Genomic DNA, 124,324 nt, shown 5'->3' with positions numbered 1-124,324 from the left:
AGAGAATAGGAAATGGCAGAAATACAAGTCCCAATTTTCAGAGATGTTTGATTGCTGTATTAAACCATGTTTGGGCCAAATCACAGTTAGTTTTTGGTTGCAAAAATCCATCAGTTTTCATGTTGTGGCCATTGTGAAGACAATCCGGCCTTTCAGATTGTGATTAATTTTGTGATACCATGTTTTTACATTTTTATTGACTCTTTTATAGAAATTCAGATGGTTCAGCAACCATTTCTAGTTGTAAGTATTCCATACTCATCTCTGATATTTCTTACTTTTTGGTTTAACTGCAGAATTATTTAGCAATATACTGGGAAATAAAATACTTAAAACTTAAGATTTTACAAGCACCTCTTTTTTACAGTTAACCCTATTTAGGATACAGAACAGATGGCTATTGTTTCTGAAGCCAGTATTTCATTTTTGACTATGGAGAGTATTCTATGATTTGATTGTGACTTTGTATTTTCCTCTTTGTATTTTTTCTGTAGTTCCAGGGGGAAAAGTAATTTATTTATATTCCTGGTTTATATCCAGAGTACAGGTCAGTGATCGCTGACAGTTCATAGTCACTGCTGGAGTGCTTAACCTTTGGCGCACACTTGGAATGAGACCACTTAACTTGTCTCTGCTTTTGCATTACTGTTCTGCTGTACACTGAGGTGTCCGTATTTCTCCAGGGCCTTTCTCAGAGAGCTCTTCCCTCTCATTGCTGTCTTTTCTTCCTCTGCTCTGCTAACAGGGAAAGGCCTTTTAGAAATACTTCAGTTTTTTTTCTGTTCCCCTGTGCAGTATCTATGTTACAATTGCTCCTCTGCTCATTCTTCTGCATCTCTTGGCCATCTAGGAATGGGTTGCCCATTCCTGTGGTTTCACTTGCAACTCAGGGTGCTGTATATTGGCTTCCACCTTGCTCATCTGTGTGCTAAGTCAGTGTCTCCATTTCTGCGAGGTGGTTACAAGGAGCTGTAGTATCTCAGGGATTCCAAGGATACTATGTTACCTGAAGAGAATGGCTTTGATAAAGAAATCTTTCTCATGTAGATCTGAGTGGAGAAAACAGCCTTCCTTTGAATTTTAAAGATCTGTGGCCTCTTCACTGGCTGAGGATTTCTTTTTCTGCGTAAGGACACTGCATTCCTCTTTTTTTTCTTTTTTTTCTTTTTTTTTTCCCCCCTCCATGACCTGTGTTTCTTGAGCCAGTGCTTGGAGGAGGTAGTCATTCTTGCAAAAGCAAGGTGACATTCTGCATGTATCTTGTGGGGATGTTTTAGGCTGAGGGTAGTGTCCAGACTGCCACTGGGACACTGTCCATGTAAGCTACAAGTAGGGAATCTAGTTCTGTACTTCATTTGCAGCAAGAGTGAAAATTTCACTGCTCTGTAAGAAAACGTAATGACCTGGGAAACTTTCATTTAAAGATTACAATGAAGAGACAACAATTGGCTCTGTTTCTATGAGGTCAGTATTAACTCAGTAATCACCTCTGGTTCATTATCCTGTCTTTCTGTGAGTGTCTTACATGTGCCATTGCTGCATGGAAATTCACTGAAGTACAGAACACTTGAACAGATCCTCTGTATCTCTTGGGTGCTGAACTAGACTGCACTTTCTACACCATCTGCAACACCTTAGAGCCAGCAGAATGTTTACAATATACTACTCTTGTGTGGCCTGTTTAAGAATTGTTCCTTACTCCAGTTTCATAATCAAACACATGCCCTTTTTCTGATACTTTCAATACATTGTATTATATTGAATGCATGCTTACTTGTTTTTAGTAGAAAATTAAATCTCCATTTTATTAAAAAATGAAGCTGATCTTTGATTTAAAATGAGAAGGGAGGGTGAGAATCCCAGAATTCTGAGTGCAATATAATCACTTTAACAAAAATATTTTTTGAGTGATTGTTTACAATATATATCATATGTGCAGATGATAAATATTCTTTTAGATATTAGAACAGCTTTTTAGCTGCTTTATTGTTATGAATATATTAAGAATATTTGTTTAATCAGCACAGAGTAAAATGTCTCCTTTTATATGAGGAAAATAAAATCAGTGTAATTCTTAAATGACAAGGAGAAAGTGGTAATTTGTGTACAAGATTTTGTAGTTATCTTTCTATATATATTGTTTAAGGGATGCTCTGGGGTGATACTTCAGTCTCAATGAGCAGGTATGTCAAACTTCAGAACTGTTTTGCTGGGTCTACTACCAGTGTAGACTGGGTCCTTGGAATAATTCTACAGAAAGTGTTTTTTATACATTTTGCCTTTTCTAACTGTGTTTTGCTATTAAGTAGTCACAGTCTAAATGTTTATTTGATATGTAGTGAATAAGAATTGCTAATGTATATAATCTTCATTCCTAATGCTAGGAATGCTGTCCCAGCTAGAGAAGAAAGAGCACTGGGACTCACTGTCATCTCTGTCTGCCAGAGGATTTGGCATTGTTACTCCCTTGAGCTGTTCCAGCTGTGATTGCACAGGATCACAATCACTTGTAGGTAAATGCATCCAGCTTTAGAGAGTTTGAGGGGCACGTACCATTATTTGGCTTCATATTCTTTAAAGGAGAAACTGCCTTGTTCTGATACAGAAGGAGCCAGAGCACCTGTTACAGGACAAATAACTACCATAATACAGGGTTTTTATCAGCTTTACATGTTGAGTGATGGCTCTTGAGTTCATTGTGTTTTGCACTCCCTTTACCCAGGTGGTAACCACAGACACCTTTGGCACACAAAGCCAGTGACAGACTTTTGTGGGTGGTAAATTGATTTTTGTTCCCTTCCCCTTGACTGAGATGTGACAAGTCCATTTCAAGGAGAGAACCTGGGCAGCAATTCTGCTGATTAGATTAGCTGAAGTCCTCTATTGATTCCTAAGCCTTGCTGCCACCATCCAACAGGGAAGGAGAAACTATCTGGGCATAGGTTCTTCAACATAAAGCCTCTCTCTGAATTCTGAAGTGATTATCTGTCATGTACTTGTCCAGATCCTATGGATCTGGATATTTATTCATATTCAGTGTTGGAACTGAGAGTAGAAGAGATACCAGTCCTGGTGTCTTCACTTATATTTTTTGTTTTCTGAGTATTTTGTCATATAGCTTTGACTTTGTCCTACCTGCTTGTTCTCTTCTGCCTTAGAAGCAATGAGAACCCACCTTGTACCATGTCTGCTTTACTGATTACTTCTTGTGCTTTTGAGAGCTTAGATTCTTGGATTCACATGGTTACTGGCTTGATGTAAGTTTTCCTTCCAGCAATTATTTTTTAAATGAATGATGGATCATATAAATTGTTAAGATGATGACCCTTCCCTCTTTAAGTAAACCTTTCCAGGGCTTGCATCCAGTTAGGAGATGGCCATCTTTTCCTGCACCAAAAAAACCCCCAAACCCAAAACCCAAGGGGGAAGAAAAAAGAAGGCAAGCCTTTTCGTGTTTTCTTCACATTTTGAGAAATACTGACTCATATTACAGCAACCTGTATCTCATTTCTTTGGTTTGAGTAAACATAACTCAAGAGCTGCATGCTCAGACAGTAAAAAGTTAGTGACAAAATTGACATGATTCGGTGTACTACATGGTTAAATCATGGTTTCACCTAAGTCTTAATAGAGACTTCTAAAAAACCAGGCTTTTCCCAGTTATAACAACCCTCTGATCCAGCATTTCGCAATGAAGCATGTTTTAAGTTAACTTTCAAATTCTCAAAGACGCAGAGTAGCAGTCCACACTGCAAATGTGCGCTGCATTTTTCAGAGGTCCTGCAAAGTATGAAGTACCACAAGAGTTCACCAAAACAAACCAGCCACACGAATTCATGTTTAATACTTCTATATTTAGCCATTCTGTTACCTTTCTTTGCCACTTAGGAGGCTGCTCAAAGTATTCAAACTTCAGCAGATTTAATGTAGTTGTTTAGACTATTTTCTCATGGGCTGAAGTAGAGGAGAATATGATTGCAAAGAGTTCAAGAAGCACTGATATATTTACACTGATGTACAGTAATACCTGAAAATAAAGACATCTGTCTAATTTTTTAGAATTTTCATTGTATTCTATTTCAGAAGTTGCAGGTAAGACAAATGTTTCTCACCAATGTTGAAGCAGTAGGAAAACACAAAAGGCTTTTGTTTCATTTTGAGCTACCAAAATCAGATTGAATTGAATTTTCAGGCTATCCTGTAACAGTAAAGTTTTACAAATTTTCATTGCTGTAAATACGTATTTCTGTTACAACTTCATAATGTGGATGTTAATATTGTCTTATGCTCCAAAATATTTGCTTTAGGAAAATGGTAAAATACAGGCCAAATCTGACACGCCTACAACCCCATAGCTTACCTCCTTTTTAAATCTCTTTGCTCAGGGTAGAACTTTGTAGGGAAGAAGTGTGGAGCAGTAAAATACTGACTTCTTTTTCTCTCAGTTAATCTTCTACCAGCTCGATATTTTTATTTTTTTCTTAAAATGTTCTCCTCCTTTTCTCACCAGTGGAAACCATAATTCTGTCAGTAGCTTTTGAATACTGTTCTTCTGGCTTTCATTGATCTCATTCCAGGCTTTCTTTTTGCCAGTGTTACACTAACTCTATTGAATAATTCCAGTAAGGAATGTAAAAGCACAGGGTTGTTAAACTGGTATCTTTTTGGTGCCTAAACTGTTGTCTTGCTTTTAATAACATTTTATTTTTGATAGCACTTTGCCTTTAAAATTGTATTTAGATAAACTATAGTTTCTGAAGTGAACACTTTCCTTGTATGATTATTTCTGTTGTAGTCTGTATTGAAAACAGCAGGTGGGTGGTGTTTCGGAGGTTTTTTGGGTCAAATTGCGAATGATTCTCACGTGACTGAATGGTGTGCACTGGGGTACTGCTCCCACACACCACCTGATCTTCTGTTTGTGTCTCCTGTGTTGCAGTCAGAGCCCAAGGAAACCCCCACATACCTTCCTGTTGGCATCACCCCCCACCACCCTCCTCCATCAAGAAGTACCCAACAAATGACAGGGACAAAACTGTATTTGGATTATTGCTCTGTTTTCTGGTGGTCAGCATGAGAAGAACCCTTGCAGCCGTCTTTGTAGGGGAAGGAGAGGGATCAGAGAGGATTAAAAATCACATCTATGTGTCAGCAGCTCTAGCAACTCACATCAGCATGAGGTGGTTTATTTCAACCCAAAGCAGAAGTCTGCTATAGTGTGATTTTTGCCTCTTTTGATAACATGGTGTAAATTTCCAAGGCTGAACACTGCAGAGGTTGGTCACACCTTGTAAAAACTGTATCATACAATTAAATCATGAGGCATTCCCTCCTGGGATCATAATATGGGACAAAAACCAATTATAACAATCTGGAAAAATTCTGGGGCTTTTTTTTATTCAGAGATAAGACATGGAAAGATCAAATTCTTTCCAGGCTGAACTAGTTCTTATTTAATGGTATCTCTTTTGGCTACATGGACCATTGGGCCAGGGACAGCTGAATCAATAGTCAGTCTAGCAAGAACTATCATATTTTTCTTCACCTTGGTACTCTCCAATGCAATTAAATAGCAAATGTGAAGGTGGGCAAACAGTGTTGTGAATGGAGTACAATTTGTTGATGCTTTGTCTGTCACAGGTTGAGATATTCCAGTACAAACACTTGAAGGATTTTGTTGAGATTGTCGACAGTGGCTTTGTCAAGGTTTTCTTCTGTGTCCTCCATGGTATGCCATACTGCAGGAAAAGGGGATGGAATCAGATGCAGGACTGGAACCCCTATAAAAAGGAAAGTGAAATTTGGAGAAGAAATATTGGAGAAGTTCTGTTAAGCCAACTGATACTGCACCATTTAGCAATAGAGTCAGGTAACTACTCAGTAAGCTTGCTTTATAGGGTGTGTCACTGCAGCTTCCTTTTACCTTCTTTTATTTTGATGCTTGTGGCTGCATTCCATCATTAAAGAGTGTGTTGTGTAACATTGCCACCTTCCTTTCCTTTGAATACTTTTCCCTCTATTATTTTTTTTTCCTAAGTAATCTGTAGCTACTTGCTGGGGTTTTTTTTTTGAGATTCTTTGCATTGTGTGTTTAGGAGCTAGAGAAGGACAGAGAAATCACTGCAGCTTCTTGAACTGAAAACTGATTACCATGTTTTTATGAAAGTGTTAAGATTAAACATTTTTGAAGCATTTTTTTTCTTCTCTACATAAATGGTAAAATATGGTGTCTTATTTTTACTCTGTAAAATACTGCCAGTGTTACCCTCAGATAGAGGAACTTCCACTTGAAAGGACTGTATCACTGTGTATATATATGTGTGTATATATATATACACATCAAGCCACCTATATGTATTGCAACTTTCAGATAAAAGAGGAATTAAATCAGTCTTCTGCTTTCTGATTGCTTTTGGGGAGGAGCATTGGTTTTTTTCTCAGCTGCTTTCCTGTTTTACTGCTTTTTGTTTCTCATTTTTCAGCTGCATACCACTAAGGAATCAATTTTTTTCATTAGGTGTTATGTGATTAGAAAAGGTTTTGAAGTGTAATCACTGTTTTCCCCTATCAGCTTCTCCTGTGTTGCATTTTTGTATCCCATGACTTAGGATGGTTGTATTGGATTTGTTGGACCTGGGCCCTACCTTGGTGTGAAAAATGAAAGATTTGTGGAGTTGAAAGGCCCTTGAGCAGGACGCAGTAAGCAGAGCTCAGTGAAGAGGGACCTTGCTTAGAAGTGGAGAGGTGCAGCTGCCCTTGTGTCCGCTTCCAGAGCTGTGCACATTCTGCATTACTCAGTAGTTAACAGACCATAAGCAGTGGTAAAATTAGGGGCTGGATATGAAGATACCTCCCTCCTTTCCTAGGGAAACACCCTCTTCATTGAACTAGTGGTGCATTCCTTTCTGGTTCACCCTTCTCTAGCAATATGACTCTTGTGGTCCTTGCTGTACTGTAGAAAACTTCAATCAGAAGAGTTCACTAATCTACCCTTATTTGGCCCACCTTAGTTTTGAAGGTGCTCTGCTGAGTGGAGCAGGGTCACTTAATTTTGTAGGACACTACTACAGACAGATATTTCCATTCTCTCTGTACCATTGAAGCTCCAGCAAAATGATGATAGGTATGTTTTATTGCAGCTTTTGTTCAAGTATGCTTTTTAAAGCTGTAAAGTTGGATTTGGAAGCCTCAAGCTGGGGCAAATAAGCTTGAAAAACAGGAGCATATGCACTTGCTCATTCACTAAATAATGCATTTCTTACTGAATATATACTTCAAAATATAAGAATCTCTGGTACCTCTCAATAAAAATGGAACGTGATCATCTTCAACCAAGCCTCGATGTAAAGTACTCCGGAAATACTGACTTTCAACAGGGTGGTTCTTCAGCAGATTCATGTTGTGTAGCTCTTGCTCTGTAATGCACAATGAAAGGGATTACTACAATTTTTGGACAATGAGGCATGTTAGCAGGTTTGAATTATTTTTCCTCTCACATGGAAGCTTTTTCCATCAAAGAAGAAAAAGGCAGTGGTGACTAGACAGTCACTGTTGTATTTGTTTAATACTTGGAAGACCTCAAGATTGGTGCTATTACCATCATTTTACGGAAGCTAGAGCTACAAGAGAAGTGAAGCAGTTGCCAAGAGTCACAGAGTGACAATTAGTAATAGAATCTCTTTTGTTGCTTCCAAATGTCTGAGAGTCTTCCTCAGTTGTTTTATTAATTAAATATCAAAATCTTCATACAGGTTTAAGATGAACCGAATTTCACATTTACATTTTCGAATATTATTACTGTAAACCAGAAAGTTAATCTAAAAATCTGATTTACAGGACTTAATACATTCAGAAACTACTAGGTTTTGAAATTCATTCAAAGCCCATATCCTTCTGCTTACCAATTGCCTGAAGCCTCTGAAACCATCGAATTGTGTTTGGAAAATAATTGGGGAAGACTGGGTTTGGTGCACCAATTAAATCCAGTAGTACAAACAGGTCCTACAGAAGAAAGGATCTTTAGTACAGAGCGCTTTCCTACAACACCAGCAGCAGCAATGAAACCTCTTGGTTTCCTGTGTAGGTCATGAGCAGCTCTTTGCTTGCTCTGGCCAAAGATCTGGCTTTTCTACCATGATGCCTGAGAAGAATTCACTAGCAGAACCTGATTCCAATCTGATACATTTTTTGCTGTCTTTCCAAGGAGGGAAAAGACAGGCTATTTCCCTGTTCTTCAAGCTGAAGCAGGCTGCATAGCTTAGTTTGCCATTTGTGTGTTATATCTCTTTAAGAGAAAAACTACGGTAGGTGGGGAGAAAGAAGAGGAAATGGCTTCTTCCCCTGAGAACAACGAAGTCTGTCAAGGGAAAGACATTTTATGAGTCACAAGAAGCAGTGACAGAACAGAAGTGCCTCAGCAGTAAACAGGGAAAGTAGAAGGGAACAGACAACCAGAATGTTAGCAGGAATCAAAGGAAAACAGACGTTGCTGTAGCTTAGTACTGAGCTAGGCGAAATCTGTTCATAGGCCAATACTGTTTGTGCTCTTTCCTTGTCACATTGAATTATCTTTTCTTGAAGAAGGTGGGTATCCTAGTTTATATTCTAGTAAATTTGTGTAATTTGATTTTTCTATGACTCCTCCTCATACTTGCATGCAGCAGGTGTAATCACCTGAAAAGCTCTTGCAAATTCTCTGTTGTATTTCATAATGTTTCCAGAAGCCTCTCTCTTCCTTTAACTTGAGTGGGGTCATGGTTTCTTGGGAATTTGGCCAGTTACCTACTAAGTAAATATTTTAAAAAATGCCATTTACTATTGTTCATTAAGGAGGTGAAAGCCACTTACTATGCCCTGCAGCTGGTTTGTGGTTGTTGAACCAGGTGGGTGTGGAGTAGATACCATTTTCTGAGCCAAGTGTTGAGATCCATAGAGGGAATCGGAAGGGGACCACCGGACAAAGGCCTCTTCACCATCAAAAAAAATGAGCTGAAGTGAAAGGTCTGGTCTTGATGCTGAGCTGGTCTGTTGGAGAAAGTTAAAAGTAAAGTAACTGATTCAGGCCAGAACATTAAATAAAGGGCAAATACTGTAGTCATATAAGTAACATGAATAGGGGTGTATTTTCAAGGTTCCCTATGCAAACCTTCCTTTGGCTGTTATTACAGTGTAATAGTGGTAGTGATCAGTCAAGGTAATTGTTATTTATCTAACACAATGACACATTCTCCAGTCTTGTATCATTTTGGTTCTGGATAAAAGTTTCATTTCTGACTTTGGAAGACATGAGCTGAGTGTTGAGACAAGTCTGCAAAACAGGTAGCAGCAACATTATCTCAAATAATGAGGAGACATGTCAGTAACAACACCTGATGGGTGTGCTAATATTATTATTTGATTGCACCACAAGGATTAATATAATTGCTACAGCTGTGCATCAGTGGAGGTGAATTACATGTTTGTCAAGTTGATGGTTCTTTGAGACCTTTCTTTTCATTCAGGGGAACTTGCAATCACTGAGGCAACTTTACCCTAAACCAAAGCAAAGAGAGTGGGTAGATATGTCTTTCCATTTCAACAACCAAAAATGTAACAGCACTAAAACCTGAGAGTATATCACAAGAAAGACATCTGTATGAAATTTCTTCCCAGTGTAGAAGGAGTCTGCTATCTGAAGCCTTGTTTGAACTGTCAGCATTTCCTAATAATCTACAGCATGGCGCATCCCAGTCTGGTTCCACTAAATGAACAGTTTTGGGAACTGTGGTCTTGACAGTTGCTATAAATATTTCAACCCTTCTATGAATTAACACTACTTCAAGTAAAATTGCACGATGTGGTTAAAAAGGTGGGGTTGCTGGCAGCAGTCATGTCCTGTATGGGCTACAACTCCCAAGCAGCTGGAGCTGATCCAACATAAACAGTAGTGAAAAGCTTCTATAAAATGTCGCTCACGCAGGCAAGATGGTATTGATTGTGCTCACAGTGGGGTATCGATTTCTCTAATGGCAGTGGTTTGCTACCCTTTGTCCTTTGCACATGACAGAGCTCTGGGGGCAGCAGTCAATTTGCATTACATTCTGGAGGAACTGTATCAATGCCATTTGAGTTTTAGAAAGTAGTATTTGTGTTATTATTGCTATTACTGCTTAACACATTTTAATAATGTAGAGAGATGTCTTTGCCCATTAATTTTAGACTTACTCTATATAATTGGACAAACATCAAGATAAAAATCACAGCTTCAAGTCAAAGTATAAATGGATTTGGCTGAAAACATAACAAACTCTATTGTGCTACCATAAGAAAAGCAAAAATATCATAGCTAATGTATTAAGCAGATAGATCCCAAAGTATATTTTGTTAACAGACTGTACAAATGGTGGCCTGCGCAAAGTAATTAATTGCCTTTTTGTCAAGTGCTGTCATCTTAAATGATAAAACAATTTTCATTCTAAAATGATGTATTAGTAGTAAAAAATGCCAGTCTTTAAAGTCAGTGTGCAGGTTGTTTCATAAATAATTACCAGGAAAACTGATCATAAATTAAGCTTCTGAGTGAAAGCATATATATTACAGGAGTGTTTTGTTCTGTGATTAGAAATATTGGCATATTCTTAATCTTCTCATTCTTAAACATTCACATGTCAGAAGGCACCAAATCAGTTTCTGGAAACTACTGTTGACAAGTAATCTTAATACCTGAGCTGAGTATACTCCTAACACTTTACAATGTGTCTCTCACCTTTGAGAGACCTTTTCCTGTGAAAGCTCTTTAAGTGTATGAGAATTATTTTTCTGTAAAATAGTGAATACTGAACCAGTAGATGGCACTCGTGAATCCGTAATCCTACAAATTTGTAATCCTACAAGCTTTGAGAGTTTGTAGGCTCAACAGATTTTTGTGCCTAGCAATTGCAGCCCTTTGAAGCAGATTTTTGTGGCATAGGAAACACAGACTGATAACATTATACTTCTTTCATAAATAAACTATTCAAATTGGTAAAAAAAGATAAGAAACAAAACTTGAAATCCTTATGGGATGGGAGGGCCTGAGTGTGACTCTTCTGCACAACAATTAGTTCATGTGTGTCCCAAAGCAGAATACAACTGAGGGATTTCTGCAGGATTCAGAATGCAACAAAAATTTTTCAATGACACTAGATGTTACTGGATATGATAGGAACTTCTGAGTAGGGTTCTGTGCCTTTTAGATAGAAAGTAGCATTTTATCTTTCCAGATCTATGAAACAGCTATTATTCGTGTATCATTTATTTTTGTATAGTCTATGTTTATATAGATAACTTTTAGATATCCCCCCTTTTTATAAGAAATTTTACTGTGATAATGTACTTTATAGAGTAGTAGATACTGATCTCTGTTTGTTTTTGGAGTCAGTGGGAGATTTACTACAGGCACAGCAATCAGAGAACCCAGCATGCAGACTATGGAAAAGAATGTGGAAATGCCCTGAGGCCTGTTGCTGTTGGAAAAGCAAATTAAAATGAAACAAAAAAACTACCTTGATTAACTGAAGCTTGTTATCCAGGGAACGTGCCAGCTCCAATATCATAGCACAAGGCACGGCTGAATCAGTTGCTCCTACAAACACTCTATCCTGCCACTGTTGTCCAAAGAATTTTGAGTCGTAGTGGCAAGCAAGTACGAGATGGCGTTTTGCAGAGGGGTCCAGAGTGCTGATAATATTTGAAAAGGTTTTATATCCATATGGTGTGTATCTCTGAAATGTATCTTCTTCAATTTCCCAACCAGCCTTTAATGTTTGAAGACGGTGCTTGATATGCTGCAATTATAAAAAACAATCAGAGTAATATTTCTTGCTGCAGAAGATGTTGCAGACGAATTGTAATTAGCTAATTAATAGTGGCTCTTATTTCTGTAAGTTCATTGTATTTTAAAGGATAAACTTCATAGCAAAAAATGTAATTTCACCGTATAACTTTGCTACCTGAGCCATTGACTGACTCATTTGCTTTTTATTTCTCCCTTTTGACCCTTGTCTTTGGAGTGTGAAGGTGTTTTGAATGATTGCCAATTATTATGACACATTAAGATCTTGATCTCTGAAGTTTTCAGGCCAATGTCTTTTTGAGGTGTAACTAGAGCAGATTTAATGTTAACATCTTCAAATCTTAACTCAGATGTGGCCTTAAATGTAAAGTCAGAATTGGCTGCAGAGACCTTGTTGTGGCTGTTTAGACAATTACCACACAGAGATGCCACAGCAGTATAAGGAAAAAAAAAAAAAAAAGTGGTTTGATTTGGTTGGTTGGTGTGAGGTGGTTGGGCTTTTTAGCTTCTGTGAGAAATCTGCTTTTCAAGTGACATAAATTGTTTACAAGGCCATAAGAGATAGGTAGATTCCTTTAAATTAAAGAAAGAATTAAGCATTTCAGAACAGTGTTTTTAAAAAGAAATTCTGTAAGTGTAGCTCACTTAAAGATAAGAATTAAGACTATCTATAAAAGAAATCATTCAAGTTATCTTCCTACCTAAAGACAACACCTCTAAGAGTCCCAGGTATACTTCGACCAGAGTTCTGGCTAACTCATACTAGAGAGACATCTCTGTTTCTCTGTTGAGCAACTTATTTTTATGGGTCCCTCAAGTGCTTCTTCAAGGCGGATTCCTCTCTCTTTAAGTAAACATTAGGAAAAGCCTCTGAGGGGAAAATAGACTTTGACAACTTGTTCTGCTCTTAGTGAAGTCAGTAAGAATATTGCCATAGATTTAGTGCTAGAACAAACTTCCATTTTGTTTGTGGACACCCTCTGGAAGCTTTTACAACACTGTATGGACTATCAGCTATCAGTAGGCAGAAAAAGGATGTCTGTCAAGGATTAAGGGGACTGTATAAACCTGGATGGAGTTCCCAGTAGCCTTTTCCTTTAAAGGAGTCTGATGCTTTTTGTGTCTCAACAAAGAAGTGTCATCCATTTCAAACTCTGTTATTGTGTTTTGACAATAGGGGACTCTTCTTTTTTTCCTTTGGTGGGGGGTCTAATTTAATACATGCTGTTACCTTGTAACAGAATGATCCTATTTTGAACATGATCTGTGGTCTTCTAGCCTAGGATCAGCTGGTTTTTTGTTTTTCTTCCTTTTCCCCCTTTCATTTGGCTGCCTTCCAGGGTATCACTAGAGAAACCACAAGACTAAATCTATAGAGACATGTGCACGCACACACACACACAAAGTGTAAAAAGGCTGCATTTTCCCAGTCTACAAATTGCAGAGTGGCAAATAAATTTATTGTAGTTAGAGCTGTCTTAGAGCTGCTGAGTCACTGCCTGAAGGGTAGACGAAGGCTAGTGAGATGATGTGAATGTCTTCTAGTGAACTCAGCTGTACCATTGTCTGTCTCCCGCTTGGCTAATGTAATCCAGAACCAGCATGGACACTGTCCTGAAGATGCCCACACTGTGAATGCAGAGCAGAGGTGCTGAGAGGGCAGCAACCCAGTTGTGTGGTAACTTCTTGTGGCTCAAAGACAATGTGTGCTGGAGCCTTTACTGCCTTGGAGCCAGCTGCAGTCTGGGTTTGTTAGTCCAGCACTAGGACACTGCTGTGCTTGGGCCAGCAGAGCTGACGTGGTTCGTGGACCAGGGCTGCACTTCGTCATGCTGACCATTTCATCTGCCTGCCCCTTTGGCCCCTGTGATCCCCTTTTGTGTTGATACACCCATCTGAAGCAACACTCCAGGGCACTGTAACAGCACAGGACAGGGCCTCTCCAGAAAATGTGGCAGGGGTATCATTTATTTCATCCCATGCATGGTCTCGGGTTTGAACCAGTGACCAAAAACCTGCTCATGTGAGGGAAAGGAGAACCACTGTGATGTACTTTGGGTACCAAACTTGGGGCAAGCTTTTTAATTTAAAACACTTTAAAGAAAAGAAAGATTTTTAAAGAAAAGATTTCTTTTTAATCATGCTATGCAGCCCTGGAAAATAATGTCAGCTAATGTGCAATCTGTGTCATGTAGGCACTATGCAGTCTAGACCTGAACAATGATAGACTTCATCCTACTGAATGAAAGGAATGTGACTGTCTCTTCAGTGGGGGTCACCAAAGGCATTACCAGAATATAAATAATAATAATAATAATATATAATAAAGATGTTCTTAGAGGTTTTGAGGAAGTGCAGTCTTACCTGTTGCACAATGTAATTTCCTGGTGATCCCGGGTATCTTTCTATCAGGATAGGGCGCAAATCATTCTCCCACATTTCAGAAACGTCTGTGTTGGCCACAACTTTTTGAATGGCATCAGAACCTAAAATTCTTGGTTGGTGAGAATACTGTAGAAGGTAGAGAGAAGAAAGACCACTATAACTATTACTAGACCTTTTTGACCACAGTTTTCTTCAGAATGACAATAAAAGTGGTATATTGTGCTACTTTGATTTACTCCCAACAAAAAGTAATTTAAAAAACCCTTTTCACTCAGAAATGATTGGCTTCTCTATCTTTCATTTCCATGCAAAATACGCTAGTGTTAAAAGCATGGGAGAAAGTTTTACCTACCAGCTAGCTGTAAAACCTCAACCTATGAATGGGTTCTCTGTTTCCTAATATCTTAATTCTACATGTCATGTCTACAACCATGCCACCTTCAACTGAGGTTTCTATTGAGACAAACACCAGAAGCTTTGTTTCTAGTAGTAATAATACTTAGCTTTATGCTGTGTCTATATTTTAAGATGCAGTACTGCAAAGAAATGCCTAAGGTAACTCACTCCCAGAGGGAGCAAACCGTGTCATTGTGGCCTCTGCCCTCAGTGGCAGAGTGTGACTGCACTGAGTGCTGTGGCTCATTTGGGGCTAGCTGGGGCATTCGTCAGCTGGGTGACACGTGGGTTAACCTCAGAACCGACAGCTTGTCTCCTGTGACAACCACTAGTACGTGAGCTACCTCCCGAGTGACTTCCTTTCTGTTGCCCAAACGCAGGCCTTTGGGGCTGACACAGAATGCTTGAGACATCCTTATGTAGCTGGCAAATGCACATCTTTGATGTGCAAGAGTCCTGTAGTGCTCTGGAGTGGTAGCTGAATGCCAGGTGGGATTCCCAAGGACATCTCAAATGCCCCTTTATACACCAGGTTTGAACCTATCCAATCTCTAGCAATGGCCTTCTCAGAAACTTCCTGACCCACTACTGTTTTTATAGATTCCTATTTAAGGCACTATCATATCCATTCCTCACTTATATCACAGGGTCTTCCCTCTACTCCCGTCTTTCTCCTAACGAAGAATACTGCTCTGTTAGTTGTTCTTTGATTGGAACTGCCTTACATGACTGATCAGACTTGCTGTCTTTCAGTGTACCTTGTCTGTGTCATCCTTTCTGAGATGAGCAAAAGGAGAGAAACTGGAACATGAGCACACCGTAGTTTATCCTGTAGGACAACGGTATTTTTTATTATTTTTCTTTCTTCAAACTGTTTAACTGTTTAACTTGCTTTTGGGCTGCTCCTGCACCAAACTGGCATTTTCATAAATATCTGTAGACTAACCCTATCATTGTATGTGTTTACAAAACATAATTCATTCTCCTTTTCTAGTCCTGTGTGTCATTTCACATGTCTTTGAAATAACACCTAAAACCCATTACTTGGCCAGAATGTGAACTGACCTCGAGAGTCAGATGTCTTATTACCTGTTATCTTATTACCCTACTTGATGAATATTGTTTAAAAAATGGGGGTTGCCTCACTTTTTGACTTCTTTTCTACTTTGTTTGTGTTTGTACAAGCAACTGCGAGCACAAGCATTTTCTAGATGTCACTGTAAACATTTACTTCTACCCTTCTCTTGTTTCCTAGCTGTTTATCTCCATGTGAACCTTTCCTCTAAATTCTCCTTAAGTTTACTAGTGAAATTAAGCCGAGGGGTGACACAAAGACACTGAATCTTATTGTGCCAATTTTAATACAGTGTTTAAAACTGAATTTTAAGACTGTAAGGGCACCAAAATTTAGGATGGGCAGTTTACATTTTTAATGCTAGCAAATTTAGATATAAATTAAAGACAAATTGCATTTCATCTGATATAAAAATGAACTTTTGAAAGTTTGGAAACTGTACTCTGTAAGTTGCAAAACAGTCTGTTAAAATACTAGAAGATTAATATGGTGGAACTTAGACCAGTGTAGAAGAGACACAGACAAGAGAAAATGTTGTCAGGGAGCTGTTTGGTTTAGGGGGAGCAGGTTGTAAGGGGAGAGAGGAAAGCTAAAGCCATGTACTTCAGAAGAGTGTAGGAGGACAATTTAATTAAGGAAGTTCAGAAAATATGTCTGCAGTTGAACAAGTGAAGAACATGCCTGGTAATTGGGGTCATCAAATCACTTTGCAAAGAAACATTATTAAAGTAAAAATGAATGAAAATACTTCAAAGGAGAGGAATCAATTTCCACTTATATTAACAGAGATATCTTCAAATTTGGGAAGTGAGAGGAATTACAAAAGTGGTTATGAAATAAAAGAGAAGCAAAATAAGTTTTGTAAGTGACTCACACTTGACAGTGTTGGTCAATCCCTATTTTGCCGCAACAGGGAGGCACGACAATGCATTCATGACAGGGTTGTCACTAAGCCTGTTGTACTAAGCTGTATAAAACTCAAGACTCCAAGTTCTACAAGTAGCCCAGGCTTACCTGTAGGACTTTGAATTTCTGGCTCACACATCCCTCCAGGGAGAAAGAACAAAAGTTGTTGAAGGACAAGAATTTGATGAGAAAGAGGAAGTTGTTCTTGCTTAGTGTGTGCACAGGCGGAGGCGCTCAGATGCGATGGTTCTGTGGTTGGATGGCACTACTGACAGCACTGGCCAGGAGATTGACTGGTCAGAATGGAACAAACTAAGGAGTGAAGTGCTGGGGCTCAAGGGGGCCAAAAGAAGGAGCACTGGGGCTATATGGTTGTTCACTGACCAGTGTGACTAAAGATTTAGCCCCACATGTTCTTATGCATATACTGTATATGTACACATACATGTATTGTGTGTGATACAGATGTATCATGTTACAGATGTATAGTCTATACATGAGCTGTATATATATTATATACTGATCTCTACACACATATATATGTATGTATTGTAAGATACAATTAATAGAACTGACAGAGTATCTCATTAAAAAACAAACAAGCCAACATTTCCTTGAATGGGGGGTGAATAAAATGAAGGGGAAAGGGAATGACTAAGGGGAAGCATGTGGAAAGGTGTGAGAGAAGCTTCATTTTACCAGTTTGTCCTGGACTCTGATCTATTGGTGAAGAGAATGGGGCACTGGATTAGTGGAATTCAGTTGCTTCTTGCTGAACTTTGAGTTCAGCTCTTCTACAAACACTTGGTAAGGGCCCTAGAAGTATATTTTCTGTTTGGAAATTCCTGAAATGTTTAGTTGAATGTGATTTGCAGTTTTATGCTCTCCTATGTTTCAAATGGTTTAGTTCTTTATGAAGAAAACTATGTTAATGTTTCATAATGAACCACTAAGAGCTGCTACATAGAGAAATCTGTGGTTTAGGGCTTACCGCTCCTGAATTAAATCTTATCTTGAGGATCCTCTTTTCAGTAGTTCACGCACCACTTTAAATTATACACAATATAGTATGGGTCTACAACATATTAGAGCATTATATCCTTTCAAAACAGTTCTGTATCGGCTATCAGCACCGTGCCTACTTATTTTTCCTAGATACATGTGCATGCTGCTGGAAGAGCTATTTGTCTTCTCAAACTGAGTCACTGTCCTCTGACTCACCATAATCACAATGGAAGTTGGAGTACAGTCGAATGTTATAAGGAATATAATTTCAGATTTTGATCCATTTTGTCCTGTTTGGATTTCCCCTTAAATTCACTAACTGCCCCTGACAAAGTTTATCCTCTTGCTGCCCGGTTCCAGGCGGTGCGAGACGACAAAGAGAAACATGTGAAGAAGATTTGTTCTCTGCAGCCACCAAGCTCGGGCTAAGAGGGAAGCCATGCCACCCACCCTCACCTGCGGGACCGCGCCAAAGGTGATCCCAGCCGGAATTCGCGTTGGCGGCCAGGGCAGGAGGGATGAGGCTGTCCCCCCGCCCAGCCGCTGCCCCCTGCCCGCCGGGAAGGCGCTGCCCCGCGCACCAAGGGAGAGGCAAGAAGCGCCTGGGGAAGGCAATCGCGACCCACCTTCTCCAGGGTCCACTGTGCTCCGGCGTCCCTCCCGAGCGCCGGGGGCAGGCAGGCGGCGAAGCACAGCGCCCCGAGCATTCGGGCAGCGACCCCCGCCATCCCCTCCCTCCGCCTCGCCGAGTGCCGGGGATGCAAGGAGAGAGCCGGGGCTGTGCCGGCGGAGGTGGAGGCGGAGGAGGGACGGACGGAGGCACGGAGGGAGAGAGGGAGGGAGGAGGCTGCCGCAGGAGCGGCGCTGGCTGCTGGAGCCGCAGCGCTGCCAGTCTCTGTGGCAGCCGCGTTCCCCCCGAGCTGAGCTCGTCCCCGGCAGCACGTCAGCAGTGCCAAGGGCTGCCTGCCGCCCCCCGGCCCCCTCCCCTCTCCCTCCTCCCCCGGCCGCCGGGCCGCGACGGCGGCGCAGGCACTCGTGATTCCCGCCGTGGGAAAAGCCGGAGCTGCGGCTTTCCCCTGAAAGCTGGTTTTGTGTTCCGAGGGGCAGCTCCGGGATGGGCTGCGGCTCGGGGCCCCGCGTGATCCGTCCGCGTTCGGACACCGGTGGGAGCTCCGGGCGCTGGGATCAGGGAGGGCTCTGCGGCGGGGCCCGGGCTCCCTGCTGGGAAGCGGCCGGGAGCAGCGCTCGTGGCCGATGGAAGCTCGGAACGGGTATTCCTGAAGGGTGTGACGGCAAAGACCTACAGAATTGCAAAGTGGCTTAGTTTATTATTTTATACATTCTTCTTATGATCCTTTTTAGGCCTAAAACAACAATACTTTCTAAAATGAAAATCCACTCTCCAGGCGTTTTAAATTCTGTAATTATACTATCAACTAACAATGAAGCTGAGGTGGTGAGACGGTGTTTTGCAGTAAACCAATTTAAATTATTAAACCAAAGAGACAAGTTTCTGAGCTCCTGATCTATTCTTTAGGTCATTTGACATCAGCGTTCTTGCTCTAGGATGTTGTAGAAAACATCTCACTATTCTGCATCACACATACTTCATCTAAAGTCTCCGATTTTTATATATTTCTTAAAGTTCAGGCTTAATGCCAAATTAAAAGAAAAAAAAAAAAGAAGAAAGGAAGAAGGGAAGCAGCAGTAGTAATCATTTTGCTGCTTATCAGCCTTGCACTGGAAAGCCACATCCTAGTAACTATAGCTTTGCAAGTATTCAAAGTGTCCGCAAGGGTGATGTGAGAGAAACAGAGCAATTTGTGATTTGCAGATTGTTGACCCAGATTTTACAGATTTCCTAGAAAAGCTGGTGGATCTGCCATCCAGCACAGAGATGGCATCTCTGGTGGTGATAGCTTTACTACAGATGCAGTGTCCTTCTAGCTGATACTGAGACATATGCGGCTGTATCCATTTTTTTTCATATATGGGAAAACAAAGAGTTAATTTAAATTGGTGCCTCTTTTTTTTCAGTCATGAAAGTCCACACACTGCTTGTTAAGAAATTGTTCCAAACTCACAGCCAAGTCATTGGTTCATAGGGAGAAATGGGCAATCTTTTGATTACCAAGAAAAATCACTGTGGTTGACAGATTTTAGACAAAAGCCCTAGCATGTCAGAGATCAAGTAATGGGAAATTAGTCTAAATCCAGCTACTAAGATGATGGTGATCCCAGCAGAACTACACAACGGAACAAAAATCTGTTGCCCCTCCATGAGATTTCCTGTGGTTGACTATACAATCCAGATGCTGGACAGATTTTCTGGGTGATGTGTCAGGGTTCTCACACAATTTAGCAGAAAAGAAAATAAATACAATAGCTACAGGAGAAATCTGACAAGGATATAAACTTGAGTCAGGACTAGCTAACACTGCTTTTCCCTAAGGGATTGTGGTTGCTCTGATGGTTACAATTATTTGATAGATTACAAGTTTGGCAAGTGTAAAGTCAGATTTAATATCACCTACATGGGAAACACACATAAAAATGTAAGTGCTGGACCAGATGTGTAGAGAGATTAAATAGGATTTTTTAAGGGCATTACTTTCAAAATTTGGAGTGGAGATGTCCCCTCCCATAACCACCCCAGGAAGTTCTATGTCTATAAAGAAGACTGAGAGAAGAAAAAAAGAATCCATGTAACAGAAATCAGAACACTTCACAGCTGAAAACAGAAGTATGTAACTATTTCAAATATGCACACTTTAAAAAAAAAATAGTCAAAGGTGATGGACATTTTATTTATCCAGGAATTTATAAAGGAAAAATGTGTTGTTTAGTCCTGCTTCATACCACCTAATAGAAAATGTGTCAACAAATTGCTTAGTGGTCAGCTGTACTATTATATACATCTTAAATATTTGGATTATTACTCTGAAAAATCAAATAGATGTAACCAGATGTCATCTAGAGGGGGGGAAAAAACGGGTAGTTTATTTAGTAAGGGTAGTTTAGTTAGGGAGAAAAGCCTAGGCAATCTGTGACAGTATGATCTGTGCATGATCCCTTCCTGTGCCCAGGAAGTGACAGTTGGTGTGACAGTGCCATCTACTGAAGTCCCGATGGACAGTCGATGGAGGCACCGCTGTCAAAACCTTTTCCTTCTGCTGGCCTTCCAACATGTCAGCATTTCAGCCAAACCATCCCTGGGAAGCTGAGGCCGTGTGCTCCGTCATTGCCTTGGCTGTGAACTGGAGAAATGCGCTGCCCAGTGCTGCGGGTTTAATGCTCGCCAGTTTTCTCCAGAAGGGGAACTGCTGCACCTTCCAGCGTTCTAAAGACAGTTTTAATGCTCGGCTCTTCTGACTGGCAGGCCCGCGGCAGGGAGAGCAGAGGAAGTGTGGTTTGATGCGGTTTGAATCCACATAATAAAAAGTCATTTCCAATGCAGAAGGTTGGATGGGGCTCAGAGCAACCCAGACTAGTGGAGGGTGTCCCTGCCCACAGCAGGGGTTGGGAACTTGATGGTCTCTAAGGTCCCTTCCAATCCAAGCCACTCTAAGATTCTATAATTTGAGCCTGAGCTATGGCTGATTTGCCAACAGCAGGAAGGCAGCAGATGCAGTCTGAGATTCCCAGAGTTCAGCAGCCTGGGCTGCTGCAGACTCAGAAATCCATAAGCAGCTCTCAGAGCCCAGAGGGAAAGGGTGGTGGGGCTGATGGTCACAGAGAAGCACAGGGGCCTGCAGGTGCCCAGTGCTCACGTGCATCTTGTGGGCTTGAGCTGCTGCTGTTCATCTCGGTTAACTCATCCACTGCTCGTCTCCGGGGGGCTTGGAACAGCCCTTACCAGGCTGTGGAAGCACCCCACTTGGTGATTCAAGTTGAAGAGACTCTGTTTCCATGTGCTGATGCTTTCACAGACAAAGCTTTAATAAGTGCAAAAGTGTGAAATTTCTTAGGTTTACCTTAAACACTTACTTAGGAAAATAACTTTATTTTGGAGCCAATACAGTAGAATTATATATACTATATGAATGAGGCTACCCATCTAGCAGATGCAAGGATCTGTGAGATCATTCCTTAAACTAGTGGGGGGGTAAGTGAATTCCAAAACTCAATTACCTATCATTTATAATAAAAAGATATATTTTGTTTAATAAAAAAAAGTTACAAATATGTGTTTATACCAAGGTAAATTTTCATGCCATGTTTTTTAAGTTTATACTAAACTTTTCATTGGTTTGTTGGAGGTAGATTTTGGGACAAAGTTCAGCTAAGGGCTCAAACCAAGATGATGAGGTAATTCAGAGACATACCCACATTTCAGGATTTTATCCAAACCAAACCTGAAATCCTACCTTTTTTTCAGTTCCCTTATGGGAGAGGTTGAGTTGAGAGAGTGAGAGAGAAAAGGGACAGTGAACTGAAAAAAGAAAAAAAAAAGCAAAAGCATTTGTATATTTTGTCCATAGAGATATCGCTTCCTCTTTTTGCAGACATTTGTTGCAGATCTTGCAGATCCTAAAAGAGGGCCTTTGCTATGCAACATCAGTGTCAAAGCAGTGAAAAATAATCATGGCAGCATGTGCTTATGGAATTTCTCAGGCAAATGCACCAGTAAAGTCTCCCACGATATTGCCTTGAATATGAAAATATTCAAAACATTAGATTGGCGAACAGAAATGAAAATATTATGTATCCATTTTCAGATACGAAATATCCGAATGTTAGAGATATTATTTTCAAACTGGAAAAACTTGATGAATTTTTAGAGTTATGAAACAGTTCCAAATGTTCTTTGTTTCTATAGACCTTGTGGTCCATACAGAAAACCAGTTTCTTGTTTATAAAAGCAAATAAATACAATGAAAGTTACCCATTTCCTGGTATCTTGTAGATGTAAGAGAGAGCGATTTGTAAAGCATAGCTGGGTTCAGCAGGCAAAGCTGAGCTGTGAAAACAAGCTAACCATCTGAGAGAACGATGTGGGCTCAGAAAAAAAATGAAGAACATTGACGAAATCTGCATGAAATCACTAATTATGCTAGTCATAAAAATAACAAACCAGAATGCTTGCCCTGTCAGTCACTGCAGCCAGGGCTAATGCTATCATGCAGAGTCAGCTGTGCATATGCACAGATCTGTGTGCTGCTCCATACACAGATACTGAATGCAGAGCTGCTTTCAGATGTGTTTTACACATCTTTACAACAGAGATCTTTACAAACAGGACACGCTTTGGATGCTTCAGCGATATTTATTTAATAGAAAGTAACACCAAACAAGTACTTACAGCAGTTTGGTTTATTTTGGCTGATGCTGTCCGGTGTTCTGTAATAAATTGATTTTAACTAATCCATCTGCTGTTCTGATTTATGAAAAAGCAGCTATTACAGCTTAGGGCAGCAAATTAAATGGCACCAACCCTATTGGATGGTATAAAGCTGAGCTTCTTTACAAAGAAATATAATCGTTGCCCAATGACTGTGGTAATACCTTATGTCCATCTGGTGTCGTCCATAAACAGCTGTTTTAAGGGCTGCTAGTCAAAATGTGAGAAGCTTGCTGCACTTTTAAATAGAGTAGAGTATGACTCCTTGCTGTGCTAAGCATCAGAAATCATGTTTATGGAGGCAAGCTCTGTGTTTACAGTGGTGGCGTGTGGGAGTCCCATTTTAGAGGAAAAAGGAAACGAAGATTGCTCAGTTATCTGGTGCAGAGCGTTGGCAAGAACATCCTCTATTCATGGAATAGCCTTCATTAAAAAGTCCCAGGGTGGTTTTTGGCATTCAAAACCAGTTAAAAGCAGAATCAACCATTAACTGCTACATTTTTAGTTTAAAGTACTTCCAGATTTTGACAAGAAGCTGCAGGCTAATTATTTATCAAATAAAATGGCTCCAGTCAGCGCAGAGAGCTCGTTATACTATCAGCTGCACTATGTAAAGGTTTGATGCAAAATAGGGTGAAGAAAGCGGAAGGACTCCCCTCAGCTTCAGTGGGTTTTGGGCCAGGCCTCAGGAGCACAAGATGAAGGAAATGAGAAACGTACGTTACAAACAGAGCTATAAATGACAAGGCACTAATCTGCTTCTCCATCTGTGTCTCGCTGAGCTGAGGATTAGAAGCCTTTGAATCTGATAGTTTGCCTTTTCAAGGTGTTTTCGGTCTGGTATATAACTTAAACTTCAGCAACTTCCTATGGTAATGGATATCATTTTAAGACTTGTACACAGAAATTGAATCCAAATTCAAGAAGGAAGATTATGGGTTGTCTTTCAACAGGGAGCTTTAGGGCTGGAGGGAGGTTACAGAGGCAGTTTTGCCTTGCACCCATTTTATTTGCTACTTCAGCTCACTGGTTTTTTGCTAAATATCTTGCATGCAGAGATTTGCTGCTGATGCCAAGAATGGCATCATTAACGCAGGGCAGAAGATGGGATTTAGGTGAATCAGAGCGTTAGAAGGGGGGGCTGAAACGCAGCAGGAGACGGACAGAGCCATGGTGAAAAGGGCCTGGAGGACTTCTGATTTCTTGCTGAGCCGCACGCACATCCGTGGGGGCTAGCGGGAGGCGCGCGGGGACGCTGAAAGCCATTTCCAGCTCCCAGGTCAGCGCGGCCACGGAAAAGACCAGCGCGATGCTGTGACACACTAGGTCAAGTATTTCCTGTGCAGCGATGGAGGGCCTGCCCGGCCCAGGGGACATCCCCGCGGGGCTGCGCCACCCCCGTCCCGGCAAGGTGAACCGGGAGCGGCGCGGATGGAGAGACGGGCTGCGGCTGCCCCGGCCGGCCGGAGCGGGAAGGAAGGCGCGGGGCGCGCCCCGAGGTACCGCGGGCAGGGCGGGGGTGCTGCCCAAACCCGCGGCCGGCGCTGGCACCGCAGCCGGCGGGTGCGAGCTGGCGCGGACCCAGGGCTTGGCACGGCTGGAGAGGCGAGGCCAGGGCGTCGGCGGGGCGGCAGCCGCAGCTCGGAGCGCAGGGCTCCGCTGCCGTGGCCGTCCCGTTCCGTCCCGTTTTGTCCCGTCCCGCTGTAGCGGCTCGGGGCAGCGCCCGCCACGGCCAAGGAAAACTAACGGAAACTCTTTCTGGGAGCCCTGCGCGTGCGCCGCCGCGCGCTCCGAGCCCCCCGCCCGCGCGGGGCACGCCGGGGCTCGTGGTTCGCCCAGGCTGGGCGGCCCGCAGCAGAACGCGGCTGCGGAACTACAGCTCCCGGCAGCCCCCGCGGCACAGCCCTGTCCCGTCCCGGGCGGCTCTGGTGTATGTGCGGGGAGCCGCGGGGCTGGAGATGCGCGAGCGGCCGTTCCGGCCCGGGGCAGCGGGGCCGCAGGTGAGCGCGGCGGGTTCGGGGGCGCCGCCGCCGCCGCCGCTTTGGGCAGGAGCCGCCGCGGGGTCGCGGTGTGTGTGCGTGGGGTGTGTGTGTGTGTGTACGGGGGTCGGGGCCGCCGCCGCCACCGCGCCGGGGAAGGGCGGGGGCGGACTCGAAAAGTTCCTGCCGCGGCGGCGGGAGCGGCCGCCGAGCCCGGCACGGGCCGTGCCCCGGGGCAGCGCCCGCCGGCGCCCGCAGGGGGAAAACGCCGCGGCCGCAGCTCCGCCCTGGGTGCCCCGGGGTGGGGGTGACGGGCCGAGGCCACATCATCTCCGGAGATGGTGCCGGCGGGGGCGGGTCGCGCAGCGGGGATTTAAACCTGGGAGGGACGGGCGCGACGGGACGGGCGGCTGCCAGCTCCAGCCCGGACGGGGCTGCGTGACCCGCGGCAGGCAGGACGCGTCCCGCCGGTCCCGCCCGGGAGCCGTGGCGGGGAGCTGCCGTCCCTCCCGGCGGGAACGGCCCCCGCGGGGGTAAGAACTGCGGCTGCAGCCGCTTGGAGCGGGGCTCGACGTCCGCGTCTCGCCTCGCAGCGGGAGGGGAGGAGGGCGGGTTGAATGCCAGGTGTTGGAGAAGCTGCCCGAGAGCCGCTTGGTTCGGGGGCAGCAGGAACGGGAGGGACAGCGCTTCTGGGCGAGCGCAGGCTGCGAGCTGGGCAGCAGGGGAAAAAAGCACAGAGCCCCTGTGCCTCTCTGCTTTTGGAGGTGTAGGGTTTTCTTTGCGTAAATAAAAATGCAGAATTGTAGACTGCATGTAAATTTCAACATACGCTTATTTTATATGATGTTCGGAAGAATTCTATCCTCGCTACAAAGTGAGCAGTTTCTATGGCTTTCCTTTCATAGAAAGATCCATTCTTTCCTACTAAGTTGTAAAAATAAACTTCTTCAAAGGCTTGTATGCAAAAGGCTTTGTCAATGCACAAGCGCCGTGCTTTTGGTAAATATAATTATCGTTCTAATTAGGCAGTTGTAGGTGAGCTTTCACAGGGTGTTTTCACTGTCTAAATTAAACTTGCTTAGTAGACTCATTAGTCCTTTCACATCAAGGAAAACTAACATCATAAGGCTTTTCTGTTCTCTGTTATATTGGTTAGACATTGTTTTTTGTAATTCAAATCCACCCCTAAGGCTTCGTATTTGCTGTCTCTGGTATCTGTGAGAGGTGAGGCAGAGGAAAGCAGTATGTAGAAAACAGGAACAAGTCATCTTCAAGCAAACGTGAAAGCACTGTGAAGCTCCTTTCTTGGGAAAGGTGCTTAAATGCTACTGTTGCCGTCCTTACTCTTCCTATTTATTACTTTCATCTGTATCGCGTTTAGCGTGTTCTTTAAAGGCAGAAGTTTCTTTTGAGGTGCTGTTGCTAAATGCCCAGCAAGTCCTGTGTATTTGAAGACAAAAGGTTCTAGATACCTGTGCTGAAAATCCACAAGGTATCAATTTGTTCTCTCTTCCAGAGCCCCTGTTAGGAATTTTTATTGCAGTACCAAGAGCTTATTTTCCTTCCAGTACTGCAATTTGTGTACCTCTCTTTCTTTATCTACTTTTCAGAATGCAATGACAGTGGAGTTTTGAGCTATCACACTGGTAAGTACCAGGAGTGCATAGTGTATTAAATGGACTGTTTTAGCAATTCTCAGCCTTATTTCTGGGAAGGACAGCTTCAACTGTGTGCAGTAAGATGTGGCACTTCTCTTCTGAAATTTCATTGCAAGAGTAATACTCTTTCTTAGAATTTTTTTTTTTTTTTACATAAGAGAAGGAAAAATATGTGAGCTTACTGATTTTGGTATCCTATATGGATCAATGCTCCTTAAAAACTGTTAGTAATATGTAGTATCTAGGTATTTGGACCACTTTTGCATTCATGGAAAACTTTTCCTGTGGCAGAAGTTGCATGGGGAATCTAGAAATTATTCTTTTCAAACATTCAGCTGCTTGTAAAATGCCTGAAATATTGGATCAGGTAGCAAGTATCTTGAGCCCATGCTCATGAAATTATTTATTTTCAAAGGTTGTAGCAGACTTGCTTTTTTAATCAGATGTGTGAATATTAAATGACTCAATTTTTTTTCCAAAGAAACTGATGCTCAATGGTATGCTCTGCATATCTTCCTATAGTTAGTGTTTGTGCAAGTCGTTCTTCAGTTTTCTTGAATAACAGTATTGAAATGATATCTTGAGTACATGCTGGTGCATAGAGTTTGAGTTTTTATCTTGTATTTTTTTTTGACATTTCTATGCATTTAATGAATTTCCTTCCCTACCCACCAGCTTTTCAGTATAGATGTACAGAGCAGAGCTATGTTCTACTGCTCCCTCCCCCTACCTTTTTCGGTTTTTTCCTCTTAAGTGCCAAGTGCTTTGCTCTGCTAAACTATCGTTAATTAGAAGTTGTGGTAACATATTGGTCAGTTCTAGATCTGATTTTTCTCGTGTATTATACAGTGGGAAAACAGTTGGGTTCAACTGACAAGTACAAAATGCCTCTAATGTAATATATTTGAGTAAAAGGAGTTGGTATCCCACTGCGTAAAAGTAGAGTGGTTATGACATGGGTATGCAAGTTTATACATTTCATGTGAAATAACAACTGTATCTTTTCCCCTACAGGCAGAGTACAACATTTCAAAATGCTGGAGATTATCTGGGTGATGCTAGAGATTACATTTAATGTGATTGTGTCTTCAGACATTCTGCTCCTCCATTTCATGAGCTAAAATATTTTATAAAAATGAAATCAGATATCTTCATTGATCTTCAAGTTCACTTTGTCCTGTGAATTCAGAGAAGACTTTCTGAAGGAGGAATAGACTCATCACATACGTCGACTTCTGTTGTTGCTCAAGGATACACTTTTTTTTTTTATCATAAAATGCCATCTGCATGAAGATGATTCTTCATTTAAGATATGATCTGTGTAATTAGGTGAATGAGGATACTTTTAATGAATTATCAACATCTATTTCCGTCTGTTTCTCCAGCTTTTGTTTTTTAATAAAAATGAAGGACAAGTATAAAACAGCAGAGCTGATGTGTTTCTGTGAGGCCTTTATGTAAGCCTCTGTGTCTGGATGTGGTGCTAAAGGACAGGCAATCTGCTTTTGATCAGCTGATTGTAACTGCAGAAAGAGAACCTTTAATTTAAAGTAGCTTGCAGCTGTAATTATTTTACTCTTTGGCTTGCACCGAATGAAAGGGAAATTTAAATTTTACTGGTCAGGAGCATTTTACTGAACTAAGAAAGGGAAAACTTACATTATCCTTGTTTTCGTTTCAAACCAAGAACTGATAACGTATTTTTCTTAGAATTTGACTACTAGGGAGATCTCGGCAGCGTAAAGCAAGTCAGATGTCAGCAAACGACTCTTCTCCCCCATCCTTACAGAAGTTTTCCCCACCGACGTGTCATGCTGCTGCACCACAGACCCCAACTTTGTCTTCAAGTCCCCAGTTGGGGCTCTCCAGTCGACTCTCCAATGGCAGTTTCAGTACGCAGAGCCTCACCAACTCCCGAGGCTCCGTGCATGGGATCTCATTCCTTCTGCAGATCGGTCTCACTCGAGAGACTGTCACCATTGAAGCTCAGGACCTGTCCCTCTCTGCTGTTAAGGACCTCGTGTGCTCGATAGTTTACCAGAAGGTATGGTATGATGGTGCCATGTTCTGCTGATGGCAGCCGTTGTTTGGTAACAGGCTGTTTAGTAATAGCAGCTGAGATATGCCAAGAGTTTGGTACAGTGACAAAGATCTATGTCAGGTATTTGCAGTGTGGCACAAAGAAATTTTGGTAACTCTCAAGGGAGAAACTTTTAATTCAAAAGGATTAAACCCTCTTACTTTCTCGCTTGTGAAATCTAGTAAAAGATGATGTAGTTTTACATTTTCTGCAAGAATGACTTTTCACAATATGGACAGTTTTTCCCTTTCAGCGGTTGTCTCTGATTCCTTAGGTTTTTACTAGCTTATGCTTACTACTTTTGAGGAATATTCTTGGATCTGTATAGCCAGCCATAGTGAAAGGACTAGTTTTAGCTACAGACCTGCATTGCAGGGCTGCAGATGTGATACGAGCTTTTCTTTTTGTTTCTAGTTAATAATTAAAAATCCCACCATTATTAGACAGCTAATAATGTGCTAGTATTGTTTTTCTGTATACTGAATACATGTGTTGCTCTTATATATCAAGATAATTTGTGTTAAGAGAGGGTTGACCAAGAAATAAAAGAGCCTTAGCGTACTTTTCCACTGTGTCTTGGCTATCCTGTTGCAAATTCTGTCTCTCTAGGGAGGAAATAACACTGATCTTGCTAGTTTTGCTTCCAAATTTTATCTTCATTTAGGTTAGGAAGGTTAGATCCTAGTAAGCAGCCTGAAAAAAAAATAAGGAGTATTTAATAAAATAAGAAATAATTGGTCTTTTCCGTCAAGGTCAGGTGTGGTGAGGGAATTGAAGGCAAGTATTTTGTAGGGAATTACCTTCATGTCTTTCATTGTTGTAATTGGTATTTATTGTTGGTTAGTTTTATTATATGATTCTTTTTCACCTGATAGCCTGAAAAAAGTAAGCACATGATATGTTATTTGCATATACTTGTGTATCTTTTTTTCCCATCTCATAACTTACTGCATCTTTCATATTTTTACAAACTAGTTGCCAAGCAAGCCAATTTCATAATAACTTCCAAAATGTAGTTCAGCATGTTAGTTCCCTTCTGAAGAGATGAGTTATTTGGCTCAATTTCTACTTTTCATGTAGCATGCATGTTAGGTGTACCTTTATGCAGCCATTTTAGGGGCTGCTTTTTCTTTCTGTATCGGCTCCTTCTCTTTACATCTACATATTTCCTGTCTTCTATCTTAAAGAAAGATGAAAACAAGTACATTCACACTTATTTTTCTTTTTTCCTTTCTGTTTTTTTGGCAGGCTCAGCTAAAAGTTTAGGTTGAGGTCTTGTTATAGCTCAAACATCTTACATGCTGAGCCTAATCTACTGCAAAACTGATGAGGATTTCATGATTAGTTTTCCTTTTTGTCTGGCTTTGCTGCAGCTCTCCTGCAGCTGACGCTACCAGTAAGTGACTGCTCAGTGAAAACATGTTTGCAGGCAGCAAACTGATCAGGAAACAACCTCAAGTGTGGTGGATTCATCTTTCATAAGTAGTTTTGCAGCCAGTACACGAGTGGCAGTATTCTCCCTGTACTCTCTATTTGCCAGCAATGTGTCCTGCCTTGACTTTTTTTCCCTTAGATCTGATGACTGTTGCAAGACTGTTAAATATTCTAGGATTAATATATACCTAATGCAAAAATTGCAAACTGCGCTCTTATCTGTCGTCATGCGAATGGTTGCCTGTTTTTTCCAGTTGAAGGCTTTGACGCTTACCTGGGGACTTGAACCACCTGCCTGTGTTTGAGGTTACAATTATGGTATCAAAAATGTTGGTTAGGACTCTGCTTTTTTGTGTTTTCTGCTTCAGACGGTGTTCAATGTAGCTTGTTCAGGTTTTGCAGAAGCGTAATTTGAAGCAGCATCAGCAGAACTGAAACTAAAGAGGCATGTGTCCGCAAGGAGAGCGAGATGAGTAATGCAAATATTTGGTGTGTCTCTTAGCTCTATTACAGATGTTCTAAACATCAGGAGATGTTTTTTAAGTGTTTTTCTTCATTTTTTTCTCAAGTTTAAAGTTAAGCTTAAACTTAACTGTGAGCACTGTGTTAGGGTTATTGTGTATTGGAATGCTTAATAGCCATCTTCAGAAAACCCAAACTTTAGACTTTATAGGGATGCTTCAAAAAAATTTCTTGCTTATGGTCTCCCGTACATTCATGGTCTTCTGTTCATTCCTTATCTAGGTTGCTATGTATTAAAGTATCAGACATACAGTTCTCAGGGGCAAGCTGAAGAGGAACCTAAGCATGGGCATATATGGCTGCTGGAACAGAGGGACAGTGTTTAGAAGCAGAAAAACTCATAGCAGGTAGACAGTGTGTGTCCTTGCACAATGATCAGGTGTTACAGACTCAAGTTCTTAATACTGTTCTGTGTTGGAATACTGTTTCTTCATTCCTCATGAGAGGACATGAAGTAGAACAAAGGGATTACTGATTTAAAACTAGAAACTCACATGTGGTGATGTTCTACTGCCTGCAGACTGAGAATTATGTAGTACAGCATGCTATAAATGCCATATTCTTAGTTAATTTTATTCTCGTTAATAGCTACATATGAAGAACATTTGATTACTGTAGTATTACTTGTGTAGAATCAGTACCTGCAAGATTTCTCGTAACTTTTTCAGTAAACTTACGAATCTTTGCTTTCATGTTTCTGCAACTTCTCTATCTTTTTTGGTCCACAGACCTGTCCTTCATCGTTTTCACTTTCAGTCATACTCAGCGTTCTCCTTCTTTATATATCTGATGGCTTCGTTACGTTTTGCTCTGAAATAGACCAACTGTTCCCCTACCTTAGAATGTCTGCCTGAAATTCTCATGATCCTTCAACCGTTGCATTCTTTTTGATTGAGAACTGATACAGTATTTACCCTTGCAATCTGTTTCTTACTCTTCCCGCCTAGTTTTTCTACTTGACTGAACTCACCCAAAGTCACCATTTAGCAAAATCATAGGGGTATTTCTTATGTCTTGCTGGCTGGATTTGTCTTCTGTATTTTCATCACATTACAAGGATCATATTGCAGTCCATCCATAGTACAAATGGATCTCTACAACTCTTGCAGTAACAACTTGAGCGTAATAAATAAGTAACAGTACTGCAACCAATGTTCTGGGTTTTTCTCCGGGTTAAGCTTGTAATAGTTCATGGTGTATTTTCTTCCTGCTCTGCCTTCTTGTCTTGTCAACTGTTTTCTTCATATGAGCTTAATAATGCAGAGACTTAGCAAGAGTTGAGACATGAGAAGCAAACGTGCTTGTGAGAGGGTGGGAGCTGGGGAGTTACTGGGGGTGCAGAGGTGTTATATGTGGGGCAGATTAGCATTTCCAGTGTGGTAATAGGTTTGTATGCTGGAAAACCTAGCCAAGCAGTAGTCCAAGTATGTCTGTGTTGAGGCATCTGGTGGGGGAAAGATCTCCTGCAACATGTTTGAAGCTGATTGTCTGTGTGATAATGTGATTTGGCACATGATTCTAAAGAGTGGGAGTGAATCGCTGGGTAGGGATGCAGGATAATAGAATGGATGACTTCAGTGAACGAAGAGACTTTCTAATGGTGTTTTGGACCATTAGACTTTGAAAATAACTTCCAGTGGTTTGAAGCATTTGTTTTGAGTTATGATGGGTCATGAGATATTGGACCTTGAAACAATATCCGCCTACACTTTTCCCTCGTGTGAATTTTTGGCGACTAGTCCAGAACTTTGTAAAGTAACTCCTGGAACTTGAAGTAAAGGGATTTTTCAGTTACTGCCAAGATAGAAAGAAGCCTCAGTTGTGTTTCGCTCAGCAATACTGAGTGCTGTATTTTGGTTGAGTTCTTCTGGATCAAAAAGACAATGTAATGCACTGTCAATTAAGGCTAGATATGCTGTAATACTTACAGTATGAGCGTGCTAGATAACACCAATGATTTTTCCTCAGTGTTACTGCAATTATGCACTAGTTGTGTTACTTGTGCTAGTACCACCCAAGTATTAAGAATTGCATATATTCTTGATGTAAGTTGATGATATTGGTATACCAGAGATTAATTTTGGCACAGTCTAGTGCATACGTAGACTTCCCACAAGTGATTTCCTGTCGCGAGATGCTCTTTTGGGATTGTTAAGACTGGGAACAATCATCTTTTTGCTTTTAGGAAACTTAGTAATACTGGGATTAGCAGTTTATGTGTTCTGAGTAACTGTGCAGATACTTTAGGCTTTTATGCAGGAAAGTAATAGCTGTATAATCCCATAAGATAAAACAGGCTTTAAAAAATTCTGCTTTGAGTTTTGTTTTCAAGTTTACATTATGAGCTCTTCACACTTCAAAGGAACTGGGTACTGTTCTTCCTCACAGCTTCATGTAACTGAGCATAAGGAAAGCTATAAAAGCTGTACTTTGCTGCGGTACAAGAGAGAAGAATTTGGTAGTGTACAACTTGAACGTAGTTCAACTATTGAACATAGTTTAAGCTTTGCGTAAAAATTCTGTTAAAAGATACCACTTGAAATAAAACCCCTGTTAATTGATGAGGTTATTCTTGGCTAGCAGTCTGCACATAGCCTTCTGGCCAAGGTGCTAGCAAGGAATGCTGTATTCCCAAATGGACTGGGGAGCGGAAGGGAGAGCAGGGCGCTGCACGCCTGTAAGGAGCCAAGCTGCTTGGTTGGAGCTGATTGCTCCCCCCGTCGAGGCGCGGCCGAGTGCCTTAGACAGGGCTCTGCTGGGCCACCTGCAGCTCATCAGAGCCGGCCGTGCGGAGGGCAGCCAGCCAGAGCTTCCATGGCTTGGGTGCACAGGGCTGGAGTGGGGGCAGAGGAGAGGAATCTGAGCCGGAGTGTGTGGAAGGGAGTTAGGAGGCAGGCATCTTTCTTTCCAAAAGAGCAGGGTCTGTTCTTTTGGAACTGGGAACTTTTTTTTTTTTTTTGGCATGGAATTGGGGGAAGTGTGCAAAGAAAGAGCAGGATTTGTTCATCTAACTTGAAAAGTTTTGTTAGGGATGGTTGAATCTGGAGGCTGCTGCAGCTCTGTCCCCATGTGCAGCCACGGACAGCAAGACTGACCACGTATTCCCAATAGGCACTAACATTTGGATACAGGTGTGCAACACCATATACGTGTACACACAGATCCAAACAGCTGAACAGCGTGTCTTGTCTGTAAGCACCAGTGGTGCTGTACCCTTCTCTGGTGGTTCAGGATGGAGGTCTGGTAGTGGGGAAAGTACAGACACATACCCACTCACCCACCAATAGAAAAAATAGCAACAACAAAAAAAAGTGGATGCCTCCAGCAGCCGGCTTCAAGCACTCTCTTGTAGCAGCTGCTGGATCTTGGTCTTTCCAGGTGCTGACACCTGGATATTCAAGCTCATGATTTCACTTACTCGGCCTCTCCAGTCACTGACATTACAGGGTCCTCTTGCTCTTATTGCTGGCACTCAGACCCCCCATTCGCACACATGGGCTCAGAATGAGAGAAAATCATTCAGAAAAATAGCTAGAAATTGAACTTAATGAAAATGGCGGACGGGTGGTGCTGATGAGGCACAGGGCGTGATCAGACAATTGTTCTGACCAACCCCTGTGTACAGGTGACCAGCCTCTTTTATCTTCTTATCCCTCGATTTTTCCCCACGTTCATTCCTCCCTGAATCACCTCTTTTGCCTTTGTTTCCTTCCATAAACATTCCATAGGTATTGTACCATCTAATTTCCCAGCATTTTATAATCTGTACCATACCACTGGACAGCAAAAGGTGTTCTAGTGTTGACTTACCTGATCAGTGTATGTGTGGAAACTGGGTCTAAGGATATCCTGGGAGACCCCTGGGAGGGTCTGGGCAGGGGATCCTTTCCCTGGAGTTCTTAATTTGGGTTTCCACCTGCCGTTCTTTCTCTGTGCTCCTCTGGCTTGTGGAGATGGGCCTTCCTTTGAAGGGCCTGGGAGTGCCTGGGCAGGGTGTTGTGTGGGCTGCCCCCACCTGCATTTTTCCTCTGTGCTGCTTTGTGGATGTGTAGACAAGCACCTCATAGGCAGGACAGGTAAAGGAGATACTGCGAGGTTCCTCAGCTACTGCCTGTCTCTCTTATGGATTCAGGAAAACCTCCTAGCAACTGAAGTTCTCTATACCCATGAAAAGGCTATCTCTGTTCTCATGCTTTTAGTTTTTGGAATTACTATTACAGAAATGGAGATCAGGCATGCACAATGCCTAGAAAAATGTGTCCTGGTGAAGTCTTGTCACATACTATAGAAACTGTATACAGAGCCTGTGTTTAGTGAGAGAATTCTTGTACTCCATACTAGTGTAGATTACTCTCTTGTTAGTCCTGGGCTTATGATTCTGCATCTTAGTTTAGAAGCCACTGATAAAGCTCATGCCCGTAAATAGAAGAATTACCTTTTAAGGTTAAATGTTACAGTTACAAAACCAAAGACAATCTTTCACAGTCACTTTTATGTGTATGTGTATTTGTTTTGGAAGAATAGGCAGTAGATCATGTCATGACAATATGAGAAGCATTCATGATACAGAGTTTAAAAGGTCAATTTAATTAATGTAGAACCAAATGAGGGTATTGATGTCAACAGTTCTAGCAATCTGTAATAGATGATTTTGCTTTTTAAAAAATATTTGTACTCTGTAAAAATTAATTTTGCCTTTGTGTGGAATTTATTTGAAAACCAAAATATTAATTATAGGTATTATAATGTTATTTACAAACTTTGGAATTAATGTTGATGCTGCTTTCTAAGGAATGTAATGTCTCGTATTTTTAATGTTTATACTTGCTGCCACAGAGGACTTGAGTGTTCATCTGTAACCTTAGTTTATTGTGTCAGCTAATGCTTTTTAGTAACGAAAACTAATGTAGTATGTTTAAAACATTTTTATAAATCCAAGATTTGTACATGAGAATGGGTAAATGGTGCATAGGCAGAATATATTTGGTTGTAGCAATTAAGATAAGTGCTGCTTGGCAGGTGATTATGTGACCTCTGGTTACTGAGGTGGGGGATTATGTGTAGGGATGTTCTGGCAGCTGCATGACAGGGTTATGGTCTTAAAGAGTGGAAAAAAACCTAAAAGAGAAACAAAGACATATCTTTATCAAAAGAAGGAGACTCAAACCTGTGGAATATGTTAGAGGCTTCCTTAAAATCTGTGGCTCATAGGTGGTTCTGTGAACTTAATACAAAGAGACAATAGTTCACGTGATTCCCTGAGTCATGGGTCGTCCCTCCTGGCAGCTGAAATTAATATTGGTGTTAATAAAAAGTGTCATGTGTGTCTGCAGGCAGATATATACTGTTTTAATGTTGATTTTATATCCCTTTTGTTAGAATTAAGTTCTTCAGCAGTATAATGCAATTGATAGAAGTTATCTTAACAGTGTATCAGGGATTAAAACCTCACAGCACTTATTTTAATAATGTAAATATATCTTGTTTTCTTGTCAGTCAAGGCACAGTGGGATTTTGGGTTAGAGCTTAAAGTAGGTTTATGACGTGTTTCAGGTATGAAGAAATGTCAGTTCCCTTGGAAGAATTACTAGTGTGCTGTATCTTTGCATGTTCTGAGTATAAAGTCAAGTCCTGTCCATACTTGCAGAGATACTGAGACACATATTTGGGCAGAACAGCTAATTCTCAAGCTTTATATTTTCTTTCTTATTACAAGTTATCTTTGGGCAATTGGAAAAATGCAATTTTCAGAACATTCATGGATATTTGCTATTTAGCAAGATGAATCGGCAGATGAGTATACTGAAATATAGTATAAGACAGGAATTCTTGAATTCTTCGAGATGATTTAAGGGATCTTAAGCAATAGCATTTTATTGTATAAAGGTTTAAGCAATATCTGGTTTAGGGGAATATAATGCTACTGTAATCTCTGTACCATCATGGCTACTGTACAGAGTACAAGAGAGTTTCAAATTTATGTAGGAAGCCTGGGAGTGAGTTGAGAGCCAGAGGAAGCAGCCAGCTGCTTTGGCATCAGCCCAGTAAATCAGTTTCTTGCTGTGGACTAAGTATCTATATGCCAGTATAAATTTGTCAGCTCTGTCTTTTGCTTTTGCAAAGGCTAAATTGCACAAATTCTGCCTCTCCTTTTGACTGTCCAAGGTAGATAGCATGCTTTGTGGAGCATGGACTTTTTCAGTATTATGTGTCATGTAATTGTGTAGTGTGTACACACCAAAACAGAGAAGACCAACTTGATATTTCAGATAAAATTGCTGCTGAAAAGAGGACATGATTTTTCCTCTGAATGAGAAGAGAGTGTGAAAATGGGCATGATGGATACCTTCATTATGTTTTTGATTTGGTAGAACAAATCTTTGATTATTTTAGTTAGGAAAAATTAATATACCACAAGCTTCATGCAGTTTATATACTTACTGACTGTGTAACATGTAAATTACTAAGCTGTTACTTCATTAATTAAAAGTTTCTTCTGAGCTTTTCCATATTTTTTCCCCACATTCTTCCTGTTTTCTTCTGCGTGTGTGTTCCCACCTCAAGTTTGAATTCTGGTTTAAACCAAAAGGTCAAAGGAGCCACTTGAGTGCTACTCATTCCTCTCCAGGGTCTGTTGCTGCTCTTTTTCCCCATGAACTGTTTACTTTTAAGTTTTTCATTCTAAGAAGTTTTCATTTTAAGAAGTTTTACTCATACTTAACAGTGTTTTGAGGAGTAGGGAAAATACAGAATGAGAAAGCTTTTTTTCAGTGAAATGTCATGGAAAAACAGCAGGCTATTTAGTGTATCTGTTTCCTGTATGGATTTTCAGTATTATATTCTGTGTCCTTGTGGGGATTTAAGTTTTCCTTTTCACAGAATCACAGAAAATGGTTAAGGTTGGAAGGGATCACCGGAGGTCATAGAGTCCAACTTGCCTGCTCAAGCAGTGTCCTCTGGAGCATGTTACTCAGGATTTCTCGTATCTGTAGATCTAAACTGTTGTAGAACGGTGGCATGGAGCCTCTTAACTGGCTTGCTCCTCAAGAAAAATGTGGCAGGTGTTGCTGGAGTGTCTCAAGCTAAATACCTGCCTGACTAGAATACCTGAGAAGTAAGGGTTATAGGTGCTGGTATCCAAGTCAAAGGCCTGTATTGGCTTTCACTTGCCAGACTGATTATGCAGGTCTGAGAGATTAAAAACCCAAAGAAACAAAAATCTTAACAGTTTTTTTTTTCACCTTTAAAAAAAAAGTAGAAATTTTCAGAAAATGTTTTGTTTCCTCAAAAATAGGCAGATTAATTTTGTTACCATGAAACATTTACAACACTTGAGTTCTGTAGCTGTTATTAAAAACATTGATGTATAGGATTATCAAATAGCATGTATTAATTTAGAGTTTGATGTCTGTTGCAGTTCCCAGAGTGTGGTTTCTTTGGCATGTATGACAAAATTCTCCTGTTCCGTCATGACCTGAACTCAGATAATATTTTGCAACGAATTACATCAGCAGAAGAGATACACGAGGGAGATCTTGTTGAGGTTGTACTCTCTGGTAGGTATTATTGTAACAGTGGAACAACTCTTTATTCAGTAGATTAAAAGAAAATAGGACTTCATGGAGCATTATTTTCATGCCTGCCTTGAGCTTTTTCACTTCAATCTCATATACTTTGGGGTAGAGGATTTCAAGAAAATCCAGGTGTCATTGATGCTTCAGTACTCACTTTTGTTATTTTTTCATTTTTCTGTTTTAATCTTCTTCAGGTTTATTATGATAAACAAATCTGCATTATACAAATGAGAACTTATAAGTATAGTAATATCAGTTTTTAATTTTTATAATTGTTTAAGATGAAATGCAGGTAGGATTCAGAATTTGTTCTTCCAACTGTTGTGGGTTTTCTTTTGCTTTTATCTGTCTTTTTGTTCTGTAGCTTTTGCTATTGGTGGCTTATGCTGTCATAAGACTTTTAAAATGTAGTTGCTGAATCATGCCTATAAAAACAGACTCTTAAAGGTTATTGAAGTTCTTAAAAATGGTTTCTTTACACAATATAGTCCTTAGAGTGGTGGTTATTAACCAATAACGAGGACAAAATAACCCCAGCCCTGATTGTCATTGTATGTGTTTAATCAATATTTTGTCAAATTCAATCAAAAGTCAGCTGTAGTTAAACTATAAATTAAAGCTGGACTAGTATTGAGCAGTTTTTTAAGTCTTTGAGGGTAAAGTGACAAACTGAGGCTACGTTTTAGGAAGAGAGACCCTTGACTGTCATGGGCTTAGATTTGTAAACTTGATCAGTAAAGTATGAATTTGATAGCTGTAAGGCTGAGTCCTTGGCTGCATTTCAGGGTGCGTCCAGGATGTTCAGTAATTGATCATCTTAGTTCGAGCTTTTCATTGCTTCTGGTGAATTGCATATTTGGAAAATTTGTTGTGTCTGTTGGCAATCTCTGACAGTTTCCTTAGATAGACAGACCACCAGAAACTGAGGCGTTTTGGAGACATGTCAGTGTCTTTCAGTAGGTTTTTAAAAATAAGAATCTGAATAGGAAGAGTTAGTACATATTTGGTCAAAAAATAGTAGCCGTCAGGGCAAGATAATGATGTAAAATACCTTTTTTTTTTTTTTTCCTGCCTTCAAAGAAACAGGACAAAAATAATTTAAATATATCTGTGCTTGTTTAAGGAAAAGAATATTTCAATTTTCTGTGAAAACTTTATCCACAGTATCGCAGTTTTGATACACCAAGAGTTTAATCTAATAAACTTTTACAGTAAAAGTCCTTTAGAAGATAAAAATCTAACTTATAGAGCTGTCTTTTTTTAGAAAATTTTGTAGGTTACAAACCAGCTTGAAAATTAAGTTGCTCTTTCAAAGCTTTATTGTTGCTTTTAGCAAGGCTTATTGTACCTGCCTTCAACTTAGTGAGGTTTTCAACAGTGTGATTCATACTACTGATTAGTTGTGGCCATTAGCCTACAGAGTCCAATGCATATTTTTCCTCAATAAAAATGTTTACTGAAAACCATGTAGTCTTCTAAATGAATATTTAAATGATATACACTAAAATGATGTTTTCTAAACAGCTTGTTAGCATTCTTTGAATTAGCCATTTTTAAAACATGTTCTTTTCATAAATCTTTGTTGATCCTGTGGCAAGAACCATAACTTACTGCAATTTTTTAAAAGCTTTGGCTACAGTCGAAGATTTCCAGATTCGTCCTCATGCACTTTATGTGCATTCCTACAAGGCTCCTACTTTTTGTGACTACTGTGGAGAGATGCTTTGGGGTTTGGTACGACAAGGATTAAAATGTGAAGGTAAGTCTATGATGTTTAATGTATTTGTGTGTGTGTATAGCTATATAAGATGAGGAAGAAGAAATTGTATCGTGTTTGGTATGTTAGCAAGTAAGTGCTAAATGCAGTATTTCATAGTTGGAAGGGTTTGTGCATTGAAAACCCGAGTTCTGATCTTGGCATTAGTGCAAACCGTGTGTGACCTTGGACTAATGACTTAAGAAGTGTTGTTGTTTCCCACTTCGAAAAAAAATAGCTAGCTTACAACCTTGTGTTCTTTGCACAAGCAGCTCATAGTTTGGAGACACTCCCAAAGGGGAATCCCTTTCCTTATGGCTTTCATCCAGCTGGCTGTGGAGCACTCTGCAGCCTGCTGTCAGGTACTGACGTTGCCTTCTCACTGAATTCTTCTTGTGCTTCAAAGTGAGGGAGTGATGAAAGCCTCCTGATGGTGGGAGATCAGCTGCTTCCAAGTCTTGGGCCTTGTTGCTAGAACTGGGCTTACTGGAGAAAAAGCTGTTTCTGTGAATCACATCAAGAACACTAAAATAAGAGAATTTGGCACAACAGTCTGTTTCTGCCTTTGCCATTTTCCTGGATCATCTTTTTAAAACTGCTTTATCAAAATATTAGTACTCTTTTTGTTACTTTGAATGTTGGGAGCTTTTTTGAATTAAACAAACTACTCTTCCAGGTTGTGGGTTAAACTACCATAAGCGATGTGCCTTCAAGATTCCAAATAACTGCAGTGGAGTGAGAAAGAGGCGCCTGTCTAACGTGTCCTTACCAGGAGCAGGGCTTTCAGTTCCAAGACCAGCACAAGCTGAACACACATCCTCTGCCTCTGAAGAAGTATGTAATGTGAAAGGAGAAACAATTTCTGTTTATAAATTCTTTAACCTCTGGGGAACTAAATAGTGTTTTAAGTGGCTCAAGATGAGTATGTAGGAGTCAAGCTTGACCATTATGATTGGTTTTAGTGAATTTTAAAATCTGATGATTCTTAGACTGTGACACCTACTGCTTATTATTATTGTGAAAGATGAAACAGGAAATAAATTATAAATTTTATATATAATTTTGTTACTAGCTTTTCACTCATGGTTATATGAATGAACTCTTGGCTTCAGAATAATGAAACATCTTGCCTTCTTAGTAATACAGATTCATTCTGTAATTGTTGTATTAGTATAGAATAATTACTTGGCCAAAGCAGTACAAATTGTAAGCTTTTATGCTGGGGAAGAGTGTTCCTGATCTGCTGTTAAGCTTTTCACAAAGTTAATCCAAAAAAACCCAAACCCTGTCAAGGAGTGTGTAGGGGGTACAGGGCTTACAGTAAAAACCGACATCCACAGTAGTTCCTTGTTATGATGATTGCTGAGAGGTTGTCGGTTATCTAACAAATATCAATTATCAAGTATATCCCAAGGATATTGGGATCATAAGACAGAACAGGCAGTGATTAGATCCATTTGTTTGTGCCTTAGTCTTTTCTAATTATCTGTTACTTTACACTACAACTATTACCACAGTTTAAAATGCAGATCGTATAGTCTAGTTCAAGAATGTAATTTTTTTAGCTAGAAGCTATAAAAGCCTAGTCTTGAGTAATGAAAAATATTTATTTTGATGTTTGACTACTGGTAAGATCTATTCAGTGAACATAGAATTGTAACCATTTATCACAGAATTTAACTTTATGATTTCTATGTGCATGTTTAGTACCTTTTGATACCTCTTTGTTTTACTCAATGCCTTTTCTGTTTTAATTGCTAAAGTTTTTCTTCTAACTTAATTTCAAAGAATTTTTTTGACGGGGATTAATTTTCAAAATAATTTTTTTATTTTCTAAATATTTTTGCCTAATTTTGTAAGCTATCCAGGCATGCCATACCTCGCTTTTAAAAACTGATAGTTTGAGGTAGTGATTGGAATTTGGTTTGCCTACGTCCAGTGGTTTCCATTTTACCCTCTCTATGGAGGTCTGTATGTGCTGTCTGAACCTTGTCAGGTTACTTAAAAAATAAATGTCATGAGTGAATTTTTAGCATTTTATCATCTGTGGAAATAAAGGTTCATACATAACTTCCAGCTCTCTGTAAGGCTTTTCCATCTGGTGTTTTCATGGTTTTGTTTTGCTATACCAGAATGTCCTCTTAAAGCTTCTTGGTCAGGTTGCTTTCTTGTCTGGTCACTTTCTCAGCCAACAGCTGCTTTACTGACTTTTTTTCATCCACCAAGACCTCCAGGTCCTTCCCAGCAGGGCTGATCTTGATCCCCAGCCTGTGCTGATACTGTGGGGTGCCCCATCCCAGGTGCAGCACCAGCACTTGGCCTTGTTGAACCATATAAGTTTTGAATGGACCTAGTTCTCAAGCTTATCCAGGTCCCTCTGGATGGCATCATGTCCCTGCAGTGTGGCAGCTGCACCACTCAGCTGGGTGACATACACAAACTTGCTGAGGGTGCACTTGCTCCCACTGTCTGTCATTGGGGAAGATGTTTGATAGCACCAGTCCCAGTATCAGCCCTGAGGGACACCACTTGTCACTGATGTCTATCAGGACACTGAACCATTGACCACTACTCTCTGAATGTGAGCATCCAACCAATTCCTTATCCTCCTAAAAGTCCAGCCATTGAATCCATCTCTCCACTTTAGAGTGAAGGATATTATGGAAGACCATGTCAAAGGCTTTACAGAATTCCAGATAAATGACATCTGTAGCCCTTTTGTTGTCCACTGATGGAGTCACTCCATCATAGAAGGCCACTGGCTGTCCTGAATCACCTCCCTGTCCTTCATGTGCTTTAGCACAGCTTCTAGTAGGATCTCTGTGATCTTCCCAGGCACAGAGGGGAGGCTGACAGGTCAGTAGCTCCCAGGCTTGTCCATTCTATCCTTTTTAAAAACGGTGCAGTGTTTGCCTTTTTCCAGTCACATGGTATTTCACCTGACTGCTGTGACTTTTCAAAGCAGTCATGGCAGTAAAACTGTTCTGGTGCAAATTATGTATTCCTTCTTTATTCCAGCGTTGCTGCCCAGAACCTAGTAAGAGGATTCCCTCTTGGAGTGGCCGCCCCATCTGGATGGATAAGATGGTGCTTTGCAGAGTGAAGGTCCCACACACCTTTGCTGTTCACTCTTACACTCGTCCCACCATCTGCCAGTATTGCAAACGGCTGCTTAAGGGCCTTTTTCGCCAAGGAATGCAGTGTAAAGGTAAACATTTAATTTTCTGTTGTAGCAGTAAATTTCAGTAAAGGTCTTGTATTTAGAACTGATTGCAACTTAGGTGGCTGTATACTGCAGAGTAGGGCAGTGTAATTTTTGAAAAATTCCATAATTTTCAGAAGTTCACAGCAGCCATCATTTTCATTGTAGTGGGCTGTGCATTGCACATTTTTCTGAAAAATAAGATTTAATTGTGTGGATGGAGGACACTGTAATTCTAGAAGGATAATTATGAATTAATAAAAATGGGAAATACTTCCTTTTGTTCAATATCTAACCACTAAAGAATCTGTGCATTTTCATTGTGTTATTCTAGTACAGGATATTGGTTATTACCTTTTGGAGATATTTTATACAGCTAGGTGCCTGTGCTGAACTTGCATGGTTTTTATGTAGAATATGTTAACATGCATGGCTTCAGTTCTCAGACTCCTGTATGTGGTTCCTAGGGCATAATTATTGTGATCTCCTTCTGGCTTTTTATTGCCAGTTAGTGCAGATCTGTCAGCTTTGTTGCAGGAAACAAAAGTCTAGTGATGAACCATGAACATTAATATGGAAAGGAGTTTCCATTTCTCTCATGTGAGTTTGTCAAACAGGAGTATCAAAGGTCAGCTTTTTGAGAGAGGTCGCTTAATACATTTTCAGTTTGTTTTATTAGAGGAGAGAAAAAATTGTAAGCTTACATCTGTGTTAACTTTTTTTGACTAGTAATGCTGCTCTCTCATGTAAGTAAGGAAGTAATTTTATCTTTCATTTCTGTTGTTATTTGCAGTCTCTGTAGTCTGTTTGAAGTCTGCATCCTGAACTGGTTTTGATATTTTTTCCAGTCAGTGTGTCTCTTGGATACACATGATACAAAAATAATGAAGCCTGAAAAAGATGCCTTGCAGTTTTAACATAGAGATGCTGCTGGCCATATACAATTGCTGTGACTATATCCAGCTGAACAAATGGGGCTACCACATCAGTTTCAGGGAATTGAATGACACTGGATAAAAATATTATTGTATGCATATTGTAAGCGTTTATGTAAGGAAAACAGGCCTAGAGAAATGCTCTGTGTATGTGCAGGACAGAAATAAGTGTCTTAATAGGCCTCCAGTATGATCCTATACTTATTTTTAATACATCAGGAATTGATATCAAGCAGTTAAAATATTTTCCTACTGCCTTCTCCTACAGATTCTTAAGGTTTCCCACCGACTTCCTCGTGCACATTCCCAAAGCTTGGGGTCTCTTAGCGGTTTTATGTTTCGGAGTACCCATAAGAGCCCTGGATTTCTTGATTTAATTCAGGTTGCTGTTTGGGCTCTGAGGATGCATCTCTTTGAGATGCTAAGGCTGTATTTGTGGTAATAAATTAAATGTGCCCAGAAACATTCCCGGACACAGAGGTCAGCTGGGACAGAATGACCCATGTTCATGAACAAGTTTTCCTAGCATCCCAGCCTGGGTGGCTCTGTGCAGACTGCCTGTTTGGACCAATTTCATAGGATGCTCTGGTTTATGAGTTAGACCTTGGAACTGTTTGGGATTTTGCTGATGCTGTGGGCCAAAAGCATGCTAGGAGATGTTTGTAGCTATTTACTGGACTAGAGAACTGCATTGCACTATCCAAGAATGTTTCTGAATGTAGTTTAAGTTATTAGGATAGATTCAATCTTCTGGTTTCCTGACAGAATTTGAAATGTGTCTGTTTCTTCCAGCCTCCTTTACAGTAGTAAAGTAACTGTATTCCATAATATGGACTGAAGCCATGGCTGTAAAAAAGGCAGTTTGTGGGTCTCCTAGGGTGCATCCTTTTAGGCACTCAGAAGCTGAGCAGTATTGTATTCTGCTCCAGAATCTGGCTCCTCTGATACTAAAAATGGAGAGATACTGATTCTTCTCTTGTCTGGACCTAAAAGGAAAACACATTGAGCTTGCTTTGGATAGCAAAAAGAGGCAAATTATCAATATGAAAACAGTTGTGGGGGCAGTAGGGAGTTTTGAAATTCATGGTGTTGGTAGAGTTGAAAATCACAGGGATGCTACTAATAAAGGAAATTCCTGTTAGTACCAGTAATGCTGTATGCTGGACTTTGCCCAGTAGCCTGCATCTGATACCTCGGGTGCAGAAATGGCACGCATCCAGGTGAGATTCCATCTCCACGTCAGGTCAAACCTGGACATAATGTTATTCTGTCTGCCCCGTGTCAGCAAGAAATGGAGCTTGAGTAGTCAGCCAAATCTGTAACCTAAATGAGAGGGGAACAGGACTTTGGGATTTACTACAGAACATATTTGCTCTGATGTAGTTGTGTGATTGTAGAGGCTTCTGATGTCTGTAAGTCTTAGCTGGCAGATGGGGAAAAATGTTAGAGATGAGACATTTAAATCATATAGCAATGGGAAAAAGGATGTGGAACAAATGAAAGAATGGGAAAAATTACATCATGATGGAAAAAGTAGCTACAGAAAAAGCTAGAGAAGTAGCAAACTATTTTGTACTGGAAGGGGAAGTACTGACATAATAAACTGTGGTGGGACAAATCACCGTGTGACATCAGGACAAGATTGTTAATTTCCTCCTGGAGGTGACCTCATTGGTGCTGTCCTCAGTTCCATGCAAATGTATGAATCTGAGCTGAGGTTTGTGTTGGAAGCAGTGAGTGATAAATTTTAGTGTCTGGGTGGGAGTGAGGTTCTGCTATCACGGGCTTATTTATCTGCCATTTTAGATTGCAGATTCAACTGCCACAAACGCTGTGCACCTAAAGTACCTCGAGACTGTCTTGGAGAGGTGATTTTCAATGGAGGTAAGATGAGAAACATGCTTTCAAATACTGAGAGATCTTTTGAGGCTGAACAAGATGCATTAGTATTTAGTTCCCTCATCTTTGAATATTTGACGTACTTTTATTTATCTTGTCGGTTTTTTCACTGAGGTTAGTGAAAATGGAAAAGATTCACTGTAAAACTTACACTCTGGTGACTTAAATTTTACTTAATCAGTCTTGGCACGTTCACTATGCTTTGCTTGGGATTGCTCAATGGAAATGAAACATCAAGAAGCCACTCAAATGTACAAAATTTGAGGATCTGTTGTGATCAGTCTGCTCATTGTTCACCATAAAATACATACTTTAAAACGTTAATATCTGAAGACACGTACCATTTTTTATGACTTTCTCATATCCATGATTTTTACTGGCCAGAGTTAGCCCAGATGCTTGAGATAAAAGAAAAAGGAGAAAAACCCCAAGCCAAACCAAAAGAAAGAACTCCACTCTAATTTCTGGAAACCTCAATGAAGTTGGACTGCTTTCTGAATAGACCTTACAGAACTGAAAGAGAAGTGTGTGGAACACTTTGTGGAAGAATGTTTAGAGTATTTTTATAGGTTTTAGACCAGTGATGCCTATGCCTATTAAGCTGATGAATTGTGGGATAGATGAGCAGATGGGGATTAAAAAATGGTTGAATGGGTGGGCCTAGAGAGTGGTTATCAATGGCAAGTAACTCATGGTGTACCCCAGGGGCCAACAAAGGGTCCAGCCCTGTTCAACATCTTCATTAATGATCTTGATGGGGCAGAGTGTACCCTCAGCAGGTTTGCAGGTGACTGGGAGGACTGGCTGATATGACAGAGGGCTTGTGCTGCTATCCAGACTGGAGAAATGAACTCAGGGCATTGTTGGATCAGGTGACCTTCAAAAATCTCCTCCAATGTCAACCATTCTGTGATTGTGTTGCCTTGATCCTTGTCACACATTGTTTAGTGAAACAAAATTGGTGACATGCAGCAGGTCACATCAAACTGTACAACTTGATTCAGAGGCTTGGGCAACAGCTGTGTATTAGCCAGTGGGTCTGTTGCCATTGCACAATGTATCCCATCCATTCATGCCTGCCTTCTCCAGCTCCCAGGCTCTGTCCTGGATCTTGATGTTGGTGGCTGTGAACAGCAGTGCGCAACATGGCCTGGTTTTACTGCCCTTGTGATGCTAAGGTGCTAAAAGGCCACATAGTTTGGGAGCTATGGTTTCATATAATTCTTCTGAGGACATAAGGAGCAATTTATTTTTTCTTCTTTCTCTCACTCTTAATTGAGCTCACCCCAGGTAAAAACAAACACACAAACAACCCCCCACAGACCAGCAAACAAAAAACAACCATAAAAAGGCTACAGATTAAGATATTTTTATATCTTAATTCTTAGTTTTCCACAGTGCCAGTTGTACAGTTTTTGAAAACGCTAAACTTCTGCCTGCAAAAAATCAGATGTGAATAAGATCTGTTCTGCTTTTCTCCCTTCAATTCCACAGCCCACCTTTTCTTTCTTACTTTCCTTATTATAGACTACAAGAGCAGCAAGAGCAGAGTTGGGTTTCTGTTAATGGAGAATTAAATTTGCACAGGGATAATTCTCTGGGTCATCTCTAGCCATCGAAAGGTTACTTTGTCCTGATGACTCGTGTAAAAAAATTGCTTAATGAGATTTAGGTTTAGACTTTAAGCTTTTCACTCTGTTTCTTTCAGTGTGGTTTGTGTTTTAGTTGGGTCTCTCTTGCCTTGGCATTTAGCAAAACAAAATTGATAATGTTCATCAGCATACTCTGCATCTTATAGCAAAAATGTGAAGATTTTGTATGTTGTGATTGTACTTTAATGGTTACTTCCATAAATGTGAACTGAAAAAAAATTGATGGGTTTTGGAAGATTTTATTTTATTTTTTTAAGTTGTGTGTTTGAAATAATGTCTGACTTGTGTTGTTTCCAGAACCTGCTAGTCCAGGCCAGGACTTAGATATGCCAATGGAAGTTGATAGCAGTGAAATGAACAGTGATGGTAGTCGAGTTCTAGATGATGCTGAAGAGCCCTCCCCTCCAGAGGACAAAATCTTTTTTATGGATCCATCTGACCTTGACGCAGACAAAGATGAGGAAGCTGTCAAAACAATCAGGTAAGTTATAAGGTGGATTTCTTTGCTCAGGATGTACTTTGCTCAATATTGTGAGCAAAACATTTCCAGTTAGCCCAGTTTTATTGCTGAAAGTGTATTTTCCCTTTGTGTGGGGCTTTTTTTTTTTTTTCTTTTTTTCTTTTTTAGCTTGAAAATACTTTGTAAAGTTCACCTGCCTCAAGAAAATCTGAAACATAGATTAAAGGAATATAGTCTCTTCTAATTGGAAAATGTGTTATGCTATGACTTTTATTGAAGAAATACAACTAGATTATCAAAGCAGGATAAAACTTACAGTTTAACAAGGCTAATGCATGGTTAAGGTCTCTGTGACTTGAGCCTAATTTAGTTACTGTTATATATGTGTGGATTTAAAAGGTATTAGTTGAGATATTTTAATATTGGCATCACAGCCTACATGCATGTTAGGCAATAGTTTGTTTTATTTATCTTGAAAGTGATTTTTCTGAAATCTTTTATCCAGTACCTGTTAACATAGTTCCTTAAATCAAATTTGATCTTTTTATTTTATCTATTATTTTGAGTAGTGTCATCCTGATTTTCTTAGTCATTCTTAATAAGATAAGTGCGGTTGTGTTCAGTCAAGCTAAACGTCACCGTAGCTCAGGGCTTAATAGCAAATTTGTGAGGGAGAGCATATAATGATACCTCCCAACTATCAGTGATTTATAGCTCAAGGATCTCCTGAAAGGGAAGTAACATCCACCTTTAAGTAGGATTTTTCCATTTATTTCTAATTGGATTTGAAGCAGTTCAGGTTTTCGGCATGACAGCATCCTGTAGCCAATTCTATGGTGTAACTGCGTGCCATGTTAAAGCATCCTTACGTTTTTGTTTTGAAACTACCTCATGTTGTTGTGTGTTTACAAATGTGTCTGTTAGTGCTGCATGTAGAGCTCTGGTGTTAGGCAGGCACCTCAGTGGTTGGCTTCATCTTCAGTGCTATTAAAACCTGTATGTTTAATTAGTGGCTGTCTCAGAATATTAGAGATTATGAAACCCTTGTCTGAAGGACAGTTAATATACCTGAGCATTGATAGAATTTTCTAGTGCAGTTGTGATTTGAATTAACACACCCCTGTTTGTATTTTCATAACTTTAAAGTTTGCTTTGATAGGGACCTTCACTAACAACAATATTAAGAAGCAGTTTAATCAACTTACAAGAAGAAATGATGGTTATGCTGATGTTAATTATATTCCTATGGTGTCAAATAGCATAAAAGATCAGCAGTCTCAGCAAATTGTTTTGAGAGGATGATTTCTGTAAGTGTCCTCACTCCAGTGTGTTTCTTCTCTGTTCCTTAGAATAATTTGAGTACTGCAATACTTGCCTTAGGAGAGCTATTAGGAGCTCTGATGCCTTATTAATTTCATCAATCAACTAAATCTGTATGGGAAGAAAAGGTGTCTGTTCCTGAAAATTATGGGCTAAGTGTGTAAAATGGATATAATTGCAGTCCTGTTGTATTTTAACTTGTTACAGATTAAACTCTTGTATCTTCTTTTTAGTCCCTCAACAAGCAATAATATTCCTCTCATGCGAGTTGTACAGTCAATCAAACACACAAAGAGGAAGAGCAGTACAATGGTGAAAGAAGGATGGATGGTCCACTATACTAGTAGAGACAACCTGGTCAGTTACTTTAATTTCTTCCTAAATTATTTCTCTAAAATAGCGTATTTTATTTCTGATTTACAGTACCATTTGAAAGAACTTAGCTGTGATGTCCATTATAAAGAAATCTGGTTCAAGGGAGAAACTCTATTTTATTCAAAATACTTCATGTGGTGATTGAATAGTACTTTTCCTGCTCCCCTTTAAGAAGGAAAAGCATCTCTACATTGTCTCAAATGAATTGCATGTGTAGTATTTCAGCTTTCTTGAGAAGGTAACTTGGAATAATTCGCTTGTGTCTTCTTTCTCTTGAGTAGTTGAACTAAATGCTTGTGTCTCTTTTTCTATTCTACTACATGAAAAGGTGGAAATCTTAAAATTATGGGTAACAACAACATGGTTGACAGTATTATTCTAATGATCTAGATGTTTGTAAATAGTTAGGTGTAGATATGGGTAGCCAGTGCTACCAATAATGAGCTCTTAATTGAGTAGGCAAGCTACTTGATTTTGTGTATTGAGGAGGAAGACAGGGAAAAATAACAGGGTTCCTTAGTATTGTCTGATGGGAGGAAGTGAATCCTCTTGGTTTTTGGTACGTGAATGAAAAGGATGAAGTTATGAAGTTCCCAGATTTCGTGGAGAACATTATGGCACATTGAGACTGTCCATGAAAGGCAGCAGAAATACTTTTGCATTCTTTGTCTCTGTGGCATCTGATTGAAGGAGACATAGAGATTTAGAGAAGCAAAGTTATTCAAGTTCTGCTGAAATCAAGTTAAGGGGTGATAATAGTCAGCTCAGGTTACTGTAATATTTCACTTTTTGTGATTGGCAGCTAAACTGACTGCTGTAAATGGTCTTTCCGAAACTGTCTTAAAAACCACTTCTTTAAGGTTCAGTTTTCTAATACCTGGATGTATTTATCACAATCCAAAATAAGTATCTGGCATATTTTAGATGTGGTTATAGCCAAGACTACGTAAAAGTTACGACTATCATCAGCTGGCTCTGGAAAAACTAAGGCCAGGTAGCAGAAAAATGTGAATAGTTCTAGCAGAACTGTTCAGGGCAGGCCTGGTATTCAGCTCTGACTTAAACTTTCAGTACAACCAGTATGTTTGTTTTTCCATGGACTTTTTTTTTGAACTTCCCCTTAGAACAGTGATCTGATGGAACACCTTTGCTTAGTTTGATTTTCTTCATCTGTCAGTATGGCTGCTACCTTGATGACATCAACTGAAAAAGGCCAGTCATCTGACCCAAAGCAAGGTACCTCCAGCCAAACAAGATCTCACAGGGCTTCCTAATGGGAGGAGACTTCCGTATTGGGCATTACAACATCAGCAATTTCCCTTGACCCTTCCGTTCTCAGCAGTGTCAGGCTGTTTCCTATTCCTGAAACAACTGGGCTTCCTATCAGTTCCAGACAGGTTCATTTTAACAGCAGGATCTGTATGCTTCTTGTGCTCCCTGGATAACAAGATATTTCACCCTTTATAATGAGAAGTTTCTGTGTCATCATCTCTACTCTTTTTCTGACTGTGGTCCCATCCTTTCTCAGAGTAGGGTATGGGGCAGATTTTGAATCCCTGAGTAAGTTACCAGCCTGTTCCTTAATTCCTTTCCTCCAAAGTCTTTCCTGATTCATGATTTAATAAAGAGCATATATATGTCCGAAGGACGGGTTTACCCTTTTGGTTTCACCCATTGTCCCAGTGCTGTCTGGTAATTCTTTTTAGTTAAATCCATTCATGAGCCAGCTTTATTTGTCTAACTCCTATAGGTAGTCTTAGCTTCCTCCTGAGCGAACTGATTTAAGCTCTGCCTAAATATGAAAAAAAACACAACCTTTGCTTTTAATATGACAAAGTTTATAAAACATAAATGTAATAGAATAATATTTCAAACTTTTTCATCCTAACTTAGAGTCAAGGGTCTTGGATTTTTGTCCCAGAAGAATGGAAGTGGTTTTCTAACTATATGAGCATGGTGCAAGCAAAGTATCTTAGATTCACAGAGCCGTATTAACTTTCTAAAAGCGTCTTAGTTTTGAGGAATATTCTTCTGCTTAAATTACAAGCCAGTTATATGCAACAGTTAATCCATGTTACTTTTTGTTGGGGAAGATTTCTTGTTGGTGGATACTTCCAGCAAATGGCTATTGAGTCTGTCTTGGGTTTTTTTTCCCCCCACAAGGTACTTTTTCCATTTGAATCTTATAATGTGTTCGTGTTGCCACTGTGTGCTTTTGACCACCTAGGTTCTGTATTGACAAAAGAATTAAGGACTTGTTAGGCTTGCTCAGTGCTTGAACCTGTGCAGTGTTGGTATGAGGGCACAGAGGGAGAAAGCATGACTCCCACAGTTGTTACTGAATTTAAATAACTCAGATTTTGTGAGAATATGCACCTGCAGTAAAACGTGTCTAGTAACTGTTTTTTCCTGTATGAGGTAACTCCTGTTGTCACTGCTTTTACTGCAAGGTAAGTGATATTTTTGCTAGCTTGTGGAAGTAATTTTTGAGCTTCTTCTTTAACAAAGTCTTTATTCCCAAAGTTTATTTTTTCATTTCTTTAGTCTAAGATGCAACTGTAGATTAATTGAATGATTATCATAGTAATTTAAAGCATTTCTTATTTAAATAATGAGATAGCAGAAAACATGAGAGGTTTATTCCTTATGTAATTGTACTATGCATTTTTTAGAGAAAAAGACATTACTGGAGACTGGACAGCAAATGCCTCACACTATTTCAAAATGAATCTGGAACAAAGTATTACAAGGTAATTAATGATGAATAATAATTATGTTGATTTATTCAGTGCTTTATAGATATGAAATCTACTTGTGAGCTGTTTATGTATTATCTCCATTTTCCCATCTCTTTTTGAATCAAAACTGTGACCAGGTTAATTGTTGCCCAAAGCCTGTAAGTGAGAAGGACCAAGACTAACTCTGAGAAGTTGCTTGCAGCTCCTGCTCTAGCTTGCAGCTCCTGCTCTAATTCCCTTGAGTATGTCTCTCCTTACATTTTGCATGTACTGTTCTCCAGAATTATTTGGCATATTAAGCTTTCCTCAAAATTACCAGAGAATTTCTTTGGCCACCAGTTGAATGAAGGCTTGGATTTTTGTGTTCTCTGAGTAGTGACTGAAAGTTTGCATGCTTATGTGTTTTATTTCAAGGTTCCTCAAATCAAATTATTCCCTACTGTACAATTGAAAGTTTCAAGCAAGATTTACAGGAAAATTTACCGTGTAGCCTGATGTTTATATAGATGAAGCTTAGTGTATTGTTCATGTAGTATTGTGTTCAGTGGTGGAATATTCAGAAAATGCAGAATATTCAGAATTTGTAAACAGGACTTTTCCCTTTCTTGTCTTATACCTTTAGGTGGGGGTCCAAATCTTGCAGCTTCTTCCTTTATAACATCTCTAAGATCAAGCCTTTTCTCTGTACACCCAGCTAAACTTGCCCAGATCCTTTTCATCCCTATCTTGACCAATGCAGTCTCTTCTCAGACCTCTCTGATACTTGTATTGCCCTGTGCATTCAAAACACAGCTGGTAAAATATGTTCCTTGCTTGTTGCTCTGTTACGTCAGTGCTTTTAGTCCTTTGACTTGCCCCTTCGCATCCCTTGTTTTAACTGCTTAGATCTGATTGTTTGTCTTTGCTGTTGGAGTAATTCACAGTTTTTGCCTTTACATTTATTTACTCTTCATCTCAATCAGCTGCTGTCTCTTGTCCCTCTAATGCCAGCCTGGTGTTCACCTGCTTGTTCACTGCTCTTGCAAGTGACATGCACCTGCACGCCTTCCCATGGATGTGAAACGTCCTCCAGCTAGCATGAACTTGAAACCATTTCTTCCTTCAGATCTGTTCTGTAATACTCTTGTACCATGGTCTTAAACTGACCAGGTAGAGGATAATATCTGTATGCAGATAATATCAGATAATATCTGTATGAAAGAGGATCTTTACCCAGAACTATTCCGATGCACAAAGCAGTGCTTATTGACTAGCTTGTATAACTGCATCCTCTCCTTAATGTTACTGTCTCACTTTTTCCCCCTCATGCTCTTCTCTGCCTAAGCTGTATAAACTGCAAGGGGAAGATGGTCATTCTGTTGTGCATTGTTTACACATGCAATGGGCGTGTGTCTCATGATGAATATAAATGTAGTGTGAGTAGAAAATGTAGTTGTATGGAGACAGCTGTGGTGGGCCTGAAAGTCTGTCTAGGCTTGTATATAGAAATTCAGAAAACTGGGTGGGCAATGATCATGCACAGTTTAAATTTATTTATGAAGCTTGGTGTCTTGGTTTTGTTTTTTTTGATTGATTTGATTTGGTTTCTTTGCAACGCTTGAAGTTATGAGTGTTAGTTTATAAAAATATTATGTGCATTTTCATTTTTTAATCTTTAATATCTTTCTTCAGGAGATTCCACTTTCAGAAATTCTCCAGGTGACTCAGCCTCGAGATTTTTCAAACGTGGTGCAGGGCAGCAACCCCTACTGTTTTGAGATCATCACTGACACGATGGTGTACTTTGTTGGCGAGAACAATGGCAGCACTCATCACAGTCCAGTTCTTGCTGCCTCCGGAGTTGGACTTGACGTAGCTCAGGGCTGGGAGAAAGCCATTCGCCAGGCCTTGATGCCAGTCACTCCTCAAGCTAGCGTTTGCACTGCTGCAGGACAAGGAAAAGATCACAGTAAGCAGGCAGACAAGGCACTATTCATATGCTGAAGCTGCTGATGGTAGTGATTCCTTTTGGAAAAGTGCTTATTTAGAGTGAAGTATTGTCTGTTGATTATCTGCTGAATTGGGTCCATAATTTTCCATGAGTCTCTAAAAAGTGACCCTCAGGTTTGTGGAGGGTAGGCAAATCCTTTAATCTGTTGTAGCAAAAAGTAGTAAAAAACCAGATTTACAATATGAATGCAGAAGGCAGAGTTTTATTGTAGGAGCACTAAGAGCACACACATGGATGTAAAAAGGGAGCATAGATTAGATATTTCTAATATACATAACTAATTAAATATATTCAGATTGTTTACATACACTTGGAAGGAACTGAATTTGGATGCCTTTTGATGTTAGCATCTATATATATATGTATATTGTAAAAATTCTGTGAGATGTCAGTGGCTAAGGAGAAGAAAAGGAGTTAGTGTTGCAATGTAAATACCATCAGTGATGGAAGAAACTTTTCTGAGCTGTGCATAGTTATAAGAAGTACCCTAGTCTTCGTTTTATGCACCTGCTCTCCCTTTTTTCCTCTGGCATAGGATCACACTCATTATCAAGGCTCCACTAAACTTATATATTGTGTTCTTTCTTTTCAGACATCTCCTTGTTCCTTGCAACAACATTCATTCTCATTCTGTACTGAGATTTATGCTTTCACTCTTTAGTTTCCTTTCGAATTCCTACTCTTTAATCTCCTTGTAGTAAAATTTTCTTTTGCAGGAGATTCTGAGATCAGTTTCTCTGTCTCTGATATCTGGCTACTCTGTACCAGCAGCAGTTAAGAACATGTAGGAGCTAGTCTGAGGTAAAGGCACTTTCTGGAAATGCAGCAATGGTCTAAAATAGTAAATTATGAAATGGCAGTACTGGTATTCAATTACAGTGAAGAAACCTATCTGTAGGATGGTGCCGCATACCTGGCTTTATACATACATAAAATGCCACTTTTGATATGGAATTTTTAGTTTCATATATATATACACACACACGCTTCCTTCATTTTCCAGCTCCTAAGGCTTACTGTTGCTGACAGACTTGCAAAGACAGTTGATTTTTCCAAAACAAATATTTTTTCAGATATAAAAAATAACATTTCATTGACACTGGTAGGGATTACAACTACAGCAGTAAATGCCGAGGGGACGTATTTTAGTATGTTTAGGATTGTAGGAGTATAAGAAACTACTGTGAGTCAGGGAGTGGCATTCACATATTTTTAGACAACTCAGGTTGGTTTTAAAACTCTCAGAAGACCAAAAAATGTCTGTTCATCCTTCTTCTTCCTACACTTTGTGAATCATGAAATGTATCTCCAGAGCCTTTAAGGTAATTCGATTTTAGTTAAAAAAAGAAGTCCCCAAAGTCTCAAATACATACTTTTAAATGAAAAGACCAAAAGGAGGAGGGAGACATTGCTAGTGCTTGAAATACTTGCAGCAGCAGGGAATTTGTAGCATCAGTGTCCACAAGACACTATCTAGTTATTTTATTCCACATTCTTGCCAGAGGTAGTTAGAAATGAGGATGTTCTTCCAGTCTGAGCCATAGCAAAGAATCCTGTGTAACCATGGTAAAATGAGAGAGAAAGTAAGCTGTTTACCTGGTGTAGATTATGTATTGAGTTGTGGCATTACTAATTTCTTAGGAAGTGACTACTTCTTAGAAGTGACTACTTCTCAGCACTTTTGCACATTTCAGACGCTAGAAAAATGGATTTATTTGGAAGGAATAACTCACTCCTTACCTCTGAGTTATTTTGTGTTCTGTAGCCATCTGTGGAGAAGGGTTCAGTGTGTTCTGTAAAACACTTTCAAAAACTGTATCTTCGTTTTCTAGTTACCTTGCTGCAGTTTTTGTTGACGTTAGGGATTTTTTGTCTGACTTCTTTATTGTTTTCTGTTGTTTTCTGTACGGTTACTTCAATACAGACCTGGCTATAGTCAATAATCAGTATGCATAAACATGTTCATATTTCAGATGCAGAATTCAGAGTGTCTTTGAGAATTAGCATCTGTTCCTATCTTGTCTGTAAATTCCTTCTTTGAGATAAAGCACAGGTAGCAAAAATGAAATACAGATGTCTTCTTTTTTATCTAAAATTGTGTTTTTAAAGTGCAAGGCCCTTCTTAGGATGATAAAGGCTCTTTTCAAAGTGCTAGTAAATCTATAATGTCTTTTCTATCTACCTAGTGTATAATTCATTCTTTTTTTCTTTAAGTTATAATAATATCACAGAATTTCTGGGGTTGGAAGGGACCTCTGGAGATCATCCAGTCCAACCCCACTGACAGTTTAGAGTCACACAGAGCAGGTTACACAGGAGCACATCCAGGTGGGCCTAGAATGTCTCCAGAGAGAGAGACCCCAACATCAAGTGATAGGTGTCTGTTAGTCTAAGATCCTTTACTTTGGTCTTGGAATTCAAAGGAGAAGGGTGTTTTCTACCTTCCTTGGTATATCTCTTCTTGCCTATGCATCAGTGTTTTCCTGTAATGAAAAATTCATGTCAATGGCTGCTTCAGACTGAAGAATTCTAATTCTTTATCTGATACTTCTACTTGGAAATTATGCTTCCTGAATGTGCCCTTATATTCCAAGGATTGATATACTTTTGTAGTTTATCCATGAAACAAAGATTTTTTTTAATATTATGGGCTTTATTGTTTTTTTATTTATCAGTTCTTCTGTTACTTGCTTTCTTTGATATGTTTCCTTTTCTTATGCATTAATTCTGTATATCTTAGTGCCACGGAAGATAAGAAGCCACATTCATTTGGCTATGAGGGATCTACCTGCTCCTCTTGCCTGTATTTTTCTTTATTGCTACCAGAAATCATTATTCTTTAATGAACTATGATACAATTGCTATTGCATTTGGTTTTCCAGCTGTCTATTTTATACACACTTGTATTGTTCTACTATTTTTGTTATCAGGGATAGGAGAAAAAAAAGACAAGCAATCCCAGCAAAACTCCCAGAGTTATTTATCTAATCAATCTGTAAAATGAGTTTCAGGTTACGAAGGTTCTGCAGAACAACAGTAAAAATCATTTCACCAATACTGGGTTAGAAGTCAGTAAGGGGTTTTTGTTGATTTGCATTTTTTCTCATCTTTTTACTAGAAAAAGTCTGCCCTTTCTATTTACTTACTTGGCTTTATCTTCTTTATTGCAGAAGAGTTGTCTCTAAGCATCTCTGTTTCAAATTGCCAGGTCCAGGAGAATGTGGTGAGTCATGTGCATTGTATTATAGTGATATTTATTTATCTGAGTATTATAAAGTAGTTGATAGTAACAGTGTCTGGATGAGAAAGCAACACCAGAGCACTGTAGGTAAAGAAGTCCATGTTATATGCAGGAAGTAACTTACTTACCTACCATGGCTGTTAGTTTTTATGAATGTATGTCCCTGCTTACGGTGCAGCTCATTGGATCCTCTTCAGAAAAAGCTTGTTGTGTTTTCCCACTCCATTCAGTGTAATGATGGTACCTTTTACAGAGTTTGATTAATGCCAAATATAATTACAGCCTAGCCAGTAATAACTAATTCCATCCTGAACATTTTAATGACTCCTGATATTTGTGATTTCTTTTTCTCATGCATTAGGATATCAGCTCTGTGTACCAAATATTTGCTGATGAGGTGCTGGGTTCTGGTCAGTTTGGAATTGTATATGGAGGTAAATTGCATTGTGTTCCATTATGCATTTATTAAGGTAGAATGTCTCCTTGATAAAATTACCCTTTTCATGTTTACTTAGCTGTATCTAGAATGTCTAGGTGAAGTTCATCTTGTTAAAAGTTTTATTTTGCTGCACGTCTCTGCAGTTTTACATACAGTATTTCTTAAAATTCTTGCATTTACAGTTTTGCATTGGCATCATAATCAGTTTAGACTATGCATTGTATTTTGACCACTGTTAAATACAAAGCAATCCAATTTGGCCATGTTTAATGATTTTTTTTATATTGCAAATTCTAACACTGTTGTTTGTGTTACACAGTATTAGAAGTCATATATTTGCTGTCAGTTATACTTGTTTTGAATGACACCTGAGAGATGTGGCCAAAAGCAATTAGAAAAACATATAGTTTATGGTTTGACAGTATGGATGCAAACATAGTATTGATGTATTTTATGCAAACAAATTTCTGTCAGCAGGGTAAAGTAGAAAGAGGTATTCTTTGTCAAGAGTCTTAGTCCTAGGTTTCAAGTCTAGTATTTTAAAACCTTCTGTTACAGCATATAACTTGTTTTTAGTATGTAATCACAAAAAAAGAAGAAATACTAGAAATGCATATGAACTCTGTTTCTATCTCTCTCTTTTTTGTTTTTAATCTTGTTTATTTCTCAAGTGTTGAGAAAGCCACAGACCATAAATCTGGAAAGAAAGAAAAAGTCATAAGTAATGATTTACAAGTGGTAATCTTTCTGTTTCTGTCATGTTTTCTTTCTAATCAGGAAGTATTGTAGCTATGATTTTTCTGTGTGTCAATTGTGTAGTAAGATACTTTATTACTTCTAAACTGCTTGGTGGAAATACAGTTTGGTCTGGTTTTACATCACTCTTGAAAGAGGTCAGGTTTTTTGCTCCCTCTGTATTTCTTAAAGCAGAGTGCGAATCAAAGTGTGCTCCCTCTCTTATGAATAGAAATGAACAAATGCAGACACTTATTTTAATGGTTGGCTTTTATTTTTCCTAAATTGCCTTGTAAATAAATCTCAGCTTGGTATTTTGCATGATCCAGTGCTTACAAGTGCTTGTAAGCATAATAAAAAATTATAAAAAACTTCTATAATTTTTTTTTTTTACTGAATGAGGGCTTAAAATATATAGGATATGCATACTTCTTAAGATAAAATCACAAGCTGAAAGAGTATGAAAAGACAATGTAAAAGACTATGGTTTTGCTGCCTCTGCACACTGCTTAATTTTTGCTAGTATTTGGGGAGATTAGCTCTGGTAACTTCTGATACTGGTTTATCCCCACCTGTGTAGTCTTACTGAAATAATGGTGACAGTTAACGGTAGAATTAAGTTGCTTTCATTGTTGTGGGGTTTGGATTGGGTTTTTCTTTTATATTGTATTTTTTGTGTCCCCTATTCTTGAGAGACATTTCCAAATTGTAAATCAAAAGTTATAAGATATAGATATCCCACTCTTGCATCAGTGAGAACAGTTTCCCTCTGCTTTTCCTGTTTTGATTAGTTTGAAAGATCTGAAAAAGGGAGACAGAAAAAGCTATTTTTGACATTTTCTTACTGATGTAAAACTTGCACTAAAAACTGGCTGGTTGTGTTTTGTTTAATAAAAGGAATTTTCAAGCTGCTTTTCTGTTACTCTTCATGGACAATTTTTAGCTGTAGTCTAGCTTCCGTAGTTAGGTGTTTTGTTAGATGAGTTGGTTTGCTTATCATTCCTTAGCAGTCTAGTAGCATTTGCATAGTGTTTTGCATCTAGTTTGTAATTGATTGTATTTCTGCTACATTTCAGTATAATTTCCTTCATCTGGTGGAGATAAGCCCTTTAGTCATGATGGTGTCAAAGGCAGGTGCAGTAGTTGCTTGGCAGAGCAGCCTGTGGAGCAGTTCCTGTGCCCTGCCTAAGCCCTGGCCACCAGTGCTGACCACAGAGCAGCAGGGGAGGCTGGCTGGTGGCTACTGAGGTGTACCTGGGCTCCCCACAGCAGTGCTGGTAGACCCTTCTGTGCCACTTGCACTGTAGCTGTGTGTGTTGTCCCTTTTCCTCAAATGGCATCCAAACCCTTCGCTGAGCAGATAATGACACTTTTCTTTGGTGTAGACTTACTGTTCTGTAGTACTTCAGTATTAAATGTCTTAGGTTTCCAAGGTCTTGCAGTGTGTGTGTGTGATCCTATTAACCTCTCTGATGTGACTGAAAGAAACCAGTTCAGCAGCTGTGAAGAAGCTGGGGAAGCATTAACAGCTCCTCACCTAGCCCTTGATACAGCCTCCCTGCATATTGCAAAATGCTTCTCATGCAGCTGATGCAGGTTGCAGCAAGAAATAGTATGTGGTGCTGTCAGCATGGTGTTTTTCTTACCACCATCTTTTAGAGCTTTTTCATCACAGCAAACTGCCCAGGGTGTTAAATGTGTTGCTGTTCTTTGGGGCACCTAATTACTCTCATGTTCCCGTAGAGTGTTAGGTGTGTAATTTCCTGTGCATGTGGAGCCCGTGAAACCACTGGAGTGGGTTTTTAGATCTGTCTTCACTTTGGCCTTGAATTGTTGTTTTTACAGGAGAAGCAATATGCTATGGAGTAGTTATTACTTGCTCATGTGCAAATCCCTTGCATGAGCAAAACCTTCACCCAATACATCTAATGTCTGTGTGTGTACCTGACAGCAGAGTGGTAACTGGTTTAAATTTAAACTACAGAATTCCTGTGGAGGCTGATCACTTCTTTTACTCCTATACTATTTGCAATTCTAGATATAAATATGGTAATATTGCACACTTGACAGAATATACTTGTTTCCCCAAAAATGAATTTCTGCTGTAATATTTTATAGCTATGAATTGCTTCTACCTCTTGATGGCTCACACTGACTTTCTGTTTAGGAAAACACAGGAAGACTGGAAGAGATGTGGCTATCAAAGTCATTGACAAGATGAGGTTCCCAACTAAACAGGAAAGTCAGCTTCGTAATGAAGTAGCCATTCTCCAGGTATGAAAGCGTTTTTGGATCACGCTGGAGTTTTGTCTTAAATAAACCATTAAGGAGTTTTTGTATTGTGTGTAAGTGCTCTGAATTGATTTTTAAATTTACGTCTGTGATTTCTGAGTACTGTTGTAAGAGGGAATCTTAGAAGAGCAGGAATTCCTGACTACTTGATAGAGTTGATAACTTGGGGTGATATCTACCCCCCTGTAGGGGATACACCAAACATAGGTACTTTGGCTCCATGTTGTCTCCCTCAGTATTATTTTCTGCTGTTTTCCACTACTGGCTCCTCAGTCTTTGAGTATTATTCTTATACTTGGTAGCTTGAGTACAGAACATGCATCAGCTGTGAAATTAATCATTATAGCTAATTTGTATCAAACCAATTATCCTTAGTAGTTGGCATATTTCATGGTTTGACATTTATTTCAAGCTTGTTTCTTCCCACAGATTTTTTTTTCACCTCTAACTCTCCACCTAACTGTGCTTTGATTTGTGGGCAACGTTTCTGTGAAATTCAAGATGTACCTATGCTACTTTATTTTAGAATTTGCATCATCCTGGGATCGTGAACCTGGAATGTATGTTTGAAACCCCAGAACGGGTCTTTGTTGTGATGGAAAAGCTGCATGGAGATATGCTAGAGATGATTCTTTCCAGTGAGAAAAGTCGACTTCCAGAACGAATAACTAAGTTCATGGTCACTCAGGTGGGCATTCAGTTCCTCTGCTTTTAGAGGAAAGGCTAGATACGGGTTTTGTAATTAGGAGAATTTGGAGAAGAGGTTTTCTGTATTGTTATTTGAAGAGACAGTGTAGAGAGCTGCACATCTAATGAAAGTTGAATAAACAAGAAAAGAACTTTGAATGTTAATTATGTTAATTTTTTTGACCCTTCTTTCCCAAGACATAACATTATGGACATCTAAAGATGAATGTCAAAACAGTAAACATTTGAAAAGACAGAGGTGGGGGGGGGAAGGGTGGGGAAAATAAACCCCATTGTTTTCAAGTCTTGGCAGGCTGGAAAAAACAGTGCTTGCACAGTATACATGGGTTAGTTCTTGAGGACTATGTTGATAAAAATTGCTGTATTGGTTAGTGTGCGTGTCTTTTGACACTTCTGATCTGCTTGAATGTGTTCTGAAAATGTTCTTTCATTTTGTAGATACTTGTTGCTTTGAGGAATTTACACTTCAAGAATATTGTGCACTGTGATTTAAAACCAGAAAATGTACTACTAGCATCAGCAGAACCATTCCCTCAAGTGAGTGAAGATTAAACAATACTTTTTATTACTATTCATTGGGGCTTTTTTTTAAAGCAATATCGACGTTGCTGCTTAAAAAGTGACCTCTTGTGGGATTTTCAGCTGACTTACTCTAGAATTACTTGAACTGCATGTTTTGTAGTTGTCTTCTTTTTTTCCCTTCTCCCATTAAGTACCTTTAGTGCATTGCTCTTTCTTATACCCTGAGGAGGGCTTATTGACTTGGGGTTACGTGTTAGACTTGATCTGAATCCTTGTATGTCCACAAGTGCCTGCTGTGTTCAAGCCAAGGAACTGTTGCAGAACCATGAAGATTTGAGCATCGGTGCATGTGCCAGCTGTTAACGCTTTTGACTGGGATATTCTCTCAAGAGCTGGCTGGGTCTGAGTTCAAGCTAAAACTCAGTGTTTGATTTCTGTGTACTGAAGCCTCCAGCTTCTGGAATACAATTATGAGGGATGTGATTTGGCTGGGATTCATGTGCATTTTAAATTTTGGTTCTGTACCTTGTGAGAGTGAGGATTCCCCTCTGAAAATGAGCTGGGTTTGGAATCAAGATCTTATGTCCTTATTTGCACACTTGTGGCCACGTGATACACAAACTGCCTCAGACCCAAGTCTGTGCAAGGCCAGTTCAGGTCTTGATCTGAAGCATGGCTGACCTGCATGTTGCAAACCCAGCAACCTAAAACCTTAACTGACTGGCGTACATGGGGTCTTGTGTCTGCTTTAAGTGATGGCAGAAAGGGTGTGAAGTCAAGCAGAGATTTCTCAGTTTAAAAATGTGTTGTTGCTTCTGCAGGTGAAGCTGTGTGATTTTGGCTTTGCACGCATCATTGGTGAGAAGTCTTTCCGGCGCTCTGTGGTGGGGACTCCTGCGTACCTCGCCCCTGAAGTGCTCAGGAGCAAAGGCTACAACCGCTCCCTAGACATGTGGTCAGTAGGAGTTATTGTCTATGTGAGCCTCAGTGGTACATTCCCATTTAATGAAGATGAGGATATCAATGACCAGATTCAAAATGCAGCATTTATGTACCCACCAAACCCTTGGAAGGAAATTTCTAGTGAAGGTAAAGAAATTAATTTTCTCTATTAGAATGTTTGTGTATGTAGATAACACATTCAAATGCTTAAACTTCAAGGTTCATTTAGAAAGGAGTGTGAAAATTATTGATAGTTTGAGTTTAGTAGACTATGCCAAAGTGGATAAATAAGAGCTAAATATATCTGTGAAAGATAAACTGTGAAATATAATGCTTTAGCTAATTTTCAGGGCAGGAGAGTCAGGAGATTTAGCAAGAAAAATGAATTTCATGCATGACAAATGGGATGGGTAATCTGACACTTCCCAGAAGTCCCAAGGAAAAGTTAACTAATGTGTGGGTATTTCCTGAATGCTGGCTTATTTTAGCCAAACTATAATCACAGAAACGGTTCAAAGTTGAATCTGGAATTTTAGTTTTGTACATTAGCAAGCATGGATTTAAATGTCAGGTCTGAACAGCCCAGAAGTTTACAAGGCTGGTCTCTAGAGCTCTCCACTGCCAGCTTTGGTTATATGTTGTTACCATGTTTGGTTAATACATGATTAACACACGGGTAGATGTGGAAGGACGTATACAAAAGTATACAATAGTGGGAGTACCCACGTCGTTGTGGAACACAGGCTTATGCGCAAGCTTGTTAGGCACATCTGAAAATCACTAAAATCAGTAGGGAAAAAGATTAATGAATAACACAGTAAAGCTTTTAGTGTTTCCATCAAAAGTAGGGGGAACTTACCCCACCCCTCATTTAACATAAGCAAAGCTAAATATAAAATTCAAGAGCTTGGTTAAATTTAAAGTTCAGTGTAGAATACACTCACACATAGAAAATAAATTTCTACTGTAGCATGTGAATGATGATAGAGGTGATTAATATTTAAAAAACATAATTTTTGTTCTTCTTTGTCAGCCATTGATTTAATAAACAATTTGCTTCAAGTGAAGATGAGAAAACGATTCAGTGTTGACAAATCCCTTAGTCACCCATGGTTACAGGTAAACTTTTTCACTGTGTTTATTAAGGGTGAATAATTTTTTTGGCTGAAATCCTTCAGAGGCTTATGAAAACTGCAGCTATCACATTCTGTTAACAAGCATTCATGAAGGCTTGAGTATTTCTGGTTATAGCTTTTCATTTGATGTGCTCCAGGATTCTGCCCATCTGTTAATGGCTTCTTTCCTCAAGGGAAACTTGTCTTACTGTCTTCCCACCTTTTCCCTTCTGTCTGACAGCAGTATGGGTTTGCTGTTCTGGTTTCCCCCCTGACTGTGGGCAGTGATGAATGCATGGAGCCCTGTGAAATCAGCACAAACACTGTTTGTTCAGTGCTGAAGTAGACACACAACCTGGTGTGTGCCATAACTTGTAGTTGGTTTAGAACAGGTTTGTTTGGAATGGAGTTTATATGATGCTTTGATAACCTTAGATACTAGCCTATTTAATTTTGAACTATTCTTTGTGGACAGTGTTGGGGCAATTTGTGGGAGGGTGTTTGTGTTTGGTTTTCTTTTTTTTTCCTTTTTATTTTAACAGATCTTGTTGGTTTTATCTTGTGGCTATTCACACTAAAAATGGAGAGAAACTGCAGAATTTGTCTGTGGAAATGTAGTGCTGCTGTTTCTTAAAACTGCTTCCTTAAATCTCTTTTACTCCTTAGGATTACCAGACTTGGCTTGACCTCAGAGAATTTGAAACGCGCATTGGAGAGCGTTACATTACCCACGAGAGCGACGATGCACGCTGGAAAGAACACGCTTACGAACACAACCTCGAGTACCCACAGCACTTCATTATGGCTCCTAATCCAGATGACATGGAAGAAGACCCTTGATTTGTTCATTATGCTAAATTGCAGCAAAGGAGGATACTCCAGGCAGAAACTGAAGATAAGTTTTGGAGCAGCTATTGCTCTTTCCAAATGCTGTACACATAGTTTGGTGTGTAAAGCCCAGAGGATCCTACATTGCCATGGCAACAGACTGTCATCTGACAAGCTTTTCTTCATCCCTGACTTTAACTATGAGTAGTTACTGGACAGTGGGATAAGCCCTGTTGGGGAACATTTCACCGAGCTGGGTGGCTACAGAGCCATTACAGAGATGTAGTGTGTACAGATTGAATGGTTTGTGTTTTTCAAGGGTTTTTGTTTTTTTCATAGCCTACACAGTAAGAGTTTTGTAGTAGTTTTCTAATCTCTTTTTACTAGGCCATAGAGGACTGTTTTCTGTTACTTAGATACATCTCCTGTTTCTTAAACTGTGGATGGTGAAGAGACTCTGTAAAGAAATCAGTACAGATTACCTTGGCTAAAGCAAAACAGGGTGGTTTAGTTGAATACAGCTTCACAGATGAAGGAATAATTTGCTGCTGTTAAGACAGTTAAATATGTGTGTCCTGGCCCTAACTGAACTTTTTCCAGATACCAACAACAACAAAAAAAGAAAACCCCATAACTTCTTACATTCCTCTTGAAATGCTGGCTGACAATCTAAGGAGATGACAATCAAAACTGTGCTAGGCCTTTATTTTGTCTGTTAAAAAAAGCAATAAGCCACAACAGCGCACTGCTGTGCAAGGCTGGCATGTCATTGATACACGCCAAAGGCATTTTGCCTTAAAACTACACAAGTAATGCACAGAGAGCACACAAGACTTGATGTAGCATATCCTTTTCACTCTGGAAAACCAGCTTCTAGCAGAAGGATGTGGAAAAATAGGGAAAAATACATGCAGCTTTCTTCTGTCATTTTGAGTAATAAGATTTTTAAATTTTCAATATTTTCTAATTTTTTTAAGGTTCCCTGGGCTTACATCAGGAGTAGTTTGTAGCCTGCTAGCTTGTATGTTAACTCTGCTCAAAACCTAGAAGTAACAGTGGATACCACATCACCTGTTGCTTCTGCCAGGGCAGCTGGATTGTAGGAGAAAGGACTTTGCCTTCCCACGTTAACCTGCAGCCCCTCCCATCCTGTTTACTGTGGTCAGAACTATTTGATCTGAATGAAGAGTCCAAAACCAACTCCTAACTTAGTTTTCTCTGTGCCTCAGTTGAAGGATTCCCAACCGCTAATCAAACTTGTGGCACAATAGAGAGGAATCAGCCGTGTTCTTTGGAAAGAATTCCCTTGGACAGTTCAAGTTCATGGTATTTTAAAGAAGTTTGAGGCCATGAATTCTTCCAAATGGAAGGATTTTGGTTTTGGTCCTATAGTAAAAAATGAAAAAGGTGAAATCCTTTTTTTGTGGGATAACAGTGTTGTGTTGCTGGAGGGTGCTGGAAGGCTGTATGCATCCCTGGTGTGCCAAGCTGCTTAACTGGAGCTTAGTTGGAAATATTTCTAAAATACTGATACAGGCTTGAACTGCAAAGGCAGTGAGAGGCTTTGGGATATCTCCTCTCTCCTACAAAGATTTTCTTTTTTGTTTGTATGTAGATAAGTAGCTTTTCCTACTGTTGTTATTCAGGTAAGGAAACAGGTGAGCAGCTTTTTAAGTTGTTAGATATATTTAAAATGTTACATGGTTAGTTCAGGGCTGGCAGCTGCTTGCAGTAGCAGTGACCGGGCAGTGGTCAGTGGCGGTTGCAGAAGGATTGCCCACAGGCAGGTTTGGGTCTTTAACCCATCTTTTCTTTTCCATTGCCCTTTATCCATGTGCCGCTGCATTTTGTAGGTGTCTGTGTTGGCAAAGGTTGAGCTCTGGCTTCTTAACCCTGTTAAGGGAGGGTTTCAGGACTGATTCTTGAGAGAGGCACTGCTTTTCATCTCTGGAACCAGAGCGTGACGGTCACCTCTGACGCTGGTAGTTTGGTATCTGCCCACTCTTGGCAAGGGAAGTAGTGCTGTGTGAAGCACAGTGAAGTCATTTCAGTGAAGCCATCGCTATATTCCATCCTACCTGTACTAATGTAGATGCAGTTTGGTTTTAAACTTCAGATTTTATACTTGACCTGTCACTTCAGGTTTACCTGTGGGTTTGTTGTTTCTGGTGTTCGTGTTTGTGAGGAAATAAAGCAGCTCAGTCACTTGAAAAAGCACAACAGGAATAGACAAAGGAGGGGACAGTAATGAAGTAGAAGGCCTGGCTTTTGTCTCTCCCCATGAGGTCTGCTCTGCTTCAAAATATTATGTGAGCTATTTATTCTTCAAGTTGTATTAAAATAAAAATAATGCTGTTGGCCTTTGGAGGAGATTGCCTGGTGATATATGCAGACTTATGGGGCCAGACAATAGAAGCCACAAGCAACTAACTAGTAGTCAAGAAACCAAAAAAAATCAGACTTACATTATGAGTAAAGTTCCTAGAGTAGTAAAAATAGCTGAGTTTTTTATTCCCTTTTTTTCTACCTTTACTGCAGACTTTGACAGCAGTAGGTTACAGTGTTTAATGCCCTTACCCCTAGATGAATTAAGTTGCGTTCATTCAAGCAATAGTGCTAAGGTGATGCTAGAAAAAAGCTCATGTAAAATTTATAGCCTCAAAATGACACTGTCAAGTACTTTTATATTTTTATACATCCCATTGTTTGTAAATATCCTCTGATAAGCTTGAAAATAAAATTTATTTCCCTATCAGACTCGTTCTTTTTATTTACATGAATTCTCTCTCCTATCAAATGTTCCTAGGAGTAAATGGTTCTATACTTTCTTGTTTGTGGATCTGTCAGATGTGTCCTGCTGTGGAAATTCTGCTGGCAGGAACTCCTTTTACATGCATCCTGTCACTATTCTCTTTATAAAAATATCTTCAGAGATGTCAAGGCATCTTGATTTTATTCAAGTACCAAAGCTTGAATACATTTAAAGACTCCTTAGTGCATCTGTTTGTTACTGACAAGTTTTGATTCCACTAGTAAATATTTCACTCAGTTCTATCATAAGACCCCCAAACCATTGTTCATTCTGCTCTGCTCTGTGTGTGCTTGTTTTTGTACATGCAGTGTTTTATTTCCACTCAAACTGCTTTGAGCAGGTCAGTCAAGAGGTTTAGTGTGCTGCACCAGACCTACTCTGAAACAGCCATCACACATTTTACAATAGTATCTGAAATTACTTTAGTAACAGTTCATTAAATCCAGCAACAGGTGGTAGGGGAGACTTTGATTCTGGCTTATCCTTCTTGTCAGGATGTACAAGTCTCTGGTGAGGCAGCAGGGCAAAAAAATTAAAACAGTCCCCCATCTTCTCGGGATTCATCAGCATATCATAGCTGTGAAGTAACTGCTCACGAGTTGCTGTGTCACCTGAATTCTGCAAGAGCACCTGGAAAAAAAAAATGCATGTTGTAGTCCTTCCTGGATTCCTATAAATTCCTGCATACCTGCAATCTCTTCTTGCATCCTTTTCACTTAATCTAACAGTGCTGTGATGGTTGGTAGAACTGGTGAGATCACTGGTGGTGGTCCACAGCCCATACATTGATGCAAGTTTTGCATTAAATGCTCCTAAATATAATATGATCAGTTTACTTTCAGGGATCTGGAGTAACTTACATCTACAGAAGCAGCTTTCTATCTCGCACCTACATGTTATTTTGAACAACTTCATTTTAAAACCAAAGATTTTTACAAAAGCTCTTGTGCTAAGAGTATTGCCTGTGGATTGGAAGAGTTCCTGTGCCTGTGAGCACTCTGTACCTGCAGTCGGAGGTCAATGCCCATGTTCTTTAAAAACTCCCGCTGTTTGATGGGGCCTAACGTAGCTGTTCTTCCCTGTGCCATCTTTCGAAGATAGCTGAAATCAACATCTGCTGTCAGGTCTGCTGTACCTGGAGCCCTCAGCACATTGTGAAGTTTGTGATTCCGGAAACCCTGAAAATGAAATTGGAAGATTACAGTCAGCTGTAGTCCAGCCATCACAGCTGGGGCAAGCAAAAACTAAGTTGTGCATTTGAGGGGTGAGAATAGCAAATTATACACGGAAAATTTGACATAAATGTAGCAAGAGCTCAGATTACCCTTTCCATCTGACAGAAACCCCTCTGGGTACTGATTAAACAGGAATTATTCAGTTTTATGCAGTTTTTGCTATTATGTCCACCCATGAACTTTGTCTTACAAGAACCTGATGATCAAAGATAACAGAGTCTTTTGGCTTATTGCTACAGGACAAACACCTTACCCGGAAAGTGTCAGTTTTGGTTCCATCGTGGCCATAATCTGCAACCAGAGCAGCCCCACCATCCTTCTCTATCCGAGAGGCAAGCCTCTGAACGATGACACCAGCCTCAGGACACACTTCCATGTGGTCTCTTGTTTCTTCTGGCTAGTGCAGAGTTCAAAGACCAGAACACCTGTATTAGCAGACAAGCACAGGGCAAGTATCCCTCACACTTGATGTCTTGGGGCTGTTGCTTTGCTGGGACACACAGGTATAGGAGGTGCATTCTAGGCTATCTGTACTAGCTTGAGCTAGTTTTTGCTATCACTCATTCTCCATTAGGATTTTCTGAGTGCTGGATTTCAGTCATCTCTTCGATAACCTGTAGTCAAGTGAAAATTTTTCTACTGAGAATATCTGTATTAGGTGAAACTTCCTTACTGTGGTACTGAAAGAACAAAGACAGTGCTTCAGCTGTGTACACCCTTCAGAGAGGCCTTCCTGTGTGAGACTTTGTAGCTGGGTTTAATCTCCCGTACTTAATTTTGTAGCTTTGAGTATCCAGTGAACTTCAGGAAGAAACCAATCACAGCCACGTCCCACTGAAGGTCAGCCTGGCACAGAAGCAGGCAGCTGCCCTGAGTACCCTGCAGCAGGCTGAGAGCCTGGCCTGGGGCAGGGCCACTCTCTGGATGGTGATGCCACACACACAGTGCAGAACTCTGCCTGTCACTTGCTGCCTCAATTTGCTCTCTGAGACATTTTGTGTGTTCAAGCTCCTATTTTGCAAAGTTTGATACACGTGGTAATTTCTATGCTGTAGTTTCACAGCATATGAAATTAAATGCTTGTGGAAATTTTAAGCTCCATTTATAGACTGAGAGCCTTCCTCTTGCTGACAGGGTAACTGAGAAGTGCTAAATGTACTTGAAAGAGTCAGTAAAGGTGTAAGGACGAGCTCTAGTAGGCATAACCTCACCTGAATAAAGTTTTGTGTCGCAGGGGTCCTGGATGGTGACAGGACAAACCGCAGCTGGTCAGGAACTTCTGGATCAATATCGACCAACACCTCACGCCAGCCTTTCTCCGTTCGCTGTTTAACGAGCCCAGAGTACTCATTTAACTCTCCAACAGGTACCACAGTACCTCCTTTTTTTGGTTGAACTAACATGTCAAGCCTTTTCACAAATGTTTTAGGAACACAATACATTATTAACAACTATGACTCATTCCTATTTAATTCCAGTAACTGCCTTTGAAAAAGCTTGTGGTGAAGTCTCATCTGCAGAGCCAACAAATGTAGGTTTCATTATTCTTAAAAGGAATGAGTGATGCTCTGAAGAAAAATGCTGCCTCTTCTATTGACAGGGCAACATTTGACTTATCAAAAGAATAGATTTCATTCTAGCAGTGATTTTCATAAACTAATTAGCTTCTTCTGAATCATAATTAGCCTCTATTTTGCTACTCTCATTAGTATTCAAATGAAAGCCCTTCAGTCTTTTGTTATTAGTATTACAGAAAATCATGTGGAAATTAAAAGCTGCATTAATGTAGCATAAGAAATTAAAAAATCCCAAAACCTTGAGATTTCTCTCAGCAGAAAGAAATCTTTAGCTTTCTTCAAGTTTTTCCATTCAAGAACAATTACTAATTTTACAGTTATCAGCTGAATTAAGCCTTATTTGTCCAAATTCAGTTAGAATTATTTCATCACCAGAGACACGGCATGTGTCTGGCTTGGCACCTTAATTCTGTTCTTCCTCAAAGAGAAAAGGTGTTTAAGCAGATGGTCACAATTACAATAATAATCTTGCTATACCTGAAACTTATGTATTGGCAGGGCATCAAAGAACTCATGTGCTAGGTAAAAGCTGTAACCTGTGGGAAGGTAAAAAAAGAATGCATTAAATTATTAACGCTTCCAGAGCAGCTTCCAGTTTAAAATATTTTTATGCTTTTTAATGAATTAAACTAGTTAATGTGGTTGTGAAAAAATTATAATTACTTCCAGCTTGGACACATCAAAGGCACCATTCCTACAGCTAGCTCTAGCTTCCAGTCCATGAATTTTAGATCACTGTCTCATGAAAGGAGATTCAGGCAAAGCCAGTGAAAGTTTTTTTTTCCCCAGAAAAGAAAAAGTCAGAATATAGGAAATTGGGTAGCTATCCTGAAATGAAGGTAGGCAGAATAGGTAGCAGTGATGAAAATGAACCAACATCCTGCCTCAGACTCATGCAAGTAAGAACAAATACGTATATGACTACTTTTCTGTCCAGTGTGAAGGCTTGCAGAGATGCCCTCTGCTATCAAAAGCTGTCAGTGAGGGAAGAGCACCATCCCTTTAACGAGGCATTCAAGCTCCTTACCTGGTGGCACATCTTGAATGTCTCTGTACCAAAAAATGGGAATTCCAGTCTTGCTAACGCCTTTCATGTAAGCAGACTTGTCCTCAGCGTTTGGCTGTACCTTCCCTCCTGTCAGCATCATTGCTTGGATCTCACTGAGTTTGGGGCTCACTTCTACCAGATGAACAGAGACATCACATTTACTAAGAACAGAGGCGAGCTGATGGAAGACCTATAAAGGCAGATGCATTCTATTAGGCACAGTCTTGTGCTGTGTACATTAAAGGTTTAAGTACTAACCTCTCTTCTCACTATTTACAGTCAAGATAAAAGGTTTAGTTGGCTTTAATAACAAAACAATCTCAGTGAGAGAGACTGCATTTTGCTCCTTTGGTAGGAAGTGGGATTTTCTTCATAAATCTTAATAAAAGCTGCTATGTTTCTAGTAAAATTGCAAAACCCAGCACACATTTCATGGCTCTAAGGGCAACAATATGAAATGCTAATTTGGAATAGTAGTAGCAGCTCCTCTAAGACCTGCAGAAGGTCTATCATTGGGAGAGAAATGGTTCGGTTTTCCCAGGCACCTTAAACAAATGCTTGATATCCCACATTTACTTTTTTCATTAACATATGTAAATAGAATAAAAGTTCTTATGTGGTGCTAAATCCCATTAGCAATCTGTTTATGAGTCAGCAGCATTTTAATTAAGACAGCCATGCAAGCATGACTGAGCACAAAGGGTTAACTCAAAAGAAATAAGCCCCTGAAATCCCCAAAGGAATTAACTCAATTTCATTCCTGTGTTATTGTCCTCCCAGCTTCTGTTCCTTGCACTAAGGATCCATCCCAGTTACACATAGCAACACCTTCCTAGATGGTTTTCAGTTTGGATAATGTTTTCCTACACAGAAATAATTAAGAAGGGAATATTCCTGCCCTCCCCTTCTATCCAGTGGTGTTTGGAAGGTCACGGGTGTGTCTGCACAGTGTGCACACGCTGGCCCCTGTTCTGCTTTCACCTGAGAGCCCTGGTCCCAGAAACTCATCTAGTCTGATTAGACTCTGAGCTGCCAACCTGACTGAAGTGATCGGGTTACTAGGGAAAGGTAAACCGTGACAGCAAAACACCATCCCTTCAGATTTCACTGTAGCTATGGTGATGCCATGAAGATTTTTGCCTTTTCTTTTATACCCCTGTTATACCTTTTTACAACTTCTGTATTCCTAGTGCTTTTTGCCTACATTCTTGGACTTGTTTGTCAAGCTAAGAGACCAAACATTTTAGAAGCTTCGTAGTTAGGGATCAGTGTGCCCCAGACCCCAAGGTCCTCTTCAGAACATATTCTGTAAACCAAGATAGAACCATCCAGGGGAAGGTTCCTTGGGGAGGGGGGCTCACTTGAGCCTCTCATTGGGGAATCTTTGATAGATATGCTAATTAGTAAAACCTATAATGTTATACCCAATGTTGGGGGGGGAGACAGAGATAGACTCGGCGGGGTGCATTTCGATGCATATGACCTGGACGTGTGCACCTAAGGATCCTTAAAATAAATACCAAGGTAAAATCCCTTTTCCCCTTCTAACCGTGTCTGACTCTTGATTTTAAGACCAGGAAAAGGCATCAATGGACTAAAGCCAGAAACAAAGAATGTGAGTAGTTTTCACCTACCCGCAATATGTCGTCGGTAAGGGTGCCCCTCCCTGGGCCCAGCTCCACCAGCTGGAAGGTGTTTGGTTTGCCCATGGCCATCCATTCACTAATGTACCATATTCCTATTAACTGTGAGAAACAACACAGAGGTTACAGCAGTAACTTCAGCACTTGTGGAAAATCGTATCTGCCTTCTGTCTGATAATAAGGTAACATGGTGACACTCTGTCTCCATATTTTAAAGTTAAGAATTATGATACATAACTTCACACTCTTGTCTTTAAGTATTAAAACTCTTGACTGATTGCTGTCAGCCCAGCAGAAGCAACTCTCCATCAGTAAATGTGGGGACTCTGTTCTGGCTGGAGCAAGAACTTTTACTTAAGGGTCAAATGCAGATCAGTGCTGAAGTGCCTCTGGACAACTGTTCTTCCTGACAATGAATTTACCAAAGCATCATTGAGAACAGAATTTAGCCACTCTTCACTGCTGGAAATGATACACAAACCAGAATGAGCCAGATCAAACTCTGGAGATTTTTTTTGAGGGGAGTTTTCACACTGGAAAACCACCATAACTCTTTTTATTTATAAGCAAGTTCTGTATGAAAGTGTTACTAAGCACAGATGGTGTTTCAGACTACACACATTAAAGGGCTTTCAGAAAAATAAAACACTCCTTCCTCCCTCAAAATCAGTTTTTCTCTCAGAAAATAACTTGAATCTTATCATTGCTACTCAAGTATTTTGACATTGGTAAGGTATCTGAACACTGGCATGGAAATCACAGAATCCTAGAATAGGTAAGGTTGGGAGGCACCACACTGGGCCATTTGGACCAACCTCCCTGCTCAATCAGAGTCATCCCAGAGCACATGGCACAGGATTGTGTTCAGATGGTTCTTTAATGTCTCTGGTGAGGGAGACTCCACAACCTCTCTGGGCAATCTGTACCAGTGCGTGGACACCTGCCCAGTAAAGAAGTTCTTCCTCATGTTCAGGTGGAACTTCCTGTGCATCAGTTTCTGCCCATTGCCTCCTGTCCTATTGCTGGGCACCACTGAGCAGAGCCTGGCTCCATCCTCTTGGCACCTCCCTTCAGATACTCACAGACATTGATGAGGTCCCCTCTCAGTGTCTCTTCCTGAGGCTGAACAGGCCCAGCTCCCTCAGCCTTTCCTCATAAGAGAGATGCTCCAGTCCCTTAATCATCTTTGTTACCCTCCACTGGAGCTGCTCCAGGAGCTCCACGTCTCTCTTGTCCTGAGGAGCCCAGAGCTGGACACAGCACTCCAGATGTGCCTCACCAGGGCTGAGCAGAGGGGCAGGATCACCTCCCTTGACCTGCTGCCAATGCTCTTCCTGCTGCACCCCAGGATTCCATTGGCCTTGGCCACAAGGGCTCACTGCTGGCTCATGGACAGCTTGTCCACCAGGATCCTAGCCAGCCCCCCGTAGATAAAGTGAAAAAAAAAAATTACTTAAGATGCAAGGAACTGCATTACCTCTCCGAACACCTGACTTATTTCAGGCGAGGTGATGAAGTCCCCGCTCTCGCCGACGCCGCCGCGGCGGGTGTAGTAACCCTGCGGGAGGGAAGCGGGCACAGGGGCCGGGAGCGCGGTGAGCGGCGGGGCCGAGGCACGGCCCCCCCGGCCCGGCCCGGCCCCGGCGCACCTGGCCGGGGTTGGTGAGTGCCTCCCGCATGTACTCGGCCACCGTGACCGGCCCGCTGGCCCGCAGCTTGCGCGCCAGGTGCCGCAGCATCGTCCCGTCCCCGTCGGCCGCCTCCGCCTCGCCCCCCGCGCCCGAGCAGAGCCGCGCCACCGCCGCCGGAGCTGTGGGGAGAGAGGGGAGACGGGAGACAGGGGAGAGAGGGGAGAGAGGGGCTCAGCGGGGCTGCCCGGCGAGGAGCGGCAGGGAAAGGGGGGAGAGCGGCGCTCACCCTGGGGAGGGGCGGCGGGACGGGGGAGCCGCCGGCGGCCCGCCAGCAGCGCGCGGCGCGCGAGCAGCAGCACCATGGCAGCGGCTCCCGCTGCGGCTCCCGCTTCTCTCGCTCCTCCTCCTCCTCCTCCTCGTCCTCCTGCTCCTCCTCTCCGCCCCGTGCCCGCCGCCTGCGTGAGGCCGGGCCACCGGCCGGACGCGCGTCACGCGTGTGCGCGGGAATCCTTCCGGCGGGCGGCGATGGCGGCGACGCTCTGGGATTTCGGCGTGAGGGACCGCAGGAAGGCGGGCGGCGACAGCGGCGAGGAGGAGGGCGACGACGACGGTGATGAAGAAGGAGAAGGCGGAGATGCGGGAGCGTTCACGCTGGACGAGGTGCTGCGCCTCGGCGGCACCAAGGTAAGGGAGCGGGCGGGAGGGAGCGGGAGCACGTGGCGGCCGGGAGCCCCCATCCCGGCACGGGCCCTTGGGGGGCGCGAGGTGTGCGGGGTCCCACTCAGGTGTTGGCAATAAGTCCTTTGCTTAGGGGATGGTGAGGCTCTGGGACAGATTGCCCAGAGAACTTGTGGATGCCCCATCCCTGGGGGTGTCCAAGGCCAGGCTGCATGGGACTCTGAGCAATCTGGTATAGGGGAAGGTGCCCCTGCCCATGGCAGGGGGGTTGGAACTAGATGGTCTTTAAGGTCCCTCCCAACCCAAACCATTCTGGGATTCAATGGGGAACCCTTGGGAGTGTTGGCAGATCTTGCACCAGATCTGCCCGTGACAGCTGTGCCCTGCCTCCGCAGCAAGATTACCTCATGCTGTGTGCCGTGGACGAGGAGGGCGAGCTGGTGGACGGCGGCAAGAAGGACACAATCGATGACCTGAAGGAAGGAGAGCTGGAGGCGTTCGTCAGCTCCCTGGGGCTCAGCAAGTATGCGAAGAGTTGCCTGGTGGTGGAGGGGGATGAGGATGATGGCGGCAGCAAGGAGAAAGAGAAGCCTCCAAAGAAAGAGAAAAGCAAGAAGGAAACTAATCCTCCTTCACTAGAGGGGAAGAAAGAAAAAAAAGGAAAGGAAAAGGCAAGCGGTGTGAAAGACAGCAAAAAGAAGCAGGCTGGAGGTGATCAGGGCCAACAGCCTTCAACAAAGAAAGAAAGGCTGGAAGAAGATTTTGAATTTCATGCTAGGCAAGCAATACTGATCAAACCGGGGGGCAAATGGTATGATCTAGAATACACCAACGAATTCTCTCCAGAGCCACAGAATCAGGCACTTTTGTCCAAGTATAAGGCCCTGGCCCAAAAGCTGTATGAACGTGAGACAGACCTGTTTAAGAATAAGACAGACTATCAGAAGGGGGCCTCCTCGGCGTGGATTAAAACTGTTGTGTCCTCGGGTACCTTGGCTGACAGGATGGCAGCGATGACCCTTCTCATCCAGGACAGTGCTGTCCACAGTCTCCAGTTTGTTGAGAACTTGATAAATCTCATAAAGAAAAAGGGCAGCAGGCAGCAGAGCCTTATGGCTTTAGATACTTTCAAGGAGCTTCTCATTACAGATATCTTACCAGACAATCGAAAATTATGGTCTTTCTCGCAGCGACCGCTTAACAACATCGTGCAGATGTCGAGTGGCAACAAGGATTCAAGAGACAGGCGGTTGATACTTTGGTACTTTGAGCATCACCTGAAGCTGCAGATAGCAGAGTTTGTGCAGGCATTGGAAACAATGAGCCATGATTGTCTGACAGCCACGAAATCCCGAGCGCTGGCAGTTTCCCACGAGCTTCTCTGTAACAAGCCGGAGCAGGAGAAAGCTCTGCTGATTCTGCTGGTGAATAAACTGGGTGACCCTCAGAACAAGATCGCCACCAAAGCCTCGTATCTTTTAGAGACGTTACTTCACAAGCATCCAAATATGAAGGGAGTAGTGTGCAGTGAGGTGGAGAGGCTTTTGTACCGCTCAAACATCAATGTGAAAACTCAATATTATGCCATCTGCTTCCTAAATCAGATAGTCCTCAGTCATGAAGAAAGTGCATTGGCTAACAAGCTGATAACTTTGTACTTCTGCTTTTTCCGAAACTGTATTAAGAAAAAAGATGTTGAATCCAAAATGCTCAGTGCTCTTCTTTGCGGGGTAAACAGAGCTTACCCTTATGCTGAGACTGGTGATGAGAAAGTGAAAGAGCAAATGAACACCTTGTTCAAAGTTCTTCATCTTGTGAACTTCAGTACCAGTGTCCAGGCCCTGATGTTGCTGTTTCAAGTGATGGACTCTCAGCAGACTGTATCAGATAGGTACTATGCAGCGCTGTACAAGTAAGTGGCAGGTTTGCATGTTTATGTACGTTTCATTTTAAGAGGTAGTCACCATTAATTTAACATCATAGAAACACTTATTTTGCTTTTAAGATCTGGCTAGTTTTGTGTCTCATTGACTAAAATTTCTGATGTTTTGTATGAGCTGGAAGAAAATGCATGTGATTTCTTTGGTTTAACATGAGGATAAAATAAATGATAGTGATAGGTTCTGAGAATGCAGCATGCATTTTGCCACTTTTCTGGTGGCTTGCATTAATTCCAGATGTTATTTGAAACTAATTGATAACTGTTTCTTCTGAAATCACTTTTACAGGTACTAGCCTGCAAAGTAATTAGGCCTGTAAATTAGGCCTGTAAATAGCCTAAGATCTTGTTTCCTTTTTTTTCTTATTTTGAGGAGGGGGAATATTGTGTTAACAAATTCTTTAGATGATTTAATTTGTGTAGCTGGAAAGCCTTGTGTTATAAAAATACTACTTTTTGTTTTGTCCCCAGCTGATTGTTCAGACTCTTTATAGGATCCTTACAGGCTTCTGTTTAGTTAAATAAGGGGAAGTTACTGATTTTTTAAGAATGGAATTCAGGTTCCCTGAGAATGTGCAATGTGTTTAAGGTCTTACCATGCCTGGCAGCCTGGAAAAAATTGGAGCAGAAAATGAACTTGCCAGTACAAATGTCTGATCTGATTGTGAAGTGTGCTGATGTCTAACCATTTTCTTTCTATTTTTTTTAAACATACGAACAAATCAGATTAGTTTCTCAACATCGAACATCTCGAATTTTGAAACTGTTTTCAGTTGAACTCAGTTTCTTTATATTTTCTTACAATATTTTGTTTACTGAGGCAGCTTTTTTTTTTTTTAATCTTCAGTGTCTCATATATTCCAGAAATATTACACAGCTCTTGACAGTTCAGGGTTGATCTTAATGGTTTTGAGTACAGGGGAGCAAACTGTCTCTAGTCTTTTAGATGGCAATCTGAAAAATGTAGATAATGGTTGTTAATAGCACTTGTTCTCCTGTGTGCATTATGACAATCAGCAATATTTTCTCCTGTGTGTCCTGCAGGAAGCTTCTAGATCCTGCTTTAGCAACATGCTCAAAGCCATCCATGTTTCTAAATCTTGTCTATAAGTCTCTGAAGGCAGATGTAGTGCTACGGCGCGTGAAGGCCTTTGTGAAGAGGCTACTTCAAGTCACCTGTGGACAAATGCCACCCTTCATTTGTGGAACCCTGTACCTTCTGTCTGAGCTCCTGAAAGTAAAACCAGAGTTAAGGGTCCAGTTACAGGATCACGTGGTATAAGATTATTTCTTTATCTCATTGCTTTTTCAATAAGAGCTGTTTTCATAAGCACCTTTCCCTAACTTGTTTATTAGTAACCATTTGCTAAGATGTTTCTTGAGGTGGGGAGGGACCATTACATTTGTGTGTTCTAAGCAGTAAAGTTCAATTTTAAGTGCCGTTTCAAGGACAAAAATCTCTATTTCTTAAACATCAGCCATCATTTGTTTAGATTTTTATAAGTAGCTCAAGAACTTTATGTGCATTTTTCTAAAAAATCAGAGTAAATCTGGAAAGTAAAAGCTGTTCGCTAACGTTTTTTGTTTTTTAGGAGTCAGATGATGAAGAGTGCTTTAAGGATCAAGAAGAGGCTGAAGAGGATGAGGAAAAATTTGTGGATGCCGACAAAGAAGTAGAAGATGAAAAGAGAAGTACAATGGAAAGTTCTGCTAAAACAAACAATTCAAATTCAACAGCCTCGTGGGTGCATCATCTGAATATGGGAGGTAAATCAGCAAGAAAGTATATAATTTGACAGCTAAGGGTCCGTAACAGTGACATGTTGGTCAAGAGTTTTGTAAGATTAAGTGATTAAATCATTATTTTAGTTTTTAGATGAAGTTTGGTTGAAAGCAACCAGTCAGCTCAATTTATCTGTTACCTCAGCAGTGATGAAAAAACTCTATGACTATTGTGTTTCCCTTCATGCAGTTTGTAATAAACACATTATTCGTGCCTTGGCATTAACAGGCCTGGAATTCTTTGCTTCCACGTTCAAACATCTTCCGAGCAGTGTAGCCAAGGTTAGGATGTGTAGCTGCTCTGTCGCTTGTGAAGCCTGCTAGAACAGTTTGTCCATCTTTGAACTCATGCCCAGGTTCACTCCTCCCTGAAGGCCCTCGGGAGCAGGCCAGGGGTTTCCAGGGCCTTCCTTGGAAGCAGGTAGGAACTCAGCCTGTGCACCTGATCATGCACTGTGAAGGGCAGCTGAATACAGCCTTTTCCTGCTGCCAGATGAACCCCTGGTATTGAATCCCACTCTTCGGGTCTCCTGTCGGATTATTTACTTAAGAGAGATGGGGCTATGCAATTACACAGGATTTATTGTTTAAAATAAGAAATAAGACAACAGTCTCGAGGCTTGAGACTTGCAATAAATCATCATAATGGCGTATAGTCACAAAATTCAGGGTTCCATGGCAATTTGTAACTTTCTAATCCAATAGGCACTTAAAATGAAACTTTGTTTTGGCTTTAGGACCTCCCACCTGTGGTACTTCTCACTGCAGTGCAGCTGTGTCTTGACCAATAACTCGTCAGGTCACGTACACACAGATACTTCTATTATAACATCTAAATTCTTAACTTAAACTATAAAATCACATTATTATACTTAAAACCCTTCACCATAACACCCAACACATACTTTTACTTGTAACTATAGAAACATAGGTTTGTGATTCTCTTGCTTAAGGTCTATAAACCTCTGTCAATTATGCCAGACCTAGTTTCTTCCAAGGTTGTAAATCAAACCCACCACTAACTGCAGAAGTTTTTACTCCTCTGTTTCCCACACCTGGCTTGTCCAGCTGGGAGTGATGGGCAGCATTACTGTCATGGGGAAAAGAGAATAATACTCTTGTAAAGTTGCCTGAGAAAATTTAAGTTGTTTTGCTCCTGTCCACCCCTCAGGCAGGAAGAGTGGAACTTCCTATGATCCTATGCACCGAAGTCCTTTATACTGTGGTGCTGAAAGTACAAGCCTTTGGGAACTGAAGAAGGTAGGATATTCTTGCACTGCTGTTGCTGTGTTTAGTAGTGTGGCCCTTGTATGAAGAGAGAAAAAGAGCTTGGTTATTCTTGAAGTAGCTACTTGAGTAACAAGAGAAAGGTTAAAGCTGACACGTTGTTCAGCTTTAAGCTTGTATATGTTCCATACAATACTGATGTTCTTGAGTAGGGAATAGGAATTTTTTAAGTGAAGATTTGGACAATAATAATATTTTTTGACTATTGGATTTTAGCTTTGATGATTGAAGCTTTCTAGCGTTGACTTAAAATTGTAAGTGAAAATGTGTTTAATGCAAAAATAGATTAGAACTTGAAGTTCTTCAGTTGTTGAAGTGCAGAGCACATCAGCCTTGCACTACTATGCGTATGTCTGTTATTTGGTGAGTCATGGAGTGATCTTAAAACATACTTTTTAATTAGAAATAAATTACTCATCTTTTTCAGCTTTCTGAACATTTTCATCCATCTGTGGCCTTGTTTGCAAAAACAATACTAGAAGTAAGTGCTTTTGCTTGTTTGTTGCTTTGAAGTTTGATACTTTGTGTTAGGTGTCTTTTGCCATTTGAAAAAATACATTATTAAGTCTCCTTGCACTTTGTGGGTAACTAGCAGCTCTGCAGAACTCTATCATACACTCAAATGCCAAGCTTTGCATGGAATTGCAGCGTTATATGTAAAGGAGACTGCTCTCAAAAATTTTAACTTTGTAGAAGTGTAGGTATTATGTGATTCTTAAAGCTTTATTAAGAGTTTTTTTGTATCTTTTTATTTATTTATTTAAAACATGGGGAGCCCTACTACAGGGGCAAATTCTTTTAAAAATACTGTTGTAGTACCATGCCAAAAGTGCTCAAACCTATACAAATATGTATTTAAAATATTTATTTTTCATTTGAATATATGGTATTGAAATGATGCTGAGTATTAATTGCTGTTAGCACAGTACATTGCAAGGCAGTTTATCACTGAAACAAAGTGGAGGAGGTATGTTTTAGTTGCGAAAATATTGAAATTGCAAAAGGAAAAACCTGGTCAGGGTTATGTGGTTTAGTATCCCCAAGTCCTTATCTTTATAAAGTATGTTTTAATATTGTTCTTGAGCTGATTGAGTCCTCTATGTTTAGATGGTGTCTTCCTAAAATGAAGACCTTAATGGTTTTTGGCTTTTTCCGTCTTTCAGGGAAATCACATTCAGTACTCTGGTGACCCTTTGCAGGATTTCACGTTAATGAGATTCTTGGATCGCTTTGTGTACAGAAATCCCAAACTCAGTAAAGGCAAAGGTAGGCATTTCCCTGTACCATGTGATCTTGGTTATAGGTGCTGTCCAAATTCTCATTCTCTCCGACATTCTCTTCTCCGAACTCGAGAATTCTCTCCGAATTCTCATTCTCTCCAAATCTCTCATTCTCATTCCCTCCGATACTTGTCAAGTATCTGGGGTGCATGTGGTGGAACAGAGGAGTGGCATCAGTCTTCAAGGCTGCAAGAGAGATGTCTGCAACCCAGAACCAGCCAACAGTCACATCCTCTCACACCTGCAGTGCAGAACTGCTGACTTTGCAGGAATAAGCAAGGGACAGGGAGATGTAAAGACTGCAGAATGGCTGAGGCTGGAAGGGACCTCTGAAGTCATGGGCTCAAGCAGAGACACCTGGAGCAGACTGTCCAGATGACTTTGGAGTGTCTCCAAGAGTGGAGATTCCACTGCCTCTCTGTGCAACCTGTGCCAGCACACAGTTGCCCTCACAGTGCAGAAGTGTTTCCTGATGTTCAGATGGAGTCTCCTTCATCAACTTAGTGACCCATCCCTTGATTCTCTCCAGTATGCACGTGTCTGACTGGGGAGCCCAGACCTGGGCACAGGGCTCCAACTGTGGTTGAACAAGTGCCAGGAATTCCATCAGCCTTCTTTGCTGCAGGGGCACAGTGCTGGCTCACGGTGAACTGGGTGTCCACCTGGACTACCAGGGTGTTTTTAGCCAAGCTGCTTTCCAGCTGGGCAGCCCCCATTGTATACTGGTACCTGGGGTTGCTCCTCCGTTAGTGCAGGACTGTGCACTTGCCCTTATTGAACTGCAGGAGGTTTCTGTCAGCCCTTTTCTCCAGCCTCTTAAGGTCATTATGGATGGCAGCACAACTCACTGGTCTGTCAGCCACTCCTAACAGTTCTATATCAATAGTCATAAAATAAATATTCCTCTCTGATTTATATTCTGATACAGAAAACACCAGCAGTGTGGTAATGCAGCCAAAGAAGAAGCAGTTTATGAAGGATATGCAGAACCTTGCAGGTAAGTCAGCCCCTTAATTCAGTTAAGATTATGATGACTAAAAAATCCTTGGTTGATTGATGTAGATGTGTCATCTGCACTATCTGTGCTGTTTGTCTTAGTGATAAAAGAAAGTGCCATCCATCAGGAGTGCAGTGGTGGTGCCTGATCTTCAGGATCAGACGTCATCTTCTTGTAAGGATGTATGGAATCTCCACAGATGGAACTTTGGATCCACTGAATCATTTTAAGAAAAAATGACATAGAGAAAGTCAGTTACTCTATAGCCATTTTTATTCTGTTTATTATGATTGAAAAATGGCTTAAATACCAGAAAAATGGATCTATATAATTATTTAAATCACATTAAGCTCTTTCACTGAATGGTATTACTCCATACAATGCTACAGCTGCAGCTGTTGTTAGGAAGAGTGTAAGGTATCTTTAGCACTGTTATTTTGCTAATAGTCTTCCTGCCTCCAGGAATAAGCTGCCTTTTGTCCAGTCCCACTATTTCCAACAGTCAAGAGCAGGGTTTGGTGTAAGAACCAGCAGTTAAAAAACCAGGGCAAACTATCAGTAAAACATGCTGCTTGAGGACAGAAGAGGTACCATCTTCTGCAGTAGAGTCTCTGTAGCATTCCCAGGGATGTGCTTTCCTGCCAGCTTTGGGTCTGTTGTGTTGCAGAGAGGTTTTAGTTATGCAGATTAGTAAGTACTGATGTACTTTTATGGCTGGTTTTATGGCTGGTAAAGCTTAAAATAGGAGTTTTAGCCTATAGAGTTTGTCACATTCTTTAGTTTATTCTGAGTTGAAGGAGCAGACTGAGGATTTAGGAGAGAATTTGGGGAATTTAAGTGTTTTACAAATGAAACATGATACAAAAATATGGATATATTAATACGGCTACAAAAGTCTGCAGCTGTTGCATGTAGCTGATCTCTGATGAAGTGTAGGGAGCTGAGATTGCAAATCCTCTGGTACCTTCTGCTATTCATTTGAAGAGTCCTCTGAGTAGGCTGATCTGGTTTCAGAAACTTGGACCCATTGTCACTTAGAAGTGATTATAATTTGTACCTACTGAGGTAATCTGTAGCCTTTCTTCTTTTGATTTACTTGTGAGGAGGAGGGACGGGGAATGTGAGAGGGTAAAAAGCTCCTCCACGGGGAACCTGGTCATTACCCTAGTTGATCTGCTGTTGCAGTGTCATGTTTTGCCTCAGTTCCTCAGAAATGGAGGCAGGTTGAGGCTTGATCCCTTCCTCAGTGTGCTCAGCTGGTGCATGGTCCTGCTCTGCAGCTCCTGACAAGCATTTCTACTGCCAGGGAATGCTGGGCAGAAGTGATTTCAGTGTTTTAGTGCGTGACAGCAGGTTCATCTTACTCCCTACTTCTTTTCCCGTTATTGTTTTAAATGTATTCCTGCTGCGGTGATTGCAACCCCCTGCCTTGCTGATACATAACTGAGAACCTGGTTAGAGCTGTGCCATTTGAGTGTTTCCATAGGGTCTTCTCCATACTTCACACTGGAGTACACTATATACACTGTTAGTTTGAAGAGCTTTTCAGAAAAGCTCCCCATTATTGAATGGATGACACCCTGTGTTTGCTTCTATCTGTGTGTGCTGCTTAACCTCTGAAAAGAATAACCATTATTTCAACTTGAGGTAAAATCAGTTCTTTTTTTTTGTTTTTGCAGTCAACAGTAAGGAATTCCGGGCCAAAGATGAAAGCAAAATCCCAGTGGATGAAGTGTTCTTTCACAGGTAGTGGAATACTTGTGAACATTCATTTTAGGTGTTGGTATTTTAGTGCAATGGCATTAAAACCCACTGCATTTTGTAAGTAATCTCTGGTATTTCAAGTATTTGCGAATTTTGATTAATTTGAGTGACTTAAGATGATAGTACTTTTCTTGGACATAATTTTAACGTTTGTCAAAAGCACTTAGGAAAGAATATCACCAATGAACAAAGGCAATCGGGGCTTGTAGTCCAAAATTAAGTAAGTTGACATTATAATAAAGAAGCCTTAAGTAATGGGTAATGGTGAATATCTTGTGGGTTGTAATTCTTATGCATTAGAGTTATATATATTGAAAGCTGGAATATAGCTGGTTTATGTTATTAGCATCAAAGCTTATTAGAATGGAACAAAGCAAAAAAAGTCAGAGGAGCTATTTTACAGAGTATTTAATTTTTTGTTACTCATAGTTCTTTCTGTTTCTTTGAATTTCCTTTCAGATTATGATGTAAAAATGCAGTTGTAGTACTAAAATTGAAGTGATATGCATTTAGCAAAGATTTGTTTTTATTAGATCAAAATACTGGTTACCTGTGTCTTCTTAGGAAATTAGTATTTGAATTAACTTCATTTATTTTAAATTAATTGCTACTATAATATTGAGGAATATAATACTAATAAATAAATAAAATAATAGTGTTAGTTTTGAGATTAAAGAAAAGCATCTTAAAAACATACCCCTGTCTGAAAAGTTAGCAGTATTGTTACATTGAAGATGGCTGAAACTGAGATTACACATTTAAAGTCTTCTGTAAAAAGTACTCTTTTTTATATGGTCAAAATTGCTTTCTTTGTTTGGTGATTCTTTAACATGAAATGAAGGTGAAAATGGCTGACAGAAGATAAAACTAAGGCCCAAAAGAAGAGGGCTATGGGACAAAATTTAATAAAACTTCATGGGTGAATATCTTTTATATTTTTTTCCCAATTGTATTCAAGTTGAACTTGATCCTTTCTTCCTTCTCAGTCTAAGGCAGATTTTTACATCTTTCTTGTGCCCTTTTATAAATTCATTGTGTTAAAAATAACTTCTGGCACGTTTGGCCAATGGAATGTTATTGTTTTAAATATTACAGTAGTGACTGATTCTTTGAAAAACAAAGGAAATACAAATCTCTTGATTTTAGGTATGTTTGAAACCATCACTTATAGTTTTCAACTGGCAACATACATGGGAAACAATTTGCAGGTTGTGTGTGAGAGCAATATATTATTTCAGATTTTATTCAAAGTTCGATAAGAAGAGAGAGAAACAAAAGCGTCTGGATGATGAAGAAAGCGTGGAAGATGTGGATGATGATGAATTTGAAAGAGCATTGGGTAAGGCTGTGTTCTTCCTTGCAGTAACTATCCCAGTATTCCTTGCTTTTTCAACTTATTAATGTATCCTTTTTATAGTTCATATTGTGTAAAATAACCAGATAGAGGAATATGGGAGTGGGAGACAACTGGCTTTCCAGTTGCCCTTTATGCTCCTGCAGACAGCAGTTCCTGCTATCCACCGTGTGAGCCAGCTGGGTGGCCACTTCTCAAGAGAGTTCTTGCTCCCACCACTGCAGTAGTCAGCTCATTTGAATGGCTGGAAGTTGTCTGATTTTGAACTTACACCCATGAATGGCAGTTCATGCCCTTTTGTTCTTTTCCTGATGTAGTCTGAGTAACCTTTCCTAACAGCATGTAACATTTGCCTCTGTTTTTTCTTCACTGCTTGGCCTTTTTCAATCTTGCTTACAGTTTCTCTCATCGTTTCTAACATCTTTCATGAGGTTATGAGTTCAGTAAGGTCGTTGGCAAACTTCTGCAGTAATCTTAGCTCTTCTGTAGCATGTACGTTGCTTTGGAATGAGTGTATTATTTGTTCCAGAATTTAAATTTGTTAGTGTACCAGGAAATGTCTATTCTTTTATTATTTCAAAATTTACTTATACGTATTTTTTAAAAAACCCAGTTAGCTCTATAACTATTTTCTACAGTATTTCAAGATAATTCTGAATTCTTGTATCAGGGTCCTTACTTAGTGACTCAATTAATACGGTCTTAGTTATGACAAGAATCTGTTACTAATTGTGTTTGTCTTTTATTGTTAGTATCTCTAATGAGAATTTGCTTCATAAATTCAGAAGCTTAAAATAATGACCCTGTATCTAAAGATTAGATATTTTGCAATGCTAGAATCGTAGAGTGGCTTGGGTTGGAAGAGACCTTAAAGATCATCTTGTTCCACCCCCACTACATGGGCAGGGACACCTTCCACTAGACCAGGTTGCTGAAAGCCCCATCCAACTTGGCACTGAACACTTCCAGGGATGGGGCATTCACAGCTTCTCCGGGCAACCTGTTCTAGTGCCTTACTACCCTCACAGTAAAGAATTTTTTCCTAATACATAATCTAAACTCTCTTTCAGTTTGAAGCCATTCCCCCTTGTCCTCTCACTTCATGCCCTTGGAAAAAAGTCTCTCTCAGCTCTCTTGTAGCATCCTGTAGTTACTGCAAGGCTGCAGTAAGGTCACCCTGAAGCCTTCTCCTCTCCAGGCTGAACAACTTCAATGCTAGGAGAGGTGCTCAATCCCTCTGGTCATCTTTGTGGCCCTCTTCTGGACTTGCTCCAACAGGTCCATGTACTTACTGGATGCAATGACTTCATATGTCTTGTAGTAACAACATTTGTCTTTCTCCCTAGATACATTTGAAGCTGCTGATAATGCCATTGTTGGCCAGGATGACCTTGATTTTGCTGGGTAAGACTTCAGATTGGTTCTTATTCCTCTTGTCTTAATATCTTACATAGAGTTTTACTCTGTGAAACTAGATAGACCTTTTTCAGAAAGGCTCAGAATATCACCTTGCAAAAAAGGCAGTATCAGTTTTACACTGAGTAATGCTGGTTTTCTGCGTGTCCCATAACGGATCATGATGACCTTGTGATGCTTATAGTCCTTACATGAGACCTGTAGGGACCCAGTAAGCAGTGTAAAGTCTTGTTTTTCATTGTCTCAGGTTTCTATTCGAGAATTACCAAGTACAAAAGGAAGCACTGCTGCCATAAGGACTGGTTGTAACTGGACCTAACACAGTTAATAAGCTTTGTGAGATCCAGAGTCAGAGAGCTCAGTTCTCCTGAAGTCAGAAGTTTCAATAATCATAGAATCATTTAGGTGGGAAAGGACCTTTAAGATCATCGAGTCCAATTGTAAATAATGAAGTAGCCTCTATTTTACTCAAAGTATCTATAATGCAGTGTTTGAATTTGCACAGAGACTTTTTCCCTTGAGGTGACGGGAGAGTTAAAGACTAAACTCCTAGTGAAACCTGAAGCATTTTTGTGATCTTGACTGGTGTTTAACAGAGCAGTTTGTGTGTTTTACAGAAAAGACTTTCTGAAAAGGAACAAAGACACAGAGGAGATAAAATACTGAAGCTGACATTTTGGCTAATTTCAAAATAGGATTCTGTCCAGAAGTTCTTAAAATAGTTGACTTTTATAATACAGCTCCCTATACTAATGTTGAAAACGTGGCTCAGTGTATAATACATATATTTTAGGTTATAGCCTACATTTGCAGTAGTTTGCAATGACGCTGAACTTTCCTAACATAGTGTTTGCCAGTAGATAGATGTCATCTAGATGCAAACAGTGCTTTTCCAGATGAAGTGCTAAGCTTGTTACATCTTCTTTTAGTAATATTAAAAAAAATGCCAAAGGTGGCAAGAAAGGCCAGAGTGGTGAGGGATCTGGTGCTGACTGGGAGGATTCTGATGATGAAGATGACTTCAGTGATCTGGATGATGAGGAAGTCTCCTTGGGAAGTATGGAGGATGACTTTGAAGAGGATATGGATGAAGAGGGAGGTGTATTTATGGATGTGTCTGAAGATGATAACGACCTAGGTAAAGTGCCATTTATTACTGAAAAACACAGAGAAAAGGCTTTAAAAATAGGTCATCTAATATGTAACTACATATGCAAATTCCAATTTAGCTATCTAGGTGGGAAGCTTGGCTTTTAAACAAAGAAATGACAAGTCCTTCTATGTACAATGAAGTCTTAAGGGAAGCATTTCCTGGCACAGTCTCCTAGGCAAGAGTGGGAATTAGGCATCTGGGTGTAAGAACTTCCAAATGAGAAATGTTTCTTTCATTCTGAAAACACTGGCATAGCAAAAGTAGCTTTATACACAAATAACTGGCTGCAGTAGGCATTAATACTTAAAGAGCTCAAAGAGAAAACTAAAAAAAATGGTAATTGGTAATTTTTTTATTTCTTTAATGTTGATTTCTTTTAGATGAAGTAAGTTGTACTTAAATTGCTGTCTCACAAGTAACAGCTTACTCTTATAATACAGATATGCACTCAAGTTTTTATTACTACTGTAGTAGTAACTGATTTTTGCACCTGCATGGTGCTACTTGTTCAACTGAAAAGCACAGTTTACACAGAATACAAAGCATGTGGCTGGAAAAACACAGATTAATGGACTATTTAAATGAGTAACTAAAGGTCACAGGAAGATGACCGAGGGTAGAAGAGGTAAACTGTTCATACAGTTGTTAACACAATCTTTCATGAGATTATTAATTCACCAAACTTACCACACAGACATTCAAGGTTTACCTAATGCCTGCTTCTAGCTTTTGTATTTTATGTGTCCTAGTATCATTCCCTTCTGGTGCTGTGGAAAAAAGCATAAAGAACAGCACACCACAGACCAATTTTTAATTGTCTAGCTTGAAGAAATACTAGATTTGCTTGTGTGCACTGCCTTTTAAAGACCTGGACCAATATGGCAAATATGCCTAAAAAGGAATTTTAGTCTCTGCTGCACTTTAAATACATGTACATGGTGTGAGAGTTGGAGACTGATGTATTTGGTTTTTTTTTTCTATCAGACCCAAACAATGACAAGCAACTGAAATCTGTCAGTAAAAAGGGCAAGAAAAAGAAAGATACGACTTTTGTGGGATCGCTGGAAGGTAAGAAAACACTGACATGAAAGCTTAATACAAATAAAAGAGTCCAAAGAACTTTGGAATCAGAGATTTACTACAGTAGATTATCACATTTTGGATCTAGGTTCAGATTTAAATAAACCATAAATGAAAAGGAGGTTGTCCCCCAACCAGCGTAATTCAGAGTAACAATCTGCTGTTGAAGAGCTGAGAGTTGAAGGAGGAATTTTGAAGTAGGGTGGAGTTGTACTGGTGGTTTGTGCATCTGTTACTCACACCTGATACACAGAGTTGTCCTATTTAATACTTGCTTGGAGACTTTTTTCCTTTTCTTTTAGGGAAGGTGGGTAACAAAGGTTCCCAACATAGCTAATTCAGATGACCTCATGAAGAAAAGTTTTAAAAATTTAAAACATGGTAAAACTTTGTTTTAGTGTCTTTGGGGACTTGAAGTTCTGTCTCATAAGAATACTACTCTTTGTTTGAAGGATCCAGCCGAGGAAAGAAGAGGAAACTCCAAGATGCTGGTATACTGGCATCTGCAGAAGAGGTGAGTTTGATCAGTGCTTAACAAAAAGTGATCAAGCATTTTACCTGTTGCTTTGTAACAGAATACCAACATTTCTCTCTTTATTTAAAGTTTGGCTATCTGCTGGATGAAAACGCTGGGTCTAAGTTTGACAATATTGGAATGAACGCCATGGCCAACAGAGACAATGCAAGTAAGTACATGCTGCAGGTAGCTGACAGTCGTAGTGCTGTAATTTACTTCTTTCCCTTCAGGTTCTGTACCCGAAAAGATGAACCACCTTTAACTGGAATACAGGGTCAGAAACCACACAGCAGGGACAGTAGCTCAACGTCAGTAAGATGTGACAGTTTTCTCCAGTGACGTGAGATGCCCAGCGCTAAATATGAACTGGGAGTAGTGGAGTGAGTAAGGCTTCAGAAAAGAGGGAGAGGCTGTCCTTGGCCCTTTCACACTGTAAGCAGGGACAGGCAGGATGCTCTTTGCCAAGCCTTCGTGTGAATTCCGCTCAGGTAAAGTGCCCTTGATTCCTTGGGAAGGGAAGGCAAGGCATAAGGCATGGCTGTCTTTCCCTACCTACTGGACTGTCTCCTCGCAGTTATCAGTGAAGCAGAAAGTAGTTTCCCCAGAATAATTCTCATGAATTGTGTATATGCTGGTTGACTAAAGCTTGTAAAGCTTTTACAAGTCTTGCTGGTGTCACTTGAAAAATGTTAGGAGCACTCAAACACTGCTTCTAACACTAGCGTGTCTGGCATTAATAAAATACACAGCAATGCCTAGAACTCTGAGATGGTAGGGTTTGTTTTGTGAAATGAAAAAACCCACAGCTTTCTCAAAAAAAAAAAGGCAGTTTGCACTTTATTAACATTTATAAATACAGCAGTCAACTTTTAACTTTAACATGATTCATCTGTATGCCACATCATGGTCAGAGGTATCCATCGGCTCCCTATTTCTCACCTTGCCTCCTACAGATGTCAAACAGATCCAGTGGGAAATAGAGCGTGACAAGTGGCTTCACAACAGGGATGTGAAAAGCATCATCAAAAAGAAGAAACAGTTCAGGCACAGAGGGCTGAAAAACAAGTACAAAGGCAAGAAAGTGAGAAGATGAACTGGACTTTTTGATGTGGAGATTTTAAAAACAAATATTCTTAAATAGTTTTTTATTTAATCACACATCTTTCTTACTTCAGTTCTTGCTGCTTAACCATGTCATTTGGTCATTCTCCCTTATGCCATGAATTCCAGACCACTCATTGGATTTGTAATAAACTGAAAAATAGGAAAATCCATGTCAGCTCTAAGTTAGACATATCTAAAGAGCAGCCACTTTGTGGCTAGTTTTATTTCGTGTATAGCCCTCCAGTTCTGAGGTCTCTATCCAACAGTCTGACATTCTATCCATGCCTTAACAATAAAAACTTCAACAGTGTCTCCTGGGGAAAGTTTTAAGCAATAATAAGATCGGTTTTATACATTAAGATGCAACAGAAGCTTCAGCCATCCTTCTGAAGCCAACGACTACAAACCCACCTTCCAGAACTGATGGAAACCTCTTCTGCATTGTGTATCTGAAATCTGACAAGAAAGATAAAGTTACTTTCCCAGCATATATTAAGATGAATAATTAAATACACTATTTTTCTAACTACATCTGTTTTATCGAAATTTGTTTGAGCTCTTTATTTACAGCCACCATTAAATAATGTGAGAGGAATTTATTTTTTTAAAATAATTCCAGAGACTGTACTCAGGTTACTCATCCGTGCAGCTCCATCATCACAGCGTTTTCTGAGCTTCCTCACAATTGTGATAACCAAGTCCAAGCTACAGATTCACATGAAGCTGCATGCCTCTCACAGACTGACATGCAAATAAAACCAGGGAAAACTGCTTTGTTTCCTTGTGCAGATTTAGATGTTCACTGAATTGTTCTGTGGGCTGCTCTAACAACCCAATAGAAAATCACAACAGGTTTATGCTATTTTAATTATTTCAGCAGCTGATAAAAGGATCTTATCCACTCCAGTACTAGCACAAAGAAAGCAGTAAAAGCCTCACTCTGAGCTCACTGAGCTGCTAGATTAGCTCACTGCACCTTACAGAACTGCAGTTGAAAAAAATATGCAAATGCATGTAAGAACTAGGACCTAGAACTGAAAGAGAGGAGAAAAAAACCCCAAAGATGAATGCCCAGCACCAAGTTACAACAATAGGCTGAAAATATCTGTTCTCCATATTTTTTTGTTATATGTATTTTCTGATAAAAATGCAAAGACAGCTGAAATTTAACAGTCTGGCATCACCTGGATCTTGGAAAACAAATGCAAATCGATGTAGAGTAGGTGAAGCTCAGCTTGAACTTGGCATGAAGACCACACCACTGCCAAAATGGGTGGACTCTTGCCCTCCCAGCAAAAGCAGCAGCTGCCTTTTGGCTCGCCCTGACCCTGCAGGTAGCAGGACAGGCTCTTTCCTGCAAGGACACAGATCTGTCGAACCAGCGCTGCACCCTGCAGAGCCCTGCACGCAAAGTAAGGCCGCTGCCCTGCAGAGCAAACTTCCTTGTAGTAACCAAACCGGTGGTTTGCTTATTATTTCTGTGTTACCTGGGCACGGAGTTGTAAGTCTAAGACACCTGAGGGACCGAAGCTAAATAATCCGGAAGGCGACGCTGGCCGCCTCCAGCAGCCGGGTCTGTCCTCGGCCTGAGCAATGTCGAATCAGAGGCTGCGAGACCCAGACACAGCCGGGACCTCCCTTCAAGGGCTCAACACCAGACGCCTGAAACAGGACTGATCAATTCCTGCCTCATTTGCGGCCAGCCTCTCTTTTAAATCCTTACCTGGCCCGCTGCTGTTACTACAAAAACATGCAAGAGTCGGCTTTGCTCCTGGTGTGGTCGCGTGCTGCCTCCCGAAGGATTGCTCGCGGGCTTGGGTTTGTAAAACTACAGTAGCAGCTCGTTCTTCAGAGGTATATCCTCGGGGGTGCGCCCAACAAGCCACCCCTGCGTACCCGCACTCACCCAAGCCGAACTCCTGACGCCAACAAGGCAGGATTTCCTTACAAAACCCGGGCGGTGCGCGGTGCTCCGCGGGCACCGCCGGCGGCCCCCGCGCGGAGGAGCCTCCCCTCTCCTGCCCGCCCCCCAGCCCCATCAGGACGCGGCCCCCGCCCGCCCCGCCGCACCTTGGCTGCGGTCCATGGCGCGGTAGAGCAGGAGGGCGCCGAGCAGCCCCGCCGCCTCCAGCAGCAGCAGCCCCCTCACGACACGCCGCGCCATGGCCGAGGCCCGGCGCCTTCCGCCGCCCGCAGCAACGCGCAGGCGCCGGCGCACCAGGGGCGGCCGCACGGCCCCGGCCCGGCCCGGCCCAGCCGCTGAGGCGGCCCGGCGGCCGGTGTTGCAAAATACGAATTGTGTAAAAATGTTGTCAAGAAAGGATGGGCTTTGGTCTTTGCATACTTTCCGGCCTGATCAACGAGAGAAGAGATTAATCCGTGAGGCAGATAGCCGCTAACAGGCGAGCACTAAGTGATGCCCAGGTGTTAGAAATACAAATCGCTTGTCAATAGAATTTATTTCTTAAGGTCTTGGGCCCGATATGCTTCAGTAATCTCAGACCTAGGGAGAGGTTAGTAATGCCAGGCGAGAAGGATGTACTACTGATAGTGGACACAAAGAATGCAGCATTTATGGGCCACAAAGACATCCAGCAGAAATAACCATTGTAAGGAAGAAACTGATAATGCCACCTCTGCTCTGACTGGGTAAAAAATAATTTATGGCAGGGGCAGATTGTGACCACCGACTCATGGCCAAGAACCCAAGAAAACCACCAACCCAAAAGAAGAGAAAGACTGAGCACGTGGGCTGATTAGCATGAGAAGCAAGAGAATCCTTAACCAACAGAAGATAGAAGACTAATTAATGAGGGGACTATGTCACTTGCAGCCAATGGACACTAATCCCTTTGTTTGCTAAATTGTATAAGTAGTAAAAACTTTTGATAGTTGGCATGCTTGATTTGTGGAATACCTCAGAGCACCCAGGCTTGTGCAACTCTGAAATAAATAATCAGTGTGTCTCCCAAGTGTCAGGAAAATTAATCCACAATGCCAGAGGTTTATGTCCAAAAAGGAGACAGAGGAGTCCTGTAACTTTATTCAAATAAAAGCCATGGGCATTTCCATGGGGTCTCTCAAATTGTTGGGGGATGCAGCCCTATTTTTATCCTAAGTTCCTGGCCACAACTCCCTCTTCTTTTTCCCCGTTGGCTGAGGTACTCGGAAGGTACAGACTTCCTGAATCACCTGCTCTATGCCCCCCTCTAATATGCACCCCCCTTTTGTTATATAAAAGAAAGAAACACCTATTCATAATTATATTAAGTCTTTGTTCTTTTTCTCTAGGTTCAGGAATTTAACTCTGCCGTGGCTGAGAAACAGTCTGTATTGATTAGTAACATTTTATAGAACTAAAAGTTTCTTCTGTTACTTCCCTATCTATAAGTTCCTAGTCCTATCTGCAGGCAGATTGACATGGTCTGTTTGTAAAGACACATTCATCTTATTCATTTTCATTGTCTTCTATTATTCATATTGCTCTTAATTCAAATTATGGGAATGACTTTATTGCCAAAATAAAAACTCTTTAGATTTTCCTTAGTAGGGACTTAATTTTCTTTGTAAGATGCTTCCCCCCTCCCCCCCCCCCCCGCTAGTGTTTTGTAAGATTAGATATAATATTTTTGCTGTTCATTCTTAAAGGGTGATTCATTTTCCAATTCTCTTTTTCCCTGGTGGCTGAGTTTGCAAGTATTGCTTGCACTCAGCGGGATTTCTTAGTGAAGTAATTCCTGCTCTGAGGATTTTAAGTGAACAGGATCAACCCAAGCAGCAAAAGCTTAGGGTTGTTGGGGAAAACGTGAATCCAGGAAAGGAACTGATTGCATTATCATTGTAGTAGTTGCAGCTCTATCCAGAGATGGTCCTAGGTCAGGGTCTCATTCAGCACATAGAATTTGCATTGGTTGGCAAATTCTGATCTGGAAATAAACTGTGGTGTATTCAGGGGCTTAAAAAGTACTCCTGTAGTGCTTAGGGTGAATTTATAGCAGCTGTTAGACAGAACACTGAACTGTGATAGGCCAAATAAAAAAGGAAGGAGCAGGCACAAAATGTGAAATGTGCATCTTTGTTTTAAGGAGCCCATAATTTCTTTGGGTTTGGGTCCAGACTCCTGCTGGACCCTACACAGAGGCTGTTTGTCATGTCTTGGCACTTGCTTTTATTTCTCACGGAATTTGGAAGAGTTTAGGTGTGGAGACATGATACTGGTTTTCTCTGCAGTTTAGTAACTCAGTAAACCTCTCCTGCTCAGGGCAAAGGATGACTAGATAAAAAAAGAAAAGAAATCTCACACTGTTGAGATTGGACAGTTTGTGGTTGCTCAGCAGGGGAAAATTTAACTAAAGACCGCTGCTAGTTGTTCAGTAGGAAAGGGGGTACACAGCTCCCCACAGTTTGCTGAGGAATGCAGCACCTTGTTACCTGGCAGGCACTCTGGTGGAAAAGCCTGTATGGAAGGTTTCACAGAAGAAATGGGAAAGCAGGAGGGAGAGAAAATGATGCATTGGTGCAGTGCAGCATGGTTACAATCTGCAGGTAAATATTTTGGAATTTTTTTTCCCATTTGGATGTTTACTTTTACATTTTAAAACTTTGCTAAATAGATTTCTTGCCCTAATTTCCTATAGCTTGCAAATCATGGTGAAAAACGGCAAGACAAGTGGAAAAAGAATGAAAAGGAAAGATGACCTGCCCCAGTCTGAAAATAGAAATTGCTGGGCTCCCTAATGCCCCTTGATGTGACACTCGGACCCACTAAGCCATAGTGTCACCAGGCAGAAATAAAAATTTCTCTGCAGGTCTCTTTCCCTCTTGAACCACGGGGCCCTGGTATCTGGCTTCCAATTTCTCGGGTGTTTTACATGCAGGGCTCAAACTCTTTGGCATTAGCCGTGCTTAGATGGTCATGAACATGCTTGATGAAGGAACTCGTATTGAGGCCATTCAAAAAGTTTGTTTCTTAAAGCTGTAACATTATCCTCATTCCTTTTAGTTATTAAGTATTATGAATGTTAAATTACAGTAAAGTCTCACTATACTTAAGGTTTCCCCCAACTCAGGTGTGTGTAGTAGAGAGAAAAACTGATGCAAAGGACTACTATGAAGTAGGGATTAAAGACAGTGGAGCTTTAGGAATCAGCAGTTCCCAGGTATGGCTCATATGGTTGAGAAGCCAGTAGGGAATTTAGAGATTAGGAATTTTAGGTTTCTCAATTGTAGCTTTTTGTTAAAATGAAATTTGCCTTTGTGCACATCTAAGCAGATGTGAGCATGGATTTGTACATAAATGGGAGAGTGGTATAAATGATATTCATCATACAACGTCTTATATAGAAACATGATGTTAGGTAGTATATAAATGATACATGTATTATAAGACATTGTATAATGTGTACGTGTTATACATACATTACTGTATAAATGACATATATCAGCTGCTTCCACCCAAGCATCCTGAGACCCTTTATATAAAATAGGGTAGAATTTATTCCTTTCTGGGAATAACTTTCCACAAAAAGCACGAGGTTAAAGCTGTTTGCACTGTGTTTTCCATGTTAGTGCATCTGGCAGCTGGATTCACAGGGGACTCACTACAGGAGGCAGTGGCAGCTCCACAGCTCCATCTCGGTGAGTCCTGTGGGAAGCCTTCCAGGCGCTTCCCCACAAGGACATGGTGAGGGTGCTGTGGGTCAAGGTGAAGACACACTGGTCCTTTGCTCTGTCCTGACAGCCATCGGTAGAGCAGCACTGTGAGTCATGGAAGGCAAATGTGAGTCATGGAAGCCTTGGGGAAGCTGGCTCCACAGTGCAGCTTCAGGAGCTGGCAACAGGCTCATGCTGGAATGGGATGCAGCATGAGGGAGGCTGTACTGCAAGATGCCTTCCAAAGGGTGAGGTGTGGGGAGGGATGCAGGTGTCTGGCGTAAGAGCTCTTCTAGCACTTGTTCTGGCACGTGCTTTACGGAGACAGCTGCAGGCACAGCTGAGGACATGCACTGGCAGTGACATTGAATAAATGACTCCACTTTGCCCTTGATCCAGGGCAGCAGAGGCAGACACTTCCCTCAGCAGAATGAGCAGAGTTTCTTGTTAATTCCTTCCTTCTCCTACCCAGAATCTTCCCGTGAGTCTCTCTGTAAAAGACAGGAAAGCTCCCTTTATTATCTATCACTGACTAAGTTATGAATATATTAAAAAAATGTTGAATGCATTGTTGAGTCAGTTGTGCCTCCAGTTATTAGTGAGTCACATTTAAGCAGCTGCTGAGGATGTCATTAATGGAAAACATTATTTTGTTTATAATCATTTTAGTCCCCTGGTGTTGTCTTTCGATGACTATTATGCTGAATTAAGCTTCGTAGTGGAAGGCTCTGTCATCCTATTTAAACTTCTGATATTTTTTTTGTTCTCTGGGTTTCTTGGTGCAGGTATGAAATGGCTTATCTAGATTTTAAGTGATTTGATATTTACAACTATCCAGAGTATACATGTAAGCACAGAACTAATTTTATTGAATGTGGAGATCCAAGTAAATATCAGGTTAGTGAAAAGAAACTGTCAAACCATTTAAAACTGTCAAACCATTTAAAACTGTTTTTTTCTCTCTTCTGCATTCCTGCACAAAAATTATTAAAATGAAGTCATGCAGCAAGTAAGATTATTTCTCCTGAGAGGGGAAAGAAAATAATTTTTGATGACTAATGCCTTTTGATTAGGGGCTCTTTCACACAGGCAACTCTCACAAATCATTGCTGCACCCTTGTAAAAAAACCTGTTCTCTCTTCTGGTTCTATTTAATTCTGAAGAGGATAAACTAGATTCCACTTATAAGGATTTTGTTAGCACATCTGAATTTTGATTGCCTCCCCAAGTCTATTTTCAAGGAAAAAGGTAAGGTGGGTTTTTTCTTTTTCCAAGAACAAGCATCATCTCTCTGACAGTATCAGTGTGCAAGACTAGTTCTGGGTCAATGTCCTTTGTTTGCACCCAAGGAGGTGGCACTGAGGGAAAACAACTTGGAGACAGTGGGAGCCTCATGATGCTTGGGCTCTCTTAGCACCCCTTACAATTTACAGTAGCCTCAGGGGTGTTGGAGTTGACACAAGCAAGGACATCTGTGGAGCTGTTGCAGTGCTCTGAAATTGCTGGAGTGTCACGATTTCCTTTTTTATGCAACTCTTTTCTATGCGCAACCCTGCTGGGAATGAATGTGGCAGCAGTGTCTCTGGGACATTGGCTGTCTCCTTGCAAAGAGTCATGGGGTTAAAACTTCAGTGTTTCTGGTACTTGGTCATTGAACAGTGGCAGATACTTAGCACTTCCAAGATGTATCACAGATGAAACGAATAATTGGTTGAGGGATAGAGAATTTTTCCATGTATTATTGTTATTTTTTCCTGCATGAGGCAGGAAAACATATAACTTATCTGGCAAAAATATTTAATGTGCATAATGTGTTTTCAGAAGTGTTTATGCTTCTCTGAGGATTACAGTCTCTTAAGGATTTCAAGAAAATTGTTGCCGTACTTTGAAAAATGAGAGATGATTGTTACAGCTGTGGTTTTCTAAAGGCGCTTTTCCTGGCAGGAGGTTGGCAAATGGTTCCTTACTATTTCCCGGGTCCTAGGTAGTTATGGGATGGTATTCAATGACTATTTTACAATCTTTCCAGTTACTTCTTTCTACAATTGCATCCTGATATAAAAAAACCTTATAGGTGATGATAAGGTCCTTATTATGATCATGTTGTAATTTTGTTCTGAATGTCTTTATCAATAAAATATTATATAGCTCCCAGTGTGTTATTGGTTGCAGAATGTTTGGTTATACTCCCACTTTGGTTGCCAGGGTAGATCAGTGATCTAAAATTGTTGACCTCTTTCTCCCACTCCAGTTAGTAGTGTTGTTTTGAAACCCTAAAGATACAGCTGTTTCATTTTTCCATTTCCATAACAATGTGTCAAGCGTCCCCAGTTACAGCTCCGGGAATGAGTTCTTCTCAGGATTCATGACAGATCTGTATTGTTACAGATACTGATTGTAGCTGAAAAAGCAACAGAAAACATTGAATGGGGCTAGTGGGAAAACAACTGAATGGGGCCAGTGGGAATACAGCTGTGCCGTAATTAATTTCCTGATGGCCATACGTCACGATAAAGGAGGCAGCTGAATGCCAGAAGGGGAGAATGTTCAAAAGATGCTTTGCTTCCGGGTATTTTGCTCTTCCAATAAAGGGTGAGGGAATTGCATGGCAGCTGGATAATGGCATTGGATCAACATTCTGCCACTTAGCGTTGGAGGAAATGCTGCAGGTTCAAAGTGTTAATGATATGGCTGTTTGTTTCTTTACTGTTTCTCCACATTAGGCCAAAGACCTCCTTAGCAACCCATATTTTAGATTTAGGCTGATGTCAGGCTTTGTCTGTTAAGAGATGTTTACATGACAGTGTCGTCACAGAAGGGAAACACACAGTGAGACTCATGTTTACGTGTGGAAACTTTACCTACAAAAGTTCAGAGGAAGCCTCTGTCATTCTCTGGTACAGACAGTACCGTGGAAAGGGCAGGCTGTTCTTTTTTTCTGCACTGATGTAACTGACAGGCAACAGAAGGCAATCCTTCAGTTGTACAGAAAAAAAGTACCCAGTTAGAAACAAAGGTCACACCAATGCTTTTTTCTCTTCTTTACAGTTGGCTGGGGATCCTGTTTTGATCCTGCACTCACCTGGAACAAACACACTGAGAATAAGAATACTATGGTCGTAATATATGAAGACCTGAAAGGGGTAAAGCAGATGCTGTTTACTGACAGCCAAAACACATCTGAGCCCATTCCTTGAAATCTGCTGAAATTAAGATGAAATGGCACAGGTTTTTGAAAGAACAAAATCAAGTCGATTTTAGTGACAAGTTGAGTCTGGCTATACAAAAGCAGAGCTCCAGAAAACAGAAATGTAACACAGAAAACAGTGAATTAAATTAATAGATGATGGCAATGCACATCCCATGTGGGTAACTCCCTTTTTTAGAGGAAGCATATTGCATGTCTCACTTTCACTGTACTGCTTTCAGAACCTGACTGCCAGTGTAAAGCAAATAGCTGAATTCTTTGGATTGTCCCCAACAGCTGAGCAGATCCAGGCCATTGCAGAAAGGGACACTTTCCAGCCAGTGAGTGTTAAAGCTCAGGAGACTCATGGTGCTGTTGGCTCATTCTTTTCCATAAAGGTAAATTTGTTTGTGTTTTGCCAGAGTGGTGAATAGGAGCTCTTTGTCTTGGGCAGACAGGAATTTGGATCAATAGATGATTAATATTTATGTATCTTTTTCAAGGCTGGGTGTTGTTTAAGAAACACCTATTGTGCTTCAGGAATCTGTCAACTGATTTCACCCCAAGGGCCAATACCAGTCAGTAAAGCCCTGTATAATATGATTAGCAGAACTGCTCTACAGGTAGCACACCCTCTGTTGTGGTATGCACTAAGCATCAGCTAAAACAAAGAAGGGTTTTATTATGGCTTCTGTGACTACTGGGGATTGCCTGTAGACTGAGTGCCTCCACAAATCTTGGGTTTTCTAAATAACCCTTGGGACTGCCTATGGACCACAGCCAGCTCATGGAATCCAGACACTCCACAGATTGATCTGTGTCTTTTAGCCATGGATGAGGCTAGAACCTCAGACAACCTCCAACTGTGGGCTCTCCAAAATTTAGATTAAAGGTAGAATGCAGCTTAGAGCAGTGTCTGATTGCAGCACACTAAGCTTGTGCAGTTAAAAGCCACACTTTTGAGCTTTCTGCATTGGTTTCACAGCTGCTGGTCACCTTTTCTAGTCTTCTGCAGCTGTACAAGGCACATGCCAGAGCCCTGAAGGCAGACCAGTAACTTCCTGTGGTTGCTTTATGTTCACATTCTGTCAGATATTTTTTCTTAAAGGAAAAAAGAATTACTATTCTGAAATATGATAAGAGAGAAAAGTTAGTCTTTTGTTTTAAATTATACTCTTTGGTCCTTAGAGTCAGGGATAATAATTTCCTCTTCTTTATATTCAAGGTATTTTTGGAGACTGGAAGAATGTTTTCGCTGAAGCTCGGAACCAGAAATTGGCTGCCAAATTCATGGTGTGCTTACAAGTAACTAAGCTGGGGGTGAAGTTTAAATATGATGTGTATTGCAAGGCCTGAACATCCTTTACAGAAAAAACCCACTAATGTTCAGGCTTTTTCATTCGCTTCCATGAAATAAAACAGAAGCCAGGACAACATCCACTTAAAAAATTTTGAATATCCATGCAATGTGCAAACCTGTTTCTACTGGCTTACTTTACACAATTTACCTTGCCAGTGCAGTTAGTATCATTGCGGCCACTGGGCTCTCTTAAATGACCTGTAGAGCTTTGGCATTCTCTGTTTCTAAGACTGATTTTTAGCTTTGATTTCTTTTTCCCAGTAGAATGTGGTTTACCCACTGCTTTTTCTATCCCACATTGTTCCCCCTGTTCCTTGCCCCTAGCCCTGGCCACTCCCTCAGGCTCTCCCCATCAGTTCCTGTACCCCAACCCTGCCCATGTACCGCCCCTGAGCCCCTGACAAAACCCCCTGCGCCCGGATCACGGGTCCCTGGGACAAGATGTAACCATTAAAAGTGCTCTGAAGCCTTCATGGGGAGACCCTTCTGGCCTCCTTCGCCGTCACTGTGTTGTAGAGCTGAGAGCTGCCAGAGCAAAACCGCGGAGCCGTCCCAAAATGGACTGCGGGAGGGCGGCAATGGTCACACTGCCCTAAGCAGCTCTGCTGAGCTCTCAGGGAAAGCTGCAGCTTGCTAAACCAAACCTAGCACTACAACAGCAGAATCCTGTGTGGAATATATATGCAGTAATTAAACCTGCTGAAATAATTGGAAATATATTCAGTAGGTTGGAAGTGATTTTCCAAGAGGTTTTTTAAAGCACTTTTGAAATGTCATTTTGATTCTTAATTTCTAAGTTCATGGGATTCATATATAATTTTAATTTCTAAGTTCATAGTGTAAAATGAAGTTCCAGAAAGTCTTGTAGTTGCATTTTGCTCCTTTCTGTGTGCTGATCAAGGTAAGAAAAAAGTAAAGGAACTCAATGGTGAAAATTTTCTCTCTGTTTCAGCGGTATTGTTTTTTTCCTTTGATAGTGTGAGATCGCTGGAAATGGAGGTTTGGTTCTGTTAAAAATGATGTGGTGGGGTGGCAGGGAAGAAATCTAGACTTAATGTCACTGGAGAAAGGGAGAACTTGTACCTTCTTCAAAGACTTCAGCACATTCAGGATGAAAAAGAACTGTGAGGTGCTTTGAGATGGTGGCATTGGAGGTCAAATCCAGTAGCCCGCAAAGATTGCAGCTATTGACAGCAGCTAAACAAAAAAAAAAAGAAAAATTAAGTTCCTCATTGTGGAAACTCACCATATATTCTTCCCATCATAAATATAGGAAGCAATTTTGTATATGTATTTTGCATTTCTATATGTTATACTCTCTGTATATTTTAGCTTTTATGTTTTTTATTATGGTACTCTGCAGTAAAACTTGGAATGGTATTTTTGACACAAAACCTTTAAGGAATACGTTGGATCATTTCTAAATAAGTGGGTATTTTCCATTCTCTCACCACAGTTTTGATATCGCCTTTTTTTCTGTATTTATAATCTGCTTCACACTTACAATTTTCTAGCAGTTGTAGGTATTTTTGATGCCTACATTTATGGTAACTGGTAAATGCTGTTCTATTAGTACTTCTGTCACCTCAGTTTTCCCTATGAGCTATTCAATAACAATCATAAGGCAGGAAAGTATATCTAAATGATATTGAAAAAGAAATTGGAGGTCTTCTCTTGGAAAAGAAAAGAATAACTGTATCTTTTCTATGGAGACGATAGCTCCCTTGTGTGTGTTCAGGGTGTCAATAACCCAACCAAGAAGGAAAAGAATTCTGGTACTGAATTATAATAACAGTAAAATGGGATCAAAGCAAACAGAGGTGAGCTCAATTTTCTTATTTGCAAAATGTGAGCATTTTATATTGCAGCATTATGCAGTACATTAATTGGAAAGATAATTAATGTTGAATTACAACAGAAGTGCTGTAAAAGCACAGGGCACATATGACATCTACAGGAACATCAAATAATTTTTTCTGGGGGCAGGCTGACTGTTATAAAGGATGCCAAATGGATTTATAATGAAAAGGGACATGAAATACAACAATCACAATCTTTTTATGACAACAGATGCCTGGACTTGTATTCTAATGTGGGATTTTTTTGTTAAAGTCCAAACATTGATCTGAATTTTGGCTGAAGGACCTTTGGTGGGGATTAGCACCTTCTGTTTTACTTGTAACACACTGCAGAGCTTGGCAGTGTACACTGGAAGTGTCAAAATGAGAGTGGTCAGGGATTGTTACAGATGTTAATATTGTCAGGATTGATGCAGAGGAGAGAAACAAAGAACAGCAACATTCTGAACGAGAGCACACTGTATCAGTGCTGTGTAAGTGCATTGCTAGAGCACTCTGCTAAATGTCATTTACCTTCAGGTGTTTATGGTCTTAGATGCTATTGTCCTGTATTGCTATTGCACTTTGCAATGCATGTCAGTTGGATACTATGAAGTATTAGCCAATAAAACATTCAGTTTTCATCTGAACGAAATGTTTTTCATATGATTATTTGGCTTCTGCAAAAACTTTAGAGGCTTGGGGAAGACAGAAAGTTAGTCTTTGACTTTGCTCAAAATGTGATGCAGTCAGGAGCACTCAGGAAATGAAAGAGGGCTGGGAAGCTGGTATTTTGGGAGGCTTGTGTATTTGTGAATAATTTAAGTTTATTGACATATGCTTGTGGGGTCTCCAGTGAGTTCCCTCCTATTTTATATTTTACAAACCTGTGAAGCCATTTTAATTGGTAGAACACTCATTAACATTGCCCCAACAGGTAAATAATTCATACTTGCATTATTGTGTACTTCTGATATATCCATAGGCAATATATTTATATTCGGAGGAAAAACCGAAATACTAATCTTAGGCATTAGACATACATCCCAATAAATGTTTGGAAAAAAAAACCCCCAACAAACAACCAAAAATAGAACACTTATAATCTTCTGTCTTTCTCATTTATTTCTCACAGAGAGCTATTGGAGCAACCTTTGTAGATGTGGTGAGACCTCGTGGAGGCTGGGCTTCCGTGCACCTCCATCCCTCCAAAATTGGGTGAGTGCCTGGCGGTGTCATGTCAGGTGTGAACCCAGGGCGCTCACCATGCTGAGAGGATGCTGCACTGGGAAACCCCCTCTCCCATCACCTTGGGAGCAGCAGGAAAACTCCATGGCTGCCACAGCCCACTGCCTTGGGGCTCTCCTGCTGCAGGAGCTTTCTCTCTTGGCCTATCCAGTGCTACATGGCTGGCTTTTAAAGGTGAGAGGAGTTGTTCTCCCATGTCTGAAAAACGTTGCTTAACTCTTGGAGCTGGGGCAAACACAGCTGGGAGTCTGTTCCCCTCCTGGTGGCCAAGGGTGCCAGCCTGCCTGGGGTGAGCAATGGTTGCATGGTGGTGAAAAGCACAGTAGGTTCCCCATTCTGTCTGAATTCCAAACTCCTAAGGATTTTTCTAGTGGTAACGCAGGACTGTGTTCTTACCAGAGAGAGAAAGAAATGGTGTGAGGGCATGTGGGGAAATGGGACCACATAAAAACAGGAGAGTACAAAAGGGACATCAGCTCTGAAGGCTGTATGTGTTTGATGAGTGTGTTCCCCATGTGGCTGGAGATCATAATTTGGAGCGGAAAGCCTCAGGAAAGTCACCTGCACAATGGTGCCAGTGGGAAGCATCTGTGCTCTGTGGAGTCTCAGCAGAGCAACAAATGTGTTGGAGCACTGGGGTTTGCTCAAGTCCTTGTTGTACATAAAGCACAGTATTCATGGTCAGGAGTAAACAGGGCTGTAAACAATCTTCTGTTCTTAGCAAATCCAAATGTCTCTGTGGCACTTAATTGCTTTTGCAGGCCATTTTATGCCTCCCCAGCCCCTGTGCCCTGACTGTTGCCATTTTAACTCAGCAATCTGAAGCACAAGAGACAGACAGTGTATTTTATACATGAGTGATTTCACAGTTTCTGGACAGCAGAGGACAGGCCCTCCAGGTCTGTTGTGTGTTGCGTTTTTCACTGTCCATGTTTTGAATGGTTTGTGATTTGAGGGCCATACAAGTGCTTTGTCCACAAATGAATTGTTTGCTGGAAGCCCAAGGGCACCGAAAGAGAAGAAAAACACATTAAGATAGGTAACTATGCAATGAGTAGAATAAGTATCATTATTAACTGCTGTAAATATAAAGCTGTTTGCTGGCATGGCAGACCCTCCAGGGTAACAGAAGTAGCCTGAGTTTGCTTCAGAAGGAAAACTGGTCAAAGCCCAGCATTAAATCAAAGTCATTGAGGATCGGAGGAAGAAACAATCCATAGCTCAGGTACAGCTATTCTTTCAGAAGATGTGGAGGCTTCCAGGACTGAATCCTGCTTGCTGCCTCTGTACCCCACCCATGGCAGCATATCACTGCCCTGGCAGGTCCCACTGCACCCCAAAGCTGCCCCGCTGTCCCCTGAGGCACTGCGAGGCATAGTGTCTCAGGCACAGGAGCTACTGAGGTGCTACAGCAGTTTTATGGGGAACTTAAAGAGACAGAAGGAGTTTGAAAAGAAACACCTTGAATGTTTGCTGGGTGTTTTGCACATAGACGTGAACAAGCTAGCCAGGCAGGAGTCAGCTCCATTCTGGGAGTCATGATTACTGCAGTTCTGAGGACTCATATCAGCAAGGGCCAGCTCCTCTGAGCGACACTGATGCTCAGCAGTGTGACCAAGAGGAAAGCAGAGTTCCACACCATGGATGCAATCGGTGTGAGTAATCCAGTTTACCAACACTAAGCCAATTTGTGAAATGTTAGTGTATCCCGAGGTGAACAGGGTGGGTAAGTGCATGGCTCATGGGTGTACCTGGGAGTGGCTGCAGTATTGGTGCACTGGAAGAGTGAAGCAGTGAATGAGTTTGTTTGGGGATGGTCTGGAAAATGGCGCTTGTTATTTGCACATTAAATATTGGTACCTGCACTCAGTAATCTTTATAAGGGCAAAACTGAGTGCAGTTTGATTGTGTTCTGGGGTGATTATATATAAATCACCTTGTTTTAGAAATAGTTGTTTAGAATTAAATGCAATGTTATATTGCTGGGGTTCACAGACTTGCTAACTTATATGAACACAGTAGCTGGCATTTAATTGTGTGTAGCTAATCCAAAGCTATGCAACATTTTATAAGGATAATTGGTAAGTTGTCATGTAGGTGGTTTCTCTAAATGGGTTCATAACATTTAGAAGGACAAAAGAAATTGCAAATAAATAATAGGTTATTAGAAATAAATGGGTATGCAATTATTCATAGTATCAGAAATGGACAATTCAGCTTACAATGGAATTCTCAGAACACTACAGCGACAGTATTCGCATAAAATAACCTCTGAAATTTGTAGTTGGCTTTATTTCCCATTTAGAATGCCTTGTGTAATTATTATACTAGTTCCCTTTTGAAGAAATCCATTATAATGTTAATTATGTTAATTCTGATGCTGTGAATAATTGGCCATATATTCAGTAAAATTGTTTGTGTTTTTGGCCCCTTAAATATGAGTGAACCGTCTTATGGGGATATGTGCTTGATGTCTTTGGGGCCATCTTTTTCTAATTTTTGCATAAGAGTGTAATAAAATTAATGTTCTATTTAGGAACTGGTTTGAAGCTGGGGAGGAAGTTTGGACCCATATTTACCTTTGGAGAGCATAGCTGGATGTTGGGGATTGTTACAGCAAAAAAACCCTTATTTTTTCCTTCTGTGGACCATAAATGTTACCTGAAATTAAATAGAAGAAAAGAGCAGTGCCACATTCTGTTCTCAGATGAATACTCTCCTTAGAATCAGCTGCTGCTGTGGCACTGGCACCAGTGTATTGGAGATGAGTTTGACCTCTTAAGTGCTCTCCCCTGTATCCTGGAAAATGCTCCACGTCTCTTTCTATTGAGGGGAACAGGAGGGAATTAACTTTGTGCTGTTTTGTTGTGCCATGTGAACACAGTTGTGTTGCTGAGGGGCTGGCACTGGTTTAGTCAGTAAGTAATCGTTTTGTTCCATCTGTTTGATTACCAGGTTCAGTCAAGAGTAGTATATGAAAAGACCTATCAAAATGCCCTTCAGCAAAATATGGCATGATCCTGCCCTGCAAATGTCAGATTACTGTTTGTATTGTGACAACCCATTTCTCTGATGGGTTGTCGCAGATGAAAAAGTAAAAGCCCATTATCTTTTTGCAGCATTACAGGAGAGAGATGCTGAACGATGGCGAAAATCCTGAGGGACAGTGAAGTCTCTCTAGTTGTATGTAATTTCATCACTTCTACTCTCAAGGCAATAGTCCTGAGAATGAAGCCATCAACATCTAGGTACTGCCAGTGGTTACAGGATATGAGGAACATACTGGACTTTTCGTTTTGTTCTTTTCATTGCTTTCCTTAAAATACAGTCTCAGGTTCCTTCAGGTAGATCCCCAGGGGATTTCAGTGTCTCAATGCCCTGAGGTCAGACATTGAGGCATCCCCTTTTTTGCTCTTCCTCACCCCACAAAACAAAAAAAGCAGCAGGGACCAGTCCTCTCTCTTTGTTTCAACAAAGTGATGATGTCCCCTTCTTACGCTTATGGAACAACCTTATAGTGAGATCTTATTCCTAACTTTAACTCCTTCTGCAGATGGAGGGATCAAACCTGTGTCTCCCAAGACAGAACAAAAGTGCCAAGTTGTGGACTCCTGTTGAAACTATGGCACAGTCAAAATTAATCAGGCAAGACAGAGAGACTGTGACTGACTGGGCCAACATACATGCTAGTGGGAGATGGGAGCTGAGGAACTAAACTGGAGAAGGAGGGAAGGAAATTACTGGTCTCTTGTACTCTGCAGTAGTACATTCATTAATCACTGAACTCTGCATTGTGCTGTATTTCTCGAGTGGAAATGGCTGCTGCTGCTGTGCCTGGTGTGGACAGCAATCCTATGGGTGCACGTCAGAGGTGCATGATGTGAGGTCAGAGGTCCTCAAGGAGACTGGGAAATATCCATCTGCTGATTCTGGCATGGGAGAATTAAAATATATGGACATACAGGCATGAGAACAATGTGATTCTCAGATCAAGTGGAAATTTCTGCTCACAGAGTAACATTCATTTGGGCAGACTCTTGCCCGTCTGTCTTATACTTTGCTGGATATGGGAGCAGTACCCTGTCTCCATCATTTCCATGTATCTCAGTACTAGGAACAGGACTGCTGGGAGATAAATGTAAAGAAAAGAGGCTGGAGCAATTTGAAAAAAAGCAATATCTGACAGGTGAATGATGGTAAAAGGTATCTGAGGATTGCTAAAAAATTCTGTACAACCCACAGTTCTGCTTGTACCTCTTTGTCCAACTGTTCTGTAGCTTTTAGCCTCTGGGGTGGCTTGCCTACGTTGTATCCTAATCCTTGTCTGATGATGTCCATTCTGGCATGTGCAAGAAAGCACAGCATGGCTTTTGTGACTGCCTTGTCCCACTTGTTCTGTGCCAATATGGACACACCTAAAGCAGCACAGAAAAGATAGGAAAATCATAGAATCATAAAGCCATAGAATTGTAGAATGGTTTGGGTTGGAATGGACCTTGAAGATCATCTAGTTCCAAACCCCCTGCCATGGGCAGGGGATGCTTTCAGCTAGACCAGGTTGCACATAGTTCCATCCCACCCGGTCTTGGACACTGCCAGGGATGGTGCATCCACCACTGCACTGGGCAACCTGTGCAGTGCCTCACCACCCTCACAGTAACAAAGTTTTCCCCTAATATCTAATCTAAATCTACTGTTTTTCAGTTTGAACCCGTTCCCCCTTGTCCTGTCAGTTCATGCTCTTGTAAATCGTCTTGCCCCATCTTTCCTGTAAATTCCCTTCAGGGACTGGAAAGCTGCAATTAGGTTGCTCTGAAGCCTTCTCTGCTCCAGGCTGAACAATCCCAATTCTCTCAGCCTTCTCTCATAGGGAAAGTGCTCTGTCCTCTGATCAACTTGGTGGCTCTCCTCTGGACTCATCCAACAGGTCAATGTCCTTCCCGTGTTGTGGACAGGAAGTGGTTTGTTTGCTTCTGATGGTACTTTGCCACTGGTGCCCAGATGGAGAATGGGTGGGTTCATCTCCAGTTTGCAGTATAATTTCTAGCCTGTGCTGTCTCTGCAACTCTTCTGGACAGAAGAGATAAAAGAACTCCAAAATTTGCCAGCATTACGTGGAAATCTGGGAACATCAGTCATTTCTCAGCTTCTGAAGTGTCATTTTTTCCCCACTGTTTTTTTCCAGGGAATCTATTCAACAGCACAAACCGTGCTCACCTCTGATCCTCTAGGGAAGGCCTGCTGAAGAGGTGACCCCCCGTGCTGCAACCTGCAGGTGTGAAAGATTTGTTAATCACCTCAGGCCAGTTACTTCAGGAGGGATAACTGAAGGGATTAGCAAGATGGAGAAAGGGAAAAGGAGACAGTGGGCAAGAAGAAAAAGTGTCAGGTATCAGCAAGTTAAAAATGTAGTAAAAAAAGTTGGGGATATCAGCATTTTTTCACCAATCTCTTCATGCTGCAGAGGAGTTCCTCCCACTCTAAGTTGCATGTTGTTCCAAGGCTGCATGTATATTCAAGGTATGTGGGTGTGCTAATATAGTTACTATCGTTTTTACACAAACGTATGTTAAAAAACAATTTTTGCAGTCTTGTAAACTTCTCATTATCAGTTGTATTAATCCCCAAACAAAGCTGAAACTGCTGTAGTTACTGTTTATTGACCAGCTAAATAACAGTTATCTCCAGCACAGAGTTTACTGACTTTTTTTTTTTGTGTGTAACTGCTTATAAAACTTGATAACATTTTACTTGTAGGGAGATTTTTGTTGATGTTGAAAGACTGGTGCTAAGAATTAGCCAATTATATTACACAACTTTCCACTACAAATTCTAATTCTGGTTGAACAGAAGGATGCACTCTGAACCCAGTTTCTCCTATGGTATTCGTTTTGAATCAAAAGAAACTGATTTTTGTCTTTTCCTGATAAATGCTTCTATTGATTTTTCTACTGCTTAAGCTCCCGTTTTAAGGAAAACACTTATTTAAATCAATCCCTATTCAGACAAACATTTGAGAACAGGCTTAATTTCAGCTCCTCTGTAGGCCTGATGGGTGTTCTCACTGCTCCTAAGAATGTTCCTATTATGAGGATGTTTGGGTTAGGTCCATTAGTCATGGCCTCCTTCATCCGCCAACCTCCTTGATCTCAAATGGTGATAAAATATTGCCTCCAGATAAATGACTGTTCTAAGGTGGGTGAGCTCCAAAGTCTTTCAGGAGATTGTTGCACAGACTGCCCCTTGAAAGCTTGAAACTGCTTTTTCTCCTTTTCACCTTTGTTCTGGGCTCCTTTGTCCTTGTGGGCTGGCAGATTCAGGATGGAAGCAGTCACTACATGTTACCGGAAATATAATCCCCCAGATCCCTAATCAGGAAAAGTTCAAATGCTCATTGCCTTAAAACATGAGTATATACCCTTATATTTGGGATTGGTCTGTCCTGTTTTTGATAATGTGACCAGCTGAGAAATGCAGATGCAGAGTTTTAACCATGCTCACTTTAAGAAGGGGTGTTCGTAGTTAGGATACGGATTCAGGCACCAGTTGGTCGAGACCAGCTCTGCCAGTGCATGGTATTGCTAGGCTGAGAACTTCTCTTACCTGGTAAACAGAGACAGTTAGTAAAATAACACATGTTTTAGTGCAAGCGTCTTCCATATGGAGCATCGCAGAATGTTCATGAGGGTGAATGGAGGGGAAGAGAACCCAGTTCCACAGGCTGAGGCCCATCCACAACGGCAGAGCGCTTGGCACAGTGGCTATGGGCTTCTTCTCAGACCTTTAGGTGAAACTAAAATGTAACTAAAAAGAAGCAAAGAGTTCATTCTCTCATCCTTCTTCAACTGGATTATTCTAAAACATTTTCCTCCAGTCTGCTGTACAAAATGCCGAGATGCTGTACCAAACGCCTGACCTTCTGTGAGGATTTTCATACATAACCACAGTGGAAAGCAAAAATGTGTGCCCTACATTCAGTCATCCCCGCATTAGCTACTCATCAAATAAGTTTGACTTATACCGATCTTTTTACTGAAGACCCTGCATAGCTTTTTTCTGTTGCTTGTAATCTAATACTGCATGAGACTTAATGTTTAGGGTGACAGAAACTGTGGATACAAAAATGCTGCTAGCACGGATTTTCTTGCTATTTTCTAAGTCCATGAGAGACTTTTTCTCTCTCACAAAAGATAGCCGCAGAGTTCTGTAAACAATGAAACACCTGCAGCCTTGAGAAGCATTGTTTATACTATAGTAGAAAAATATTTTGACAATGGATGTTTTAGGATTTTAGCCAATCACCCCCAAGGGGTGGATGATCCTTTGTCCAATTAGACTATGAAGAAAAAAATCTATAAAAGAGTTTGTAAAATAATTAAATAAATCAATCTTGCTGCACAATTCCTGCCTGCTGGATTTTCTCTCCTCCTCCCTACAGCTGTGGGACACGGTGATATATCCTAGGGCATTTTAATAGAAACTTTTATTTCTGCTGTTTGTCTTCAGAAGATATTTTTTGCTGTCCTTCAGAAACATAGGAATTGCCCCTACATGGTTACACCTGGCATTAGGTTACTCTAGGTTTTGGGGAATTTACAAGACCCATGGGAGAGCTTCATCCTGATGGAAGTTTCAGTCTTACCCATAACAGTTTATTGAGCTAAAGATCAGATGTATGGTACTTAAAAACTTCTGATATAGTTATGTTTCTTTCTATAGTTGATATAATTCTAATTATTCTTCCTTGAGTCAGGTATGGGTGGTTCTTCCCTTCAGATCGCTTATGCAATTGCTTTGTAAGTTTGTAAAAGTATTTGCTGTTGCTGTGGTTTAAAGGGTCAGCTATTTCTTGGAGTTCAAATGTAGGTTTGACATAACCTTCGTGTATACTGCCAAATGTCAAGGATTATGAAAACCTTGTTTTGTCACAGGCGTGGAGGGAGGTACATTTTTTTGGAACAAGATAAAGATCCTAAGAACAGTTCATTTTCTGGAAAAATGTAGAAGGCTTGCTGACCTTTTGAAACTAAGTGTAACTGAACTCTAGTGTTTATTGATCTGTACAAAACCCCCTCCCAAATACCACAAATTGCTTTGTGAAGTACTCCTGGCTTCTGGCATGAGGTGAAGTATTGAGCAGTAGAAAGTGTTTTGATTATGCATTTAAAAAATGGGAAATGTGTGAATATACATTTATATGGATTCTGTGGGTTATAATGAACTCTCAGAGAGTGCTAATGCCAGGCTGCAAACTTCATTTTGATTGCAGGGTCAGTCCTTGCCTTCTTCCTCTCTGTTTATCTCTAGTGTGGTCTGTAATTTGAAGACACTGAAGGGCTGCCAGTAGGAGGCTGTCAAATTCAGAGTTGTTTCCCTGTATGTACAATGCTGAGCAAGATGAAGTAGGTGGTGTATCTTCTACATCAGTGCATTATATGACTGAGCTCTCAGAGATGTCTGACTCAAAAGAATAACACCTCTATTTGTGGTACAGTGAAAAGGTGTAGGAGGTTGAATTTGGACTGTTTTTCTCCTTAAATGATAGTCAAGGTTTAGGGATTCATATTAAAGTCCAATATTTCTAGGCAGTTCACAATGACCTATAAAAGGAGTTTTTTACATTTTTAAAAGGTACTGAGAGGAAGAGCCACAAAACCCACAGTGGGCCCTTGTAAAATTGTTGGCCTCATGACTTTGTTAAGCGGTGTTCCTGATCCAAGTAGTTGGCAGCATGTTTTCCTGTATGTTTTCTTGAACATATCTTGAGGACATGTTTGCTTTCTGCCAGCATTCTGTGGAAAAGCCACTTTACTGCATGCTGCCAGAGGTCTTAAAATGAGTGACCGCCCTTCTCGGTTGTGCTTACATCTGTGCCGGGTGACTTCTCCAAACAAGAGTAGATCACGGCTTATGGGTCCACAGCACAGGAGGTAGACAGTGTGTTTCATGCTAACACAAAATATTCTTGGGTAGCACTGAAGAGTTGCACACCCAGGCAGCCTCTGGGCATTTCTCTGTGTGGCATCATTCCCTGCTGTGCTGTTTTTGCAGCACTCCTCAAAAGCTTTGTGTGGTTGTGCAAGAACAGTGCATGTACTGCATGAGCAGTTGTAACTTAATGCCCAGTCTGTTCTTGAAGGAGTTTTCTTTGTGTCAGCACAGTTTTATTGTGACTTTGAAGTTGCCTGTTATGGAATGTGCTCACTATCTTAAATGTTTATGGAAACCTTCAAATGGGTCTGAGCTTCAATAACAACATTGTAAGATGCTTTCAACAGAAAAAGCAGTACAGACTTTCTCTCCTTTTCCCTTATCTAATTTTTTTTTTATAGCTGCATGATTTTATTTAGAGAACTTTAGTAGCACTAGTATTGGAAACACTTTCAGTTGAGATCACTCAGGGTTTTGGCGATAATTTCCAGCACTGGAACTTCAGAAGGTCACTGGGGTGCAGCTTGGCAGATAGATGGCCAGTTCCCTAGCCCTACACCACATAACCTCAGACAACTTCAGGCTTGCATAGAGATCCTAATAAATTTATTTTGTAAATTAAAATCATGTACCCGTGTTGCAGCCCTCTTAGAATAGGCTATTTCAGTTGCAAGGTATCTACAACAAGCATCTAGTCCAACTGCCTGAGCAATACAGGGCTGGGCAAGTTAAAGCACCTTATTAAGGGCATTTTCCAAATGCTTTTTAAATGCAGGCTTGGGACATCAGCCACCTCTCTAGGAAGCCTGTTACAGTGTTTGGCCACCCTCTCAGCAAAGAAATGCTTGCAAATGTCCAGTCTAAATCTCCCCTGGCACAGCTTTGAACCATTCCCATGTTTCCTATCACTGGATACGAAGCAGAAGAGCTCAGCACCTCCCTCTCCCCTCCCCAGGAAGCTGTGGAGAGCAGTGAGGTCACCCCTCAGCTTCCTTTGCTCCAAACTAGACAAGCCCAAAGCCCTCAGCTGCTCCTCATGGGACATTCCTTCTGGTCCTTTCACTGGCTTTGCTGTCCTCTGGGTGCATTCAAGGACCTCCACATCCTTCTTAAAATTGTGGGGCCCAGAACTGCCCAAGTATTCAAGGTGAGGCTGCACCAATGCTGAATTCAGTGGGACAATCACCTTTTCTGACTGGCTGATGATGCCTTTTTGAGGCACCCCAGGATGCAGTTTGCCCTCCTGGCTGCCAGGGCACACCCTGCTGACTCAGACTGAGCTGCTGCCAGCCAGCAGCCCCAGGTGACCAGTGGCCAGCCAGGTGTAGCCCCAATCAGTACAGCCCTCTGAGCTCTGCCTTCAGCCAGTTCTTCACCCAGCACACCCTGAACCCGCTCACCCCACAGCTGGACAGCTTCTCCAGAGAGATGCTGTGAGGGGCAGTATCAAAAGCCTCCCCAGAATGCAGAAAAATTGCATCTACCATCTTCTCTTCATCCACTGAGCAGGTGACCTTATCATAGGAAGGTGTCAGATGAGTTAAATGAGACTTTCCTTTGTGAACCCCTGTTAATTGTGCCTGATTTTACATTGTTCTTCAAATTACTTTAATAGTACCCAGTAGAATCTTCTCCATAATTTTTCCAGGTACTGATACTAACAGGTCTGTAGTTCCCTGGGTCTTCCTTCATATCCTTCTTTGTAGACTAGAATAACATTGGCCAGCTTCAGTCAGCAGGGTCCTCCCCAGACTCCCAAGACCTTTGGTACCTGATTGAGAGAGGTCCTGCCATAACTTCACTAGCTCCTCAGGTACTCTGGGATGAATTCCATCAGGCCCCAAGGACTTGACAACATTCAGCTGATACAGCTGGTCCCTTACAATTTCAGTGTCCACAAATCAAAAGTCTCTATTCTCACACTCATGGTCCTCCTGCTCAGGAAGGAGGCTTATCTCAACTTTCCAAATGTGTGTGTTTGTAACTGCAGTGGAATATTCTGACCATATTCTTGCTAAAAAGCAAAATATTCATACACACATATATCTATATCTATTTCTTTCTTTTTTTTAAAGTATCTTGAGAACCCCTCTGTGTGGAATCTTTTACACATGAATCATGCAAAGACTTGTGTGGTGTTATAGAACACTCCGCCACCACCTGCTTGATAGAATTGAATTACAGAATCTTATTTTGTAATTTGGAGAGTGAAAAATCATTAGATACAACTAGACAAGTCTCCTACTCTTATCTTATGAAAAGTTTAAAAATTCATTATTTTCAGATAAATAGGATCCCTCTTGTGAGTAATAAGCTAGAAAGGTGGGCTAGAGGCTATCTTTCATCTGCAGTAATCTCAGTGACTAATACAGAAAGTGATGGATAGTAATGAAAATATCTGCTTTGAGTTGTCTTTAAAATTGAACCAGATAAACAACATGTCATCAATTTGCAGTCATTACTCTTTTCTAAGAAAGAAATTTTAGAATTGCGTCACGGCTATAGCCTCAGACTCTGTGCTGTGCATCATTTAATAAAAACTAGGTCCATTGAGCAAAAGTGGTATCATTAGCTAAAGTTACTGCAAGAAGAGGAGCTAAGGGCTACTTCAGACTTGGATGTGGAATCTGTCTTCAATGACAGATTTGTTTTCCTGCTTGTTTGAATTAATAGTGAGATATGGAAGACTGAACACTGGTTTTTAGCAGTATTTCCTTTCTTGTACATGTCAAAATCTGTCCAACATACTGGGATCCCAGTCTCATTTTAATCAACTGTATTTCCTTGATTGTTATAAGTCAAACTTGTTTTCTCCTTAGCTGTCATGTGATTCTTGAAGTCACCTTTATTAGTAATTTTTTGCTTTGGTATTTTGCAGTGCCTGTAGCCTTTATGCCTAATTTTCCTTGGGGAAGATTTATGAGTAAGTTGAGGAGAGACAGGTCCTAGGGAACATAGTATTTGCTCAGAACCAATGTTAGAAAAGTTTGTTTCCTTTTGGAAGTGGAATTTAGTTGTTTTTTTTTTTTTTTAAATTACTGATGTACCAGCACTTGTTCCATGATTGAGCATATCAGTGGATGCTTAACTGACCAATGTGAGCCTGTTTTACACTCAAAGATTAGCATGGATGAACCATAAATGCCATTCACTTGATTTTCACCCGTGATTTTTTCTTGGATGGTCAAGCAATCCAGTGAATAGCAAAGAAATGCCCTTTGAGATTTGAGGAGCCCTGCCCTTTGAGCACTTTTCCATACGTATGTGGGTAACCTTTCTCCACAGATCCATTTGCTCAGAAGAGCTATCAGGATAACCTTTTCTTCCACAGATCTGTCTGCTCAGGAGAACTATCAGCATAACCTTTTCTTTGTTGCAAAGAGTGAGTTTGATGTCTATTTAACTCAGGAAAACCTGCTTTTCCCTGCACCAATTGTGTTATGCAGGGAGGCCGGTTGAAGTTTTAAACCTTCCAATGCAGCAGGCAGAGCTCAGAGGGAGGGGATGAGCCACAAGAACGGGATTCAGATGACGTTTATGGTAATTCTGATTCTCCTATGTGACCTTAAGCAAATTGTTTCTTCTTTTGCACTTTAATTTTCTCTGAGCTGCAGGCAGATTGTTTCTTGTTCAGAGGCACTTAGCACCACAGTCCAGCTTTATTCGTGCTTTCATCCTTTATGCAAAGCCTCTGCATGGGCCTTGGGAAGCTCGTGTAACTGATTGGGTGAGCTAACCTGCAGCTCCTGAGCTGTTTCTGTCAAGCCAGGGCAGCTCTATCTGGTTAAACACTGTATGCCTGCAGGGTTTCAGGTTTGATCTAAACCCCTACGGGTCTCTTTTCACTTCCAGTGAGCTTTGGAGTGGGAATTCAATGCTTCATGGGATGTTTTCAGCTTGGGAAGCATACACTCATTCCTGGCGTTTCAGTACATTTTTATGCTCCTGACTAATTCCTATTTACAGGTTTTGCATTCTAATGATTTATAAATTTGTAAAATGAAGGTAGAATTATTTAGATTTCCTGGGGAATGCAGTTCTAGGCACACCTGGTCTAATTAGAGGTTTAATTTCTCTCCTGAGTTAAAGTCTAAATCCTTTTAACTCTCCGGAGAGACAGAGAATAAAAATGGTTGTGAAGTATTGAGCAGAGCCAATTACAGAAAGAAAAGGGTATTACTAGATGGCCATAAAACCTGCAAAGCACTGCAACAGATACAGAATAAGATGGCTCACAAGTTTTCTATCAATCTATCTCCACAGCAGGCTTGTTAGAGCAAGAGGAGCAATTTTGAGGCATGCATCTTTGCAGATGTGGCTGTAGATTAATACCTTTTGCATGTGAATGGTTTTCTTTTCCTGTTGCTGCAGGGTTGTCCCAGTTTCATCTCCCTCTGAGTGTTCCTCACTCAGGACCGTGGTTACTGTATTAGTAGTCCCACAGAGTTTAGGAACCTCCCTTGCATCTCAAGGCTCATTGTATGGAAAGACGGTAGGAGCAAGAGCAAGTGCAAGTTGGAATTTATATGCTTGACATTTGATTTAGGATAAACTCAGGTCCTTGAATCTTAAACTATGACCCAAAGAGTTTTGTTTAGATAATGTTTAGACCCTAGAGGTTTCTAATTTATGCAGGGGCATCTTTGCTTGATTGAAGTTCCCCAAGTGTCTTCACTCTGCACATGTTAGGGATGATAAATTTCTTGGCAAGTGAAGCACCTCGGGTATTAAATGATGTCTGAACTCTCTGCAGGCACAGGAATGAAAGTTCTCTTCTGCCTCTGGCTTGTGGGCTGCTTGATTCTGCAAGTGCTCATGGAGTTGGTCTATGGTAGAAGATACCTTACAAAATACAGTTTTGTGTGACTGATTTCTTTTTAATTACACCTGGAGAAAGGGTAATTTTGCTGTTTAACCTGGTATTTAAGCTTTAAAGTTCTGTCTGGAGCATCTGTGTTTGTGGTTTAGTGGTTAAGGTATGTATCTGGGAGAAGGCAGACTTCAGTTCCAGTCTTTATTTTCTGGTTGCGTTTTAGTAAGGGTTGAATCCAAAATATGGGCTTGGTTTGTCTGAAAAATCAACTTGAAAGAAAGAACCCACTCAGCTGTAAGAATAAAAAAGGGAGTAAATAATAATTAAAATGCAGTTGAAAAACAGTTCTACTGAGTTCTGTGCTTAGGAACAGAAAGCTGTAAGAAACATTGTAGTCAATCTCTGTTGTATATTTGAATTAGGCCCTCAGCCAATAGCACTTACTAGTTTTCTGAATCTTTCTCTTACAACATCGAAGTTGAACTAAAAATGCTATCAACAGAACAGTATTCAAACAGAGAAGCATAAAAATATGTAAAGGAGGATAATTCATTAAGTCTGTCCTAAATAACATCTTTCTCCAGGTCAAGAAGGTGGACAATCATTATCTCATCAGCTCATGATCCATGTTTGGATAAAATTTTTCATGGCAAATATATGCTTAAAATGGAGAGAGAAACACATAAATATCTGCAGCTGTTGCTGTGCTGTCTTCTTCAGAGTGCTTGGCTTTTGCAGGCAGTGTGCATTTTCTCAGGTGATAATTACAGATCTCTTCAGTACATCTTTGTTAAAAAGGCAGATAGACGGTGATTTTTTTCCCCACAGGTTATTTTGCTCTTGATTTGTATTGATTTATTTCTTAAGAATATTTGTGCTCTCACTGTAAGTACTCAGATTATGAGAGGGGAGGGTAGCAAATTAGGAGCCTCATAGGAGGACCTGTATGCACACACAACTGGCCCTATAAATGGATTTTCTGCCGAGTGTTTACAAAAAGCTCATTAGTTACTCATGACATTTTGGTGTGATGCTTCCTCAAAAGGATGAAAAATTAGACCTTGTCTCCTGAAATACGTAGGAAAGTGCTAAATGTGACAGTAATTGCCTTGTCGAATAGTCGAGACGAACGAGACATCAGGTGAACAGCTTTTCATTGTTTTATCTATATCATTGTACTATTGTGTACACTTAATGCCTTTCTGTCTTGAGTCATTTTGTTTTGATGATTTGGACTTGCAACTCATTTGTTTCTTTTGAGAATCTGGCCTTTCTAATTCTGACTCCTTCCAGCATATTTTGAACCATGTCTGAAGAACAATAGTAAAACCTAACTGCTTTATTTCACTTCAGTTTTTGAATTATTTTCATGATTTTTTTCTTCCTGATTTTTATTATTTTTATTGAAAGAAAATGCAATGGTGCCAGCAACCCAGGGTTTGACAGGGGGCAGTGCCTGGGGCCAGTATGTTGGTGATTCCTTTTGTTTTCTCCCTCTGAAGTTATCTAAATCTGCTGTTTGCACAGGCACAGCAGAGTTTTAGATTAACAGCAAATTTTTTGACTGGCCTCTCTTGAGTCTCCAAAACTCCATCGATCTTTCCCATTGACCACCATCTAAGCCAGACATAGGAAGACCTGGGGGTAAAAATCATTGTGAGAATCTACCTTTTAAAATATCCTGTGATGCTGGTACACAGCCAGGACACACAAATATTGCCTCTCAGACTGCCTGCTGCCGACACTGCCAAATATTTCAAAGCTCTCCATGTTGAATGGATTTGGGTGTGTTTTCATCCTTAAAGGTTTTCCCTGGCTGTATTTCTTCACTCGGTGTTTGTTTTTATTGTTGCCCACTGCTCTCCCCATCCCCCTTTTTAATGTCTTGGGTATCTGTATTATTCCTGTTGTGGGAAAACTGCTCCCTAGCCAAGGTTAATCATAATTAATGATTATCTGCTGAGCTTTCAAATCTGAATATGGAATAAGCATTGGAGCAAGTTTTCTCTTTTCCAGTAGTTACCCTCTTCTTCGATAGAAGAATAGTTTCTTCTATTATCCCTCTCTTTATAGATCACCAGTGACTTAGACCCTTAAGTAGGGTAAACAAAATCTGTTTTGGTCAATGGATTAGGAGCCAACATTTTGTTTGTATCTGTTTACGCTGAATATATAGATATATATGGGACAAACTTTTTTTGGGGTACAAAGTTTTTGCAGGGCCTGTTGCAATAGGAGAGGGGGTAATGGTTTTAAACTAAAAGAGGGTTGATTTAGATTAGACACAAAGAAATTTTTTGTGATGAGTAGGGTGGTGAAACACTGGAACAGGTTGCCCAGAGAGGTGGTAGGTGCCTCATCCATGCTTGGAAACATTCAAAGTCGAGTTACATGGAGTTCTGAGCAATCTGGTCTAGTTGAAGATACTGTTGCTCACTGCGCGGGCGTTGGACTAAATGGCCCTTAATGGTTCTTCCAACCCAAACTATTCTATAATTTTATGGTATGTATAGAAAAGATGTCTCTCGAACACTCTTGCAAAAGAGTTTGACTGACTTTTTCCGTCCAGGACGGAGTTTCTGATGTGAGGTTCCCTGGTGATTCAGGATAAGGCCAGAAGATTTAAGCACAACGGGTGGGACCTCTCGCGAGGTGCATTTTAGTGCAACATCTGGAGATGATCACTAGATGGCAACGTTACACAGCCAAAAGGGCCGTCTCGTCTTCCTGTGGCAAGGTTTTTATTTATTTCTTGTAATCAGTGGATGAGACGGTCTTTTTCGTTCAGATTATACAGCCAGGGTAAAGAGTTTCATGAGCCTGTAGGATGAAGTAAGTTATCATCGCAGATTACACAACCATCTCAGAAAATAAATAACTATTTAGAGAGCTCTTGTTAATCGTTCTCAGGTTGTCTAAGGACATATGCTGCTATGCTTACTGGTCCTTAGGATAGTGGCTTGAATTTTAGATAAAGATCCTTAAAGCATAAAAGCCCAAACTGAAGGATTATTACTGCTTTGTTTCTTCACGAAAATATGCTTTTGAAGTTGCAATGATCTCTGACAGCCCTAAGGTTATGCTGAGGTATTGACCTTTTGCACTGCTGCAGTTTTGCCCATTCTGTCATTGATGGATGATTTTTCACATGACTGTTTTAGAGCCAAGTGTGGTCTAGGTTCTGTACAGGTAAACAAATAAAGCATGAGCAGCATGCACCTCAGGCTTATACTCAAACTCTGACCTGATAATGTGATACAATGCATGTGCCAGAATGAGTAAACATTGTCTTACAGAGCAGGTCTTGTGCTGAGAGCAGGCAAAGCAAAGAGTTTCCTGAAAGTTGTGAGATGGGGAGGTGAGAGGGCAGTCATGCACTGACATCTCTTCGTTGTGAAGTTCTGGGTGCTTTTGGTCAGAGGTACTGGTGCACATCATAGATTATGAAAAAAAAAGGCCAAAATCTGTCCTTAAAATTTCTTCAGCTCCTACCAAAGCAGTTTCCAGAGATGAAGATATAGAATATCTTTGGAGTGCATAGATATACTATTACAGAGGTAGAGTTCAGAAATCATTAAAGTCAGGAAATGCTATTTCTTAATTAAAACAGATCAAAATGATATTCATTACTTGTGGGTTAAAGAAATACATTCCTTTAAATACAGTATGAACATTGAATGTTAACCAGAATAACAAACTTCAGTTATAGCAGAAGAGAAACAATTTTCTGTTGATACAGTAGCAGATGAACATTATAAAATAGTATCTTTCTTGAGGAGAGAGACTCCAGATTCACCATTTCACACAAGAATTTCTTTTACATATTGGAGAGTGCAGACTGGGGAAAGACTACATACTATGTATCAGTGTGTATGTAGCCATAACATCCTACTATCAAAAGTAAGTGCAGGATGTTTCTGTTAAGCCATTCCCACTGAAGACAGGGAAGAGTTAATAAGAATCAATGTTCTGGAGAAGTTAATGTCTGATCCTGAGAAATCTCTATATCTTATCTCTCTCTCTCTTCTCTCTATATATATATCATCTATATCTGATAGTTCTAGTCACAATAAACTTGTTCAGGGAAAATAAACTTGGAGTAGGACAGGTGTCAGCACAGCCCCAGGTCTATTGAGCCATAAAGTACAAGAAGAGACTTCAAGAAATTTTCTTGTTGGACCAGCAAAATAAAGGTTGGGAGAGCGTTTAGGGGTGACAATGACAGGGGAAAAAGGGGAGGGAAAAGCTAAAGAGCCATGGTAGCAAAAGAACAAGTGGATGTACATTAGGTATCCATTCTAGATGGAAAGTATGCCTTGCCCTCAGAACAGGGATGTCTACATGAATTTCTGACAGACACAGTGTGGGCAAGATAAACCTAACTGATGATTTCTAGAATGAATTATATGGCTTGGTTGATTGGGGGAAGACTCATCTCCTCAGCTGTTTTCTTTCCTTGAATGCACATACAACTAAAATGTTTGATGCCCAGTGAATCATCATGCAGCAGTGGACTCTAAACCACCTCCTTTGGGAGCATTTACTTGTAGCAGTAGTCTGAGTCTTGATATGGGGATTTCAAAAGCTGAACTGCTCCCCTGCTGATGTTGGAAAGGACTAATTTTTCCTCTTATCTCTGCCAAGCTGAAGATCTTTGGTCAGTAGTAGAAGCCTTTTTTTTTTTTTTTTTTTTTTTTTTTTTTTATTAAGATGAAAACAGTAAGATTTTAAATCTCCATTCACTTTTCTTCTGTTTCCTTGCTGTTCCCATGGTCTGGGGCAGATAGAAACTGATCTGAAATGTATGGGAGGGAATGTGGAACACCAAGATGTTATATCTCCCTCAGGTCTTCAGGTGTGTGTTGCCGTGTGTTTTCTCACCTGTAGACCTGCAGTGACAATGTTTGGTGTTGTCTGCTTCACAGTCTGTGTAGCACAAGATGATAATCACAGAATTGGTAGTTTTGGAAGGGGTCTGTCAAATGGCTGCTGTGGTGCTACCTTTCCAATGCTCTGGTCCTGAACACCACAACAAGGAGAGATTCCAAGGAGATCAGCCAGCTGATCTGTCCCTCCTTGTCCCATCAGGGTGAAGGGTGGAAGGAGAAAGGGACACATGGTAATATATTCACAGATTTTTAATATAACTAACATAGGCACTGGAAATTCCAGGCATGTTGAGACATGAATTGAGCTTCTTTCTTCTTTCCTTTCACAGGAATATGTGCAAAGCACACAGTTTTGTAAAGACATCCACAAGGAGGAGCCCGGTGCTCGCCAAGGACAGATCTATCCCTGTCCTGTTTTTTGCTGCCACATCCACTGAGGGTAGCCTTGTCTTGAAGCATAATTAGTTCTGAGGCAGAATTTTATCAGCATAGTCTTTGGGGAGTGGTAGCATGTAAACACTTATTAAAATGTTATTTTGGGGTCATAATTCTGTCATGAGCCAAACTTGACAGATGCAGATAGAAGAAAAGGTTATCTCTCCACAGGGACCATTTGTGTTTCCTTCTGATCATTCAAATGGTGCATTTCCTTCAGTCTGTGGAATCATACAAGGATAGAGAACATTTTCATATTTAGAGCAAGAAAGCTTACAGCCTTTTACCCTGGGAAGGATGTGGACAGTATTGATCTTACAAGTAAAATCTTCCTTCTGGTAGCTTCAGAAACAAGAGT

At 40.7% G+C, this 124,324-nt stretch overlaps 6 protein-coding genes and 1 long non-coding RNA gene across 9 annotated transcripts; 4 read left to right on the top strand and 3 right to left on the bottom strand.

Annotated features, from left to right (window-relative positions):
• Window positions 1-3,833: 3,833 nt before the first annotated feature.
• On the bottom strand, window positions 3,834-18,513 carry QPCT (glutaminyl-peptide cyclotransferase). The gene is made up of 7 exons (XM_048297691.1): window positions 18,206-18,513; window positions 14,177-14,323; window positions 11,523-11,804; window positions 8,848-9,024; window positions 7,902-8,001; window positions 7,299-7,415; window positions 3,834-5,780 (listed from the first exon to the last, which is right to left on the bottom strand). The coding sequence occupies exons 1-7, from the start codon at window positions 18,305-18,307 to the stop codon at window positions 5,635-5,637; spliced, it is 1,071 nt and encodes a 356-aa protein (XP_048153648.1). The 5' UTR covers window positions 18,308-18,513; the 3' UTR covers window positions 3,834-5,634.
• On the top strand, window positions 14,319-21,764 carry LOC125323094. Its single transcript, XR_007202368.1, has 2 exons — window positions 14,319-15,435; window positions 17,940-21,764. It is a non-coding gene; the product is annotated as an uncharacterized LOC125323094 (long non-coding RNA).
• A 2,593-nt stretch (window positions 21,765-24,357) lies between these two features.
• On the top strand, window positions 24,358-68,071 carry PRKD3 (protein kinase D3). Of its 3 annotated transcripts, none has more exons than XM_048299781.1 (19): window positions 24,358-24,419; window positions 27,572-28,601; window positions 38,011-38,149; window positions 39,795-39,926; window positions 40,600-40,757; window positions 42,942-43,131; window positions 45,867-45,944; window positions 47,909-48,092; window positions 49,625-49,748; window positions 52,439-52,516; window positions 54,176-54,452; window positions 57,665-57,717; window positions 58,097-58,169; window positions 61,077-61,183; window positions 61,728-61,889; window positions 62,348-62,446; window positions 63,253-63,520; window positions 64,407-64,492; window positions 65,155-68,071. In XM_048299781.1, exons 2-19 carry the CDS (start codon window positions 28,311-28,313, stop codon window positions 65,326-65,328), a joined length of 2,673 nt encoding a protein of 890 aa, XP_048155738.1. In that variant the 5' UTR covers window positions 24,358-24,419; window positions 27,572-28,310; the 3' UTR covers window positions 65,329-68,071. The 3 variants fall into 3 exon arrangements, with proteins under 3 accessions (XP_048155738.1, XP_048155735.1, XP_048155737.1); XM_048299778.1 differs by lacking the exon at window positions 24,358-24,419 and adding an exon at window positions 24,816-24,920; XM_048299780.1 differs by lacking the exon at window positions 24,358-24,419 and adding an exon at window positions 25,319-25,432.
• Window positions 68,072-68,252: 181 nt separating this feature from the next.
• Window positions 68,253-75,713, bottom strand: NDUFAF7 (NADH:ubiquinone oxidoreductase complex assembly factor 7). The gene is made up of 10 exons (XM_048299782.1): window positions 75,549-75,713; window positions 75,281-75,441; window positions 75,109-75,189; window positions 73,623-73,733; window positions 71,968-72,178; window positions 71,418-71,476; window positions 70,575-70,688; window positions 69,617-69,760; window positions 69,133-69,306; window positions 68,253-68,758 (listed from the first exon to the last, which is right to left on the bottom strand). Exons 1-10 carry the CDS (start codon window positions 75,622-75,624, stop codon window positions 68,546-68,548), a joined length of 1,344 nt encoding a protein of 447 aa, XP_048155739.1. The 5' UTR covers window positions 75,625-75,713; the 3' UTR covers window positions 68,253-68,545.
• A 42-nt stretch (window positions 75,714-75,755) lies between these two features.
• Window positions 75,756-92,142, top strand: CEBPZ (CCAAT enhancer binding protein zeta). The gene is made up of 16 exons (XM_048299777.1): window positions 75,756-75,946; window positions 76,336-77,852; window positions 78,924-79,155; window positions 79,472-79,646; window positions 80,833-80,921; window positions 81,376-81,429; window positions 82,112-82,214; window positions 83,157-83,225; window positions 84,905-84,971; window positions 86,228-86,328; window positions 87,690-87,747; window positions 88,689-88,897; window positions 89,897-89,980; window positions 90,445-90,506; window positions 90,597-90,678; window positions 91,463-92,142. Exons 1-16 carry the CDS (start codon window positions 75,788-75,790, stop codon window positions 91,600-91,602), a joined length of 3,201 nt encoding a protein of 1,066 aa, XP_048155734.1. The 5' UTR covers window positions 75,756-75,787; the 3' UTR covers window positions 91,603-92,142.
• CEBPZOS (CEBPZ opposite strand) lies at window positions 91,317-93,777 on the bottom strand. The gene is made up of 5 exons (XM_048296005.1): window positions 93,679-93,777; window positions 93,337-93,631; window positions 92,025-92,069; window positions 91,680-91,763; window positions 91,317-91,563 (listed from the first exon to the last, which is right to left on the bottom strand). The coding sequence occupies exons 1-4, from the start codon at window positions 93,775-93,777 to the stop codon at window positions 91,681-91,683; spliced, it is 522 nt and encodes a 173-aa protein (XP_048151962.1). The 3' UTR covers window positions 91,317-91,563; window position 91,680.
• SULT6B1 (sulfotransferase family 6B member 1) lies at window positions 93,776-101,808 on the top strand. The gene is given in 8 exon segments (XM_048296004.1): window positions 93,776-93,992; window positions 98,051-98,125; window positions 98,128-98,162; window positions 98,429-98,522; window positions 99,521-99,646; window positions 100,314-100,408; window positions 100,695-100,833; window positions 101,660-101,808. Coding segments are annotated over 8 exon segments (930 nt in total).
• The last annotated feature ends 22,516 nt before the right edge of the window (window positions 101,809-124,324 follow it).

Source organism: Corvus hawaiiensis, chromosome 3 (genome assembly GCF_020740725.1).
Source record: "Corvus hawaiiensis isolate bCorHaw1 chromosome 3, bCorHaw1.pri.cur, whole genome shotgun sequence".
NCBI lineage: Eukaryota > Metazoa > Chordata > Aves > Passeriformes > Corvidae > Corvus > Corvus hawaiiensis.
This window is presented reverse-complemented; position numbering and strand designations above follow the sequence as displayed.

What these genes read in the sequence shown, in the direction of transcription:
- QPCT (XM_048297691.1), bottom strand. Translation starts at nt 18,307, where the DNA reads ATGGCGGGGGTCGCTGCCCGAATGCTCGGGGCGCTGTGCTTCGCCGCC. An exon ending in GAAATTACATTGTGCAACAG is followed by an intron (nt 11,805 to 14,176) that starts GTAAGACTGCAC and finishes TTATAATTGCAG; the next exon opens with CATATCAAGCACCGTCTTCA. An exon ending in CGTTCCATTTTTATTGAGAG is followed by an intron (nt 5,781 to 7,298) that starts GTACCAGAGATT and finishes TCCTTTTTATAG; the next exon opens with GGGTTCCAGTCCTGCATCTG.
- PRKD3 (XM_048299781.1), top strand. Translation starts at nt 28,311, where the DNA reads ATGTCAGCAAACGACTCTTCTCCCCCATCCTTACAGAAGTTTTCCCCA. An exon ending in CATCCTCTGCCTCTGAAGAA is followed by an intron (nt 40,758 to 42,941) that starts GTATGTAATGTG and finishes TCTTTATTCCAG; the next exon opens with CGTTGCTGCCCAGAACCTAG. An exon ending in CCAAGGAATGCAGTGTAAAG is followed by an intron (nt 43,132 to 45,866) that starts GTAAACATTTAA and finishes CTGCCATTTTAG; the next exon opens with ATTGCAGATTCAACTGCCAC.
- NDUFAF7 (XM_048299782.1), bottom strand. Translation starts at nt 75,624, where the DNA reads ATGGTGCTGCTGCTCGCGCGCCGCGCGCTGCTGGCGGGCCGCCGGCGG. An exon ending in CGACACAAAACTTTATTCAG is followed by an intron (nt 69,761 to 70,574) that starts GTGAGGTTATGC and finishes ACTCTGCACTAG; the next exon opens with CCAGAAGAAACAAGAGACCA. An exon ending in GCATTGACCTCCGACTGCAG is followed by an intron (nt 68,759 to 69,132) that starts GTACAGAGTGCT and finishes TTTTTTTTCCAG; the next exon opens with GTGCTCTTGCAGAATTCAGG.
- CEBPZ (XM_048299777.1), top strand. Translation starts at nt 75,788, where the DNA reads ATGGCGGCGACGCTCTGGGATTTCGGCGTGAGGGACCGCAGGAAGGCG. An exon ending in GCATCATCTGAATATGGGAG is followed by an intron (nt 79,647 to 80,832) that starts GTAAATCAGCAA and finishes TCCACCCCTCAG; the next exon opens with GCAGGAAGAGTGGAACTTCC. An exon ending in TGAATTTGAAAGAGCATTGG is followed by an intron (nt 86,329 to 87,689) that starts GTAAGGCTGTGT and finishes CTTTCTCCCTAG; the next exon opens with ATACATTTGAAGCTGCTGAT.
- CEBPZOS (XM_048296005.1), bottom strand. Translation starts at nt 93,777, where the DNA reads ATGGCGCGGCGTGTCGTGAGGGGGCTGCTGCTGCTGGAGGCGGCGGGG. An exon ending in TAGTAACAGCAGCGGGCCAG is followed by an intron (nt 92,070 to 93,336) that starts GTAAGGATTTAA and finishes CTTTCTTGTCAG; the next exon opens with ATTTCAGATACACAATGCAG. An exon ending in GTTTCCATCAGTTCTGGAAG is followed by an intron (nt 91,764 to 92,024) that starts GTGGGTTTGTAG and finishes CCTATTTTTCAG; the next exon opens with TTTATTACAAATCCAATGAG.